General features: G+C 47.3%; 3 protein-coding genes across 6 annotated transcripts in view; 2 read left to right on the forward strand and 1 right to left on the reverse strand.

Annotated features, from left to right (window-relative positions):
* The window catches only part of SSH2 (slingshot protein phosphatase 2), a 155,477-nt gene extending 144,594 nt beyond the window's left edge, over window positions 1–10,883 (forward strand). For both annotated transcript variants that reach the window (XM_087890356.1, XM_087890363.1), the window contains 2 exons: window positions 5,259–6,153; window positions 8,935–10,883. In XM_087890356.1, coding sequence (XP_087746482.1) covers window positions 5,259–6,153; window positions 8,935–10,776 — 2,737 coding nt within the window. In that variant the 3' untranslated portion in view covers window positions 10,777–10,883. The remainder of the gene's footprint in view (window positions 1–5,258; window positions 6,154–8,934) is intronic.
* A 15,758-nt stretch (window positions 10,884–26,641) lies between these two features.
* Window positions 26,642–77,734, forward strand: CORO6 (coronin 6). 3 transcript variants are annotated; one of them, XM_087890381.1, is made up of 12 exons: window positions 26,642–26,782; window positions 32,442–32,660; window positions 46,597–46,719; window positions 54,764–54,893; window positions 57,193–57,374; window positions 63,187–63,306; window positions 63,740–63,859; window positions 69,724–69,828; window positions 70,978–71,123; window positions 74,167–74,224; window positions 75,484–75,714; window positions 76,730–76,989. In XM_087890381.1, the coding sequence occupies exons 2-12, from the start codon at window positions 32,463–32,465 to the stop codon at window positions 76,850–76,852; spliced, it is 1,536 nt and encodes a 511-aa protein (XP_087746507.1). In that variant the 5' UTR covers window positions 26,642–26,782; window positions 32,442–32,462; the 3' UTR covers window positions 76,853–76,989. The 3 variants fall into 3 exon arrangements, with proteins under 3 accessions (XP_087746507.1, XP_087746500.1, XP_087746504.1); XM_087890374.1 differs by lacking the exon at window positions 63,187–63,306 and having other exon boundaries at window positions 76,730–77,734; XM_087890378.1 differs by lacking the exon at window positions 63,740–63,859.
* A 2,245-nt stretch (window positions 77,735–79,979) lies between these two features.
* Window positions 79,980–119,936, reverse strand: ANKRD13B (ankyrin repeat domain 13B). Its single transcript, XM_060684821.2, has 15 exons — window positions 119,368–119,936; window positions 105,985–106,120; window positions 104,135–104,259; window positions 100,919–100,964; window positions 99,757–99,900; window positions 98,259–98,448; window positions 96,066–96,132; window positions 95,877–95,958; window positions 94,427–94,491; window positions 93,312–93,442; window positions 93,060–93,217; window positions 90,603–90,761; window positions 87,826–87,986; window positions 85,096–85,172; window positions 79,980–82,627 (listed from the first exon to the last, which is right to left on the reverse strand). Exons 1-15 carry the CDS (start codon window positions 119,527–119,529, stop codon window positions 82,411–82,413), a joined length of 1,920 nt encoding a protein of 639 aa, XP_060540804.2. The 5' UTR covers window positions 119,530–119,936; the 3' UTR covers window positions 79,980–82,410.
* Between the last annotated feature and the right edge of the window lie 11,620 nt (window positions 119,937–131,556).

The raw sequence follows: 131,556 nt of genomic DNA on the forward strand, positions 1-131,556 counted from the left end.
AAGACTTGGCTGTTTCAACAAATCACTTGATTCTGATTCTTGGGTTTTTATTATTTATTTGTCTCTGTTTTAATTGGTTTTAATTAGGATTTTTCTTTATTATTGTATGTTTTTAACTTGTGTTTCGCCGGCCTGAGTCCTTTGAGAGAAGGGCGGCATATAAATATTTGTAAATTTATTTATTTATTTTATTTATCTTTTTTTTTTAAAATTTTTATACCGCCCCCTCTCCCGAAGGACTCGGGAGCGGTGAACAGCCAAAATTAAAAAAACATACAATATAAACATTAAAATACTATAAAACAAAATTAAATTTCTCTTTGGCTTCCCCCAATTTAAAACCCCTTACCCATAAAATTCATCAATTAAAAATGTTTAACCCAATTAAATTAATTAATTAAATTAACTTAAGTAAATTTCTCCTCATTTCCAGGCTGAATCTCTCCTTGATCAGTTTCCATCCATTGTTCCTTGTCTGGCCTTTGGGTGCTTTGGAGAATAGCTTGACCCCCTTCCTCCTCTCTGGGGCAGCCCCTCAAATACTGGAACCCTGCTATCATGTCTCCCCTGGTCCTTCTCTTCCCTAGACTGGCCATGTCTTCTATCCATCTATGGTTCATTCAGATGTCTTTCTTTCTTTCTTTTCTTTTCTTTTCTTTCTTTCTTTTCTTTCTTTCTTTCTTTCTTTCTTTCTTTCTTTCTTTCTCTCTCTCTCTCTCTCTCTCTCTCTCTTTCCCTCCCTTCCACCTTCCTTCCTTCCCTCCCTCCCTCCCTCCTTCCTTCCTTCCTTCCTTTTGCTTTGGAGAATAGCTGGACCCCCTTCCTCCTCTCTGGGGCAGCCCCTCAAATATTGGAAGATGCTCTCCTGTCTCCCCTGGTCCTTCTCTTCCCTAGACTAGCCATGTCTTCTGTCCATCTATGGTTCATTCAGATGTCTTTTTTTCTTTCTTTCTTTCTTTCTTTCTTTCTTTCTTTCTTTCTTTCTTTCTTTCTTCTTTCTTTTTCTTTCTTTCTCTCTCTCTCTCTCTCTCTCTCTCTTTCCCTCCCTTCCACCTTCCTTCCTTCCCTCCCTCCCTCCCTCCTTCCTTCCTTCCTTCCTTTTGCTTTGGAAAACAGCTTGACCCCCTTCCTCCTCTCTGGGGCAGCCCCTCAAATACTGGAAGATGCTCTCCTGTCTCCCCTGGTCCTTCTCTTCACTAGACTAGCCATGTCTTCTGTCCATCTATGGTTCATTCAGATGTATTTCTTTCTTTCTTTCTTTCTTTCTTTCTTTCTTTCTTTCTTTCTTTCTTTCTTTCTTTCTCTCTCTCTCTCTCTCTCTCTCTCTCTCTCTTTCCCTCCCTTCCACCTTCCTTCCCTCCCTCCCTCCCTCCCTCCTTCCTTCCTTCCTTCCTTCCTTTTGCTTTGGAGAATAGCTGGACCCCCTTCCTCCTCTCTGGGGCAGCCCCTCAAATATTGGAAGATGCTCTCCTGTCTCCCCTGGTCCTTCTCTTCACCAGACTAGCCATGTCTTCTGTCCATCTATGGTTCATTCAGATGTCTTTCTTTCTTTCTTTCTTTCTTTCTTTCTTTCTTTCTTTCTTTCTTTCTTTCTTTCTTTCTTTCTTTCTTTCTTTCTTTCTCTCTCTCTCTCTCTCTCTCTCTCTTTCCCTCCCTTCCACCTTCCTTCCTTCCCTCCCTCCCTCCCTCCTTCCTTCCTTCCTTCCTTTTGCTTTGGAAAATAGCCTGACCCCCTTCCTCCTCTCTGGGGCAGCCCCTCCCTCAAATACTGGAAGATGCTCTCCTGTCTCCCCTGGTCCTTCTCTTCCCTAGACTAGCCATGTCTTCTGTCCATCTATGGTTCATTCAGATGTATTTCTTTCTTTCTTTCTTTTTTCTTTTCTTTCCTTCTTTCTTTCTTTCTTTCTTTCTTTCTTTCTCTCTCTCTCTCTCTCTCTCTCTCTCTCTTTCTTTCCCTCCCTCCCTCCCTCCCTCCCTCCTTCCTTCCTTTTGCTTTGGAGAATAGCTTGATCCCCTTCCTCCTCTCTATGGCAGCCCCTCCAATATTGGAAGATGCTCTCCTGTCTCCCCTGGTCCTTCTCTTCCCTAGACTAGCCATGTCTTCTGTCCATCTATGGTTCATTCAGATGTCTTTCTTTCTTTCTTTCTTTCTTTCTTTCTTTCTTTCTTTCTTTCTTTCTTTCTTTCTTTCTTTCTTTCTTTTCATTCTTTCTTTCTTTCTTTCTCTCTCTCTCTCTCTTTCCCTCCCTACCTCCTTCCTTCCTTCCTTTTGCTTTGGAAAATAGCTTGACCCCCTTCCTCCTCTCTGGGGCAGCCCCTCAAATATTGGAAGATGCTCTCCTGTCTCCCCTGGTCCTTCTCTTCACTAGACCAGCCATGTCTTCTGTCCATCTATGGTTCATTCAGATGTCTTTCTTTCTTTCTTTCTTTCTTTCTTTCTTTCTTTCTTTCTTTCTTTCTTTCTTTCTTTCTTTCTTTCTTTCTTTCTCTCTCTCTCTCTCTCTCTCTCTCTCTCTCTTTCCCTCCCTTCCACCTTCCTTCCCTCCCTCCCTCCCTCCCTCCTTCCTTCCTTCCTTCCTTCCTTCCTTCCTTTTGCTTTGGAGAATAGCTTGACCCCCTTCCTCCTCTCTGGGGCAGCCCCTCAAATATTGGAAGATGCTCTCCTGTCTCCCCTGGTCCTTCTCTTCACTAGACTAGCCAGGCCCAGTTCCTGCAACCGTTCTTCTTCGTATGTTTTAACCTCCAGTCCTCTCATCATCCTGGTTGCTCTTCTCTGCACTCTTTCTAGAGTCCCAACATCCTATTTTTACATCGTGGGGACCAAAACTGGATGCAGGATTCCAAGTGTGGCCTTCCCAAGGTCTTATAAAGAATGAGAGGTGCCCCAGGTGTGGAGGCGCTCACATTTTCGATTCTGGGCGAACCGGTTGTTAAAATGATGTGAAAGGCCACCTTTGGCCATCTTGCTGACTCGAGTGACCCTTCCCCTGGTCATGGCTGGTGGCCGCAGGAGATTACGTGGATTTGTTTTTCTCGCACCGTTCCTGGGAACAGATGGCCAAATAGGACCGGCAGCTGACCGGTGGCCAGAGCGTGTGACCGGGACGGAGTGCCCGCTAAAGGGACAAACAACCTCTGGGTCTCTAATACCCCGTGTAACCTGATCCCTTGAGGCTTCGGATGTTGATCCTGACCGGATCACGTCGGTCGTGTTTTTCTCCTTCGCCTCTCCTTGCTCAAGTCTCCAAAAAGCTTGCCTAATATTTCTTCTCCCTCCATGTCTCAGTCAGACATGTATAGGAAGTCCTCGTCTTACGACCGCAATTGAGCCCCCAATTTATGTTGCTAAGCGAGACAGTTGTTAAGTGAGTTTTGCCCCCATTCTGCGGTCTTTCTTGCCACCGTTGCTGTGACTCCCTACAGTTAGTAACACAGTTGTTAAGCGAATCTCGTTAACTTTGCTCATCAGAGGGTCATAAAATGAGGTCACATAACCGCAGTATATTTCTAGCGTCATAAATACAGGTAGTCCTTGACTTATGAGCCCCATAAGTCCTTGAGATGGGGGACTTATGGGGGAATTTGGGGTCCTTGAACCCCAAATTTCTGTTGGTCAGCGAAATATTTGTTAGGTGAGTTTTGCCCCATGTTACGACTTTTCTTGCCACGGTTGTTAAGCGAATCATTGCGGCTGTTAAGTTAGTAACCTGGTTGTTAAGTGAATCTGGCTTCCCCGTTCACTTTGCTCGTCAGAAGGTCACAAAAAGGGATCACATGACACACACCCCCCCGGGACACTCCAACCGTCGTAAGTCCATAAGTCCCTTTGTTCAGTGCCATTGTAACTGTGAATGGTCCCTAAACGAATTGTTGTAAGTCGAGGATTACCTTTCTATGCTAGTTGCCAAATGATGGGAATTTGGACCGTGTGACCGTGGGGATGTTGCAAGCGTCATAAGTGCGAACAACGCTGCAAAGCAGGGTGGATCCGATTTAAATCAAGTCGATTTAAATCACTGGTAAAAAGGCCTGATTTAAAATCAACTTGATTTAAATCAGAGGTGACAGTTGCTCTTTAAAAATTACGATTTACATCAACTCGATTTAAATCATAATTTTTTTAAAGAGCAACTGTCATCTCCTCCTCTGACCCGCTGTTTACCCAAAATGTGAATATCGCAGAATCTACAGCCTCATGCTATATAACTAACCTCCACTTCATGCTAAATAAACTAAATTATTAATGTATCTTAAATAGAAAACTATCTTTAGGTAGATTTTTTCTTTTACTCCAAAAGCATTTTATTAAAATAAATTCGATAAAAATAAAAAAAAAATCCGATTTAAGTAAAAAGAATCTGATTTTTTTTTTAAAAAAAACATCAATTTTTATCCACCCTAGTACAAAGTCATTTTTTGCAGTGCTGTCATAACTTCAAACAGTCCCTAAAGAAATTGAGCACTAAAAGGTCAAGGTTCCCCTCGCATATACGTGCTAGTTGTTCCCGACTCTAGGGGGCGGTGCTCATCCCCATTTCAAAGCCGAAGAGCCAGCGCTGTCCGAAGACGTCTCCGTGGTCATGTGGCCGGCATGACTCAACGCCAAAGGCGCACGGAACGCTCTTCCCTTCCCACCAAAGGGGGTCCCTATTTTTCTACTTGCATTTTTAACGTGCTTTCGAACCGCTAGGTTGGCAGAAGCTGGGACAAGTCACGGGAGCTCACCCCGTTACGCAGCGGCACTAGGGATTCGAACCGCTGAACTGCCGACCTTTCGATCGACAAGCTCAGCGTCTTAGCCACTGAGCCACCACGTCCCATCAAGTTTTATTTATTTGTTTATTTTATTTTATTAAATTTCTATACCGCCCTTCTCCCGAAGGACTCAGGGCGGTGAACAGCCACGAGATAAAACACATAAATACAAAAAAAATTTAAAATGAATTAAAAACGAATTAAATAATTTGGCTGAATTTAAAATACCCCATAATTTAAAACAAATTAAAATTTACATTTAAAAAAGGGGAGAAGATTTAGGCCAGGCCAGCTTGGTGGAATAGGAAAGTCTTAAGCGCGCGACGGAAGGTGCGCAGATCCGGGATCCTCCGTATCTCCGGGGGGAGCTCGTTCCAGATCGTAGTTGAGCATTACCTGTGTGTAAAATAAATAAATTTTTAAAAACTCCTTTCATTTTCTCCCTCTCTCTCTCTCTCTCTCTCTCTCTCTCTCCCTCCCTCTCTTTCTTTCTCCCTCCACAGCAAGCAACGTCACAACAAGCTCTGGCGGTCGCACTCCGACAGCGACCTCTCGGACCACCACGAGCCCATCGGCAAGTCGGGCATGGAGGTCAGCAAAAAGGAAATCACCACCTCCGCCGACCGCATCTCCGACAACAAGTCTTCCAGCAGCCTGGTGGCCGTGCCCGTGGGAATCGCCGCCAGCCCCCACGGAGCCTTGCTGTGCCATTTGGGTTCCGGCCCTTTGGCGAACCATCCGGGCAAAGAGAGAGTGATCCAGCTGCAAATTGCTCCCCGAGACTTCGACGCCGAGCAGATGGAAGATCAGCTGAATTTGAACAATCTCAACGGGTGCCCGTCCGGCTGCTGTCCGGCGGAGTCCGAATCGCCCCTCGACAACTGCAATCCATCCGAGACCTTACTTCAGCAAGGGGGTACTTTGAAAGCGGCCGGCGGGTTTCCGGATTTGGCGGTGTCCGATTTGGAAAACGACGCCCTCAAGCCCGGCGACGGGAACGTCCACCTGGTGCCCATGGAAGAGTTGGAGTCCTGCTTGCGAGAGACGCCCAGCCCGCCCGCCAACCTTTCTCAACCGGAGGAGGTGGAGGAAGAGGAGGAGGAAGAAGAGGAGGAGGAAGAGGAGGAGGAGGAGGAAGAAGCCACCGCCGGAGACTTCGGCACGGATCGGATCGACTTCTTCAGCGCTTTGGAGAAGTTTGTGGAGCTCTCGCAGGAGAAGAGGCCGCGGGCATCGTCCAGGGCGGAAGAGCTGGGCAACGGGCGGAACGGGACACCCCGGGTCTCGGGCTTGGAGCTCCTGCCTTGTGATCCCGCCGAGCAGGGCCAGCGAAGTGCCTCTGCGGGCAGCTCCCCGCAGGCCTCGGAGGCCTCGTCTCTGGAGGAGGAGCAGCTGAAGGTATCTAAGGCGAAGGGGAAGGCGTTGGGGTGGCCCCCCATCACTCCTAGGACCTTCTCAAGCAGAGGTCTCTAAACATGGCCACTTTGAGACTTGTGGACTTCAACTCCCAGAATTCCCCAGCTGGGATGGCCTAAGTCTTAAAGTGGCCAAGTTTGGAGGACTCCGATTTAAAGTGATAATTGGGGGGCGGGGGGGTTTGTCCAGGAAGGCAGTCTTCTCTGTCATTACCCCCACCCTGTGAAATCTCCTCCTCCTGATGGACCTCCACTCTCTTTTATCTTCCGTAAAGGTATAAAAACGGGCCTTTGCGCCCTTGGGAGCCCAAAGGAGAAGTCAGTGTTTAATCATCCTTGCCATGTTTTAAAACTTTAACTTTTATATTGATATATTTTATTGTTTCTATTGTACACCAACCACTCAGAGCCCCTATCAGAGGAAAATGGGCGGTTGAAAAATTAGATGAATAGATGGGTAGGTGGGTGGATAGATGAGATAGATGGATGGATGGATGGATGGATGGATGGATGGATGGATGGATGGATGGATGGATGGATGGATGGATGGATGGATAGATAGATAGATAGATAGATAGATAGATAGATAGATAGATAGATAGATAGATAGATAGATAGATAGATAGATGATAGACAGACAGACAGACAGAACATAGATAGATAGATAGATAGGTGGATGGATGGATGGAGAGATAGATGGACAGAATATAGATGGATAGATAGGTAGATGGATGGATGGATAGAAGATAGATGGGTAGGTCAGTAGATAGATAGATAGATAGATAGATAGATAGATAGATAGATAGACAGAATATAGATGGATAGATAGGTAGATGGATGGATGGATGGATAAATAGATGGATGGATGGATAGATAGATACATAGATAGAATATAGATGGATGGATGGATAGAAGATGGATAGGTAGGTAGGTAGGTAGGTAGGTAGGTAGATAGATAGATAGATAGACAGACAGACAGAATATAGATGGATAGATAGATGGATGGATGGATGGATGGGTAGAAGATAGATGGATAGGTAGATAGATAGATAGATAGATAGATAGATAGATAGATAGATAGATAGATAGACAGAATATAGATGGATAGATAGGTGGATGGATGGATAGATAGATAGATAGATAAATAGATAGATAGATGGATAGAGATGGATGGATGGATGGATGAATGGTAGAGATAGACAGACATAGGAAGGAAGGAAGGAAGGAAGGAAGGAAGGAAGGAAGGAAGGAAGGAAGGAAGGAAGGAAGGAAGGAAAAAAGAAAGAATTATCCCTGACTGAAGTACCATCCCTTCCCCTTTTATACCAGAGAACCCCAACACAGTTTCTCCTCTTCCTCCTGGTGGTGATATCTTCACAAATTGCAGCTTACTCCCAGAATAATAGCTAGGGGGTGGATCCCTTTCCTGACACACCCCCCCACAGAATTTGGGGGTGGGGAGGTGGGGGGGGGTTGTGGTGGAACACAACCCCACTTCTCCAGGGCGGGTCAAGCAAGCAGGTGTCCCAGTTCCCTTGGCTGCTGGCGCCATCTGCTGGTCAAGGAGGTCATAGATCCAGATGTCAAGCGTCCAAATATGGATCACGTCACCATTAGGGATGCTGCAATGGTCATAAGTGTGAAAAATGGCCTTAAGTCACCATTTTTCAATGCTGTTGTAATTTCAAATGGCCACTGAATGAACCGTTATAAGTCGAGAACTACCTGTACAGGGGAGTCCTCGACTTACGACCACAGTTCTTCCCCAAATTTCCCGCTGCTAAGTGAGGCAGTTGTTAAGTGAGCTTTGCCCTGTTTTTCGACCTTTCTTGCCACGGTTGTTAAGTGAATCACTGCAGTCGTTCAGTTGGTCAAATGGTCATTAAACAAACTGCTGTAAGTCGAGGACTACCTGTACTTATGACCCAGATTTGAAGTTCGAACAGTGTCTCTTCCCCCCCAATCGTCAAATGACTTCACTTCAAGGGCCCAACATTTGCAGTGTTTCACCGTGATGTGCCAAATTTTACTCTACCCGACATTTACTTCCAGTTTTCGACAAAACTGCAGTGTTTGCTTTATGACTGCAGATTCACTTAACAACCATCGGAAAAAAGGCCAGCCTGATCATCGTTTTGGAGTCCTATGTAGAAAGTCCATTGTAGGTTTGAAAAGTCAAAATCTTGAACTACAGTTAGTCCTCAAGTTACAACCAGAGTTGTTCAGTTAGTAACACAGTTGTTAAGTGAATCTCATTAACTTTGCTCCTCAAAGGGTCATAAAATGCGATCACATAACCCGAACACACTGCTACCGTCATAAATACAGGTAGTCCTCGACTTATGACCACGATTGTGCCCAAAATTTCTGTTGCTAAGTGAAACTTTTGTTAAGTGAATTTTACAACTTTCTTTTGCCACAGTTCTTAAGTGAATCACTGCAGTTTTTAAGTTAGTAATCCGGTCGTTAAGTGAATCCGGCTTCCCCATTAACTATGCTTGTTGGAAGGTCGGAAAAGAGGACTGTGTGACCCGGGACACTGCAACAGTCATAAATATGAGTCAGTTGCCAAGCGTCTGAATTTTGATCAGGCGACCCTGGATGTGCTGAATTGTCCCTTTTTCCAGTGCCATTGTAACTGAACGGTCACTAAACAAATGGCCATAAGACAAGGACTACCGGTATGTAATTTGGCCTTATTTGACGTGGAAACATTGTTTTGATCATTAATTAAGCTTTCTTTTTTTTTCTCTTTTTTTTTCAGCTCTCAGAACCAGAGCCTTCCGTGGGTCTCATCCGCTCCCATTCCCCCGTTGTCTCGGTCAAAGAGATCGTCACGGAGATTGAGTCCATCCATCAGGGGGGATCCCAGGGACCCGCCAAGGCAGAGACCGCCAACAACCTGCTCCCAACGCCCAAGAGAACCCCCCTCCACGAGACTCCAGCCGAGGTGACCTGCCCTTTGGACAGCAAGCTCGGGAAGGCTGAGGAGGCAGCGGACGTGGCTGGACCAGTCCCGAAAGAAGCTGTTCGAGAACCATTGAAACCGGAACCCGAAGGGTCTTCGTTGCCCCCAATACTTACTTCTAAGCCAGACATGGAAGGAAGGGGCTCAGCTGAAGACCCCGCAGAAGCTCGAGTCCTCCCTGGGCCCAAATGGTGTCCTGGTTCTGTCCGACGGGCCACTCTGGAATTTGAAGAGCGTCTACGACAGGAGCAGCAAGATTTGCAGCACGTTTCTCCGGTTGCTCTTTTCCCCGTCCGGAAGAATTCCCGGAACGAGTCCGATCCGGGCACAAAGGGCAGGAACGACGATACACCTCAGGAGCTGACCCAGCTCTCGAGAAATAAGGAAGTCTCAAGAACAGGAAGCAGCTCCGAGACGGGGACCATCTCCGAACCACCACTGCCGTCAGAACCTTCCCGTCCACCGGAAGTCCCTACAGAGGTACCAGGCGTGGCCCGTGAACACCGGATGGTGCTTTGGATGGAGGGTGACGAGGGACCTCCTCTGCTCAGCTCCCTACCCAAGAGAATTGAGATCATCGAATACACGCCTGCCTTGCCTGGCACAGAGGGGGTCGAGAAGGGTATCGCGACCCGGACCCTGGAGAAAACCGTGGATGAAAACTGCAACACTGCTTTCTGCTCGGAGACTCCTGGATGCAGCCCGGATTTGTCCGGGACACCAGAACAGGAGGGCGGCCCCTTCAATGAAGCCCTCTTCTCTTGGGGAAGCCCGAAAGAGATGGACAAGGATGAGGGGGAAACTGAGGCACTGTCCAACCCTGCAACCCCCTCTTCTTCGGCCAACCAGGAGAGACACTCCCCTCCACCCTCTTCACATCAAAAGTATCGTCTCGGTCTGGAGGGGGTCACTCAGGACAGCACAAGCACCGAGCCTGAGCCGGCTCCCTCGCGGGGCTACGCTGGAAACGGGCACTTCTCCCTGGAGGAGAGGGGAAGGGGCTTCCTGCCCTGGACACGCTGGACCCCCAATCTAGGAAAAAATCCTCTGGACGTCCCCTCGGCCCGTCCTCTTCGCTGCTCTCTCCCTCGCCGTTCCAGCTGCGACGGCTGCGCCAAAGACAGCGGCCAGGGGACAGGCCTGGTCAAGCAGCTGGCGAAAGAACTGGAATCCCGCCTCCGGCAAGCCGGACTCACCGCACCATCTCAAATGAAACGCTCAGCGTCTTTAGCCAAACTGGACTGTCTGGGCTCGCTGAAGGACGACTTGCCCCGCAGCTGCTGCCTACCCACTGGTGCCAGACCCGTCTCGCCGGAATCTCTCCGGATCCCCACGCCAGATCCGGCCATCTCCTCTCTGACCCTCCTGTCTCCTGAACCCACCAGGCATTTGGTGGAACCGGTCAAGCTGTGGGAATGCCTGGCCCTGAGCCGGCCGGTGGAACGGCCCCTGGCTCAGTTCGCCCAAGACTTCACCCCGACCTGTGGCCCCCCGGAAGGAACGTGGACTTGGGGCCACGGCCTGGTGCAGCCGGCCACGCACGCTCGAAATCCCCCCGCCAGAACTCGGCTGCCCAGGAGGTTAAAAAAATCCAACGAGCGGAAACGAACCACCAACCCCATCTATAATACGATGTGATCCCTGCCTCGGTTTCCCTCCCTTCTCTTCCCTCTTTCTCCTTCCTCCCTCCTTCAAATTTTTCACAATCCCTCGCAGATGTAATATATACCGAAACATGCACTTTATTAGTTAGGTTGTTGGTTTTTTTTTATATATATATATATATATATATCTGTTCTTTTATTTGTATGGTTCCTCCATTTTTGCATGTACATTTTCAAGGCGGATGAAATTCGAGTTTAAAAAAAAAAACAAACCACCAACCTCCATTCGTGCGAGTGACTGCGAGATGATGACCCCGTGGCGTTTTTTTTTTTTTTGCGTGTTGTTTTATTCCGTTTTTGTTTTTCATTCGGGGGTGGTTGTCGTTTTTTTTTCTATGAAAAGATTTTACCTCTATTTCTTTTTTTTTTTCAGCTTTGTCTTAAAAAAGCACCCTTCTTTTGCAAAACGAGAGGCCGTCCGTTTTATTTGTCCGCCATCCGAGTCATGCCGTTGTAGGGTTGGGGAGCAAAGCCCCGCTCTGCTAATTGGGGGAGGGGGCTCACAAGAGGCACCCCCTCCCCAAGTCTCACCTCCTGGAATCCCTGGATCCAAACAGCTCTGAAGCTTGTATTTCTCTCTGCTCGCCCCCCACCCCAAGCTGTCCAGTAGAAGCCACAATATTGTCGCGCACACAGCAGGACAGTATTGTGCCCGTAGTGCCACTTAACAACACAACGCTGCCCCTCTGTGGACCCCCAAAAGACCCATCCTGATGCATTTGAGTAGGGGGTGCAACACCCACCCACCCCCAGGGCTGTCGGCTGGAGAGGGCAATCCTCCGAGCCTTGCCCCCCGATTTTCTCCCCTCCTTCTCCACGCAGCCACCCAGCCTCGGTGCCCCTTCCTTTAGAAACATCTGCCCACTTTTGCAGCTGGCAGGGCAGGGTCTGCCTGTCCCCTGTGCGCCCACCCACCCAAAGGCCTCTACAATAGAGCGGGCATTCCGGAGCTTTGCCCCACTGCGTTAGGGCAGTGAACGTAACCTGTGTTAGGGTGTTAGGGCAGGGAACGCAGCACACATACGCAAGCACAACCTCTCTTTAACTCCCCAAGAAACCCCTTCCCTTTTTGAGCGGCAAAAATAAAGGGGGGGATTTAAAAATTGGGTTTTTTTTAAAAAAAATTTTATTTTATTTTCCGGAACGGGTGTTCTTTTAAGGCAGGCGCTGAAAAAGGGATTTGACCTTCCGGTTACTTGAATAAAAACAGTGGGCCTTTTCAAAACTCGCCCGCCATCTCTGTTTCCTTTTTCTCTCCACTGTGCAAAGTGGGGGGAGGTGTTATGGGTCATGGGGGGGAGGGTCTCTCCTTGCCTTCCTGCCCCCTCCCCTCCCCCCCCGAATCCCCGTCAAGCCACTTCGATAAGAGTCCAGAAAAGAATGAATTACGGTTAAGGGATGCACCCGGCTTGTCCTGTCCCTCTTCTCCCAGCTTCGTGTCACCAAAACGGGGGGGGGGAGGGAGAAATATTGTGTGTGTTTGTGTGTTTGTGCTTCTGTACATAATAGGACTTGTTATAAACGGAGGGGGGAGATTTTTGTCCTGCCCCCCCCCACCTGTTTGCTCTACATCAAAAGACTTAACATCTCTTCTGTAAACTGGAAAACCCGTTTCTCACCCACCCCCCCAACCCCGTTTAACCGAATTGTCTCCCATTATTTGCACAACCCTTTGGGATCAGGCTGAACTGTTCGAACTTCTCTCGGATCGTTACCGACTGCTTTGTCTTGTTTTTTTAAAAAAAAGATATTTGAAAAGTAGAAGTTTCTTTCTTTTTCTTTTTCTTTCTTTCTTTCTTTTCTTTTTTTGCCAACCGGTGCCAAAACGCATGTGAGGTGTGTCTTTTTTTTTTTAATGTCTCTTTTTTTTGCTTTTTCATCGACCCCGTTGTGTGTTCCCTGTCTCGTGTCGGTTCCCTCCGAAAAGCCTCGCCTTCCCTGGTGTTCTTTGTGGACGGGTGTGCGTGTGATGTGGTCCCTTCCTTTTCTTTTTTTTTTTTCTTTTCTTTTTTTCTGGAAATCAGGGTGTTCTAAAGCAGGGGTCTCCAACCTGGGCAACTTTATGACTCGTGGACTTCAACTCCCAGAATTCCTCAGCCAGTCCACAAGTCATAAAGTTGCCAAGGTTGGAGACCCCTGTTCTAAAGTGTGTGTCAGTAACACTTCCAGTGGCGTGAAGTGTATTAATGCACTGAATGGTTCCTCCTTCTTTACCGCAGCCCGAAGGGGTAAAAAAATCTGGATTTTTACAAACTTGGCGGGCGAGGAGAGTCAGTCGGTCGGTCCCTGTTGTTTCATTTTTTTAAAAAAATATATCGTTTATTTCTTAGAAGGCCAAGAAACTACTTCCAGAGGATCTGTATTTTCTGCGTTGTGCATTTTTTTTTAATTATTCTCTTCCTGGGCTCTGTAAATCTTTAGACCAGTTCAGGACCAAAAACTTGAGGCCCAGAAAGAGATTCGAGAAGCATCTGGGGGGGATTGCACCCCAAAACTGTATGGGAAAAGGGGCTCCCAGCTCTTCTTCTCTTGGGGCTTATGATAGGTTTAAGCAGGGCACTTGAAATGCTCCATCGACTTCCCAGATCGGGAGGGTGCCCCTCGCTTGGAAGGTTTCGGGGTCCGTACCCCCTTTTCATAAAGGTCTCTGACTCCTGAGTCTTAACTTGAATGATGTGCAGATCGTTGTAGCTCAGTTTGGACAGGTTTTGGGGGTAGTGTAGAGAGGATGTCCAGAGTTAGTTTTGGCAGAAATACCCCCTTTCCCCCCCAAAAAAAACCCAGCTAGATGCCTACACCCCTTAATTGTAAGAAGGGGGCTACTCTGTGCCTGGAATGGGACAACTTGCCGCGGCCTTCTTGCCACACGGCCAACCTGGCATGACCGTCTCGCTGCAGCCCACTCGCCGCGAGAGACAATTCCACGCGGGATAACTCAACGCGATACAGGTTACCCGCCGCTGTTTCTTCGACCTGCCATCAACAAAAATAAATGTCGAAGAAACAGTGGAAGATAACATCGCGTTGAGTTATCCCGCCTGGAATTGTCTCGCGGCAACTTGGCTGCTTGGCTGTGGCGAATTGTCCTAGACCCTTCTGTGACTACCTCCAGCCCAGCTGACCACTGGGGTGGAGGCAGGGGTAGTATTCACTTACTTTCCCTACCGGTTCGCAAATGCACGCGTGGCGCAAATGTCCGTGCATGTGCGTTGCTGGCGCGTGCGCCTTCCGCACAGGCGCTTGGCCTAAATAGGATGGCATAGAGCTGGAGCGGTTGAGTGGAACCACCTACGATTTCCGCTACCGGTTCAGGCGAACCGGTCCAAACCGGCTGATTACCACCTCTGAGCGGAGAGTTTTAAATGAAAACCCCCAGCATAATCCATCGTCCTCGTTGCTTTTGGGTGGGTCAAAAATCCAGCGTGGCCTGGAGAAATTCCCCCTCCTTGGAGCAGAGACGAATTCAGGAATTCTTCTCCGACCCAGAAATTCCTCTCCGATCGATGGTTGTGCTGGAGACTTTTTCCGGGCTGCTTAAGAATTAATACTTGATTTTTCTGCGTCGTTCTTCAAAAAGGAAGGCATTAATTGGATCTCGAGGAGCGGGGCTCTCCCTATCGGATCCGAGTAGCTCCCAGCTTTTTTCTCGCACTGATTCCAAAAGACGGGGGGCCCTTCTGATGTCCGAATCTCTCCCTATCCTATAGTTTCGTTTTTATTTTATGCTCTCGGCGGCCCCTTTCTTCCCTGCAGGCGGTGAATTTAAAATCGCACCATCCGGGGGGTTATTTCAGTGTATTTTACCCAAGAATGAGAATTGGTGGGTCTGTCTTTTGGGGTGGGGGGGGCAGGAGCCCCAAATTATTCACCTCCATTTCTTAAGCCATCATCAGGGTCTCTTCTGGAAGCAAAACGTGTGCCTTGCAGCTCCTTGGAGGGGGTTCTCTCTCTCTCTCTTTTGGGGGAGGGAAGCACCCTCCTTCCTCTCTGCTCTCTTTCAATTGCACCCCCGGACTCTGCTCGTCCCAGGCATCCAAAGTCTGCAGTCTTGGGGAGACCGCTTCCTTCCCCCCCCCTTTTTTTTCTCACAATCTTTAAAACCAAGAGGTCTGGAAAAGCTTTGTGCGTTTGGTAAACTCTTTGTTACTGGCTCGCTTGCCGCTTTTCGTTATGTCGATCGATGAAAAACTCATGCTGATCAGAAGCATTGCTGGGGGGGGGGTTTCTATGGGGGGGGGATTTCCCCTTCTGGTCTTCTGTCCTGGCTCCTTTCTTTGCATTCAGAAGGTATGCAGATTTGGGCGGGGGCATCCCCTCCCTCCAGTGGTCCCCATTTCCTTGCCTCCCCCCCAACCCTCAATTTTTACGTTGTACTGTCAATCTTGTAGAGTCTTGCAGGGGAGCTGGGGGGGGCAAAATGGATGCTTACAGGACCCACCCACCCCCCCGGCATGTGAGTGAGCTCCATCTGTACTGAAAGTGTGAATGGTGATAACTTAATGAGTCCAGCAGCATTTCTCAAACCTTGGTTCCTTTAAGGGGCGTGGTGGACTTCAACTCCCAGAATTCCCTTGGCTTGGGGGAATCATGGGAGTTGAAGTCCACGCTTCTTAAAGGGACCAAGGTTGAGAAATACTACGACTCAACTTCTCTTGAGCATTGTTGCTACATTTCTAGCTGTGTTAACCACAGCCCATTGTGTGTCCCCCCCACAACAGCTGAGCATCCTCAGCCTTTCAATGCCACCCAAGGGTATTGGGGTAGGGGGGCTTTGCCATTTCCCCCCCAAAACGGGTGTCCGAAATCGTAACCCTGAGTCCATCTTCCTCTCGATTCTCAACGGCCACTCGGACACCTATCCAGACCAAAAATGACCCCCTTCAACGGGCAGGAAAGGAAGCGTACATCCCACCCTGCCATGTTTCCTCCCCCTCCCCGGTGTTTGGGGGGATTGGGGGGGGTCTCTCTCATCTGGGCTGTTTGTGTGGCGCATCTCATCCAGGAAGAATTCATTTTGCAAAGGCTCCTTGGCACAGGAGTGCCAGTTGGCAGGGAGGGGTCCATCCATCTTTTGGAATCGGGGGTGAGCAAGCTGTGGTCTTCTCCAAGTGGGGATTTGCGGGATGCATCCTGGCCATCTGAAAATTGGGGGGGGTGTCTCTATCTACCACGTGCCCCTGCTCACATGGGGTGGGGTGGGGTCTCTCCAGCAACTTCAGGACTGGGAAAGGGGGGGAAAAAAACCATGTTCATCCCCCGCTTTTTCCTTTTTCCTTTCCATCCTGTCTTCTCCCCTGCCATCCATGTCCCAGGGACTTCTAAGATAGACTGCCCGGACACAAGGATGCTCGGCTGTTTTTAAATGTGAACTCCCACCCTTGACGGGGGCTGACTCGATGTTCTTGTTACTGAATAAATTTTTATTTTGAGAACTGGAAGCCTCTTGTCGTTAGTGGGGCAGGGATCGAAGGTGGGGGGGAGAAGAGAAGCCTTGGAGGTCTCCCAAACCTTCCCGGCCTTGATTACAGCTAATCCTCGACTTACAACCATTCGCTTATTCACTTAACAACTGCAGTGACTCCTTTAACAGTAGTGGCAAGAAAGATCATTAAATGGGACAAAATTCAATTAATTCTTTTAGCAATGGAAATTTTGGACTCTGTTACAGTTGTAAGTTGAGGACTAGAGGTGGTATTCAGCCGGTTCGTACTGGTTCAGACGACCCACTAGTCCCGGCTCTATGATGTCCTATGGGTCTCCTGCCCCCATCCTAAACCGTAATCTGGGTCCATCTGTGTCCTTGTAGGTTGCAGTTTTGTGTCACCCAGAAGCCGTTAACGCTGGTATTGTATTTACCTGGAAATATCAGGCAGACAAGAAAATGTCTCACTTAAGATCATTTGCCTTCAGATGGGAGGACTTCAACTCCCAGAATGCTACGCTGGCTCGGGAATTCTGGAGGATGAAGTCCACCCAGGGACATAAATTCAGGTAGTCCTCAATTTACGATCACAGTTGGGACTGTTAACTTCCATCACTAAGCAATGCAGTTGTTAAGAAGTCAGTCATGCCTGATTTTACGAAATTTTTTTGACACGGCTGTTAAGCATATCATTGTGGTTGTTAAGTGAATCACGCAGGCATTAAGCGAATCCAACTCCCCCCATTGACTCTGCATGTGGAAAGCCACCCGAGAAGGGGGTAAATAGTGGCCACAGGACCCCGGGATGCTGCAATCGTCATAAAGTACATGCCAGTGGCCAAGCACCCAAATTTTCATCATGTGACGATGGCGATGCTGTGGCCGTCGTAATTTTTTTTCAGCGCTGTCATGACTTCAAATAATTTCAGTAACAACTTTGGTCACTCAATAAAGGGTCATAAATCAAGGACTATCTGTATTTTTCATCCTAAATTATTCTGGTTTTAGTATTTAATTTTATCGATGAAATGGCACACCTCCCAGCGACAGATGGGCGGTTAGAAAGTATGAAATATACATAAGTAAATAAATGTAGGCTACTTTGCAAAGAGGGAAGAAAGACAGAAGGTTATTTGCTTCTGATTAACTTGCACAACTCTTCATAAAACTTTGTTGGGGAAACCCAAAGGTGCTTTTTTCAAGAGGCAAAGGGACTTTCTAGTTTTTCTTTGAAGATGTTTCGCTTCTCATCCAAGAAGCGTCCTCAGCTCTGACTGGATTGTGAGGAAGGGAAGGATTTATACTTGCAGACAGCTGGTCATTTGCATTCTTTTTAGAGGGTCGTCGAGGCCACTTGGAGGCTTATCTGTGTCCTCGGGAGTCACCTGAGTAGTGCAAATGGGCGTGTGGAACCTCCTTGGCTGCAGGATATTTTTTTGCACCATCCTGCTCCACACCCATTTGCACTACTACAAGTGGCCTCAACAACAGATTAAATCTCCAAGTGGCCTCAACGACTCTCTAAAACAGGGGTGTCAAACTCTATTTTATTGAAGGCCGCATCAGGATTGTGTTTGACCGGGGGAGGAGTGGGCATGGCCAGGGTGGGCGTGGCCAGCTCGATGTCAATCATATCGGGGGTGCCTGTGGTGGCCCCAGCGCTCTGCCAGAGAAAACGGGCTCCTGAGCCCCATTTTCGGCTGCCACGGCCTCCTGCAACCCTCTGCGAGAGACATGCAAGGAGCATAAATCCTTCCCCACCATCCAGTCAGAGCTGAAGAAGCTTCTCGGATGAGAAGCGAAACGTCTTCAAAAGAAAAACCAGAAACTCCAGTTGCCTCTTTAAAAAACACACTTTTGGGACAAGCATGACCTGGATGATGGAGAACCTCCGTAGACATTGTCGAGAAAAGTTTTTCACTGCCCCCTGATATTTTTTGCACCATTTGCTGTGTCCACCTGGACTTACTGGAAACTAGAGAGAGTTTAATGTATAAAAATACACATTGCAAACGAGCAGTGTGTCAGCGTCTCAGCGCTGACATAGAAAAGGGAGATAAAGCCTGAACTTTTGCCTGCTAAATCCCTTTGAAGCTCGGTCTCCTTGGAAATGAAGAGGGGGGAAACATTCCTGTGAACTGACGAGAAAAGGAGTCAGGAAAGTGACTTGGAAGATAGCCACTGAGAAGCAGAGAATTGGATTGGGGGGCAAAGGTCAGTCCTGACTGCACGAGCCATGATCCGGTTGCTGTACTCGAATAAAGAGAAAATTTCCTTAAAGATTGGCAGTTTGGAAATTCATTTATTTTGAGATAGCATCGAAGTCTGACACAGTGAGCCCTCTTTGGCTCAAACTCTGGGTGCCTCGGTCATGTAATGTGGCAAGCAAGCCATGATTGATTGAATCATGGCTTGTTGAATAAACACAATGGCCTTAATGCTGTTCCATGCATTAGCCTGGTTCACAGGCCGACAAGCCACAATAGCTGGGCTCCCCAACTGCAAAGCCAGAAGCAAGCCAACCCCAGGCAGCTTCAACGTTGACACCGACAAGGCTTAGCCGGTTGTGCGAAGTTGACCCACAATGATCCAAATCGAGCCGAGAGCGGCTGGTGGTGGATTGCAAATCTTTGCAAATCAGAACCTCTCATTTGTGAAAGAATACATTCAGGTAGTCCTCGACTTACAACAGTTCATTTAGTGACCGTTCAAAATAACAGCATTGAAAAAAGCAACTTAGGATCATTTTTCACACTTACGACCGTTGCAACATCCCCAGGGCCACGCAATCAAAATTTGGATGCTTGGCAACAGACTCATATTTGTGACAGTCGCAACATCCCGGGGTCCCCTTTTGCAAACTTCTGACAAGCAAAGTCCCTAGGGAAGCCAGATTCACTTAACAACCATGTTGCTAACTGAAGAACTGCAGAAATTCACTGAAGGACTGTGTCAAGAAAGGCCATGAAATGAGGCAAAATTCATTTAAGGACTGCCTTGCTTAGCAATAGAGTTTCAGGGCTCAGTTGTGGTCATAAGTCGAGGACTACCTGCATAGAGTAGTTCTCGAGCACGTGGTTGGACTAGAAGACCTCCAAGGCCCCTTCCCTTCTGTTATTCTGTTATTATTCTGCTATTTCTCATGCAAACCCAACAACCGTGTGGCTAACTTAACTGCTGCAGTGATTCGCTTAACAACGGTGGCAAGGAAGGTCGTAAAACGGGGCAAAATTCAGAACGGTCTCGCTTAGCGACATAAATTTGAGGCTCGGTTATGATTGTAAGTCGAGGACTGCCTGTAATTCAACAAGTAAATAAATTTCTAAGGCCACGTCCTTCGGCGATTCCCCGGACTGTGAAAGTCCGTATCAAAAAACATTTAACTTCAGCGAAATGAGGCTGCAAACTCTTGGGGGGAAAAAAACGGAAAAGAAGAATTTGTGGTTCATTGCGCTGCAGTATTTCATCCTGGATCGATGAGGCCAAGCTATTTATATCTGATTTATGTCCTTCATAATGGCAAGGAAGACAGAACAGGTAGTCCTCGCGTTACGACTACAAATGGTCCCCAGAATCTCCATTGCTAAGGATGGCAGTTGTTACTGAGCAGTGCCTGATTTTACTGCTTTTTTTTTTTTTTTTTTGGCCACGGTTGTTAAGTGAGTCATGCAGTTGTTAAGCAAAGCTGGCTTCCCCCATGGACGTTGATTGTCGGAAGCTGGCTAAGGAAGCCAGAAATGGAGATCCTCGTGAACCCAGGATGCTGCAACTACCGGTTGCCAAGGGCCCGAATTCCGATCCTGTGACAGTCAGGATGCTTAAAAATGGTTGCAAGGTCACAGTCGCAACTTGTGGCCATTGTAAAGTGGGCTGGTCACATAACTGACCTGATTTTATCTCATTTATTTGCAACAGTCGTAAAGTGACCACCACTGTGGTTCTTAAGCAAACACCACAGTTGTTAAGTGAACGGCGCAATCGTTAATCAAACTAGTGGTTTGCTATGGGCAAGTTTTCAGGAAATTGGAAGTAAATGTCCCTCCTTCCCTCCCTCCCTTCCATTCTCCCTTCCTTCCTTCCTTCCTTCCTCCCTCCCTCCCTTCCATTCTCCCTTCTTTATTCCTTCCTCCTTCCTTCCTTCCCTCTCCCTTCCTCCCACCCTCCCATGCTCATTCCTTCCTTCCTTCCTTCCTTTCCCTCTTTGTCCCTCTCACCTTCGTTCCTCCTAATCTTCCTCCCTCCCGTGCTCCTCCTTTCCTTCCTTCCTTCTTTCCTTCCTTCCTTCCTTCCTCTCTCTCTCTCTCCCTTCCATTCTCCCTTCCTCCCTCTCCCTTCCTCCCTCCCACCCTCCCTCCTTCCTTCCTTCCCTCTCCCTTCCTCCCTCCCTCCCGTGCTCATTCCTTCCTTCCCCTCTTTGTTCCTCTCACCTTCATTCCTCCTAATCTTCCTCCCTCCCTCCTGTGCTCCTTTCCTTCCTTCCTTCTTTCCTTCCTCCCTCCCTCCCTTCCTCTTCCTCTGTCCCTTCCATTCTCCCTTCCTTCTTCCTCCCTCCCTCCCTCCTTCCTTCCCTCTCCCTCTCTCCCATGCCTCTTCCTTTCTTCCCCTCTTTGTCCCTCTCACCTTCGTTCCTTCTAATCTTCCTCCCTCCCTCCTGTGCTTTCCTTCCTTCCTTCCTTCCCTCCCTCCCTCTTTCTTTCTTTCTCTTTCTCCTTTTGTTCTTAATACAATCATAGCATCCTAGAGCTGGAGGGGACCTTGGAGGTCTTCTAGTCCAACCTCCGGCCCGAGCAGGGAACCCTATCCCATTCCATGCAAACAGCTGTCCAATCTCTTCTTTAAACCCTCCAGTGATGAAGCACCCGCAACATCTGGTGGCCAGCTGTTCCGCTGGTCAATTGTTCCCCCTTTCAGGCAATTTCTCCTTAATTCCAGGTTGCTTCTCTCCTTGATGATCTTCCCTTCATTTTCCCATTCTTTTCTTCTTCACTTTCCCTCACTCTACTAAAGCAGCCCACCCCCCTTTTCCTCAACCTGCTGCCCTCCCGTTGGGGGTCCTAATTTTATTTTCTTTCAGTTTTTCAGCAAACGGACCTCGTCGGCCGTCCGCTGAGTAGCAGCCCAGTGCAAGGGCCACGCTGTCCAGCAGAGGTCGTCTCCCACCAAGGCCACAGATCTCCCGTGGGATGAAGAGGCGGAAGATACAATGAGAAGCCCCTCCGGCATCCTCAAAAAAGCTAAGACAGCTAGCTGAGGGGTCTCCAACCTTGGCAACGTTAAGCCTGGCGGACTTTAACTCCCAGAATTCCCCAGCCAGCTGGAGACCCCGGCTGGAGAATTCTGGGAGTTGAAGTCCGCCAGGCTTAATGTTGCCAAGATTGGAGACCCCAACTGGGGAATTCTGGGAGTTGAAGTCCGCCATGCTTAAAGTTGCCAAGGTTGGAGACCCCAACTGGGGAATTCTGGGAGTTGAAGTCCGCCAGACTTAAAGTTGCCAAGGTTGGAGACCCCGGCTAGGGAATTCTGGGAGTTGAAGTCCGCCAGTCTTAATGTTGCCAAGGTTGGAGACTCCCAACTGGGGAATTCTGGGAGTTGAAGTCCGCCAGGCTTAACGTTGCCAAGGTTGGAGACCCCGGCTGGGGAATTCTGGGAGTTGAAGTCCGCCAGGCTTAACGTTGCCAAGGTTGGAGACTCCCAACTGGGGAATTCTGGGAGTTGAAGTCCGCCATGCTTAAAGTTGCCAAGGTTGGAGACCCCAACTGGGGAATTCTGGGAGTTGAAGTCCACCAGGCTTAAAGTTGCCAAGGTTGGAGACCCCAACTGGGGAATTCTGGGAGTTGAAGTCCGCCAGACTTAAAGTTGCCAAGGTTGGAGACCCCGGCTGGGGAATTCTGGGAGTTGAAGTCCGCCAGGCTTAAAGTTGCCAAGGTTGGAGACCCCGGCTGGGGAATTCTGGGAGTTGAAGTCCGCCAGGCTTAACGTTGCCAAGTTTGGAGACTCCCAACTGGGGAATTCTGGGAGTTGAAGTCCGCCAGGCTTAACGTTGCCAAGGTTGGAGACTCCCAACTGGGGAATTCTGGGAGTTGAAGTCCGCCATGCTTAAAGTTGCCAAGGTTGGAGACCCCAACTGGGGAATTCTGGGAGTTGAAGTCCACCAGGCTTAAAGTTGCCAAGATTGGAGACCCCAACTGGGGAATTCTGGGAGTTGAAGTCCGCCAGACTTAAAGTTGCCAAGGTTGGAGACCCCGGCTGGGGAATTCTGGGAGTTGAAGTCCGCCAGGCTTAACGTTGCCAAGGTTGGAGACCCCGGCTGGGGAATTCTGGGAGTTGAAGTCCGCCAGGCTTAACGTTGCCAAGGTTGGAGACCCCAACTGGGGAATTCTGGGAGTTGAAGTCCACCAGGCTTAAAGTTGCCAAGATTGGAGACCCCAACTGGGGAATTCTGGGAGTTGAAGTCCGCCAGACTTAAAGTTGCCAAGGTTGGAGACCCCGGCTGGGGAATTCTGGGAGTTGAAGTCCGCCAGGCTTAAAGTTGCCAAGGTTGGAGACCCCGGCTGGGGAATTCTGGGAGTTGAAGTCCGCCAGGCTTAACGTTGCCAAGGTTGGAGACCCCAACTGGGGAATTCGGGGAGTCGAAGTCCGCTTTAAATACATTCCATTTATTTACTCTATTGAAAGTGATTTATGTCGCTAGTTGTTAATGTATTACAGTATTTATTGGCTTCATTTTTGTTTTGTTTTTTTAAAAACTGCTGCTGGTTATTGACCTAATAAATCCTATTGACTGATTGAAAGCACTTCTGTTTTGTTTGTTTATATCCTGCTTTTGTAGGTAGTCCTCAACTTACAACAGTTCATTTAGTGACCGTTTCAGGTTGCAACGGTACTGGAAAAAAGTGACTTGGGATCATTTTTCACACTTAACGACCGTTGCAGCCTCCCCACGGTCACATGTTTGGAATTCAGATGCTTGGTGACTGACTCATAGTTATGACGGTCGCAGTTTCCTGGGGTCACATGATCCCTTTTTGCGACCGTCTGTAAACTAAAGTCAATGGGAAACCAGATTCTCTGAACAACCGTGTTGCTAACTTAACAACTGCAGTGATTCACTTAACAACCGTGGCAAGAAAGTCATAAAATGGGGCAAAACTCACTCAGCCACTGACTTGGCTAGCAAGTTGAAGTTCCATTTTGGCCATAAGGCGAGGACTACCTGCATTATTTTCACAAATAACTCAAGACGGCAAACTTTTCCTACACACTTTCCTCCTCCTATTTTACCCACAACGACAATCCTGTGCTGCTGTCCCAGTCAAATAATTTGACTTTGGGGAGCATAGAAAAAGGGTTTTAAATTTTCAAGGGGAGGTCAGGAGACCCAGGCCCCCTCAGGAACCCAAAGAGGGGACCCTCCCCTGCCTCTGACGTGGCTCTTAGCTCCCCATTTCTAGAACTGCAGATACAGTTTCCTTTGCAGAGAAATCTTTCGTGTTTGGGGGTTCAGCGTGCTGCGGCCCAGTTTACTGTCAGCGGGTTGGGGGTCTGGGGTTGGGGGTTCACCCCTCTTCTTGTTCCCCCTGCAAAAGGGGCATTGTGGCAGATAGACTGCCTCCGGATGGGGAGGTTCTACTGATGACCAAGTGGCTGGCAAGGGCATGCCACAGCTAAAAATGGGGTGCCCCATCTCTTTTTTCTCTCGGTAAAGGGGGCAGTCCATGGGGGGACTTGGATTAGGGGTCTGGGGGGAAATCTTTCCCTTCCCAGACCCTGCCCCAGCCCAGGAAAGCCGAGGGTCCCCAGGGTGGGTCTGGGGTCTGGAGTTGGGGGTTGGGGTCCCAAAGTGAAGCCACTCTCTAAATTCCCTCGTGGTCCAAGAATTGGGGTGTGTGGGAGGGAGGCCGGTATCCTAGGCAGGGTACCTCCATCCCCCCAAACTCCAGGATGGTCTCACAAACCTGCCTCCAGCATGTGCTGAAGCTGCTCAGTAGAACCTCCCCACTGGGAGGCAGTCTATCTTAAGAGTCCTAGAATCTTAGGGCTAAAAGGGACTTTGGAGGTCTTCTAGTCCACCCTGTGCCAAAGGCAAGGGTGGGAACCAGGGAACCCACCACGAATGCCCTTCCTCCAGTGGACTGCCCCCTTTGTAGGTGGAAAGAAAAGGGACGTAACCCCCTTTAGCTGGGGCTCTCTGTGGCTGGTGTGGGAGGGGGGAAACAGGGGTCTCCTATGCAGGGAGAGGTGTCTCCCCTCCCACCCTTGTGATGTCCTTAATTGCCTCAGTAGAACTGCCCAATCTGGCAGCAGTCTATCTTAGAATCCTAGGACCGGGAGGGACCTTTGAGGTCTTCTAGTCCACCCCCATTCCCAAGGCAAAGGGAGGAACACGGGGACCCACCGCAGGATGAGTTGAGCCACGATGCCCCCTCACTGCCCTCTTTACAGAACGAAAAAGAAGTGGGGCGCCCCCTTCTTAGCTGTACCTCCCCCCCAATCCCCCCCTCGCCTGCCCTTGCCCAGCCATCTGGCTGTCAGTAGAACCTCCCCATGTGGAGGCAGTCTACCTTAAGAGTCCTAGAACCGGAAGTCTATCTGAGAGGCCTGGAATCCTGGGATGGCAAGAGTCCTTTGAGGTCATTTAGTCCAGGGGTCTCCAACCTTTCGGACCTCAGGGGCCACTAAATTCATAATTTTAAATCCTGCGGACCACGAATATGAAATATTAAATGAATGATATGAATCGTTCATATAAATTCATTTAAATGGTATTTAGTGCAACATAAAAAAATGTAAATAATTTTTCTACGGACCACCACAATTTTCTCACAGACCACCGGTGGTCCGCGGACCACCAGTTGGTGACCACTCTTCTAGTCCAGGGGTCTCCAACCTTGGCCACTTTTTAAGACTTGTGGACTTCAATTCCCAGAATTCCTCAGTCAGAGGAATTCTGGGAGTTGAAGTCCACAAGTCTTCAAGTGGCCAAGGTTGGAGACCCCTGTAATGTAGCCCACCCTCCCTGCCCAAGGCAAAGGAGGGAACACGGGGACCCCCAGCACCGAGGGCTGAGCCACGATGTTGCCCCCTCCCCAACTGCCCCCTTTACAGAACGAAAAAGAGGTGGGGGCACTTGGCACCCCCTTCTTAGCTGTGCCCCAAGCCCCCTAAATTCCCCCACCTGGCCACCAGTCGAACCTCCCCACCTGGAGGCAGCCTATCTGCCATGATGCCTCTTTTGCAGGGGGAACAAGAAGAGGGGTGAACCCCCAGACCCCCAACTCCAGACCCCCAACTCCAGCTCCCCAGACCCCCAACCCCAGCTCCCTAGACCCCCAACTCCAGACCCCCAACCCCAGCTCCCCAGACCTCCAATCCCAGACCCCCAACCCCAGACCCCCAACCCCAGCTCCCTAGACCCCCAACCCCAGACCCCCAACCCCAGCTCCCTAGACCCCCAACCCCAGACCCCCAACCCCAGACCCCCAACCCCAGCTCCCCAGACCTCCAATCCCAGACCCCCAACCCCAGACCCCCAACCCCAGCTCCCTAGACCCCCAACCCCAGACCCCCAACCCCAGCTCCCTAGACCCCCAACCCCAGACCCCCAACCCCAGCTCCCCAGACCTCCAATCCCAGACCCCCAACCCCAGACCCCCAACCCCAGCTCCCCAGACCTCCAATCCCAGACCCCCAACCCCAGCTCCCCAGACCTCCAATCCCAGACCCCCAACCCCAGACCCCCAACCCCAGACCCCCAACCCCAGCTCCCTAGACCCCCAACCCCAGACCCCCAACCCCAGCTCCCCAGACCTCCAATCCCAGACCCCCAACCCCAGACCCCCAACCCCAGCTCCCTAGACCCCCAACCCCAGACCCCCAACCCCAGCTCCCCAGACCTCCAATCCCAGACCCCCAACCCCAGACCCCCAACCCCAGCTCCCTAGACCCCCAACTCCAGACCCCCAACCCCAGCTCCCAGACCTCCAATCCCAGACCCCCAACCCCAGCTCCCCAGACCCCCAACTCGACCCCCAACCCCGATGCCCCCTTTTGCAGGGGGGGGTTGCTTGAGAAACCAGAAGAGGGGCTGACATGATCCCCCTCCCCACCCCAAGCAGCCGCGACCCCGCTTCCTCTCTCCAAGGCAGGGACGGGCAGAGGAGGGTGAGGGGGGGGGCGCCGCAGTGGGACCCCCGTGCCAGGCGCTCGGAGGGGCAGCCGCCTGTCCAACCCGGGCCGGCTGGTCCATCATCCTCCCCCCCCCCACCGGCCCCCTCCCGCCCCCCTCCCAGCCCCACGGCCGCCGCAGGAGGAGGCTATATTAGGAAAGTCAGCTTTGCACCAGCGCCGCGCCTTCTATAGCCGGCCGCCGCAGAGCCCGGGGCGGAGTTGCCGCGCCCGCTGCGCTTCGCGGGGTTCCCCGGAGAGGTCGCCCCCCGGGTGGGCAAGGCAGGGGAAGCACCCCGCTAAAGGCGGCTTGGGTGGTGGTCGTCACCCACCCACCCACTCAGCTGGAAGGGGGGGTCCCCGCCTCTCTACTGCGCCTTCTTCCCCCGAGCAGGTGAGCGAGCGCTGGGCTTGGGGAGAAAGCTGGAGAAGACCCCCGACCCAAATTGTTCTTTCCTTGGGACCCCAGCCCCAAAGCTCGGTGCAAAAGTTCTGGTTTTTTTTTTTTTTTTTTAGAAAAGGGAGGGAGGGAAACTCCGCCGGACTTTTTGTGGTTTTGGCCCGTGGGAATTGGGGGGAGGGGGGGAGGTCTCGGAAGCCCCCTCTCCCTGCAGAGTCGGAGGGCGGACCCCCCAATTCTTTTTCCCCTTGGGAGCTTTGGCTGGATAGAAGGGGTGGGGAGGGGGGGAGGAAGGGAGTGGGGGTCGGGGGGTGGGAGAAACTCCGCCGGACTTTTTTTTTTTGGCCCGTGGGAATTGGGGGGAGGTCTCTGGGGAAGTTTCCCCCCCTTCCGTGCAAAGTTGGAGGACGGACCCCCAATTCTTTTCCCATGGGAGCTTTGGCTGGATAGAAGGTGTGGGGGGGGGTCAAGGGAGGAGAGGGGTAAAAACTCTGCCGGACTTTTTTTGGGCCGTGGGAATTGGGGTGAACTCTTGGGACCCCCTGCCGCCCCCCGCCCGCCCCCCCAATGCAAAATCGGTCGAACCCCAAATTCTTCCAGCCGGTCAGGCTTTAAGAAGTGGGGGTGGGGGAGTGGGGGAGTGGTGAGAAACTCTCCTGGATGTCTGATCCGTGGGAATTGGGTGAGCCCTTGGGAGTCGGGACCCCCCCCTGCCGCCGCGCCCCCCCCCAATGCAGGGTCGGAGGGCGGCGCGAACCCCAAATTCTTCCAGCCTCTCAGCTTTTAGAACCGGGAAAGGGAGGGGGACTTTTGATCCGTGGGAATTAGGGGGATCCCTTCCACCCCACCCCCTGCAAAGTCGGAGGGGGGGAACCCCCAAATTCTGTGGAGCCTTTGCTGGATAAAGGTTGGGGGAGGGAGGGAGAAAGTCTTCCGGACTTCTGACCCGTGGGAATGGGATGGAATAATCTGGGGGGGAACCCCACAACCTCGAAAGGGTTAAACGTGTGAAGGTACCCCTCCTTTCCCTTCTCTGCCCCATCCCCCACACACCTGAAGGCTCCTCTTTAAACAAACTAACATTAAGATTAAAGGAACTTTTAGCAATCCTGGTTTGGTTCCCAATGGGCTTCCTTTAAAAGGAAGGTGAGGGGGTGGGGGTGGGGAGGATCCATCAACTGGCATTACAGGAGCTTGGAGGCTGAGTGGACTCCCCATATCCCAGCGCAGTCTATCGGGGAAGGCCCCAAACCACCATCCCTTTTAAAGCAGGAACCTCCAAACCCATCCTTCCCCCGCCCTTTCTATTGAACGGCTCCCTCCCCCCCCCTTAGATTTTTGCACTAGGTATGATTCGCACTCAGGGCTGCTCTCACTAAGTTTCTCCCGCAAAGCTACTGAGCAATTTTGGGTAAGAAAAATTAAGTTAGAAGCTTTTGGGCTCAGAATAACAAAGTTGAAGGGAACCTTAGAGGTCTTCTAGTCCAACCCCCTGTTCAAGCCCATGTTTGGGGAAGCAAAGGCTGTGACTTATGGGTAAAAGCTTAGAGGAAGTGCCTTAGCGTTTCCGTCCTCCTTAAGAAGTGGGGTATTGTGCCGTGGCATCGCAGGGCACTATAAATCCCAGATTTTAGTCCTAGGAAGGTCAGACTAGATGTCCCCCAAGGTCACTTCTGACTTCCATTTTCTCAGGCTACAGGTAGTCCTCAATTTACGACCGTAATTGAGCCCAGAATTTATGTTGCTAAGTGAGAAATTTGTTAAGCAAATTTGTTTGGCCCCATTTTACCACTTTTCTTGCCGTCGTTGTTAAGCGAATCACAGCCGTTCTTAAATGGGCGTTAAGTGAATCTGGCTTCTCCGTTGACTTTGCTTGTCGGAAGGTCGCAAAAGGGGATCCCGTGACTTTGGGATCGTCATAAATGTGAGTCATTTGTCAAGCATCCAAATGTAAATCACGTGATCATGGGGAAATGGTCATAAGTGAGAAAAATCACTTATCACAAGTCCCCTTTTTCACTGCTGTTGGAACTTTGAACGGTCACTAAATGAAGTGTTGTAATTCGAGGACTCTCTGTATTGTCTAGGCCTGACTGCCACCCACTGAAAAACTGTACAGGTAGTCCTCAACTTGTGACCACAATTGAGCCCTGTATTTACGTTGTTAAGCAAGACACTTAAGTGAGTTTTGCTCCGTTTTATGACCTTCCTTGCTGCAGTTGTTGAGTTGGTTGTTAAGTGTATCTGGTTTCCCCCTTGACATTGCTTGTCAGAAGGTCCCATAAGGGGAACACGTGGCCCTCCCGGGAAATGGCAACCGTCATAAGTGTGAGTCAGTTGACAATGCAAATATGAATCATGTGACAATGCTGCAATGGTCATAAGTGTGAAAAACGGTCATAAGTCACTTTTTTCAGTACGGTTGTAACTTCAGTCACTAAACGAATAAGGTTGTAAGTTAAGGACTGCCTGTATTTGTGGGGTGGCTGGCACAATGGCCCTAGGCTGGTGCTTGGAGTCCGCTTTCCTGGCACAGGGAGAAAATTTATACCACAAAATCCCCTTTAAAAACAAGTTTTCAATATCTGAGCTGGAGTATTTTGAGGGTTTTGGGACGGTTCTCCCTGAGCAGGGACAAATAATGAGGAATAACGCAACAAAATTGTACCATTAGACATGAGAACAAGCAGTTATGCCCCGTAACGCACAAAAAACACAGCAAAATTAATCCTGCGGAACTCACTGCCACAGGATGGAGCAGCGAGCGGCATACTTTGAAATGATATTGGAGATTCCAGAGAGGGGATTATCACAGCTCCCGCCCAGTGCCTGGCTGGGGAGGGGGATCAAGAGAGTGGGTGCGTAGAGCCCCTGGCCTTTGATGCCCTTGCCAATCGGGCATCCGCTTAAGCCCCGTTTGATTGATGGGTTTGTAAAGTTTGCACAGATCTCTTCCGAGCCAGGATTTCTTTCTTTGGCCATGATTGGGGCAGGATGCTGGATCAACCCTGTTGTTCTTTTTTAACTCCTCCTGCTGGGTTCTTGTGACCTCCAGAGCCGAGGGCAGTGCCCGGTTGGCAGCTGGACCCTTCCCGAATCATTGCCAGTTTGCGTAACCGTTGATGAATTGAGTGAGGGGCTGTGCAATCTTTTTTAATACCCGTGGGTTTCCAATTTCAAATTCAGAATAGAGCTGGAAGGGACCTTGGAGGTCTTCTAGTCCAACCCCCTTCTCAAGCAGGAGACTCTATACAATTCCAGACAAATGGCTGTCCAATCCCTTCTTGAAAACCTCCAGTCATGGACCATCCACAACTTCTGGTGGCAAGCTGTTCCACTGGTTAATGGTTCTCACTGTTAGGAAATTTCTCCTTAATCCCAAATTGCTTATCTCCTTGATTAGTTTCTATTCATTGCCCTTCCTTCCTTCCTTCCTTCTTTCCTTCCTTCCTTCTTTCCCCCTTCCTTCCTTCCTTCTTTCCTTCCTTCCTTCTTTCCCCCTTCCTTCCTTCCTCCCTCCCTTCCTTCTTTCCCCCTTCCTTCCTTCCTTCTTTCCTTCCTTCCCCCTTCCTTCCTTCTTTCCTTCCTTCCTTCCTTCTTTCCCCCTTCCTTCTTTCCCCCTTCCTTCTTTCCTTCCTTCCTTCTTTCCCCCTTCCTTCCTTCTTTCCTTCCTTCCTTCCTTCCTTCCCCCTTCCTTCCTTCTTTCTTTCTTTCCTTCCTTCCTTCCCCCTTCCTTCCTTCCCCCTTCCTTCCTTCCTTCTTTCTTTCCTTCCTTCCTTCCCCCTTCCTTCCTTCCTTCCTTCCTTTCTTCCTTCCTTCTTTCTTTCCTTCCTTCCTTCCTTCCTTCCTTCCTTCTTTCCTTCCTTCCTTCCTTCCTTCCTTCTTTCCTTCCTTCCTTCCTTCTTTCCTTCCTTCCTTTCCCCTTCCTCCCTTCCTTCTTTCTTTCCTTCTTTCCTTCCTTCCATCCATCCATCCACCCATCCATCCATAGCATAATAAAATAACAGACTTGGAAGGGATCTTGGAGGTCATCCAGCCCAACCCCCTGCTCAAGCAGGAGACCTTATACCATTTTAGACAAATGGCTGCCCAGTCTCTTCTTTAAAAACCTCCAGAGAGGAAACACCCACAACTTCTGGTGGCAAGCTGTCCCACTGGTTAATAATTGCTCTGTTAGGAAGTTTCTCCTTCATCCCAGGTTGCTTCTCTCCTTGATTAGTTTCCATCCATTGTTTCTTGTCCTGCCTTCTGGTGCATTGGAAAATAAGTGGGCTCCCAGAATTTCCCAGCCAGCCATGAATTCTGGGAGTTGAATTCCACCGGTCTTACGTAACACAGGCCATGTTGCCCCATCTTTCCTAGAGAAGCTTGACCCACCGCTCGGGGCAGGAATGTGGAGCTGGAGAAACATCTCGCCTTCCAGGAATGGGAGCCGATCATGTTCCGGGGTCTCCAGTAACCAGTTGGATGCTCTTCCTAATCCAATGTTTCTCAACCTTAGCAACTTGACAATGGGTGGACTTCAACTCCCAGAATTCCCCAGCCAGCTTCGGAATTCTGGGAGGTTTTTCAGTTTCAAGGCTGGACATACTTGAGTTTAGTAGCAGGGTTTCTGATGCAAAGAAAGCGCGGAGATGAATAACCCTTCTAATCTGGAATTTACTTGCTTGGGGTCAAAAGAAGCCCTGGTAGCGCAGCAGATTAAAGCACTGTTATTAACACCAGCTGCCTGCAATTACTGCAAGTTCAAATCTCACCAGGCTCAAGGTCGACTCAGCTTTCCATCCTTTCTAAGGTAGGTGAAATGAGGACCCAGTTTGTGGGGGCAATAAGCTGACTTTGTATAAAATATACAAAAGGACGAAGGCTGTTGCTTAACGCATTGTAAGCCGCCCTGAGTCTCCGGAGAAGGGCGGCATATAAATCAAATAAAAAGAAGAAAAGAAAAAAGAAAAAAAAAGGGAAAAAAAGAAACAGCTTTAGAGGAAAACAGGGCTTGGCAGAGGAGGAAAACTGCAGCCTTGAAGACTGGAAACCGGAGAGGAAAGAAATGGTGAAAGGAGAGCAGATTTAATCAACCTAACATCAGGGGTGAAATCCAGCAGGTTCTGACAGGTTCTGACGAACTGGTAGCGGAAATTTTGAGTAGTTCAGAGAACCGGCAAATACCGCCTCTGGCTGGCCCCAGAGTGGGATGGGAATGGGGATTTTGCAATATCTTTCCCCCAGGAGTGGGGTGGGAATGGAGATTTTGCAGTATCCTTCCCCTGCCATACCCACCAAGCCACGCCCACAGAACCCGTAGTAAAAATTGGATTTCATTTATCATCTTCTTTTAATGACCCCGTAATCCCTTGTGGCATGGAGTCTGGGCAACTGAATGGAGCTGAGTGTTTTACTGGCCGGATGCCCTTCCTGTCACCAATGTGGAGTTTTGTTCGGCAGATAAATTTCTCATCGTGCCCAGAGAGAGAAATATTTGCCTCTACGTAGGATCGAACTCGCAGCCTCCCAATTGTGAGGCGAGAGTTTTACCTCTAGGCCACTGCACCACTCAACCTGACATCCTTTGATGCGTGCCGAAAATTGGACTCGTACACCTGGGTGTGGTCCAGCTGCCCGGTTGACCTTACTGTCTCTCTCTCTCTCCCAGCCCTCCTGAAGAGCCGACGCCATGAGTCGCCGGGTAGTTCGGCAAAGCAAGTTCCGGCATGTCTTCGGACAGCCGGTCAAGGCTGACCAGATGTACGAGGACATCCGAGTCTCCAAGGTGACCTGGGACAGTTCCTTTTGTGCCGTCAACCCCAAGTTCCTGGCCATCATTGTGGAATCGGGAGGAGGAGGAGCATTTATGGTCCTGCCCTTGAGTAAGGTAGGTGGGCTTGGGGGGGGGTTTGTTTATCCCCATGGGGGGGGAGGGAGCAACATTGAAGGCTCCCAAGACTTTTGACTTTCGCACTCAAGGCGCTCCGTAGCTTTTTATATATATATATAAATTTTTATTACATATATAAACACACAAAATACACATACACATACAAATGCGACAAATACGACATCAATAACATAAACAACATCTAAACGTAATGTCTGATTTCCTCCGACATCAATAACCTAAATTCCTCGATATGTATTCCTTCCTCTCGCCTTATATAACGATCTTATTTTTTAATCTTTAATTATGCGTTGTTATATCTTATTTGGTACAGAATTTTGTTTTACTCTTTTAGGATCCTCTTTCCGTTTCGGTTGTTCCCTCTAACCATTGATACCACCTTTGCCAAACCAGGTAGTAGTCAGATTCTTCTTTTCCTTGAATTTCCTTGGTGAGTCTGCCCATCTCAGTGCATTCCATGACTTTAGATATTATTCTATCTTGTGTTGGGACTTCTTCCAATTTCCAATTTTGTGCATAAGTGATCCTTGAGGCAGTCAAAATATGTGTGATCAAATATATTATTTCTCTGTCGTAATTACCTGTAAATATGCCTAATAAATATGTTTCTGGTCTTAGTGGTACTTTTTGAGCTGTTATTTGTTCCAGTTGGGTTTTGATATTATTCCAGAATTGTTTGGCTTTGGGACACGACCACCACATGTGGTAGTATGTCCCTTTTTGTGCTTTGCATTTCCAGCAGAATGAAGATGTATTGGGGAACATTTTGGAGATCCATGCCGATGGGAGATGCCATCTATAAAACATCTTTTAGATATTTTCTTTGTACGGTACTGATAGTGTACCGTATGCTTTTCACAACAACCCTGCGAGGGAGAGAATCCCCTTGGCCTACATGCAATGCAGAAGTCAGCCTTTGCAAGAGGCAAAATTAGCATTGGGCCTTTTGTGATGGCATCTTGGCACTTCCCCTGACAACTGTCGCAATTCCGTGGATTGCTACAATCCACGCCTGCTTCATTCGCACTCAAGGCCTTGCGGCTACAGTACGGGGCTGAACGCGTGAAATGAGCCATTGAAACCATGCTAAAAACAAACTATGATTTGACCTCTAACAAACACGATCAACAGCCACCTTTTGAGAAGGACGCAGAGAAAGGGATGAAGGAGAGTATATTAAGGATATTCAAGGGGATGAGAAATTAAAACTAGAAGGAGGAATGGAAGGAGTCGAGTTGGGTGCATTTGATCTTGATGGAAGAGGAGATGAAAGGACTTGGTCAACAGCTGAAGGACGTCAACAGAAGATGGATGACTCATGTCTTTGTCTTCTCTGGCTCCAAAGTTCAAAATGTGGGTTAATGGATTGGATTCAGATAATGTTTCCCAAACTCAGCACCTTGAGGATGGGTTAGTTAACCGGATTTGATTTTTGATTCTGGACAAGGAAGATGGTTTTGGGGTCCCTTTTCTGGAGGGGTTTGAAGGTACCCCAAAGGTTAAACCAAAAGCAAGCCAAGTCTTCTACCTGCTCGCTTGCTTCCGAAAGCCCTCAGTGACTTCGTTTCACTCTTGTGGCCTGTTGACCGTTGTTTTTCTTGTGGCTTCAACGGGAGAATTATCTCTGGAGTGGTGGAAGATGGGCCATTTTGCCCCACCTTTCCTGCTTGACCCATTGTTTGGGGCAAGAATGTGGAGCCTCTGTTGAGCCACTGTTGACATCCTTCAGCTGTTGACCAAGTCCTTTCATCTCCTCTTCCATCAAGATCAAATGCACCCAGCTCGACTCCTTCCATTCCTCCTCCTAGTCTTAATTTCTCATCCCCTTGAATATCCTTAATACTCTCCTTCATCCCTTTCTCTGCGTCCTTCTCAAAAGGGGGCTGTTGATCATGTTTGTTAGAGGTCAAATCATAGTTTATTTTTAGCATGGTTTCAAGGGTTCATTTCACGCGTTCAGCTCCGTACTGTAGCCGCAAGGCCCCGAATGCGAATGAAGCAGGCGTGGATTGTAGCAATCCACAGAATTGCGACAGTTGTCTCCCCTTCCGTCCTCTTTTCTCAACAGAAAATGTACCCAGCTCGACTCCTTCCATGCCTCCTCCCAGCCTTAATTTCTCATTCCCCTGAACATCCTTGATACTCTCCTTCATCCCTTTCTCTGCGTCCCTGTCAAAAGTTGGCTCTCGAGATGAAGATGAACCCAACGGAACAATGAATGAGGACGTTCTCCATTCAGTCGTGTCCGATTCTTGGCAATTCGATGGGCCACGTCTCTCCTGCGTCTTCTGAACTTGCACTTGCGAGTAAATTCTCTCCCCTGGTTTGGAGACGTGATGGAAAACACCCCAAACTGGAGAGGATCAAATCATTTCTGATTTTTTCCCCCAAAAGTTGGCCGGTGACACTATACCCACCGGTACGGAACAAAGAGAAGGACTGCCTTAGAACATTGCAAAATTGGTTTGAGCGTGCATGCACGCCCGAGTAGCAGACATCACTCAGGAGTGAGAAATCGGTTCGCAACTGATCAGGAAATGGAGTAACAGTGAGGAGGAGAATTGATATCCCTTCAAAAGGAGAGATGCTGCTACAATCAAAATGCGGATTTGTTCCTTTGATGCACAAAGGTGCTGGATCTCAGTGTTATTTGCACAAGCTGGTTACTCTTTATTAGAGTTCTATAGAAATTCACGGCGATTCCAAATATTTTTATTTTATTTTTATTTTTATTTATTTTTATATGCCGCCCTTCTCCGGAGACTCAGGGCGGCTTACAGTGCGTTAAGCAATAGCCTTCATACTTTTGTATATATTTTATACAAAGTCAACTTATTGCCCCCACAAACCGGCTCCTCATTTTACCCACCTTAGAAAGGATGGAAGGCTGAGTCGACCTTGAGCCTGGTGAGAATTGAACTCGCAGTAATTGCAGGCAGCTGGATGTTAAATGCTGCCTTAGTAGGAGGCATTAGCCTCCTACGCCACTCAGGCTATATACCGGTAGTCCTCGACTTAAAACCACCATTGAGACCAGAGCAAGCAAGGCGGCTGTTAAGTGAGCTGTACCCGGTTTGACAACCTTCTTTGCCACCGTTGTTAAGCAAATCGCTGCGATTGAATCATCTGGTCGTTAAACAAACCCAACTTCCCGCATTGAATTTGCTTATCGGAAGCGTTGGGGAGTGATCATGTGACCATGGGGGGGGGATGCTGCAATTTTTGTCAGTGCTGGCCGTATGTCGCACTTTTTTCAGTGCTTCGTAACTTTGAACCGTCGCTAAGCAAATGGGCGTAAGTCGAGGACTATCTGTGTTGGATAAACTGCAAGCAACTCGTGGAACGTCGTGAAGATTCGAATACGTCTTGCAAATTCGACCACGGTGGAAGTCAGCGTGTCTTTGCAAACGGTTGCTCAGATTTCTTATCCTGTTTTCGATGTCTAAAAACTCGAAATCACGTGAAGGAAGGACCACACGAGGTTGCCACAACTTTCTCCGGCCACGACACGTGGAATAAACCCACATTTATGCAGGAGGAGCAACCCATGAAGCCTAAAGGAGCAGTTAATCGTCTTTAAAAACAATGCAAACTAAGAAAAAACTGGGGTTTTTTCCCAGTGCTTTTCCCCCCCCAATACAGGAAGTCCTCGGTTTACGACAACAATTCAGCTCAAAAATTCCATTGCTAACCGAGACGGTTCTTTAGCGGGGTTTGCCCCATTTTACGACCTTCCTTGCCACCGTTGTTAAGTGAATCGCGGCGGTTGTTAAGTCAGTCACGCGGTGGTTAAAAGCGATTCTGGCTCCCCCCACTGACTTTGCTGGTCAGAAGATTGCAAAACGGAATCCCGTGACCATGGGACACTGCGACCGTCATAAATATGAATCAGTTGCCAAGCCTCTGAATGTTGAGCCTGGGGATTTTGCAACGGTTCTAAGGGTGAATCCCGGAAAGAAGTCAACTTTTTTCAGCGCTGTTGAAAACTTGGAACGGTCACTAAACGAAGTAGAGGATTACCTGTAAAAAAAATATTTTTTTCTTGATACCCCCTAAAATTACCTTCTCTGCCAGCTCACGTTCGGTTTGCAATCCTGTGCTACTCCAAAGCTCTTTTTTGCATCCATCTTTCATCTTTAACCTGGGCATTTTCAAGTGGCAACTGGACTTTCTGGTTTTTTCTTTGAAGACGTTTCACTTCTCATCTAAGAAGCTTCTTCGGCTCTGACCGAATGGTGGGGAAGGGAAGGATTGATACTCCTTGCAGACAGTGGTCATTGGCATCCTTTTAGAGCAGTGTTTCTCCACCTTGGAAGCTTGAAGATGGGTGGACTTCAACTCCCAGAATCCCCCAGCCAGCGCTGCTGGCTGGGGGATTCTGGGAGTTGAAGTCCACCCATCTTCAAGCTTCCAAGGTGGAGAAACACTGTTTTAGAGGGTCTTTGAGGCCACTTGGGGGTTTCTCTGTGTCCTCAGGGCCACCTGAGTGGTGCAAATGGTTCCAATTTCTTCCTCTGGAAATCCATTCCTATTCCCACACCTGAATCCTCTGGCAATCCAATCCATAGGAACGGATTTCCGGAGGGAAAAAATTGCAGACTACGCTGGAACCACTTGCACTACTCAGCTGACCCTGAGGACACAGATAAACCTCCTGGTCCTTAAATGACCCTCTAAAAGGATGCAAATGATCAGCTGTCTGCAAGGAATATCAATCCTTCCCTTCCCCAACATCCAGTCAGAGTCGAAGAAGCTTCTTGGATGAGAAGGGAAACGTCTTCAAAAGAAAAAAAAAAATAAGGAAGTCCAGTTGCCTCCTGAAAAAAAGCACCTTTTGGGACAACCCTGACCTGGAGGACGGAGAATCTCCGAGGACACCTGGGCATTTGATGTTAAGTTTCCCAAGCGGTTTTTTTTCACCCTGTTGGAGTTTACTTAACTTAGAAGGTTTATTTCAATCACATTTTTTGATGTTTCCCTCTGAACCTGCTTGATGTGGCCTGGATAAACTGAACCAGCGCTTTTGCAAGGAGGGAAGAGGTCGCGGCTGGGGCCTAACTCGCTTGCTTTCCTTGGGTTTTGGGTGCTGTGTGAATGCAGCCTTCCTCCGAGTTGGCCTCTTAATGCCTCCAGCAGTTGGGACTAGCCATGGCCACCGTGCCTGGTGATCGGTCCAGCTGGAAACGGACGTTCAAAACTCCTGTCCATGCAGCAATCTCATAGACTCTTCCTGCCCAGGAACAGAGGTGGATATGGAAGGTTGGAAGCCCACAAAGGAGGAGGAGGAGGAGGAGGAGGAGGAGGAGGAGGAGGAGGAGGAGGAGGAGGAGGAGGAGGAGGAGGAGGACTATAGGGGGTGCTCTCTGAGCTTGGGGTTTTACTTGCGGATGTTTTGTGGCCCAACTAGGGAACAGCATCAGTGCTAGATGGAAGGAGGAGGAAGAAGAGGAGAAGGAGGAAGAGGAGGAGGAAGAGGAGGCAGAGAAGGAGGAGGGATGAGGACAAGGAGGAAGAGGAGGAGGACTATAGGGGGTGCTCTCTGAGCTTGGGCTTTTTCTTGCGGACGTTTTGTGACCCAACTAGGGAACAGCATCAGTGCTAGATGGAAGGAGGAGGAAGAAGAGGAGAAGGAGGAAGAGGAGGAGGAAGAGGAGGCAGAGAAGGAGGAGGAAGAGGACGAGGACAAGGAGGAAGAGGAGGAGGACTATAGGGTCCTTGGTACTCTCTGAGCTTGGGTTTTTTCTTGCGGACGTTTTGTGACCCAACTAGGGAACAGCATCAGTGCTAGATGGAAGGAGGAGGAAGAAGAGGAGAAGGAGGAAGAGGAGGAGGAAGAGGAGGCAGAGAAGGAGGAGGGATGAGGACAAGGAGGAAGAGGAGGAGGACTATAGGGGGTGCTCTCTGAGCTTGGGCTTTTTCTTGCGGACGTTTTGTGACCCAACTAGGGAACAGCATCAGTGCTAGATGGAAGGAGGAGGAAGAAGAGGAGAAGGAGGAAGAGGAGGAGGAAGAGGAGGCAGAGAAGGAGGAGGAAGAGGACGAGGACAAGGAGGAAGAGGAGGAGGACTATAGGGTCCTTGGTACTCTCTGAGCTTGGGTTTTTTCTTGCGGACGTTTTGTGACCCAACTAGGGAACAGCATCAGTGCTAGATGGAAGGAGGAGGAAGAAGAGGAGAAGGAGGAAGAGGAGGAGGAAGAGGAGGCAGAGAAGGAGGAGAAAGAGGACGAGGACAAGGAGGAAGAGGAGGAGGAGGACTATAGGGGGTGCTCTCTGAGCTTGGGGTTTTACTTGAGGATGTTTTGTGGCCCAACTAGGGAACAGCATCAGTGCTAGATGAGAGGAGGAGGAGGAAGAGGAGGAGGAGGAGGAGGAGGAAGAGGCAGAGGAGGAGGAAGAGGACAAGGACAAGGAGGAAGAGGACTATAGGGCCCTTGGTGCTCTTGAGCTTGGGGTTTTTCTTGCGGACGTTTCGTGACCCAACTAGGGAACAGCATCAGTGCTAGATGAGAGGAGGAGGAGGAAAAGGACAAGGACAAGGAGGAAGAGGAGGAGGAGGAGGACTATAGGGTCCTTGGTGCTCTCTGAGTTTGGGGTTTTTCTTGCAGACATTTTGTGACCCAACTAGGGAACAGCATCAGTGATAGATGGAAGGAGGAGGAGGAGGACTGTGCGGTCTTTAATGCTCTTTGAGCTTGGTGGTTTTCTTGAAGACGTTTTGCAATTCAATTAGGTAACATCATCAGTGCTAGAAGGAGGGGGGGTTGTGTGGGGGAGAAGGAGGAGGAGGAAAGTGGGAGGAGGAGGAGGAGAACTGTAGCATCCCTGGTGCTCTCTGAGGCTGTTTTCTGGCAGATGTTTCATTACCCAACTAGGTAACGTCATCAGTGCTAGAAGGGAGTGGAGGAGAAAGAGGAGCCGGGGGGGGGGTGACCATGGGGTCCTTAGTGCTCTCTGAGCTGGGTTGTTTTCTTGGAGATGTTTCATTCCCCAGTTATGGAAGGTCATCAATTCTAGAAGGGAGCGAGGTTTGCTCTCTCTATAGCTTGTCCTACTAGTTTTGATGGAGTTGTGGTTTTATCCTCGGCCATTCCTTGACTGGGGTATCGTTTTCTGATTGATCGTTTGACTGGGGTTAATCCCTGCTTATCTGGTTGTTGGTTAATTAATGCTTTAGACACTCTCTATTTATTTAATGCCTGGCAGGACAAGCCACTGTATATAAAAAGAGAGCAAACACCCTGCCCTTCTAGCACTGATGATGTTCCCTAGATGGGTCATGAGACGACTGCAAGGAAACCAGCAAGCTCAGAGAGCACCAAGGACCCCACAATCATTTCCTCCTCCTCCTCCTTCCTCCATCTCCTTCCTCCTCTTCTTTCTCCTCTTCCTCCTCCTCCTCCTCCTTCCTCCTCCTCCTCTTCTTTCTCCTCTTCCTCCTCCTCCTCCCCTTCCTCCTCCTCCTTCCTCCTCCTCCTCCTCCTCTTCTTTCTCCTCTTCCTTCTCTTCTTTCTTCCCTTCCTCCTCCTCCTCCTGCTCCTCCCCTTCCTCCTCCTCCTCCTCCTCTTCTTTCTCCTCTTCCTCCTCCTCCTCCTCCTCCTCTTCTTTCTCCTCTTCCTCTTCCTCCTCCTCCTTTCTCCTCCTCCTCCTCCTCTTCTTTCTCCCCTTCCTCCTCCTCCTCCTCCTCCTCCTCCGTGCAAACCCCCCTCCCTTCCATCACTGATGATGTTCCCTAGTTGGGCCATGAAATGTCTACAAGGAAACCCCACATCTCAGAGAGCACCAAGGACCCCAGAAAGTATCCCGCGGCCAGTACATTAAATCAAAACAGCAGGCTAAGGAGACGACCACAAGACCTGACAACGTCAAACCCCCCGAAGGTCACCCGGCTATTTCCCCTGGTCCTCACCATTTCACATCATTTCTGCCACGGCACAAGGATGGGCACAACGTCCCCGTCGACAGCCAAGGCAGGACACCGAGGCGGGAACGCATACGACGCATTGCTCCCGGCTTGGGCGAAAACAGGAGACGGACAGACCCAGTTGGACCTCTGCTGCCCCCCACGTCCTGCCCTCCAAGGACAATTTCCAGGTGGCCTCGATGGACCTCCAGGACGCATGTTTTGCAAAATATCTGGAACCTCCGAAGGAAGCCAGGCATTCGTGCATTTCCGCCCGGCTTGCGAATTTTGTCAATTTGTGAATTTTTTGTTCTCACCTCCATCCTTTTTCCTCTTCCCTCCTCAGGCAGCTGCCCTCTAAGCACCCCCTCCTCTCCCTCTCTCTCTCTCTCTCTCTCTCTCTTTCTTTTCCCCCCCTCCCCACCCTTCCTGTCCTGGGCCGGCCAGCCCGAGAGATGGACTGGAGCAGTTGTCCGGCTGAGTCACAATAATAAGTGACTCACTTTTGGGAACAATTAAAACGAAGGGAGCGGAGGTTGAGCGGAGAAGGGAGGGAAAGGGGGGGGGGGCATTTTTTCCACGGCTCAAATTTCCCTGAGGTGGGATGGCAGCGAGGCGGCCTGCTCAAGGTCAGCGCGCCTAGAGGAGAACTCAGGCGCCCAGCGGGCATCTGCGAGGACTACGCATGGCGTGGAAACAGGGATGTGCAATTATTCATCCAGGTGTGTGTGTGTTTTTGCACTGTGCCATATTTTCTCGTTGGGCTCCGCCGCGTCTTCCTGAAGAGGTAGTCCTCGACTTACGACCACAATTGAGCCTCAGATTTCTGTGGCTGAGCAAGAGTTTTGTCCCATTTTATGACCTTTCTTGCCACGGTTGTTAAGTGAACCACCTGCCGTTGTTAAGGCAGTCACACGGTTGTTAAGCGAATCCCCGTTGATTTGGCTTGCCCGAAGGTCACAAAAAGGGGGATCGCGTGACCCCGGGATACTGCGACCGTCATAAATACGAGTCGGTTAGCAAGCGGCTGGATTTTGATCACGTGACTCTGCAACGGTCGTTAAGTGTGAAAAACGGTCCTAAGCCACATTGTTCAGCGCTTGTTGTAACTTTGAATGGTTCCTGTTGTAAGTAGAGGAGCCGAAGGGACGGGTGCGAAGCCTGGCGTTTTGGCTCAGCTTTCCGTTGGCTTTGCCAATTTTCACTTGACATTATTCGGTGTTTTCTTCCTGCGCTGCTCATTTGGATCAGGTTTCATTTTAAAGAGAGCCTGTCTGGCAAGAGGCAAGGAGGAGGTCGTAGAATAAGTTTCTCCCCACAATAGCTGAGGGGTTGCATTTATCCCCCCCGCCAACAACTTCTGACTCTCATGGCCTCCCTACTTTCTATTCTCCTTCCTCCTTCCTCCTCCTCCTCCTCTCCACAAACTCCGCTCCCTTCTAACTCGGATGATGTTACCTGGTTGGGTCATGAAATGTCTGCAAGAAAATCACCAAGCTCAGAGAGCATCAAGGACCCCACAGTACTCTTCCTCCTCCTCCTCTTCCTCCTCACAAATCCTCCTCCCTTCTAGTGCTGATGTTGTTACCTAGTTTGGTCATGAAACATCTGCATGAAACAACCAAGCTCAGAGAGCATCAGAAACCTCAGTCCTTTTCCTCCTCTTCCTCCCCCATCACTTCTCCTTTCCTTCTTCTTCCTCCCCTCCCTTCCTCCCTCCTTTCCTTCCCACCTTCTCTTTCCTTTTCCTTTCCTTTCCTTTCCTTTCCTTTCCTTTCCCTCCCCTCTCCTTTCCTCTCTTCTCCTTTCCTTTCTCTTTTTATCTTCCTTTCCTTTCCCCTTCCCTTTTCCTTCTCCCTTCCTTCTCCCTTCTCCTCTCCTTTTCTTCCCCTTCCTTTCCTTTCCCTTTCCCTTTCTTCCTTTCCTTTCCCTCCCCTCCCCTCCCCTCTCCTCTCCTCTCTTCTCCTTTCCTTTCTCTTTTTATCTTCCTTTCCTTTCCTTTCCCCTTCCCTTTCCGTTCTCCTTCCTTCTCCCTTCTCCTCTCCTCTTCTTCCCCTTCCCCTTCCCCTTCCCCTTCCCCTTCCCCTTCCCCTTTCCTTTCCTTTCCTTTCCTTTCCTTTCCTTCCCCTTCCTCTGTACCTTTCCCTTTCTTCCTTTCCTTTCCTTTCCTTTCCCTTTCTTCCCTTCCTTTCCCTTCCTTCCCCTTCCCTTCCCTTCCCTTCCCTTTCGCTTCCTTTCCTTTCCTTTCCTTCCCCTTCCTCTGTACCTTTCCCTTTCTTCCTTTCCTTTCCTTTCCCTTTCTTCCCTTCCTTTCCCTTCTCTTTCCCTTCCTTTCCTTTCCTTTCCTTCCCTTTCCTTTCCCTTCCCTTTCCCTTTCCCTTTCCCTTTCCTTCCCTTCCCTTCCCTTCCCTTCCCTTTCCTTTCCTTCTCCTTCCTTTCCCTTTCCTTCCCTTTCTTTCCTTTCCTTTCCTTCCCTTTCTTTTCCTTCCCTTCCCTTCCCTTCCCTTTCCTTTCCCTTCCCTTTCCCTTTCTTTCCTTTCCTTCCCTTTCCTTTCCTTTCCCTTTCCTTTCCCTTTCCCTTTCTTCCTTTCCTTTCCTTTCCTTTCCTTTGTTCCCTCCTCTCTTCTCTCCTCTCTTCTCCTTTCCTTTCTCTTTTTATCTTCCTTTCCTTTCCCCTTCCCTTTCCCTTCTCCCTTCCTTCTCCCTTTTCCTCTCCTTTTCTTCCCCTTTCCTTTCCTTTTCTTTCCTTTCCTTTCCTTCTTTCCCTTCCCCTTCCTTTCCTTCCCCTTCCTTTCCTTTCCCTTTCCCTGTCCCTTCCTTCCTTTCTTTCCCTTCCCCTTCTTTCCTTCCCTTTCCTTCCCTTCCCTTCCTTTCCTTCCCCTTCCCTTTTCCGTCTTCCTTCCTTCTCACTTCTCCTCTCCTCTCCCTTCCACTTCCACTTCCCCTTTTCCTTTCCTTTCCTTTCCTTTCCTTTCCTTTCCTTTCCTTTCCTTTCCTTTCCTTTCCTTTCCTTTCCTTTCCCTCCCCTCTCCTTTCCTCTCTTCTCCTTTCCTTTCTCTTTTTATCTTCCTTTCCTTTCCCCTTCCCTTTTCCTTTCCCCTTCCCTTTTCCTTCTCCCTTCCTTCTCCTCTCCTCTCCTCTCTTTTTCTTCCCCTTCCCTTTCCCCTTCTTCCTCTTCCTCCCTCTGGAGAACAAACAGCAACGGAAACCTCAGGTGAGGCTCAGGGATGGGGGTCCCTCAACCGGATCAAAACCAAAAGCACCGGAGTGGGAAACGGCCCCTCTCAAAGTCACCCAGCCTAAAAGTTCGGCGTTTCAAAAAAAAAAAAAAAAAAAAAAAACTCACCCTTAAAATGAGACCCAACGCTCCGGTGCCCAGGGATGGATCAGGATGTTCTCATCCTGCCAGGCGCACCTGGGAGTTGGAGCTCGGGAAGGGCCGTTTGTCCTATCCTGAAGCGGAGCGAAGAGCGTGACGGGGCTGCCAGAAACGGCCCCGATGATTTCGGGCTGCGTTAAGAGAGCCGTAACATTCAAACGATGAGAAATCATCGCTCTGATTTCTTTGTCCTTGGCTAAACGGACAAGTTATATAACGCACCTTGTCTGGACCACAAAGCCAGGGGGGCTCCCGGTAGACCCTGGTGGGAGGCTCTCGGCTTCCTTCTTGATTTTATGTATTGGGATCCCACCTTTATTATTGTTTACCAATAACTCCAGAAGAAACATGTCCAACACTCCTTCCCCCTCCTGTTTTTCCCACAACAACAACCCTGTGAGGTGGGCTGGGATGAGGGAGAGAGGGACTGGCTCAAATCACCAGCTGGTTTTCATGCCTAAGGCGGGACTAGAACTCACCGTCTCCTGGTGATTGGCCCAAAGTCACCCAGTTGGCTTTCATGCCTAAGGCAGGACTAGAACTCACCGTCTCCTGGTGATTGGCTCAAAGTCATCCAGCTTGCTTTCATGCCTAAGGCGGGACTAGAACTCACCCTCTCCTGGTGATTGGCCCAAAGTCACCCAGCTGGCTTTCATACCTAAGGCGGGACTAGAACTCACCGTCTCCTGGTGATTGGCCCAAAGTCACCCAGCTGGCTTTCATGCCTAAGGCGGGACTAGAACTCACCCTCTCCTGGTGATTGGCCCAAAGTCACCCAGCTGGCTTTCATGCCTAAGGCGGGACTAGAACTCACCGTCTCCTGGTGATTGGCCCAAAGTCACCCAGCTGGTTTTCATGCCTAAGGCGGGACTAGAACTCACCGTCTCCTGGTGATTGGCCCAGTCACTCAGCTGGCTTTCATGCCTAAGGCGGGACTAGAACTCACCGTCTCCTGGTGATTGGCCCAAAGTCACCCAGCTGGTTTTCATGCCTAAGGCGGGACTAGAACTCACCGTCTCCTGGTGATTGGCCCAAAGTCACCCAGCTGGCTTTCATGCCTAAGGCGGGACTAGAACTCACCGTCTCCTGGTGATTGGCCCAAAGTCACCCAGCTGGTTTTCATGCCTAAGGCGGGACTAGAACTCACCGTCTCCTGGTGATTGGCCCAGTCACTCAGCTGGCTTTCATGCCTAAGGCGGGACTAGAACTCACCATCTCCTGGTGATTGGCCCAAAGTCACCCAGTTGGCCTTCATGCCTAAGGCGGGACTAGAACTCCCCGTCTCCTGGTGATTGGCCCAAAGTCACCAGCTGGCTTTCATGCCTAAGGCAGGACTAGAACTCACCCTCTCCTGGTGATTGGCCCAAAGTCACCCAGCCGGCTTTCATGCCTAAGGCGGGACTAGAACTCCCCGTCTCCTGGTGATTGGCCCAGAGTCACCCAGCTGGCTTTCATGCCTAAGGCGGGACTAGAACTCACCCTCTCCTGGTGATTGGCTCAAAGTCACCCAGCTGGCTTTCATGCCTAAGGCGGGACTAGAACTCCCCGTCTCCTGATGATTGGCCCAAAGTCACCAGCTGGCTTTCATGCCTAAGGCGGGACTAGAACTCCCCGTCTCCTGGTGATTGGCCCAAAGTCACCCAGTTGGCCTTCATGCCTAAGGCGGGACTAGAACTCCCACTCTCCTGCTGATTGGCCCAAAGTCACCCAGCTGGCTTTCATGCCTAAGGCGGGACTAGAACTCCCCGTCTCCTGGTGATTGGCCCAAAGTCACCCAGTTGGCCTTCATGCCTAAGGCAGGACTAGGACTCCCGTCTCCTGGTGATTGGCCCAAAGTCACCCAGTTGGCCTTCATGCCTAAGGCGGGACTAGAACTCCCCGTCTCCTGGTGATTGGCCCAAAGTCACCCAGTTGGCCTTCATGCCTAAGGCGGGACTAGAACTCCCCGTCTCCTGGTGATTGGCCCAAAGTCACCCAGTTGGCCTTCATGCCTAAGGCGGGACTAGAACTCCCCGTCTCCTGGTGATTGGCCCAAAGTCACCCAGCTGGCTTTCATGCCTAAGGCGGGACTAGAACTCCCCGTCTCCTGGTGATTGGCCCAAAGTCACCCAGTTGGCCTTCATGCCTAAGGCGGGACTAGAACTCCCCGTCTCCTGGTGATTGGCCCAAAGTCACCCAGCTGGCTTTCATGCCTAAGGCGGGACTAGAACTCCCCGTCTCCTGGTGATTGGCCCAAAGTCACCCAGCTGGCTTTCATGCCTAAGGCGGGACTAGAACTCCCGTCTCCTGGTGATTGGCCCAAAGTCACCCAGTTGGCTTTCATGCCTAAGGCGGGACTAGAACTCCCCGTCTCCTGGTGATTGGCCCAAAGTCACCCAGTTGGCCTTCATGCCTAAGGCGGGACTAGAACTCCCTGTCTCCTGGTGATTGGCCCAAAGTCACCCAGCTGGCTTTCATGCCTAAGGCGGGACTAGAACTCCCCGTCTCCTGGTGATTGGCCCAAAGTCACCCAGCTGGCTTTCATGCCTAAGGCAGGACTAGAACTCGCCACCTCCAGGCTGGAATCTCTCTCTGGAGCATGAGATGGGTGGCATTTAAATTTAACAAATGTTCTCCATGTGTCTGTTTGCAGATGGGCCGCGTGGACAAGAACGTTCCTTTGGTGACTGGACATTCGGCCCCCGTGCTGGATATCGACTGGTGCCCCCACAACGACAACGTGATTGCCAGCGCATCGGAAGACACGACCATCATGGTAAGTGACGGGGCCAGGACAGTGGTGAAATCTAAAAAAATTCCTACTGGTTCTGTGGACATGGCGTGGTGGTGGGGTCATGTGACTGGATGGGCGTGGCTATGTAGTCATATGACTAGGGGATCAAAAGACAGAAACTCACTTTAACAATGTCCTGCTGGAGTTGGGGGTTGGACTAGATGACCTCCAGGTCTCTTCCAGCCCTGGATTGATTGCTGTGCTCTTTCAAGGTATCATCTGAAGCTGCGTCTAGTGCCAGGTTTGTGGTCCTTCCTTCCTCTCCTTTTTCCCTCCCTCCCTTTCTTTTTCTTTCTTTTGTTCTATTTCTTTCTTTCTTCCCTCTTTCTTTCTTTCTTTGTTTCTTTTGTTCTATTTCTTTCTTTCTTTCTTTCTTTCTTTCTTTCTTTCTTCCCTCCGTCTTTCTTTCTTTCTTTCTTTTGTTCTATTTCTTTCTTCCCTCCCTCTTTCTTTCTTTGTCTCTTTCTTTCTTTCTTTCGTTCTATTTCTTTCTTTCTTTCTTCCCTCCATCTTTCTTTCTTTCTTTCTTTCTTTTGTTCTATTTCTTTCTTTCTTTCTTTCTTTCTTTCTTTCTTTCTTTCTTTCTTTCTTTCTTTCTTTCTTTCTTCCTTCCTTTCTTTCTTCCTTTCTTCCTTTCTTTCTCAGCATTCCCCCCCCCCATCCCTGCATTTTTGGCCTAGCAGGCCTCAGGGAAGCCTCCTGGGAGCAAAAATGGATTTCCTACAATAGGTAGTAAAAAATGCTTTAAAAAGTAAAAAAAAAAAAAGTTCCAAGGATCCCAGGACACAGTTGATTGTCACAGCTGATTGTTGGGAAAACAAAGTTCAGACGATCAGCTGTGCCGCGCCATCCTTGGAACTTTTTTTTTTACTTTTTAAAGCATTTTTACTACCGGTTCTGCGAACCAGTCACATTTGTTATTTCCAGTTTGGGCAAACCGGCCTAAACAGGTAGCATTTCACCTCTGGGCCAGGGATGTCACAGCCCTTCAGACTATGTTTTGCATGTGGGTCGTCCTCGATTTATGATCCCAATTTCTATTTTTAGTCGTCCTTGTCATAAGTTGAGTCATTGTGGGAACGGATCCAACTTTTTTCCCACGGATGTAAGTTCAAGTCATGCGGTCAAAGGTTGAGCTACCCGGTTGTAAATGCAAATCCAGCTTAATTCATGGCATTTTGGGGGGCCATATTTTGCCAGAAATGGGGGGGGAGTCGCAAATTGTGACCCCCCCCAGGACACTACAACCGGTCATAAACAGGAGCACCCAAATTGCAATCAGGTGACTGGCGGAGGGGTGGGGCAGCAGTCATAAGTTCGAAATTCGCTGGTGACTGACTTTTTCAGGGCTCAAACCGTTATTAAGAGAAGGAGGGTAGGTCGAGGACTATCTGAGTTTGGCGTCTTTGGTCAAAACAGGGATTTGAATTGGAGGCAGGGAGGACCCTTTGGGGAAGGGAACATGTCGCGGTGGCCATCTTGACTTTTTTGACCATCGCTTGGGTGCAGCTGTTGGATTTCATTTCAAATGATTGATTGGAAGCTTGATTTCGGGTCTTATTCATGAGGAGGGGGCTGCAGCTAGCAAGGAAATTAGGCCAGACACACAAAGAGGCCCACTTTGCTGAAGCAGCCCCCCTCCCCACTTCCTTGAACTGTGCGTGTTGGTCTTGAAGGCCGTGTTTCTCAGCCCTGGAAGTTGAAGATGGATGGACTTCAACTCCCAGAATTTCAGTTATTCTATCTTTTCCTCTCCTCTCCTCTCCTCTCCTCTCGTCTTCTATCCCATCCCCTCCTCTATTCCTATTCCTATTCCTATTCCATTCCATTCCATTCTATTCTTAATTCTAATTCTATTTCTATTTCTATTTCTATTTCTATTTCTATTTCTATTTCTATTTCTATTCTGCCCATTCCATTCCATTCCATTAATTCTTATGCTATTCTACTCCATTCTACCTTGTATTATCCTCTCCTCTCGTCTTCTATCCCATCCCATCCTCTATTCCTATTTCCATTCCATTCCATTCCATTTGAGTTCTGTTCTGTTCTGTTCCATTCCTATTCTATTCTATTCTATTCTATTCTATTCTATTCTATTCTATTCTATTCTATTCTATTCTATTCTATTCCATTCCATTCCATTCCATTCCATTCCATTCCATTCCATTCCAGTTCTGTTCTGTTCTGTTCTGTTCTGTTCTGTTCTGTTCTGTTCCGTTCCGTTCCGTTCCGTTCCGTTCCGTTTCATTCCATTCCATTCCATTCCAATTCTATTCTATTCTAATCTTATTCCAATCTCTAATCTATTCTATTCTATTCTATTCTATTCTATTCTATTCTATTCTATTCTATTCTATTCCATTCCATTCCATTCCATTCCATTCCATTCCATTCCAGTTCTGTTCTGTTCTGTTCTGTTCTGTTCTGTTCTGTTCTGTTCTGTTCCATTCCTATTCTATTCTATTCTATTCTATTCTATTCTATTCTATTCTATTCTATTCTATTCTATTCTATTCTATTCCATTCCATTCCATTCCATTCCATTCCATTCCAGTTCTGTTCTGTTCTGTTCTGTTCTGTTCTGTTCCATTCTGTTCCGTTCAGTTCCGTTCCGTTTCATTCCATTCCATTCCATTCCATTCCAATTCTATTCTATTCTAATCTTATTCCAATCTCTATTCTATTCTATTCTATTCTATTCCATTCCATTCCATTCCATTCCATTCCATTCCATTCCATTCCAATTTCTCTGTTCTGTTCTGTTCTATTCTATTCTATACTATTCTATACTATTCTATTCTATTCTATTCTATTCTATGCTATGCTATGCTATGCTATGCTATGCCATTCCATTCCATTCCATTCCATTCCATTCCATTCCATTCCATTCTATTCTTTATCCTAATTCCTATTCTATTCTATTCTATTCCATTCCATTCCATTTCTGTTCTGTTCCGTTCCGTTCCATTCCCATTCCCATTCCTATTCCTGCCAATCCACCCCCTGCACTGCGCCAGCCTCTTCTCAGCTGGGCAAACCAAGCATTTGCAGTTGCAGAATTTTTTGGGGGGGAAAAAAAAAACCCAGCAAATTTTCCTTTCCTTCCCCCGCACCCATCTCCCTCCCCGGGAGATTCCAGAAATTGCTGAGCCAGCCACCCTTTTCCAAGCTGAACCAGAGCCCTGGGACTTTTTCCAAGCTCCCCAGGAGCAGCCCGGGCACCGTACTGGCACTGCAGAAAATCAAAAGCAGTTAGTCAGTACCCGGAGGCAGCAAAATGCCCGCTGCGGAGGGCGCAGGGCATCCGATCCACTGCCCCTTTCTCCGTTGGCACAAAAAAAGAAAAGAAAAGAAAAAGGAACAATTTCCCCTTTCGGTGGCTGGTTGTCCGAGGGCTGGTGGGAGAGGTGGGCTTTGGACCCCAGGCCCAGTCTGGGAGCTGGCACTTTTTCCATGGGCATGAGGCAGCATTTTGGGCTAAAAATAGCAGCCAGGACTCAGCACCTAAGAATAGACCTTTCCGTGCGGGAGGCCAAGAGGAGGAAGGGATGGACAGCTCCACGCACACAAACAGACACTGGCGCATTTCCCCCTCTTCGTTTGTGCCCCCAAGCAGCCAGCTTTTGCAAAGAGCAAACACTTTGGGTGTGATGGAAAAGTGTCTCTGCTGGCAACAGCTCCCCCACGCTCGCCCGGATTTAGTGGTGCCACCAGCGGAACTGTTGATGGATGGCATGTAAAAGGTTTTGACATGTGAGAATTGAACTTTCCTAAGGACACGAGGCTCTCTCGGGCGGGGGGGGTGGGGGCAGTGTTTCTCAGCCTTGGCAGTCTTCACAGGGGTGGACTTCCACTCCCAGAATCCCCCAGCCAGCAATGCTTTAACGTGGGTGGACTTCAACTCCCAGAATCCCCCAGCCAGCCATGCTTTAAGAGGGGTGGGCTTCCACTCCCAGAATCCCCCAGCCAGCCTGCTTTAAGAGGGGTGGGCTTCCACTCCCAGAATTCCCCAGCCAGCCATGCTTTAAGAGGGGTGGGCTTCCACTCCCAGAATCCCCCAGCCAGCAGGATTTAAGACGGGTGGACTTTAACTCCCAGAATTCCCCAACCAGCCATGCTTTAAGAGGGGTGGACTACCACTCCCAGAATTCCCCATTCAGCCATGCTTTCAGAGGGGGGGACTTCCACTCCCAGAATCCCCCAGCCAGCAGGATTTAAGACGGGTGGACTTTAACTCCCAGAATTCCCCAGTCAGCCATGCTTTCAGAGGGGTGGACTTCCACTCCCAGAATCCCCCAGCCAGCCTGCTTTAAGAGGGGAGGACTTCCACTCCCAGAATCCCCCAACCAGCCATGCTTTCAGAGGGGTGGGCTTCCACTCCCAGAATCCCCCAGCCAGCAGGATTTAAGACGGGTGGACTTTAACTCCCAGAATTCCCCAACCAGCCATGCTTTAAGAGGGGTGGACTACCACTCCCAGAATTCCCCAGTCAGCCATGCTTTCAGAGGGGGGGACTTCCACTCCCAGAATCCCCCAGCCAGCAGGATTTAAGACGGGTGGACTTTAACTCCCAGAATTCCCCAGTCAGCCATGCTTTCAGAGGGGTGGACTTCCACTCCCAGAATCCCCCAGCCAGCCTGCTTTAAGAGGGGAGGACTTCCACTCCCAGAATTCCCCAGCCAGCCATGCTTTCAGAGGGGTGGGCTTCCACTCCCAGAATCCCCCAGCCAGCAGGATTTAAGACGGGTGGACTCTAACTCCCAGAATTCCCCAACCAGCCATGCTTTAAGAGGGGAGGACTTCCACTCCCAGAATTCCCCAGTCAGCCATGCTTTCAGAGGGGGGGACTTCCACTCCCAGAATCCCCCAGCAGCAGGATTTAAGACGGGTGGACTTTAACTCCCAGAATTCCCCAGTCAGCCATGCTTTAAGAGGGGAGGACTACCACTCCCAGAATTCCCCAGTCAGCCATGCTTTCAGAGGGGGGGACTTCCACTCCCAGAATCCCCCAGCCAGCAGGATTTAAGACGGGTGGACTTTAACTCCCAGAATTCCCCAGCCACCATGCTTTCAGAGGGGAGGACTTCAACTCCCAGAATCCCCCAGCCAGCCATGCTTTCAGAGGGGTGGGCTTCCACTCCCAGAATCCCCCAGCCAGCAGGATTTAAGACGGGTGGACTCTAACTCCCAGAATTCCCCAACCAGCCATGCTTTAAGAGGGGAGGACTTCCACTCCCAGAATTCCCCAGCCAGCCATGCTTTCAGAGGGGGGGACTTCCACTCCCAGAATCCCCCAGCCAGCAGGATTTAAGACGGGTGGACTCTAACTCCCAGAATTCCCCAACCAGCCATGCTTTCAGAGGGGGGGACTTCCACTCCCAGAATCCCCCAGCAGCAGGATTTAAGACGGGTGGACTTTAACTCCCAGAATCCCCCAGCCACCATGCTTTCAGAGGGGTGGACTTCCACTCCCAGAATCCCCCAGCCAGCCTGCTTTAAGAGGGGAGGACTTCCACTCCCAGAATCCCCCAGCCAGCCATGCTTTCAGAGGGGTGGGCTTCCACTCCCAGAATCCCCCAGCCAGCAGGATTTAAGACGGGTGGACTTTAACTCCCAGAATTCCCCAGTCAGCCATGCTTTCAGAGGGGTGGACTTCCACTCCCAGAATCCCCCAGCCAGCCTGCTTTAAGAGGGGAGGACTTCCACTCCCAGAATCCCCCAGCCAGCCATGCTTTCAGAGGGGTGGGCTTCCACTCCCAGAATCCCCCAGCCAGCAGGATTTAAGACGGGTGGACTTTAACTCCCAGAATTCCCCAACCAGCCATGCTTTAAGAGGGGTGGACTACCACTCCCAGAATTCCCCAGTCAGCCATGCTTTCAGAGGGGGGGACTTCCACTCCCAGAATCCCCCAGCCAGCAGGATTTAAGACGGGTGGACTTTAACTCCCAGAATTCCCCAGTCAGCCATGCTTTCAGAGGGGTGGACTTCCACTCCCAGAATCCCCCAGCCAGCAGGATTTAAGACGGGTGGACTCTAACTCCCAGAATTCCCCAACCAGCCATGCTTTAAGAGGGGAGGACTTCCACTCCCAGAATTCCCCAGTCAGCCATGCTTTCAGAGGGGGGGACTTCCACTCCCAGAATCCCCCAGCCAGCAGGATTTAAGACGGGTGGACTTTAACTCCCAGAATCCCCCAGCCACCATGCTTTCAGAGGGGAGGACTTCAACTCCCAGAATCCCCCAGCCAGCCATGCTTTAAGTTGGGTGGAAGTTGTCATGGTGTGAAGCCCTGAGAAACTTGTAGTATCTCCTTCAAACCCCAGTTTGTTCTCCAAAGGCAGCGTAGTTCACTGTTTTGATGTACTAGGTGTCAAAACCCCGAATTCCCGATGGATGTGACAGGCGCCCAGTTGGAGATGTCCGAGGGCTGGCGAGACTCTCTGAAATCTGAGTTCAAATCTCCATCCATGCTGCAGCACTCTTTCAGCCATTTCTACCTTGCAAAGTTAGCAAGAGGCCCCATATCAAATATTTTGGGGTTTTTTTTAAATATTAAGTAATGGTTTTTTTTTTCCTTGGGGCAGAAGAGAATAAGAGCGACAGGCAAAGGTTCTGATTTATTTCACAACTCCAGGTGTGAAGGAAAAGTGAAAAATTGAAAACATCTGCTGATATATTTCTATTTTTATCTGCATGGGAAGCTGACGGGCTCACCGTGATAACTCTGGGTGATCTAAGCAGGATCAGGTGGATTGGAGGGGAGGCCACCAGGTGATCCCAGGGTTGTAGCGAAAGGGAAAAGCAAAGACTAGCCACATTCCCAATGGGCAACAGGTGTGGGGGCTCATGTTGATAACTTCACTGGCATTTTAATGAAAAAAACCTGGGGTGCAGTCAAGTTTTTTGGGGGGGCAACGCCGGGGGGGGGGGCAGTATTGTGGGCAAGGGGGGAAAAATCTGTCAGAAATGTTTGGGGGGAATGAAGTCAGTGTGAGCGTCCGTATTTGTAGTAGAGGGTCTGGTTTAAGAGAGCAGAAAAGGATTCCTTTGGCTTTGGAACTCCCTGCCTCAAGAAAGAGGGCTGATCATTTCACTGTTGGCCTTTGGGAAGGCTAATTCAAGGTGTTGAAATTATCTATTGCCTTTACATTACATTTTGCATCATGAAAAAATCATTGATGATTTATTTTATTATTTTATTTTATTTTATTTTATTTATTTCATTTCATTTCATTTAATTATTTATTTATTTATTTATTTGATTATTTTATATTCTATCTATTCTAATTTTAAATTTTATTTTATTAGATTCTATTCTATTTATTTTATTTTATTATTTTAGATATTATTTTATTGGATTCTATTCTATGTATTCCATTCTATTTCTATTTCTATTTTATTATTTTATTTTATTTTACTTTTGATTTCATTATTTTATTTTATTTTATTTTTTATTTCTATTTTATTTTATATTTTATTTTATTCCATTCCATTCCATTTTATTTTATATTTTATTTTATTTTATTTTTATTTATGTAAGTCCTCAACTTACCATCTTTCATTTGGTAACCATTCCAGGTTACAACAACAGCACTGGAAAAAGTGACTTATGACCGTTTTTCACACTTAACGACCGTTGCAGCATCCCCATGGTCAGATGATCAAAACTTGGTTGCTTGGCAACTGACTCATAGTTATGACGGTTGCCGCATCCGGAGGTCACATGATCCCCTTTTGCTACCTGTGGACAAGCCGAAGTCAACGAGGAAACCAGATTCACTTAACCACTGGGTTACTAACTTAACAGCTGCATGTTTCACTTAACAACGGTGGCAAGAAAGGTCGTAAAACGGGGCAAAAGTCACTTAACAAATTTCTCACTTAGCAACATAAATTTTGGGCTCAGTTATGATTGTAAGTCGAGGACTACATGTGTGCTGCCCTTCTCACTACTACCGACAACTTTTAGCCAAGAAATGCAAGAAGTTCTTGCTTGACTCGTACAGTGGCCGTTTTCTCCAGGTGTGGCAAATTCCGGATTTCCTGCCCTTGCGAAACCTGACGGAGCCGGTGGTGACCCTGGAAGGGCATTCCAAGCGGGTGGGCATCCTGACCTGGCACCCCACAGCCCGCAACGTCTTACTCAGCGCAGGTAAGAGCCTCTCCACCCACCCTGGCAGCTTCCAGTGGGAGGGAGTTCCTCAGGTTAACCCTTAGAATACATAGCAACTACATAGAATATGTGGGTGGGAAGCTGGATGTTTTTCCTTGGAAGCATGGAGCTGCACATCATCAGGAATAGCTGGGTGAATTCCCCCCTCCCCTGGAATCTCCTAGGGACTAGCCTCTTAACTCCTTCTTTTAAAGGGAAAAAAGACTATTTCAGCCTTCCCAGGTTAATTTGGTTGGGCTCGCTTCTTTCTTTCTCGACTTTGAAAAATTGCAATTATTCTGCTGATCTGTTTTTATTTTTTTATTGGATGGATGGATGGATTCGAGATTTATAAGGCTGCCTGATTCAGACAGGGTGATTCTGGGCTCAGGGCCACACAAACAGACTCAATACACAGACAGACACACACACACACACCTATCACGACAAATGGGCAAGGTGTAAATACATTCTCAGAATGAATGGGCTGGAAGGGACCTTGGAGGTCTTCTAGTCCAGCCCCCTGCTCAAACAGGAGAACCTAAGCCGTTTCAGATAAGTGACTGTCTCTAGACTCTTCTTAAAAACATCCAGGGATGGAGCCCCAGTGACCTGGATGGGGATCTCAAAGAACATCTAGTCCAGAATACAGAATAAGAGAGTTGGGAGAGGTCTCGGGAGGTCATCTAATCCAACCCCGCCTCGCCCCTCTGCTCAAGCAGGAGATCTTCTACCATTCTGGAAAGATGGCTATCCAATCTTTTATTAAAAACCTCCGAGGATGGAGCACCCATCCGTACCATAATCTGTAATTTCTCCATCTTGGCAGCTTGAAGATGGGTGAACTACAACTCCCAGAATCCCCCCGGGCGACTTTGCTAAAATATTGCCTGAATTTTCCGTTCTTTCTTCTTATCCTGGATGAAATCCCAGCATTCCCGCTCTCCTTCGGTTTTGGCCACTTCATTTTGGTCACTCTGTGGGCTGCAGCTGGGGAAGGTGGACGGTGCCTTGACACCCCCTTTGTTCAGTGGTGGGATTCAAATAATTTAACAACCGGTTCTCTGCCTTAATGACCAGCTCGGTAGGCGTGGCTCGGTGGTCATGTGACCGTGTTGGCGTGGCCAACTCAACGTCACTCACTGTTACAATGTAATAACAGTTAACCAGAGAGGCAGTTTCTGTAAGCAGGGCAATAAAGATAAGGCTAGAAATAACACCAGAATGTTTCAGTTCCTTACAGGATTAGCCCTGTAAAGTGGAAAAAAACAAAATAAGATTTCTTCCAACAACCGGTTCTTCGAACTGCTTAGAAAGTTAACAACCGGTTCTCCCGAATAGGTGCGAACTGGCTGAATCCCACCACTGCCTTTGTTATAATTTAGAGTGGGGGAGGTCTATAAGCCCAGTACCACTTAAATGTCAGCCTGTTTTATTGTGAAATTTCATTGCTGCCCATCCTGTTTCTAAGCGACTCCGGGCAGCTTAAACATAAAAACATGATAAACATCTAATATAAATACAGCTAGTCCCAGAATCATAACATTCAGAGTTACAACGGCACTGAAAAAAGTAACTTAGGATCAGGTTTCACACTTATGACGGTTGCAGCATCCTCGTGGTCACGTGATCAAAATTCAGGTGCTCGGCAACTGATTCGCATTTATGACGGTCGCAGTGTCCCGGGGTTATGTGATCCCCTTTTGCGACCTTTGGACGAGCAAAGTGAATGATTCAGATTGAATAAGACTTGAACAAGCCAGATTCACTTAACAACCATGTGAGTGACTTAACAGCTACAGTGATTCACTTAACAACCGCGGCAAGAAAAGTCGTAAAATGAGGCAAAACTCATTCAATAACCGTCTCACTTAGTGACAGAAATTTTGGGCTCAACTGTGATCGTAAGTCGAGGACTACCTGTAATCCTGTCTCATTTTCTTATTTGGAGATAAAAATCTCACTTAATTCCATTGACTCGTATTTATGACGGTCGCAGTGTCCTGGGGGAGGTCACGTGATCCCCTTTTGCGACCTTCTGACGAGCAAAGTCCATGAGGAAGCCAGATTCACTTAATGACTGTGTGACTGACTTAGCCACTGAGGTGATTCACTTAACGATGGTGGCAAGAAAAGTCGTAAAATGAGGCAAAACACACAACGAATGTCTGATTTAGCAGAATAAATTTTGGGCTCAATTGTGATCCCGAGGAGGGCAACCTGTCATGGGAAGGGGACGGGGAAGGGGTCCGGGCAGCCTGGATCCTATCATTGTGCCCTGACGCCCTCTCTGGATCAGGGGGTGACAACGCCATCATCCTGTGGAACGTGGGCACTGGGGAGGCCCTGATCACGCTGGACGACCTGCACACCGACGTCATATACAATGTGTGTTGGAATCGAAACGGGAGCCAGATCGTCACCACCTGCAAAGACAAACATTTGCGCATCATCGACCCACGGCAGCACCTGGTGGTGGCTGTGAGTAAGACGGGCTGAGGGGTGGGTGGGTGGGTGGAATTGCCTGACCTGCCCCCAGCATGTGGGGGGGAGATGTGAGTTTTTCTTCCTTGCTTTGGCAACTTCTGGATGGCTGAGATCAACGTTTTCAACCCTGGCAACTTTAAAATGGGTGGGCTTCCAGTCCCAGAATCCCCCAGCAAGCATGTTTTAAGAGGGGAGGACTTCCAGTCCCAGAATCCCCCAGCCAGCAATGGTTTAAGAGGGGTGGGCTTCCACTCCCAGAATCCCCCAGCAAGCATGCTTTAAGAGGGGTGGACTTCCACTCCCAGAATCCCCCAGCCAGCCATGCTTTAAGAGGGGTTGACTTCCACTCCCAGAATCCCCCAGCCAGCAATGGTTTAAGATGGGTGGACTTCCACTCCCAGAATCCCCCAGCCAGCAATGCTTTAAGAGGGGTGGACTTCCACTCCCAGAATCCCCCAGCCAGCATGCTTTAAGAGGGGTGGGCTTCCACTCCCAGAATCCCCCAGCCAGCAATGGTTTAAGAGGGGTGGACTTCCACTCCCAGAATCCCCCAGCCAGCAATGCTTTAAGATGGGTGTACTTCCACTCCCAGAATCCCCCAGCCAGCAATGGTTTAAGAGGGGTGGGCTTCCACTCCCAGAATCCCCCAGCCAGCAATGGTTTAAGATGGGTGGACTTCCACTCCCAGAATCCCCCAGCCAGCAATGGTTTAAGAGGGGAGGACTTCCACTCCCAGAATCCCCCAGCCAGCAATGCTTTAAGAGGGGAGGACTTCCACTCCCAGAATCCCCCAGCCAGCAATGCTTTAAGATGGGTGGGCTTCCACTCCCAGAATTCCCCAGCCAGCCATGCTTTAAGAGGGGAGGACTTCCACTCCCAGAATTCCCCAGCCAGAATGCTTTAAGAGGGGTGGACTTCAACTCCCAGAATTCCCCAGCCAGCCATGCTTTAAGAGGGGTGGACTTCCACTCCCAGAATCCCCCAGCCAGCCATGCTTTAAGAGGGGTGGGCTTCCACTCCCAGAATCCCCCAGCCAGCAATGCTTTAAGAGGGGTGGGCTTCCACTCCCAGAATCCCCCAGCCAGCAATGCTTTAAGATGGGTGGGCTTCCTCTCCCAGAATCCCCCAGCCAGCAATGGTTTAAGAGGGGTGGGCTTCCTCTCCCAGAATCCCCCAGCCAGCAATGGTTTAAGAGGGGTGGGCTTCCTCTCCCAGAATCCCCCAGCCAGCAATGCTTTAAGAGGGGTGGGCTTCCTCTCCCAGAATCGCCCAGCCAGCAATGGTTTAAGAGGGGTGGGCTTCCTCTCCCAGAATCCCCCAGCCAGCAATGCTTTAAGATGGGAGGACTTCCACTCCCAGAATCCCCCAGCCAGCAATGGTTTAAGAGGGGTGGACTTCCACTCCCAGAATTCCCCAGCCAGCAATGCTTTAAGATGGGAGGACTTCCACTCCCAGAATCCCCCAGCCAGCAATGGTTTAAGAGGGGTGGACTTCCACTCCCAGAATCCCCCAGCCAGCAATGCTTTAAGATGGGTGTACTTCCACTCCCAGAATCCCCCAGCCAGCAATGGTTTAAGAGGGGTGGGCTTCCACTCCCAGAATCCCCCAGCCAGCAATGCTTTAAGATGGGTGGGCTTCCTCTCCCAGAATCCCCCAGCCAGCAATGCTTTAAGAGGGGTGGACTTCCACTCCCAGAATTCCCCAGCCAGCAATGGTTTAAGAGGGGTGGGCTTCCTCTCCCAGAATCCCCCAGCCAGCAATGCTTTAAGATGGGAGGACTTCCACTCCCAGAATCCCCCAGCCAGCCATGCTTTAAGATGGGAGGACTTCCACTCCCAGAATTCCCCAGCCAGCAATGCTTTAAGATGGGAGGACTTCCACTCCCAGAATCCCCCAGCCAGCAATGCTTTAAGATGGGAGGACTTCCACTCCCAGAATTCCCCAGCCAGCAATGCTTTAAGAGGGGTGGACTTCCACTCCCAGAATCCCCCAGCCAGCAATGGTTTAAGAGGGGTGGACTTCCTCTCCCAGAATCCCCCAGCCAGCAATGCTTTAAGAGGGGAGGACTTCCACTCCCAGAATCCCCCAGCCAGCAATGCTTTAAGAGGGGTGGGCTTCCACTCCCAGAATCCCCCAGCCAGCAATGGTTTAAGAGGGGAGGACTTCCACTCCCAGAATCCCCCAGCCAGCAATGGTTTAAGAGGGGTGGGCTTCCTCTCCCAGAATCCCCCAGCCAGCCATGCTTTAAGAGGGGTGGACTTCCACTCCCAGAATTCCCCAGCCAGCAATGGTTTAAGAGGGGTGGACTTCCTCTCCCAGAATCCCCCAGCCAGCAATGCTTTAAGAGGGGTGGGCTTCCTCTCCCAGAATCCCCCAGCCAGCAATGGTTTAAGAGGGGTGGACTTCCTCTCCCAGAATCCCCCAGCCAGCCATGCTTTAAGAGGGGTGGACTTCCACTCCCAGAATTCCCCAGCCAGCCATGCTTTAAGAGGGGTGGACTTCCTCTCCCAGAATCCCCCAGCCAGCCATGCTTTAAGAGGGGTGGACTTCCACTCCCAGAATTCCCCAGCCAGCAATGGTTTAAGAGGGGTGGACTTCCTCTCCCAGAATCCCCCAGCCAGCAATGCTTTAAGAGGGGTGGGCTTCCTCTCCCAGAATCCCCCAGCCAGCAATGGTTTAAGAGGGGTGGGCTTCCTCTCCCAGAATCCCCCAGCCAGCCATGCTTTAAGAGGGGTGGACTTCCACTCCCAGAATTCCCCAGCCAGCAATGGTTTAAGAGGGGTGGACTTCCTCTCCCAGAATCCCCCAGCCAGCCATGCTTTAAGAGGGGTGGGCTTCCTCTCCCAGAATCCCCCAGCCAGCAATGGTTTAAGAGGGGTGGACTTCCTCTCCCAGAATCCCCCAGCCAGCAATGCTTTAAGAGGGGAGGACTTCCACTCCCAGAATCCCCCAGCCAGCAATGCTTTAAGAGGGGTGGGCTTCCACTCCCAGAATCCCCCAGCCAGCAATGGTTTAAGAGGGGAGGACTTCCACTCCCAGAATCCCCCAGCCAGCAATGGTTTAAGAGGGGTGGGCTTCCTCTCCCAGAATCCCCCAGCCAGCCATGCTTTAAGAGGGGAGGACTTCCACTCCCAGAATTCCCCAGCCAGCCATGCTTTAAGAGGGGAGGACTTCCACTCCCAGAATCCCCCAGCCAGCAATGGTTTAAGAGGGGTGGGCTTCCTCTCCCAGAATTCCCCAGCCAGCAATGCTTTAAGAGGGGTGGACTTCCACTCCCAGAATTCCCCAGCCAGCAATGCTTTAAGAGGGGTGGACTTCCACTCCCAGAATTCCCCAGCCAGCAATGCTTTAAGAGGGGTGGACTTCCACTCCCAGAATTCCCCAGCCAGCAATGGTTTAAGAGGGATGGACTTCCACTCCCAGAATTCCCCAGCCAGCAATGGTTTAAGAGGGATGGACTTCCACTCCCAGAATCCCCCAGCCAGCAATGCTTTAAGAGGGATGGACTTCCACTCCCAGAATTCCCCAGCCAGCAATGCTTTAAGAGGGGTGGACTTCCACTCCCAGAATCCCCCAGCCAGCAATGGTTTAAGAGGGGTGGGCTTCCTCTCCCAGAATCCCCCAGCCAGCCATGCTTTAAGAGGGGTGGACTTCCACTCCCAGAATTCCCCAGCCAGCAATGCTTTAAGAGGGGTGGACTTCCACTCCCAGAATCCCCCAGCCAGCAATGGTTTAAGAGGGGTGGACTTCCACTCCCAGAATTCCCCACTCTTGTGTGGACACTGAGCCAACTTTCTGTTTCCCAAATAACATTTCCCCATAAAGGAGCTGCAAGCTGCAGGGGATGATGGGAATTGAAGTTCACTCAATCTCTCAAACTGTGAATTAATCTCATTCTCCCAGCTTGGGCAAAGAATCCTGCATTTTACTGACTGTGATGGCTTAGTTCCATCCTGGTTTGATCTTAGTTTGCTGGCGGTGGGATTAAACTGATAGTCCAGACTCTTTCCGGAGGTCAGAAAAGTCAAGATGGCAACCAAAACGATGCAACAGAAGCCACTGTCCATCCCTCATAAAAAGGGGATGTCTCTGTCAGGTTTCGAGGTCGTCTCAAATGAATTGCATTTCAAACAAAGTCTCTGATGAAAAACTCCCATTTATTAAGCATGACATCCTAACTCCGACTCCATCGCAGCCAACACTGACTTCCAGACCCAAAACCCTCCCTTTCCGTTCCCCACTCCTCTGCACTCATTGGCCATCTTCCAAGTCACTTTACTCCTAATCTATTGCTCCAGCTCAAAGGAATTTCCCCCCTCCCATCCCATCTCCTAGGGGACATTATCTCCAGGGAAAATAAGTAGGTGAAAAGTCAAACGTCCCTTTCCAGACGCATCCGCTTCTCCTTCTTATGTCAGCACTAGAGTAAATGCAGCTTGAAGTGCTGACAGTCTCCCAGCTTGGCTGCAGTCGCCATCTTGACTTTTTTGCCCTCTCCTGACTGCAGCCATCCCTGCCAGATATGCTAAATTCGCCCCTGGAATGTGAAACTCTACACTAGGGTCCCACCATCCGAATCGCCACAGAAATAATCTAATTTTCAGGAATAAAATTATTCCTGAAATAATTTTGGGCTCCAAAATTATTGGTTGAATCCTCCGTCCAACCCTGGTCTCCTCTAAATCAGTTGGACTACAATTCCCATCTTCCCCATCCGCATGGCTGCTGCCTTTGCCCGAGGCAGACAGAACTTCAATTCCACCGGTGAAGCACCGGGCGGGGAAGGGGGGGGCAATTGATGGTGTCTGCCCCTTGAAATGGGGGTGCTTTGGGCTGATTGACCTCTGCTAATGGGCTTGATCTAATACAAGCAGTCCTCGACTTTCAACCATTCATTTAGTGACCGTTCAAAGTTACAACGGTGCCGAACAAAGTGACTTGTGACCATTTTTTCACGCTTACAGACATTGCATCATCCCCATGGTCACGTGATTTACATTTGTAAGCTCGGCAACTGATTCACATTTATGACGATTGCAGCCTCCCCTTTTGCGACCTTCTGACCATGGGGAAGCCCGATTCACTTAACAACCAGGGGACTAGCTTAACAACTGCAGTCTGTCAAGGGTCCATCGCAGTCAACACTGACTTCCAGACCCCAAACCCTCCCTTTCCGTTCCCCACTCCTCTGCACTCATTGGCCATCTTCCAACTCACTCTACCCCTAATCTACTGCTCCAGCTCAAAGGAATTTCCCCCCTCCCATCCCATCTCCTAGGGGATATTATCTCCAGGGAAAATAAGTAGGTGAAAAGTCAAACGTCCCTTTCCAGACGCCTTCGCTTCTCCTTCTTATGTCAGCACTAGAGTAAATGCAGCTTGAAGTGCTGACACAGTCATTCATTTAAGAACTGCAACAAGGAAGGTCGTAAAATGGGGCAAACTCACGTAACAAATGTCTCACTTAGCAACAGAAATCTTGTGCTCAGTTGTGGTCGTAAGTCCAGGACTACCTGTACAGTGTTTCTCAACCTTGGCCACTTTAAAATGGGTGGACTTCCACTCCCATAATCCCTCGGCCTGCATGCTTTAAGAGGGGTGGACTACAACTCCCAGAATCCCCCAGCCAACATGCTTTAAGAGGGGTGGACTACAATTCCCAGAATTCCCCAGCCATTCATGGTTGCTGGGGAATTCTGGGAGTTGAAGTCCACCCCTCTTAAAGTGACGAAGGTTGAGAAAGATTGAACTAATGCTTTGTGGGTGCCGTGTTTGTGTGATCTAACCCACTAACCCTTGCCCCCAGGAGACCCTCAAGCCCCATGAGGGGGCACGTCCCGTCCGGGCTATCTTCCTGGCCGATGGCCGCGTCTTCACCACCGGCTTCAGCAAGATGAGTGAGAGGCAGTTGGCCCTCTGGGACTTGGTACGACTCACTGGCCGGCATCCGGAGGGGCAACTCACGCCTGGGGGGGGGTCTCTGGGGAGGGGAGAGAGGAAGGGGTGTATATGGGGGCTACGTGAGGATATCTTGACCTTTGACTCCGCAGGAGGAGAAGAGGAGCAGCAGATTTCCCCAGCCAGCTTGCTTTAAGAGAGGTGGACTTCAACTCCCAGAATTCCCTAGCTGGCAAGCATCAAGATGGGTGGACTTCAACTCCCAGAATTCCTGAGCCAGCATGGCTGGCTCAGGAATTCTGGGAATTGAAGTCCACAGGTTGTAAAATAGCCGTAGCTGCCCACAGTTGGGTTGTTAAGAGTGAATATATCCCCCTTGGCCTTCCTCTTCCTCGTCCCTCTGGCCAGCCAGCTCCTCTGCGCCCCAGCCGGCCCGTAACGCTCTCTTTCCCGTCTGCCAGGAGAGGTTGGCGGCCCACGAAGGGATGAGGCCCATGCGCGCCATCTTTACCCGCGAGGGACAGATCTTCACCACGGGGTTCACCCGCATGAGCCAGCGGGAGCTGGGCCTCTGGGACCCGGTAGTCGGGCTGCATGGTGTGGACCCCCCCCAACCCCCCCTCTGGGAACTCGGGCATTGCCCGGCCCAGCCCCTCCCCTCCTGTCTCTGGGGGGCAGGCCAGGGGCACTGCGGGCAATTGGATGGATGCCCACAGGCAGGAGCAGGCCAAGGCCCGAACACAGGTGCACACATTCCCCGTGGAAGTCAGTCCTGCAAAGATGCTGAAAGTGAACCTCAAGTTTACACAGAAATTTACACACACACACATTTACACACACACATTTACACACACATTTACAAACACAGAAATTTACACATTCACGCACAGACACATTCCCCATGGAAATCAGTCCTGCAAAGATGCTAAAAGTGAACCTCAAATTTGCACACACACAAATTTACATACACACAAATTTACACACAGAGAAATTTACACACACACATTTACAAACACAGAAATTTACACATTCAGGCACAAAGACACATTCCCTGTGGAAATCAGTCCTGCAAAGATGCTGAAAGCGAACCTCAAATTTACACAGAAATTTACACAGAGAAATTTACACACACACATTTACACACACAGAAATTTACACATACACACATAGACACATTCCCCGTCTAAGTCAGTCCTGCAAAGATGCTGAAAGTGAACCTCAAATTTACACACAGAGAAATTTACACACACACACATTTACACACACATTTACAAACACAGAAATTTACACATTCACGCACAAAGACACATTCCCTGTGGAAATCAGTCCTGCAAAGATGCTGAAAATGAACCTCAAATTTACACACAGAGAAATTTACACACACACACATTTACACACACATTTACAAACACAGAAATTTACACATTCACGCACAAAGACACATTCCCTGTGGAAATCAGTCCTGCAAAGATGCTGAAAATGAACCTCAAATTTACACACAGAGAAATTTACACACACACACATTTACACACACATTTACAAACACAGAAATTTACACATTCACGCACAAAGACACATTCCCTGTGGAAATCAGTCCTGCAAAGATGCTGAAAGTGAACCTCAAATTTACACAGAAATTTACACAGAGAAATTTACACACACACATTTACACACACAGAAATTTACACATACACACATAGACACATTCCCCGTCTAAGTCAGTCCTGCAAAGATGCTGAAAGTGAACCTCAAATTTACACAGAGAAATTTACACACACACACATTTACACACACATTTACAAACACAGAAATTTACACATTCACGCACAAAGACACATTCCCTGTGGAAATCAGTCCTGCAAAGATGCTGAAAGCGAACCTCAAATTTACACAGAGAAATTTACACAGAGAAATTTACACACACACATTTACACACAGAGAAATTTACACATACACACATAGACACATTCCTTGTCTAAGTCAGTCCTGCAAAGATGCTGAAAGTGAACCTCAAATTTACACACAGAGAAATTTACACACACACACACATTTACACACACACATTTACACACACATTTACACACACATTTATAAACACAGAAATTTACACATTCACGCACAAAGACACATTCCCTGTGGAAATCAGTCCTGCAAAGATGCTGAAAGCGAACCTCAAATTTACACAGAAATTTACACAGAGAAATTTACACACACACATTTACACACACAGAAATTTACACATACACACATAGACACATTCCCCGTCTAAGTCAGTCCTGCAAAGATGCTGAAAGTGAACCTCAAATTTACACACAGAGAAATTTACACACACACACATTTACACACACATTTACAAACACAGAAATTTACACATTCACGCACAAAGACACATTCCCTGTGGAAATCAGTCCTGCAAAGATGCTGAAAATGAACCTCAAATTTACACACAGAGAAATTTACACACACACACATTTACACACACACATTTACACACACAGAAATTTACACATTCACGCACAGAGACACATTCCCTGTGGAAATCAGTCCTGCAAAGATGCTAAAAGTGAACCTCAAATTTGCACACACACAAATTTACATACACACAAATTTACACACAGAGAAATTTACACACACACATTTACAAACACAGAAATTTACACATTCAGGCACAAAGACACATTCCCTGTGGAAATCAGTCCTGCAAAGATGCTGAAAGCGAACCTCAAATTTACACAGAAATTTACACAGAGAAATTTACACACACACATTTACACACACAGAAATTTACACATACACACATAGACACATTCCCCGTCTAAGTCAGTCCTGCAAAGATGCTGAAAGTGAACCTCAAATTTACACACAGAGAAATTTACACACACACACATTTACACACACATTTACAAACACAGAAATTTACACATTCACGCACAAAGACACATTCCCTGTGGAAATCAGTCCTGCAAAGATGCTGAAAATGAACCTCAAATTTACACACAGAGAAATTTACACACACACACATTTACACACACACATTTACACACACAGAAATTTACACATTCACGCACAGAGACACATTCCCTGTGGAAATCAGTCCTGCAAAGATGCTAAAAGTGAACCTCAAATTTGCACACACACAAATTTACATACACACAAATTTACACACAGAGAAATTTACACACACACATTTACAAACACAGAAATTTACACATTCAGGCACAAAGACACATTCCCTGTGGAAATCAGTCCTGCAAAGATGCTGAAAGCGAACCTCAAATTTACACAGAAATTTACACAGAGAAATTTACACACACACATTTACACACACAGAAATTTACACATACACACATAGACACATTCCCCGTCTAAGTCAGTCCTGCAAAGATGCTGAAAGTGAACCTCAAATTTACACACAGAGAAATTTACACACACACACATTTACACACACATTTACAAACACAGAAATTTACACATTCACGCACAAAGACACATTCCCTGTGGAAATCAGTCCTGCAAAGATGCTGAAAATGAACCTCAAATTTACACACAGAGAAATTTACACACACACACATTTACACACACACATTTACACACACAGAAATTTACACATTCACGCACAGAGACACATTCCCTGTGGAAATCAGTCCTGCAAAGATGCTAAAAGTGAACCTCAAATTTACACACGCACAAATTTACACACACACAAATTTACACACAGAGAAATTTACACACACATTTACAAACACAGAAATTTACACATTCATGCACAGAGACACATTCCCTGTGGAAATCAGTCCTGCAAAGATGCTGAAAGCGAACCTCAAATTTACACAGAAATTTACACAGAGAAATTTACACACACACACATTTACACACAGAGAAATTTACACATACACACACAGACACATTCCTTGTCTAAGTCAGTCCTGCAAAGATGCTAAAAGCGAACCTCAAATTTACACAGAAATTTACACAGAGAAATTTACACACACACATTTACACACACAGAAATTTACACATACACACATAGACACATTCCCCGTCTAAGTCAGTCCTGCAAAGATGCTGAAAGTGAACCTCAAATTTACACACAGAGAAATTTACACACACACACATTTACACACACATTTACAAACACAGAAATTTACACATTCACGCACAAAGACACATTCCCTGTGGAAATCAGTCCTGCAAAGATGCTGAAAATGAACCTCAAATTTACACACAGAGAAATTTACACACACACACATTTACACACACACATTTACACACACAGAAATTTACACATTCACGCACAGAGACACATTCCCTGTGGAAATCAGTCCTGCAAAGATGCTAAAAGTGAACCTCAAATTTACACACGCACAAATTTACACACACACAAATTTACACACAGAGAAATTTACACACACATTTACAAACACAGAAATTTACACATTCATGCACAGAGACACATTCCCTGTGGAAATCAGTCCTGCAAAGATGCTGAAAGCGAACCTCAAATTTACACAGAAATTTACACAGAGAAATTTACACACACACACATTTACACACAGAGAAATTTACACATACACACACAGACACATTCCTTGTCTAAGTCAGTCCTGCAAAGATGCTAAAAGTGAACCTCAAATTTACACATGCACAAATTTACACACACACAAATTTACACCCAGAGAAATTTACACACACACATTTACAAACACAGAAATTTACACATTCATGCACAAAGACACATTCCCTGTGGAAATCAGTCCTGCAAAGATGCTGAAAGCGAACCTCAAATTTACACAGAAATTTACACAGAGAAATTTACACACACACATTTACACACAGAGAAATTTACACATACACACACAGACACATTCCTTGTCTAAGTCAGTCCTGCAAAGATGCTGAAAGTGAACCTCAAATTTACACACAGAGAAATTTACACACAGAGAAATTTACACACACATTTACAAACACAGAAATTTACACATTCCCTGTGGAAATCAGTCCTGCAAAGATGCTGAAACCGAACCTCAAATTTACACAGAAATTTACACAGAGAAATTTACACACAGAGAAATTTACACACACAGAAATTACACACACCCAAATTTACACACAGAGAAATTTACACACACAAATTTACACACAGAAAACACCCACACCCTCTATAGCAGCCAGCTCTGCAAAGATGCTGAAGCCGACCATCAAGCTGAACTCAGGAATGAAGATAAGGACCGGTAGAGTTACAATTATTCGTTTAGTGACCGTTCAAAGTAACAACAGCAGTGAAAAAAGTGACTTATGACCCTTTTTCACACTTACGACACATGGCATCCCCGTGGTCAGGTGATCGAAATTCAGACGCTTGGCAACTGACTCGTATTTATGACCGTCGCTGTGTCCCGGGGTCACGTGATCCCCTTTTGCGACCTTCTGATAAGCCAAGTCAGTGGGGAAGCTGGATTCATTTAACGACCGTGTCACTAACTTAAGAACTGTGGCAAGAAAGGTTGTAAAATGGGACAAATTTCTCTTATTAACAAATGTCTTACTTAGCAACAGAAATTGTGGGCTCAATTGTGGTCGTAAATCTCATTTTTCCATAACAACCTCTGTTACACCGGAGGTTGCTTTTCCAAGGGCATCTGGGGGCAGGTCAAATGTCAATCAAATTTATTGCCATCCAGCCAAGATTCTGATTGTCCAGCAGAGGTCAACACTTAGCCCACCTTGACTCCACAGGGTTCAGCACTTAACATTTGGATAGGAGGCCACCAGGTGATCCCAGGGCCAAAAAAGCTTAACTGGGAAGTTGAAGCTCCAAGGACACTTGAATTCCAGTTCTGACCACTCGGTCCGTCCCCGGACAATGCCTGGTTCCCAGAGTCCGATTGCTGTGGATTTGGGGGGGCAGGGGGTGGGGAACAGAAGGGTGCATGGGGGTGTGCTGTGTTCCCAGGCAGGGGGCTGCAAAAAGAGAATGGAGGCCTTCTAAAATAGGTGGTGGGACTAGGAATGGACTATGTAGTCTGTGCAGCCCAGAGTTGTCCCAACTTTTTTTGGACGCTTTAAGACTTGTGGACTTCAACTCCCAGAATTCCCCAGACAGCCTTTTGGGAGTTGAAGTCCAGTGGTCTTAAAGTGTCCAAGGTTGGGCATCCCTAGTGTAGCCCATGGGGCACTGCGGCTCAGGTGATGGGGGGGGGGAGGCGGTTGGAATGCATGAGGCTAAAGAGGCGGGAGATTAGGGAGAGGTCAGACTAGATGTCCTCTGGGGAACCCTCGGTCAGGCTAGCCCAAGGATGGGACCCTTCAGGAGTGTTTTTGGGTTACAGCTGGCATCGTCGGTGATTCCAGGGGGTGGGATCAGCCTGGGTTCTCCTCCAGCTGTGTGCATGGGCCTCGGAGTGGGCCTGGGGAGGGGTCCTGACTCCTTTCCTGGCCTTTGCAGAAGAACTTTGAGGAGCCCATCGCCCTCCAGGAGATGGACACCAGCAACGGGGTTCTCCTGCCCTTTTACGACCCTGATTCCAGCATAGTCTACCTGTGTGGAAAGGTAGGTAAACGGGAGGAAGGTAATTTCCTCCGGGGAGAGGGGCAGGGAGTCCGCTCTGGGGGGAAACGGGGGGGGGGGGCATGTTGATAAATCTGAGGTCCTAACCAAGTGAGTGCAGCCCTGATCACCCCCTCCCACTTTAGACCCACTGCCCCGGTTTGTGACGGGAATAAAGAGAGGGAACGGGGGAGATGCAATTGAGTGTCACAATTTTCTTGGAGGAAATGAAAAAGGAAGAATTGCCTTATAGGGGAAATGAGAAAGGGAGGGAGGGAAGGGAGGGAGAGAGAGAGAGTAAGAAAAAAAGGAAGGAAAGAAAGAAAGAGAAAGGAAGGAAGGAAGAAAAGAACAAAGGAAGATGGATGGGAAGAAGGTGAAAGGAAAAAGGAAGGAAGGAGAAAAAAGAATGAAAGGAAAGAGAAAAGGAAAGAAAAGAGGAAGGAAGATGGATAGGAGGAAGATGAGATGAAGGAAGGAGAGAAAAAGAAAGGAAGGAAGATGAATGGGAAGAAGGTGGGAGGAAAAAAGAAAGGAGAAAGAAAAAAGAGAATGAAAGGAAAGAAAGAAAAGGAAAGAAAAGAGGAAGGAAGATGGATAGGAGGAAGATGAGATGAAGGAAGGAGAGAAAAAGAAAGAAGAGGAAGGAAGATTGATGGGAAGAAGGTGGGAGGAAAAAAGAAAGGAGAAAGAAAAAGGAAAGAAAGAGAAAAGGAAAGAAAAGAGGGAGGAAGGTGGATAGGAAGATGAGATGAAGGAAGGAGAGAAAAAGGAGAAAAGGTGGATGGGAAGAAGGTGGGAGGAAAAAAGAAAGAAAAAGGAATGAAAGAAAAAAAGGAAAGAAAAGAAAAGAAAAGAGGGAGGAAGATGGATAGGAGGAAGATGAGAGGAAGGAAGGAGAGAAAAATAAAAGAAAAGAAAAAGAAAGAAAGAAAAAGAAAAAGAAAGAAAGAGAAAGAAAGCTACAGATCCTGGTTTAGGGGAGAACCAGGGCAGGTAATTTCCCGGGGGTGGGGTAGGGGGTGTTGCAGCATTTTGCAAACTATCTTGGCTGGCTGGGGAAGACCTTTTCCCCCCCCCGGCTGGAGGGGAGGGGAGGGGGAGCCGGCCTGAGACCCCCCCCTCCATCCTCCTCCTCCTCCTCCCGCGCAGGGGGACAGCAGCATCCGCTACTTCGAGATCACGGAGGAGGCGCCCTACGTCCACTACCTGAGCACCTACAGCAGCAAGGAGCCCCAGCGCGGGATGGGCTTCATGCCCAAGAGGGGGCTGGATGTCAGCAAGTGCGAAATCGCCAGGTGAGGCTCCGGAGGGGGGGGGGCAGGGGGGGCAGCCAGGCGCTGGGATCTCCAGGGCAGAAACGCTATGACCCTGCTGCATGACTCACAATAATTCCTTTAGTGACCGTGCAAAGCTACAATGGCACGGAATAAAGTGACTTACGGCCGTTTTTCACACTTAATGACCGTTGTGGCAGCCACGTGGTTCAAAAGTCAGAGGCTTGGCAACTGACTCGTACTTATGACGGTGTCAGAGTCCCTGGGGTCACATGATCCCCTTATGGCGACCTTCTGACAAGCAAAATCCATGGGGAAGCCAGATTCACTTAACAACCATATGACTTAACAACTGTAGTGATTCACTTAACAACTATGTTACAGGTAGTCCTCGACTTACAACGGTTCATTTAGTGGCCGGTTGAAGTTACAACAGCACTGAAAAAAGTGACTTGCGACCAGTTTTCACATTTACAACCGTTGCAGCATCGCCAATGAGTCACGTGATCAAAATTCAGACACTTGGCATCTGACTCGTATTTATGACGGTGGCAGAGTCCCGGGGTCACATGATCCTCCTTTGGCGACCTTCTGACCAGCAATGTCCATGGGGAAACCAGGCTCACTTAAGGACCGTGCGACTAACTTAACAACAGCAGCAATTCACTTAACAACAGTGACAAGAAAACTCGTGAAATGGAACCAAACTCACTTGATGTCTGTCTCGCTCAGCAACAGAAACTGCGCTGGGCTCAGCTGTGGTCATAAGTCAATCTTACAATCACCATTGGGACCACAGCTGTTAAGCAAGGCAGCTGTTAAGTAAGCCGTGCCCATTGTCATGACCAATTTTCCCACGGTTGTTAAGTGAATCATGTGGTTGCTAAACGAATCCAGCTTCCCCCATCGACTTCGCTTGTTGGAAAGCCAGCGTGGAAGGTCGCAAATGATGATCCTAGGACAGTGATGGCTAATCTTTTTGCCGTCACATGCCAAAAGCGGAGAGAGACCAGGGGGGGTGTCACACGGGTGTGTGCCCACACCCATAATTCAATGTGCCCCACCCCCTGTGCATGCCCGCATGACACCACCCCCCGCGCGCTCCGTCCACTTTTGGCACACGATGGCACGGTAGGCCCATTTTTCGCCCTCCCCAGGCTCCAGACGCTTTCTAGGAGCCTGGGGAGGGTAAAAACGGCCTTCCCCCCGCCACCGGAAGCCGTTTCCCAACTTCCAGTGAGCCCAGAAGGCCCGAAAATCAGCTGGCCAGTGCGCGCATTCATGCTGGAATTGAGCTAAGGCAATGCTCGCGTGCCACAGGTTCACCATCACGGTCCTAGGATGCTGCAACCATCCTAAGTACATTACAGTTGCCAAGCATGCAAATTTTGATCAGGTCACTGTGGCGATGCTGAAACGGTCATAAGTGCGAGGACTGGTCATAAGTCACTTTTTCCAGCGGCCGTTGTAACTTTGGTCACTAAAGGAATTGTAAGTCAAGAAGCAGCTGTAATAGGTTTTACTGATTATATCAGTACATTGTCTTGATTAGTAGATTATTATTGATAAATGACTGTTACACTGGTGATGACTATTGATAAGTCTAAAATAAATCACAATTGATAAATGTCTATTGATAAATATGAAATAAGGGAGCCGATTTTTATTCTCCCTTCAATCATAGATTGCATCGTTTTATATTTATTTTTAATTAATTAATTTGTTTATTTATTTGTTTCAATTTCTATACCGCCCTTTTCCAAATAGGACTCAGGGCGGTGAACAACCAAAGTAAAAAACAGGACATATAAAATTTAAAAACAGTTTAAAATAATTAAATATTTTGGCCGTAAATTAAAACAATCCAATTTAAAATCAGTTTAAAAATTTAACTCAAGCCAGCCCAGCTAGTTGAAATAAACAGGTCTTCAGGGCCCGACGAAAAATCCAGATGTTAATGTTTAATGTTTTTATATTCTTTGTTTTATCTATTTTTTTGTTTTACCATCCAGAGTCCCCTTCAGTGCGATGGGCGGCTATATAAATTCAATTAACTAACAAACCAATAAAGAAACATTTACTTGCTATCTTTTCTTTCTTAGTTTGTATTTTGAATTGGCTTGGCAGTATCCCTTTTCTCATCTTTTTTTCTTTCTCCTTTCCTTTATTTCTTCATCAAATTTCTCTACCGTTTTTCTTTCTGCATATTTCTTTACTAATTTTTTAAAGCCCCTGCTTTAAAGGTTGTTTTGCTAATTGCATAAAAATAAGAAGGTGAAATAAAAATGATTTCAATGCACAATTTAATAGTGGTGCCAGGAATTATTCAGGGTAAGGTTGGTAAGGAAGAAACCGTTGGCAAAGAGAAAATCTTCTCCAACTAATAAATTATATATTCAACGGCAGAAGCTTTTCAAAACTGCAGCTCTCTACATCCCAGGCCAAGAATAGCTAAACTGGTGTAGGATCTAAATGATAATTTAGATGTAGCATCTAAATTATAGCTTGTCATTATTTAATTATTATATATTATTCACCTTCTGTTCTTCTGGAACAAGAGTGCTGAACGATGGCTGTTTTCCAGCCAATAAATTCAATTAAAATATGTAAAGTTTTGTAAGTTGCAGTATTTTTAAAAACTTTTTAAGATGGGTGGACTTCAACTCCCCATCAACGCTGACTGGGGAATTCTGGGAGTTGAAGTCCACACTTCTTAAAGGGGTCGAATTGAGAACCATTGGACTTAAATTGATGCAAAGACCACCCCCCAAAAAAACATGGGGGGGGTTGGGGGTTGGGTGAGGGAGGGAGGGGAGATTGTATGACTTTAAAAGAAATTTCTTAGGGTGGGGATCCAAAAACACCCCCTTCAGATAAGAAGGGATTTCCCTTCCACTCCTTCCCTAGGAACAACAAACTGAATTGACCTGATTCAGAAGCAGGAAGGGGGATTATGGGTTGGGGGGGGGAAAGGGATGAGGGGTGGGGGGAGCCTATACAAGATTTCAGCCGTGTCAGACTCATAACTTCCTTCTCTCTCCCCCCTCCACCCATCACCACACAGGTTTTACAAGCTGCACGAACGAAAATGTGAGCCCATTGTTATGACTGTACCCCGAAAGGTGAGTCTTTTATGAATTAATTAATTCATTATTAATTACTTAATTAATTAATTAATTCCGTTTGTCCGGAATGGAGTAGTTGTTCTAACCTAGGCTTCCTGAGACGGTAAAAAGCACACGATTAGTCCCAAAAACCCTCATTTTATTTCAATGGCTCTGAATTCATTCCCAGCCCGTAATGAGTTACAAAGAGTTTGTAAAGAGTCCGACGTCCTTCGGGATAAGGCTGATAAGCACCCACCTTGATCTCCCTTGACACAAAGACCTCATCGGCCATTAGCTTTGCAAGGCCACACAGAGCACAGAGTCAAAACGGAGCTTCAGACTTTAAACCGACCAGGACGAACAAAGTTGCTTCCTGCAAAGGCTCATGTCCCTTTCAGAGGTGGGTTTCAGCAGGTTCTGACCAGTTTTGGAGAACCGATAGCGGAAATTTTGAGTAGTTCGGAGAACCGGTAAATACCACCACTGACTGGTCCTGCCCCCATCTATTCTCTGCCTCCTGAGTCCCAGCTGGTCGGGAGGGAATGGAGATTTTACAGTATCCTTATCCTGCCACGCCCACCAAGCCACGCCCATAGAACCGGTAGTAAAAAAATTTGGATCCCACCACTGGTGCCTTTGCTCCTCCTTTATGTCTTATGGGAGGGGCCAATCATCTCCAAGCCTTACTCCCGAGCTGTCCCTTTTGTCTTAACTGTTCTTGCCTTCTGGCAGCTCTGCGCATGCGCGCACTGGGAACAGGCTCCCCCGTTCCTTTGCCTCACTGATGTCCGACTCTGGAGGCAGCACATACCTCCCAGATGGCCATGACCCCCTCTCTGCCTCCCCTCTCTGCCTCCGAGCCCTCGTCCGAGCCTTCCCCAGACTCCAGGACTGGCCCATGTTCCTCCCCAACCTCCTCACTGTCCGACTCCGCTGCCAGCTCTGCAGAAAGACTTTTACCCTGGAACCCCAAATCTGTATCTACCAGCTTCAGCTGCAGTTGGCTTTAAGAAAGGTGGACTACAACTCCCAGAATTTCCCAGCCTGCATTCTTTAAGAGGGGTAGACTTCCACTCCCAGAATTCCCCAGCCAGCAATGCTTTATGATTGGTTGACTTCCACTCCCAGAATCCCCCAGCCAGCAGGATTTAAGAGGGTTGATTTCCTAGCGGGGAAATTCTGGATGTCCAGACATTTTAAAGTTACCGAAGTTGGCAAAGACTGGGACAACTTCCAAAATGCTTACGAAAGCCCTCTTTCCCCATTCTTGGCAGTCGGACCTCTTCCAGGATGACCTGTACCCGGACACCCCTGGTCCCGAGCCGGCCCTGGAGGCGGATGAATGGCTGGCGGGGAAAGACGCGGAGCCCCTCCTGGTCTCCCTGCGGGACGGCTACGTCCCCCTCAAGAACCGCGAGCTCAAAGTCAGTAAGAAGAACATCCTGGACAGCAAGCCTCCCCTGGGCTCACGCAGGAGCCTCTCCAGCTGCGACTCCAATTTTTCTGTGAGTTGTTGGCTGTTTTGTGAGTGTGTGTGTGTGTGTGAGAGAGAGAAAATGTGGATTTTGTCTGTGAAAATCAACTGAGCGCCTTCTTCCTTAACTGACATACCTCCTTCTCTCTCTCCTTTTTTATCTTTCTTCTCTTTTCTATCTTCTCTATTTTTCTTCATTCTCCTCCTCTCCTCCCCTTCTTCCTCCTCCTTTTTTATTTTTTTCCTCTTTCTTCTCCTTTCCTCCCTTCTTTCTTCTCCTCTACTTGTCTTTTTTCATTTCCCTCTTCCTTCTTCCTCCTTCTCCTTTTTTCCTCTCCATCTCCTCCTTTCTTTCTTCTCCTTTCCATTCTCCTCATCGTCCTCTTCTTTTCCTTTTTTCTTCTTTCTCCTCCTCTCCTCCCCTTCTTCCTCCTCCTTTTTTATTTTTTTCCTCTTTCTTCTCCTTTCCTCCCTTCTTTCTTCTCCTCTACTTGTCTTTTTCATTTCCCTCTTCCTTCTTCCTCTTTCTCCTTTTTTCCTCTCCATCTCCTCCTTTCTTTCTTCTCCTTTTCATTCTCCTCATCGTCCTCTTCTTTTCCTTTTTTCTTCTTTCTCCTCCTCTCCTCCCCTTCTTCCTCCTCCTTTTTTATTTTTTTCCTTTCTTCTCCTTTCCTCCCTTCTTTCTTCTCCTCTACTTGTCTTTTTCATTTCTCTCTTCCTTCTTCCTCCTCCTTTTTTTCCTCTCCATCTCCTCCTTTCTTTCTTCTCCTTTTCATTCTCCGCATCGTCCTCTTCTTTTCCTTTTTTCTTCTTTCTCCTTCTCTCCTTATCCTTTTCATTCTCCTCCACCTGTTTTCCTTTTTCTCCTCTTCCTTTTTCTCCTCCTTCTCCTCCTCCCTCATCATCTTTTCCTTCTCCTTTTCTTCCTCCCTTCTTTTCCTGTTTTCTTTTTCTCCTCCTTTTTTTCTTTTTTCTTCTCTCCTCCTTCTCCTCTTTCCCTCCTCCTCGTCCTCTTCCTCCTTCTCTCTCTCTCCCTCCCCTCCCAGACCTCCACCCTTGAAGACCTCTTGCAAGAAATTCGCACTCTGCGCCAGACCATCCAAGATCACGAGAAGCGCATCACCGACCTGGAAAACACCCTCTGCGAACTCGCCGACGTGACGGACTAGCCTCTTCCGCACCCAGAACGTTGCCATCCCGGAGACAAGACCGAGCATCTCCCCCACCCCCATCCATCTGCTTCTTCTCAGCTCAATGGGCATTCGTAGGGGCTGCTCCCCATCGCAGGGAATGGCCCTGCTCTCTTCTCGTCCCTTTCTCTCCAACCTGACTACGGGCTGCCTTGACTTTTGCGGTGGAAGTGGAGTTCAGAGAAAAGATCTTCCGTGGACTGCTGGACGCTCGGGGGGTGGGGGTGGGGAATGCGGGGTAGGGTTGCTGTGATGCCAACTCACCTTTCGGCCTCCAGGGGTGGGGCGAAGGGGGTGGGGGTTGCCGTGAGCCACAGGTGTGTTGTGAGTTTTGCAGTGCGACAGAAGGGGGACCCTTAGATTTGCAGGATTAGAATTGGGTCTGTGGAGAGGGAGAGAGAGAAGGGGGCAGCCAGACCCTGCTGGCGGGGGATTGGTTTTACTGGAGGGGTAGGGGGGGCCAAGAGGATTCTCCAGCCCCTGCTGGAAGGGGAGGGGGGAGCAACACTGTTCCAAGGGGAGGCATCTGCAGGTACTGCTTTCCGTGATAAATTGAGGTGGGGGTTTGCCTGCTGCCTGCGGCGAGGAGTTTTCCATCTCCATTGCTGAATGTTGTACAGATGTTGCACAGCTGGGCCAGGCCCAGATGTGCTGCCTGGGGTGTATATGCGGAGGAACAAGGACGCTGGCTTACAGCAACACCTCCCCCTCCCCATCTGCTTGTAATGCAAAGGGACCCCCCCCCATCCCTGGTGGGTTGGGTGGGGGGGAGAGAGAATAGGGCCATTGCTCATTTGCATATGCTGATAAATATATATACATATATATATTTATAATATATATATATAATGTGGCTCATTTCCAATGGCTGAGCAGACTTCTTGATTGTGAGTTATTTTTTTAGGGTGTGGGGGGGAAACAGGCAAGACTGGGGCCCAGCTGGATGCCCTTGAGGGAACCCACAAGCAACCTCAGAGGACAGCTGCATTCTCCGTCCATGGACAGCAACGCAGGCTGGGGAATTCTGGGAGTTGAAGTCCACCCATCTTAAAATGGCCCAATTTGAAAGACCCTGGTTTAAACTCTACACGGCATCAAATGAAATGTGCAGGGCAGGCAGTCCTCGTCTTACGACCCCCCTCGAGCCCCAATTGTCAAGTGGCTAAGCGAGACAGCAGTTATGTGAGTTTTACCACCTTTCTTGCCGTAGTTGTAGTTTAACTTAGTCGAACGGTCGTTAAATGAATCTGGCTTCCCCATTTAACGCTGCTTGTCAGGAGGTCGTACCTGACCCCGGGAAACAGCGACCGTCATAAGTACGAGTTGGTGGCCAAGCACCCAAATTTTGATTAGGTGACCACGGGGCTGCAGCAACCGTCGTAAGTCTGAAAAACGGTCCCAAGTCATTTTTTCCTGTGCTGTTGGAACTTCAAACGGTCACTAAACGAACCGTTGTAACTCGAGGACCGATCTGAAGCTCGCAAAATCTTTCTGCCTTGGAGTCAAATGTGTTAAATCAGAAAAGATGCTTCCAGACTCCTGATTTTTGCAAAACCACCAGGCACCCTTGTTCCAAAACGACAATACAGATGGTCCTCGACTTACAACCGTTCATTTAGTGACCGTTCAAAGTTACGATGGCACTGAAAAAAGCGACTTAGGAGCGTTTTTCACACTTACGACCATTGCAGCATCCCCGTGATCACAGGATCAAAATTCCTTGGCAACGGACTCATATTTATGACGGTGGCAGAGTTCTGGGGTCACGTGATCCCTATTTGCAACCTCTTGACGAGCAAAGTCAATGGGGAAGCCAGATTCGCTTAACGACCATGTCACTAATGTAATCAACTGCAGTGTTTCACTTAACAACTGTGGCCCAAACAGTCGTAAAATGAGGCAAAATTCACTTAACGAATGTTTCGCTTAGCAACACAAATTTTGGGCTCGATTGTGGTCATAAGTCAAAAACTAGCTATAGATATAATAATATATAATATAAATCTTCCATCAGGCTATCCAGTCTGCATTTTATTAAGGACTCACAAAATCTGATGACTTTAACTAAAATATTTTAATTTTAATCTCTTTTCTAAAGAAAGCAGAGAGAAAATGTGGCATTATCAGATCTCTGGCCAGTTGCAATCCAATCCGATTTATTTATTTTTTTAAATAAAAAAATAAATTTACATTTGGGAATGCCACCTTTCCTGACGAAAAAAATGACGAATAAATGAATCAATACAGGTAGTCCTCGACTTACAACCGCAACGGAGCCAAAAATCTACCTTAAGTGAAACATTTGTTAAGAGAGTTTTGCCCCGTTTTACGACGTTTCTGGCCACCGTTGTTAAGTGAACCATTGCAGCTGTTCATTTAGTAACATGGTGGTTAAGTGAATCTGGCTTCCCCATTGTCAGAAGGTTGTAAAAAGGGATCATGTGACCCCGGGACACTGCGACCGTCATAAATATGAGTCAGCTGCCAAGCGTCTGAATTTTGATCACATGACCATGGATATACTACAAAGGTTGCAAGTATGAAAAATGGCCCTAAGTGACCTTTTTCTCATCACCGTTGTAACTTTGAAGGGTCACTAAATGAACTGTTGTAAGTTGAGGACTACCTGTACAGCCCTGTACAATAGGGTGACAAAAATCGGATCTGCAGAATCGCAGATGAACTCCAGGAGGCAGTATGGCACAGAGATCCCCACCTCCCTACTTAACTCTGCCCCCTGGTGGCCGTTGCAATCTTTGCAACCCAGATCGGATTGCTTTTAGGAAGTCCTCGACGTACGACCGTTCATTCGACAAGTTCGAAGTGGCCACTGCACTGGAGGAAAAAAAAAAAAAAGGGATTATAACTTGACTTCAAGTCGAGTCATTTTTTTCCCCCAAGGCCGTTGTAACTTTGGTCGCTAAACGAGGTCATAACGTTGAGGGCTACCTGTGCCAGAACGCTGCTGACGAATGCACAATATTTGGGCTTTTCCCCCACCTGTGTACCTGAAGAGGTGGGACGCCCCATTTCCAAACAGCTTCAAATTTAAGCAAAGGGGCCTTTTGCAGCCCCCCACCCCAAAAAAACAGAGGCAGAAACAAGCGAGGGTTCTTAAGGTATTTTATTGGTGTTTCTGTGCAGGTAAAACACACCTGGCCCCCCCCAGGTGGTACGTCTCCATCGCCTTCCCCGAATGTGTGGGATGCCCAGAAGCCCCCTACCCTCCTTGTAATTGCTGTAGTTTGATCTTAGCTCCTTTGCCCCCCCCCCAAAAAAAACACAAGGCCCCCTCTGGCTTCCCTGGGGGAGTAATAGAAGAGGAGGGGGCTGTAGGCTATTCGTTTCCCCCACCGTCCTCACTCCTACCCTGGCAGAGGGGTCTCCACCCACCCCAGAGGTTAGCACCATGGAACGACAGGATTGGAACGACCTTGCAAGGGGGCACCGGCATTGGGGGGGGGTCTTCTTCCTTGGAAATGGGGAAGGGGGGGCCAAATTGGAAAAGTGCCAATCCTTAGCAGCCCACCCACCCACCCAGGCCCCCATTAGGATCACAGAAAGGGGCTTTGGAGAGGGCGGTGGAGAAAAGGAGGGGCAGGGTTGGGACCCCACCCCGTGTCTCCCCATATTTCCCCCCCCACATGGCCTGCCCCCCCCCGTTGGCACTGCCTCCTCTTGCACCCAAGTCCTCCCTCCCCAATACCAGCCTGGGTACCCCATAAACGGCCCTGCACCCATTGGGGGAGGGGGGTTCAGTGGGGTGGGGGGGCACAGCCACGGAACGAACCTGAAATCTCCCAGAAGGCGGGTGTAGACCTGATTGGCAGGCAGGGGGCGGGGTTAAGTGCACTTGGTACTACTGGTGCAGAAACTGGGGTGTGTGGGAAGTGGGGGGGGGTAGACGCTGCCGTGGGGATCCCCCAAACATCTCGGGGTGATTTTTTTTCGCTCCCTATTTTGTGCTCGAGAAAAGATAGAAGTTCTGATTGGCTTCCGGGAAGGTCTGAAGTAGTGGTGAGGTCGAAAAAGTCAAGATGGCGGCCAAGTTGGCACCAAGCCCCGCCCACTTCTTTTTTAATGTGCTCATCCGTGAATTAACAAGGTTTCCGATTCTGTGCTAAATTAAACCAGGATTCATTCCCGTAAGCTGTTTTTTCTCCTCTTTCTTTTTTTTTTTTTGCATTTCCTGAATTCAATACAGGCAGTCCTCAAGTTACAACAGTTTGTCTGAACGGCCAAAGTTTACAACGGGGCGCTGGAAAGAGTCACTTATGACCGTTTCTCACACTTACGACCGTTGCAGCCTCTCTCCCTGATTGTGTGAGCAAAATTCAGACGTTCCTGGAGTCACGAGATCCCATTTTGCGACTTTCTGACAAGCAGTGGTGAAGCCAGATTCACTTAACAACCGGGTTACTGACTTAACAACTACAGCTATTCGCTTAACAACGGTGGGAAGAAAGATCGTAAAATGGGGCAGAACTCGCTTCACAACTGTCTTGGCTTAGCCACGGATATGTTGGCCTCCGTTGTGGTCGTAAGTCGAGGACTACCTGCTCCTTGATTTATGACCGGTTAGGATGGACCTCCCCTGGGGAGGGGGGGGGATGGAACCCCAGTTCTGAAGTTCCAAAGGCTGCCCCACCCCCACCCCGGAAATGATCATATGACCGCATATTGGCAATCAGACACAATAACGGTTCTTTCCTGCTTCCCACAGTGACGTGACCTCACTTTATGACGTTTTTGCCAAAAGTGGGGAAAAAGTGTGGGGGGGGGGGAATGGTCATAAGTCCACATCCTTCAATGCTGTTGCAACGTCAAACGGTCACAAAACAAATGGTTGTAAGTTGAGAACTACCTGTAATTAGGACCGAAAGGGCCCTTCGAGGTCTTCTAGTCCAACCTGCTACTCAACCCAGAAACCCAGCATGTCTTCCATTCCAACAATTGGGTGTTAAGGCTCCAAATTTGCTCCCCCACCCCCCCACCCCAAATCGGCTCCGTTCTCCAATTGCACCCAGGTTAAGAATTGGGGTTTGCAAAAGTCAAGCTGGCCTCTAGAGGGCAGCCCGACAGAGAATGCTTGCGCCCTCTGGTGGCGCTCTGGGATTTTGCACCCTGATGGGGAAGACTTGGCTGAGATGCACCTCTACCTGCCCAATGGATGGAACCCAGAGTCTTGCAGCCCCCCGGCCCAGAAAAAAGGGGGCAGGGAAGGAAGCCCCCTCCCCTATTTACCGCAATGAGCGACAGGAAAGAGCGGGACAGCGGCCAACCTCGGACTGATTTAAACCCTCCCACCGTCCAAGGAGGGTCAAATTAAATGGCTCAATTGTGAGAGGGGAAACGTGTCCGGACCCCTGCCAGCCCCCCCGGCTGTGCCTCCCACATCCCGCCCCACTTTTTGTGCAAGAGTTGAGCCAGAACAGGGGAAGGCACAGTCTGTTAAGCACTGGTTGGTGGGCCCCGGGGACTGGCCGGGGCTGTGTGTGCGTACCCCCCGCCGAGACCCTCGGGGTGTGGGGGGGACCCTATTGTTCGGTGAGGGAGAGGCGCAGGATCCGTTCCAGTTCTTCCTGCTCCAGGCGCGAGCGCCGTTCGGCCTCTTCCTGCTCTTTGGCGGACAATGCCATGGCCAGGCGCAGCTGCTCGGCGTACGTGGGCAGCCCGTGGCCGGGGCCACGGCCTGCTGCGGGGAGCAGCGGCTGAGGGGTGGCAGGCCGCGGGGGTGGCGTGTGCTGGGGTGTCCTGGGTGGGGGGGTGAGAGGAAACAAAAGAGAGGTTAGCCAAGCATATTTATATTTGCATATTTATTTGCATATTGGCCTAAATCTTCTCCCTTTTAAAATTTAAATTTTAAACACTAATTTTAATTTGTTTAATTATGGGATATTTTTAAAATTTAGCCAAATTGTTTAATCTGTTTTAATTTATTTTAAATTTTGTATCTCTGTGTTTTATTTTTTGGCTGTTCACTGCCCTGAGTCCTTCGGGAGAAGGGCGGTATAGAAATTTAATAAAGTAAAATAAATAAATAAATTTATATTTTATATTTTATTCAATTTGTATACCGCCCTTCTAGTGGACTCAGGGTGGTGCACAGCCAGAACTAAAACACTTACCAATACAAAATTTAAAAATTATTAAAAGAATTACATGACTTTGCCCCAAATTTAAAACAATTCAAATTAAAACCCATTGACAAATTAAAAGCTAAAAAACTAAAAAACTAAAAAGAAGCATCTGGGATACTGGTGTGTGATGCTTCCTAATGCTTCTCTGGACATCTGCATTGCACATCTCGTTGATTTGAGAGGGTCTTTGGTCTTTTCTTGCAGACATTTCATGACCCAACTAGGGAACATCATCAGTGCTAGAAGGCAGGGGGGGGTTGTGGAGAGGAGGAGGAAGAAGTGAAGGAGGAACAGGAGGAGGAGGAAAAAGAGGAGGAGGGAAGAGGAGGAGGAAGATGACGGTGGGGTCCTTGGTCCTCTCTGAGCTGGATTGTTTTCTTGCAAACATTTCATGACCCAACTAGGGAACATCATCAGTGCTAGAAGGTGGGGGGCGGTTGTGGAGAGGAGGAGGAAGAAGTGAAGGAGGAGGAGGAACAGGAGGAGGAGGAAAAAGAGGAGAAGGGAAGAGGAGGAGGAAGATGACGGTGGGGTCCTTGGTCCACTCTGAGCTTGGGTGCTTTTCTTGCAGACATTTCATGACCCAACTAGGGAACATCATCAGTACAAGAAGGGAATGGGGTTTGTGGAGAAGAAGAGGAGGAGGAGGAGGAGGAGGAGGGACGACTGTGGGGTCCTTGGTGTTCTCTGAACTTGGTTGTTTTCATGACCCAACTAGATAACATCGAGAAGGGCAGCTAGAAGGGAGTGGGGTTTGCAGAGAGGAGGAGGAGGAGGAGACGGAGGGATCCTTGGTGCTCGCTGAGATTGGTGGCTTTTTGTAGACGTTTCATGACCCAGCGAAAGGACATCATCAGTGCTGGGAGGAGGAGGAAGAGGAATCATCCTTGACCAATCGAAGGCAGTATTTGTAGCTCAAGGCTGAATTTGTGGGGTCCTTTGCGCTCTCTGAACGTGGATATTTTCTTGCAGGGCATTTCATGACCCAAACTAGGTAACATCATCAGTGCTACCGGTACTAAGGAATCCTTACTAGCACCTTACTACTAGCACAGATAACGTTGCCTAGTTTGGGTCAGGAAATGTCTGCAAGAAAACAACTAAGCCCGACAGCACCAAGGACCCCATGACCCTCCTCCTCCTCCTTCTCCTCCACTGCATATATACCCCCACTCCCTCTACCACTGATGATGTTATCAACTCGGGTCATGAAACGTCTGCAAGAAAATAACCCAGCTCAGAGAGGACCAAGGACCCCTCATTTTAATCCTGAGCTATAAATATTCTCCTTTATTGGTACACAGTCACACTGCTTAACTTTAAGCCTCCTTCAAGGCCAATTACTTTTTTGTGACTTATTTGCCCAATGTTAATTCAGCTATTTTGGGTAGATGATAGTAGTGCAGATGTAGAAAAACTGGATTAAACTGAAAAAAAAAAGATTAAAATGCTGTCTAAACCCAGCTGGAGGTTATATTTTTTTTGACTGGCTATGGATTTCTCTGAATTCACATCTTTCTGGACTTCACCTGTTTATTAAGCAATAGAATTACTAGATTTTAACTCCAGCTGTCCCAAATTTATTTATTCTATTTAATTTAATTAAATAAAAATAAGAAAAGATTTACAGGTAGTCCTCGATTTACGACCACAGTTGAGGCCAAAATTTCTGTCGCTACGCAAGACAGTTAAGTGAGTTTTCTTGCCACCGTTGTTAAGTGAATCACTGCAGCAATTCAGTTAACCACACAGTTGTTAAGTGAATCCAGCTTCCCCATGGATTTTCCCCTGTCAAAAAGTTGCAATAGGGGAATATGTGACCCTGGGACACTGCAACCCGTCATAAATACGAGTCAGTTGCCAAGCGTCTGAATTTTGATCACGTGACACCATGGGGGTCGTAAGTGTGAAAAGCAGTCGTGAGTAACTTTTTTCAGTGCTGTTCTAACTTTGGACGGTCACGAAACGAAGGGTTGTAAGTCAAGGACTACCTGTAAGAGTGTGAAATTGACAAACATGCAGAATTGAGGAAGTGAAATTGACCGATCTCGAAGAGGAAGTGACACTGGGAGAGAACCTCACCTGTTGACTCTGCGGCCTTCCTGGGACACTGGCAGGGTACCTGGTTTGCTGTTGGTCAAAGCTTCCCAAATAGTTACCTGCGGGAAGGAGACAGGTAATTTGACTCCCTCAAATGGTCATTTAAATACCTAAGAGACCTGGTTCAGATGAGAAACCAGCCTATGCTTTACTGTCTCTTCTTAAAAACCTCCAGTGATGAAGCACCCACAACGTAGAGCCTTGGTAGTACAGTGGTCTAAAGCACCCTGTTATTAAGACCAGCTGCCTGCAATTACTGCAGGTTCGAATCTCACCAGGCTCAAGGTTGACTCAGCCTTCCATCCTTTCTAAGGTAGGTAAAATGAGGACCCGGATTGTGGGGGCAATAAGCTGACTTTGTATAAATATACAAAAGTATGAAGGCTATTGCTTAGCGCATTGTAAGCCGCCCTGAGTCTCCGGAGAAGGGCGGCATATAAATCAAATTTTAAAAAAAAAACGTCTGGTGGCAAGTAGTTCCACTGGTTAAATGTCCTCACAGTCAGGAAGTTTCTCCTTAATTCCAGGTTGCTTCTCTCCTGGATTAGTTTCCATCCTTTGCTTCTTGCCTGCCTTCAGGTGCTTTGGAGAACAGGTTGACCCCCAATTCCTCTTTGGGGCAGCCCCTCAAATACTGGAATGCTGCTAATCATGCCCTCCCCCCCCCCAAGTCCTTCTTTTCTCTAGACTGGCCAAACCCAAATCCTGCAATTCTGTTCTTCCTATGTTTTAGTCTCCAGGCTTTTAAATCATCTTAGTTGCTCTTCTCTGCACTTTTTCCAAAGTCCCAACATCCCCAGCGCTGGCTGGGGGATTCTGGGACTTGAAATCCACCCCTCTTCAAGCTTCCAAGGTGGAGAAACACTGTTTTAGAGGGTCGTTGAGGCCGCTTGGAGGATTCTCTGTGTCCTCAGGGTCATCTGAGTGGTGCAAATGGGTGTGGAGCCTCCTTGGAACTGCTGAAAGGACTGTGTTGAAGACCAGAGGTAGATGAAGTTGTATCTCTCCCCTTCTCAGAGAAGGTTCCACACCCATTTGCACCTCTCAGGTGACCCCCGAGGACACAGACAAAACTCCCAGGTTTCCTCAACGTCTCTCTAAAAGGATGCAAATGACCAGCTGTCTGCAAGGCGTATAAATCCTTCCTTTCCCCGCCATCCAGTCAGAAGCTGAAGAAGCTTCTGGGATGAGAAGCGAAACGTCTTCAAACAATTGATCAGTGGAACAACTTGCCTCCAGAAGTTGTGAATGCTCCAACACTGGAAGTTTTTAAGATGATATTGGATAACCATTTGTCTGAAGTGGTGTAGGGTTCTATTCTATTCTATTCTATTCTATTCTATTCTATTCTATTCTATTCTATTCTATTCTATTCTATTCTATTCTATTCTATTCTATTCTACTCTACCCTACCCTATTCTTCATTCCAATATACTATTCTATTCTATTCTATTCTATTCTATTCTATTCTATTCTACTCTACTCTACCCTACCCTACCCTATTCTTCATTCCAATATACTATTCTATTCCATTCTATTCCATTCCATATTTTCTATTCTATTCTATTCTATTCTATTCTATTCTATTCTATTCGTCTATTCCATTCTATATTTTCTATTTACTCTACTCTATTCTCTTCTATTCTATCAATTCTATTCTATTTTATTCTATTCCATTCTTTTCCAATCCATATTTTCTATTCTATTCTATTCTATTCTATTCTATTCTATTCTATTCCATTCCATATTTTCTATTCTATTCTATTCTATTCTATTCTATTCTATTCTATTCTATTCTATTCTATATTTTCTATTCTATTCTATTCTATTCTATTCTATTCTATTCTATTCTATTCGTCTATTCCATTCTATATTTTCTATTCTACTCTACTCTACTCTATTCTATTCTATCAATTCTATTCTATTTTATTCTATTCCATTCTTTTCCAATCCATATTTTCTATTCTATTCTATTCTATTCCATTCCATTCCATATTTTCTATTCTATTCTATTCTATTCTATTCTATTCTATTCTATTCTATTCGTCTATTCCATTCTATATTTTCTATTCTACTCTACTCTACTCTATTCTATTCTATCAATTCTATTCTATTTTATTCTATTCCATTCTTTTCCAATCCATATTTTCTATTCTATTCTATTCTATTCTATTCTATTCTATTCTATTCTATTCTATTCTATTCTATTCTATTCTATTCTATTCTATTCTATTCTATCCTATTCTTTATTCCAATATACTATTCTATTCTATTCTATTCTATTGTATTGTATTCTATTCTATTCTATTCTATTCTATTCTATTCTATTCTATTCTATTCTATTCTATGAAAAACCAGAAACTCCAGTTGCCTCTTATAAAAAGAGGACCTTTGGGAACACTTCACCTGATTTTGATTCTATGCCTCTGTTTAGACAACCAAGAATTGTATTCGCTTTTTTGGCTGCCGCCGCACACGGCTGGCTCGTGTTTAAGGGATCGTCTACTAGGACTCCAAGGTCCCTCTCGCAGTTAACTGTTTTGGAGCCAATTTGTTTCTCCTAATCTTCATGGAATCACCACGGATGCCCATTTCGGCAGCTGCAGCCGCACCCCTATAAATGGGGTGGGCTTCAATCCCAGTTCTGGGTACCCCCTTTGACCCCCCCCCTGCTTCTGGCCCCTCCATCCCACAAGGTCAGTTCTCCCCTACCTGATCGTATTCGCTGCCCGCCTCGAGCAAGCTCTGCTGGATGGCGAACTGCAGAAGATCGTCTTCGTCTTCCCTCAACGGCTCCGGGTGCCTCCCGACGATGCTGTAGCCCTGGGGGGCCTCGAAGAGGGAGGGGTCCATCTCAAAGCAGCGGCAGGAGCCTGCGAGGAGGGGGTCCAACCACCATCGGAATAACAAGAGTTGGAAGAATAACAGAATAACAAGAGTTGGAAGGGATCTTAGAGCAGCGGTCACCAACTGGTGGTCCGTGGATCACTTGTGGTCTGTGAGAAAGTTTTGGTGGTCCTCAGAAAAATTATTTGCATTTTTTTATATTGCATTAAATCAGGGGTCCTCAAACTACGGCCCCTGGGACGGATACGTGCAATGAACGTTTGTGTTGCTGCAGAGAGTTTCCCCCCTTCGGGGTCTTTTTGGGTGGGTCGGAGGGGGGCAGAAATTCCGACTTGGGGTCTGCTTCGGCCTCCTGGTGGGGGGCTTTGGGCGAAGGCTGGAGGGAAGGGCCACTGGTGGAGAAGAGCCAAAGGGCCTCGTTCCAGTGGGACTGCATCATGGCCTGGAACTGGCTGACCATCTCAGCCTGCTGAGCCTCCAGGGGCCGGTACCCGGCCTTGCACTCCCGCAGGTCTTCCCTCTACTTGGAAAGCCTATGCTCCTAGTCCTCAGTGAGGTGCTTCTGCTGAGCCTCCTTCTCGGTCAGATCCAATTTGAACTGAGCTGTTTTGCCGACTCTTTCTCGTGGCGGCTGCTTAGCTCCAGCAACTGCTTCCTGTTGAGGCCCTAAGGAGGCCGGGCGGGCAGGCAAAGAGGGGCTGGGAGGGGAGGGGCGAGTAGAGGCTGGCGAGGTGCCCCTCGACATGAGTGACATCGAGTTGGCCACACCCACCCAGTTACATGACCACCTAGCCACGCCCACCCATCTGGTCATTAAGCAGATCATATTAGTGGTCCACGGAATTTAAAATTATGAATTGAGTGGTCCCTGAAAGGTTGAGGACCCCTGATCTAATCCAACCCCCTGTCCAAGCAGGAGATCCTACACCATTTCTGACCGATGGCAGTCCAGTCTCTTTTTAAAAGCCTCCAGTGATGAGGCTCCCACAACTTCCGAAGGCAACTTCTGTTCCACGGGTTGATTGTTCTCACTGTCAGAAAATTCCTCCTTACTTCTAAGAAACTATTAGATTTGATCAGGGATGGAAGGCCACTAGGAGATCCCAATATAGGGTAAGACGGGTGTCAGCACTCCAAAATACATTCGTTCCAGTGCTGACATAAGGAAGAGAAGAGAGGGCAGCTGGCAAGAGGACGCTTGACTTTTCACCTACTTATTTTCCCTGAAGATAATATCCCCTAGGAGATGAGATGGGAGGGGGGACATTCCTGGGAGCTGAAGTAGTAGATATGGGGAGAGTGATTTGGAAGATGGCCAATGAGACGCAGAGAATTGGGGAACGGAAAGGGAAGGTTTGGAGTCAGGAAGTCAGTGTTGGCTACGACGTAGTCGGGAACAGATTGTCGTGCTTAATAAATGAAAGATTTCATCAAGGACTATTTGTTTGGAAATGCAATTTATTTGAGACGACACCGAAACCTGACAACGGCTTAGAAAGCTGGAAGTCTCCCCAGGCTTTCAAACTTGCAAACAGTTGCTGAGTATTTTTGCAGCTCCAAAGAGCTGGGCGCTTTCCTTTTTAATTAAAATCATCTTAAATCGCTACCAACTCCTGGGGGGAGTTATCATCCTATTCACCAAATTCTCAAAGCCTCAAAATAAATCAATATTTATTTTCCGATTTTTTTAAAATGGAAAATAGGTGTCAGAAAGATGATTAAAAAACATTTTGATGTGATCTCAGCGCATGGCCAGCCTGCTAAGGGGTGCATTTTGAGCAGGGTGGCTGAACCTTCCCTGCATCATAAAAAAAAATAAAGAAATAAAGAAATGTTCCGTAACTGTATTCAGCAAGTAGATGGCAGTATTTACAAGTTTGGATCTATGGTATATTCTCTATGCTCTTTTGTTCTAAGTAGCATTTCCTGTTTCCTGTTACAGTTGAGCAGATGAGCAGTAAAGCACATGGTGACTGTTCCCTTTGTTTGCTTCATGTGGTGCTTTATATAAACAGAATTTCTAACAATAACATTCTCCAAGGTGGCTCCCCCACCTAGTAGGTGAGCCCAGAAATTTGGGTGGGTGGGGAATAAACAAATTATAGAGATGGTCTTCAATTTATGACCGTTTTTCACACTTACGACCGTTGCAGCATCCCTGTGGTCATGTGACAAAAATTCAGACACTTGGCAACTGACTCATATTTATGACCGTTGCGGTGTCTTGGGATCATGTGATCCCCTTTTGCGACCTTCTGGCAAGCAGAGTCAATGGGGAAGCCAGATTCCCTCAACAACTGTGTGACTAACTTAACAACTGCAGTGATTCACTTAACGACTGTGGCAAGAAAGGCCGTAAGATGGGGCAAAACTCACTTAACAACGGTCTCACTGAGCAATGGAAATTTTGGGCTCAATCGGGGTCGTACATCGAGCACCACCTGTTACAAGCATCTAAATGCATACAGTCCTGAGTCCCCTTGGACAGTGAGATGGGCAGCATATAAATTTAATAAATATATATAATGCTTGCGATGCCATCTTCACAGCCATCCAAACCCCTATGTGGCTTTGCAGGCCACCTCGTGACCCACCCATCCCCCGGCCTCATGTGCCCCTTTCGCAACCCCCCCCCCACTTACCGAGGGAGCTCGAGCTGCTGATGCTGGACCGGTCACTCCCGGGCGAGGGGGCATCGCTGCTGGGGCTGCCCGTGCTGCGGAGGGAGACCACCGGCTCGTCACAGCCATTCAGATTGCCAAAGGTGATGCGGGCATTGAGGATGTGGAAGATGGGGATTTCTGGAGGCGAGAGAGAAGGAAGTGGGTGTTTGTCTCAGCAGGGCAGCCCTGCCACCTCCTTCAGCACAGGTGAGAGGGAGGGTCCCTTTAGGAAGACCTTTTCATCTAAGGGCATGTGACGCATTTTGACACCTCTGATCTGAGACATACCTGGTCTCGTCCAGGTATGATCTTGGCTGGGTATATCACACTACAACTCCCATCTTCCACCATGGGTGTAAAGCAGACTAGATCTCTCTCCCCCTCCTGTTCTCTCTTTCCCCCCTCCCCTCCCCCCCCACGTGTTTGTACAGTGAATGGATCTGTAGCATCTGGTTCAGTATCTCGAGTAAATGCACTAAACGTTTAACCCGTTGCCTTAAGCTTAGTGTTTCTCAAAAGTCAGCAATTTTAAGAGGGCTGGACTTCAACTCCCAGAATTCCCCAGCCAGCGTGCTTTTAGAATGATGGACGGAACCCAACCGCCAGAATTCCCTAGACCCGTGATGGCGAACCTATAGCGCGCATGCGTGCGCCGGCCAGCTGATTTTCCACCGGAAGTCAGCAAATGGGCCATTTCCAGCCTCCAGAGGGCCTCTGCGGGGTAGGGAAGGCTGTTTTAACCCTCCCCAGGCTCCAAGAAAGCTTCTGGAGCCTGGGGAGGGTGAAAAAACAGGCCCATCGGGCCATCACATGCCAAAAGCGGGGGAAGCGTGGGGGGGGATCGCATGCACATGCGTGGGGGGTGGGGCGCATTGAATTATGGATGTGGGCACGTGCGCGACACACCCCCCCCGTGCTTTTGGCACATGACGGCAAAAAGGTTACCCATCACCGTCCTAGACAGTGCGGTTTAAGATGTGAGGACTTCAACTCCCACGAATTCTCGTACAAGAGAGTATTTGGCACCCAGCCCCAGGTTGTCGCTCAAGTATTTAATAGTATTTAGCTTCCAGCTGCCTGCAATTACTGTGAGTTCAATTCTCACCAGGCTCAAGGTTGACTCAGCCTTCCATCCCTTCTAAGGTAGGTAAAATGAGGACCCGGACTGTGGGGGCAATAAGCTGACTTTGTATAAAAATATACAAAAGTATGAAGGCTATTGCTTAACACAAAGAGCCTGTAGTACAGTGGACTAAAGCACTGTTATTAACATCTGCTGCTTGCAATTACTGCAAGTTCAAATCTCACCAGGCTCAAGGCTGACTCAGCCTTCCATCCTTTCTAAGGTAGGTAAAATGAGGACCCGGATTGTGGGGGCAATAAGCTGACTTTGTATAAATATATAAAAGTATGAAGGCTATTGCTTAACGCATTGTAAGCCGCCCTGAGTCTCCGGAGAAGGGCGGCATATAAATTAAAGCAAAAAAAAAAAAAGGATTGTAAGGCGCCCTGAGTCTTCGAAGGGCGGCATATAAATCAAAATTAAAAATAAATAAATAAAAAATAAAATAAAATAAATCGCATTGCTTTTGATGTGTTGAAGAGCAAACAGATTGCTCTCTTACAATCCCTTTCTCTCCAATCTCTCTGCTCTCTGCGAGATGCAGGAGAGAAGCAATGTAGGCAATGTTAAAATATTTTATTATTTTAAACTGTTTTTAAATTTTGTATGTTCTGTTTTTATTTCGGCTGTTCACCGCCCTGAGTCCTATTGGAGAAGGGCGGTATATAAATGGAAACAAATAAAATAAAATAAAATAAAATAAAATAAAATAAAATAAAATAAAATAAAATAAAATAAAATAAAATAAAATAAAATAAAATAAAATAAAAAATAAAATAATAAAATAAAAATAAAATAAAATAAAATAAAATAAAGTAATAAAATAAAATAAAATAAAATAATAAAATAAAATAAAATAAAATAAAATAAAAAAATAAAATAAAATAAAATAAAATAATAAAATAAAATAATAAAATAAAATAAAATAAAATAATAAAATAAAATAATAAAATAAAATAAAATAAAATAAAATAATAAAATAAAATAATAAAATAAAATAAAATAAAATAAAATAAAATAATAAAATAAAATAAAATAAAATAAAATAATAAAATAAAATAAAATAAAATAAAATAAAATAATAAAATAAAATAATAAAATAAAATAAAATAAAATAAAATAAAATAAAATGAAATAATAAAATGAAATAAAATAAAATAATAAAATAAAATAAAATAATAAAATAAAATAAAATAAAATAAAATAAAATAAAATAAAATAAAATAAAATAAAATAAAATAAAATAAATAAATAAATGTTCAACTTCTGCCTGTCCCCTTTCCGGTTACCGATGCCATGGCATTGAACCTCACCAATCTTGACGGGGAAGCCGGGTGGCAGGCGCAGTGTGATGAAATCCCGGAGTTTGGCAAAGAGGGCGTTGCTGACCGCCATGAGGTCAATGATGGGGGCCACCTGCTCGGCCAGGGACAAGGGGTGGTCTTCGCACAACCATAATTTGGCTTTGAACCTGGGGGGGGAGGAGGACATGAGGAAGGGTTCAAACCCCGCTTGCCCCACCCTACAAAAAAACAGCCCAACGGGCCCCCTTGCTCTGCTCTCACTTTTGCGTCTTGGTGGTGAGTTCGATGGGTCGCCCCATATCCCGGGTCCCCAGCTCAAAATTGGGGTTGAAGTATTCCTCGGGCGTGATGGCAGTGGGGTTGGCGTGACTCAGCGTCTGCGTGATGAGAGCCTGCAGAGGGTCAGAGAGAAGATGGGGGGGATTGGGGTGGGGGGTGGGGGTCCCACCTTCCAGGAGGGCCACCCTGGGGAAACTGAGGCCAGGTGGCTGCTTTCCCAAGAATCACAGAATCAGCATTAGAAAACTACTCAGAGATCATCTAGTCCAGCCCCACTACTTGCTGGAGGGTTCACTACACTGTAGTGACTTACAAGGCATCCTCGACTTAACGACCACAATTGATCTTAAAATTTCCATTGCGGCTGTGAAGGGAGTTTTGCTCTATTGTCATGGTTGTTAAGTGAATCACTGCAGTCATTAAACGAATCTGACTTCCCCCATAGACTTCGCTTCTCGGAAGCCAGCTGGAAAGGCCTCGAGGGGGTCCCGTGACCCCAGGACAGTACAAACGCCATAAATACAGGTAGTCCTTGACTTATAACCGTTCATTTAGTGACTGAAAAAAGTGACTTATTTTCACACTTATGACCGATTTACATTCAGATACCTGACAAATGACTCACATTTATGACCGTCGCACTGTCCTGGACTCACGCAATCCCCTTTTGCGACCTTCTGACCAGCAAAGTCACTCTACAAGAAACCACATTCGCTTAATGGCCAGGTTACTAAATTAAGAACCGCAGTGATTCACTTAACAACCGTGGCAAGAAAAGTCATAAAATGGGGCAAAACTCCCTGAACAAACGTCTCACCTCTTAGCAACATAAATTTTGGGCTCCCTTGCGGTCGTATGTCGAGCACTCCCTGTACATGCCAGTTGGCAAGTGCCGAAAACTTGAACACGTGACACTGCGGTGGTCCCAAGTATGAGGACAGGTTGTAAGTTACTTTTTCCAGCACCATCGTAATTTCAAACTGTCGTTAAACGAATGGCCGTAAGTCGAGGACTACCTGTATTTCCAAACTACAAGCAAGAAGCAGAACGTTGGTGACCTTTGACACCCCCTCCCCAAACAGCTGAATATTACTCACCCCATTGTTGGGACCCACGTGTTGTTCGGCGATGCCCAGGAAGGACTGCAGTGGGGTTTTGCCACCTGCAAGAGACGAAAGCTGTAAAAACGGGGGATTTTGAATTTGTGGGTGGCACATCTGGGGCACAACAGAGTGGTGGGGTGGCCTAGAGGTGTCTGTCTGTCTGTCTGTCTGTCTATCTATCATCTATCTCTATCATCTATCTATCTATCTATCCATCCATCTCTCTCTCTCTCTCTCTCTCTCTCTCTATTAATTCATCCATCCATCTATATCTCTATCTATCTCTATCTATTATCTCTCACTCTCTCTTTATCATCTACCTACCTACCTACCTACCTACCTACCTACCTACCTCTATTAATCCATCCATCCATCTCTCTTTCTCTCTGTCTATCTATCTATCTATCATCTATCTATCTAATCTATCTATCTATCTATCTCTCTCTCTCTCTCTCTCTCTCTCTTTCTATCTATCTATCTATCAATCATCTATCTATCTATCTATCTATCTATTAATCCATCCATCCATCCATCTCTCTCTCTCTGTGTCTATCAATCATCTATCTATCTATTAATCCATCCATCTCTCTCTCTCTCTCTCTCCCCCTCTCTTTCTATCTATCTATCTATCTATCTATCTATCTATTAATCCATCCATCCATCCATCTCTCTCTCTCTGTGTCTATCAATCATCTATCTATCTCTCTCTCTCTCTCTCTCTCTCTTTCTATCTATCTATCAATCATCTATCTATCTATCTATCTATCTATTAATCCATCTCTCTCTCTCTCTCTCTCTCTCTTTCTATCTATCTATCAATCATCTATCTATCTATCTATCTATCTATCTATCTATCTATCTATCTATCTCTATCTCTCTATTGGTCCATCCATCGATCCATCCATATCTCTATCTATGTCTATTATCTCTCTCTCTCTCTCTCGATCCATCCATCCATCTATATCTCTATCTATCTCTATCTATTAAACAGATTAACAGAGTTGGAAGGGACCTTATAGGACTAGATGACCTATAATATAGGTCATCTAGTCCAACCCTCCGCCCAAGCAAGGAGACCCTACACCCTTTATGACAGAGGACAGTCCAGTCTCTTCTTGAAAGCCTCCAGTGATGAAGCTCCCACAACTTCCGAAGGCAACTTCTCTTCCATGGGTTGAGCTATCTCTCTCTCTCTTATCTCTTCTGTTGTTGTTAGTGGCGGAGTCGTGTCCGACCCACCGCGACCCCCCTGGACAACGTTCCTCCAATCCTTCCTGTCCTCCTACCATCCTCTGGAGTCCACTGAAGCTCACGCCGACTGCTAAACCGATGTTTTAAAATAGGAGGAACGATTGCAGCTCCTTCGTAAATTGCAAACTGAAATGGCAGAATAACTCAGCAAGCAAAAATCCAGATTTTTGGTCGAAAATATAGAACTTCTCACCTTTAGTTTTTCCTTTGTGCTGCTCGGAAAGGTGTCCGGTCCGTGTCCGGGTGATGAGTTCTACATTGGAAGCCCCATAAACCTGTTGACCAAGGGACAGACGGTACGTTTCCTCAGCGTCCTCACCTGAGGCCCCTCCCTGCCCCTCTTCCCATCAACTTCTCAAGCTTCTAGTCCTCAGTATCACACCTTGGCTTCGTACCCGTTCACCACCTCGGTCTTTTCGCTCCTCCAGCCTAAAATACCCGTCTTGTTCCTGGCAGGCAGAGAAAGAGAGAGAGAGAAGAAATCAGTGGGAGAATGACAGGCACTCCTCGACTTATGACCCCAACTGAGCCCAGGATTTATGAAATTTCTTAAGTGAGTTTTGCCCCGTTTTACGACTTCTCTTGCCACCGTTGATAAGCGAATCACTGCAGGTGTGTTAAATTAGTGACACATGACTTTTTAAGCGAATCTGGCTTCCCCGTTGACTTTGCTTGTCAGACAGTCGCAAAAGGGGATCATGTGACCCTGGGATGCTGCGACCGTCATAAATATGAGCACTCAAACAGCACTCCTACCTAGTTAGGGTAATGAAACGTCGGGAAGAAAACAATCAAGCTCAGAGAGCACCAAGGACCCCTCAAATATGAGCCAGTTGCCAAGCAATGGTCATAAGTGTGAAAAAAACGGTCCTAAGTCACTTTTTTCAATGCCGTCGTAACTTCGAACGGTCACTAAACGAACTGTCGTAAGTCGAGGACTACCTGTATTTTTTTTTTTAATCCGAATGTGTCATAGGTGGTCCTTGACTTACGACCATAATGGAGCCTGCCCATCACAGGGTCCATTGACAGTTGTAAAGCGAATGCCCCAGTTGTAAAGCAGCCACCGCATTCATTCAAATGAATCAATTGGGCGCAATTGTCCCAAAAAAAGCAAAAATTATTCCCCGTTTTCAGCAAAACCATCATAAAACGTGATCATATGACAGAAGGAGGAAGAGGAGGAAGAAGAGGAGGGAGGAGGATTGTGGGGTTCCTTGGTGGTCTCTGAGCTTTTGTGTTTGCAGACGTCTCATGACCCAACTACGTAATGGCATCAACGCTAGAAAGGAGCAGGGTTTGCGGGGAAGAGGAGGAGGAAGAGGAGGAGGACTGTGGGGTACTTGGTGCTCCCTTAGCTTGGTGGTTTTTCTTGCAGAAATTTCATTATCTATCTATCTATCTATCTATCTATCTATCATCTATCTATCTATCTATCATCTATCTATCTTATCTATCTAATCTATCTATCTATCTTATCTATCATCTATCTATCTTATCTATCTATCTATCTATCATCTATCTATCTATCTATCATCTATCTATCTTATCTATCTAATCTATCTATCTATCTTATCTATCATCTATCTATCTTATCTATCTATCTATCTATCATCTATCTATCTATCTATCATCTATCTATCTATCTATCTATCTATCTATCTATCTAATCATATTTCTATGCCGCCCACTCTCCGAGGACTCTGGGTGGCTTACAACAATCGACAGTATACTAAATAGCCTATTGCCCCCCAACAATCTGGGTCCTCATTTTACCCACCTCGGAAGGACGGAAGGCTGAGTCAACCTTGAGCCGGTGAGATTTGATCCGCTGATCTGCTGAACTAGCAGTCAGCTGAAGTAGCTGCAGTACTGCACCCTAACCGCTGCACCACCTTGGCTCTATATAGGTAACGTCATCACTTCAATAAGCAGGTTAGGTGTCCTTTGGTGAACCTCAAGTTAGTCAGCAAAGCCAGGTCTCACGCTCCAGTCCAGGAAAGTGAGGGGCTGCCCCATCTGTATAAATTGCACCCCTGCCCTCTTGATTTTGTTGAGATCCCTCCCCACCATCAATTATTTTATTTATTTATTTAATTAAATTTCTATACCGCCCTTCTCCCGAAGGACTCAGGGCGGTGAACAGCCACAAGAGAAAACACAGAAGTACAAAAATTTAAAATAGATTAAAAACGAATTAAATAATTTGGCTGAATTTTAAAATACCCCATAATTTAAAACAGATTAAAATTTGTATTTAAAATTTATATTTAAAAGGGGAGAAGATTTAGGCCAGGCCAGCTTGATGAAATAAAAAAGTCTTAAGCGCGTGACGGAAGGTGCGCAGATCCGGGATCTTCCGTATCTCCGGGGGGAGCTCGTTCCAGATCGTAGGTGCCCCCACAGAGAAGGCCCTCCCCCTAGGGGCCGCCAGTCGACATTGTTTGGCCGACGGCACCCAGGGGAGCCCCTCTCTATGGGAGCGTACCAATGGCCCTGGTCCATCCGTTGATGCCACCATGCCTAGTGTTTTGAACCCTCCTTCCAGGACACCCCGCGCGCACCTTCCCCATACCTCTCGAAGGCAATATTGCGCATGTCCAGATGCGTGGCGACCACGGGGGCCATCAGGCGCCCCATCACCTGCTCCTCGGTGGGCTGCATGGCCGCGAGGATGGTCTCCTGGTCGTGGGTAGCCAGCGCCAGCGTTTCGGAGTATACCACCTGCCGGTTGTGATCCACCTCCATGAACACCGCACTCGTATCTGAAGAAAGAAGGAGGAGGGAAGAGAAGAGATGAATCATCATCTTATTAGTCCAAACATTAAAAGCAGCCTCATCTGATAAGTCTTTCAAGGAAGCCCCTTCCCCAGAAGCATAATCCCATTGGCCCAAATATTGAAAGCAGTCTTGTCTCATAAGTCTTTCAAGGAAGCTCCTTCACAAGAAGCATCATCTGATTGGTCCAAATATTGAAAGCAGCCTCATCTCATAAGTCTTTCAAGGAAGCTCCTTCCCCAGAACAATAATCCCATTGGTCCAAATATTGAAAGCAGCCTTGTCTCATAAGTCTTTGAAGGAAGCCCCTTCCCCAGAACAATCATCCCATTGGTCTAAATATTGAAAGCAGCCTTGTCTCATAAGTCTTTGAAGGAAGCTCCTTCACAAGAAGCATCATCCGATTGGTCCAAATATTGAAAGCAGCCTCATCTCATAAGTCTTTGAAGGAAGCTCCTTCCCCAGAACAATAATCCCATTGGTCCAAATATTGAAAGCAGCCCCGTCTCATAAATCTTTGAAGGAAGCTCCTTCCCCAGAACAATAATCCCATTGGTCTAAATATTGAAAGCAGCCTTGTCTCATAAGTCTTTGAAGGAAGCTCCTTCACAAGAAGCATCATCTGATTGGTCCAAATATTGAAAACAGCCTCATCTCATAAGTCTTTGAATGAAGCTCCTTTGCGAAAAGCATCATCTGATTGGTCCAAACACTGAAAGCAGCCTCATCTCATGAGTCTTTGAAGGAAGACCATCTTGGCAACCTGAAGATCTGTGGACTTCAGCACCCAGATTTCCCCAGCCAGCATGGAGGATTCTGGGGGTTGAAGTCCACCCCTCTTAATTCATGGCTGACTAGGGAATTCTGGGATTTGAAGTCCAAACCTCTTAAACCATGCTGGCTGGGGAATTCTGGGAGTGGAAGTCATCGTCCCCCATCTTAAAGCAAGTGGGCTGGGGAATCCTGGGAGCTGAAGTCCACCCCTCTTAAAGCATTAAGAGTTGGCAACAGATCTCTCTACCTGAAGTAGAGAGCTCTGTTGCCAACTCAGCACAACTCTGCACCTCCTTAAAGCAGCCTGTTCAATCCCTGGTTCTGCAGGGAAATGAAAAACATTGCAGCTGCTTTAAATGGCCTAAACCCTGAAAGCAAGATATTTTAATGAGCTTCTTAAAGCAACGGCACCCTTTTTTGCCGAACAGAAGGAAAACATTTTCTCCAGCAAAAAAGAAAAAGAAAACACGGTTGCTTTGATGAGCCACCGAGAAGTGTCAATTTCAATCGTTTTCCCCTACCTTGGCCCCGGAAGATGAAGCTGTGATTTCCACGCTGCCACGTCATGTGGTCGAACCCCAGTAACGTGGTGTCCACTCGCAGGTTCTGCCCACACTTCCACACCTTGTATGTGTCGCTGGGGCAAATCTTGGAGACCAAGGGAACTGTTTGAAAAAATAGAATGCAGAAGAGAAACTAAGGCAGTGTTTCTCAACCTTGGAAGCTTGAAGAGGGGTGGACTTCAACTCCCAGAATCCCCCAGCCAGCAGCGCTGGCTGGGGGATTCTGGGAGTTGAAGTCCACCCCTCTTCAAGCTTCCAAGGTTGAGAAACACTACTGAACTAAGGTGATCAAAGGACTGGAGGCCTAAACATCTGAAGAACAGCTGTGGAATTTGGGTCTGGCCGGTCTAGAGAAAAGAGAAATTAGAGGTGACATGATAGCAATATTCCAGTATTTGAGGGGGCTGCCATAAAGAGGAGAGGGTCAGTTTATTCTCCAAAGCACCTGAAGGCAAGATAAGAAACAATGGTTGGAAACTAATCAAGGAGAGAAGCAACCTGGAATTAAGCAGAAACTTCCTAACAGTGAGGACAATTAACCAGCGGAACAGCTGGCCACCAGAAATTGTGGGTGCTCCAACACTGGAGGTTTTTAAGAAGAGATTGGACAGCTACCTGTCTGAGATGATATAGGATCTCCTGCCTGAGCAGAGGGCTGGACTAGAAGACCTCCAAGGTCCCTTCCAGATCATTCATTCTATTCATTCTCTCTTTCATTCTATATGCCGTCCATCTCGGTGTCGAAGAGATTCTGGGTGGCTTATTCAATTTATCATGCCCCTGGAATTAGGTCCTTCCCCTACTCTCTGAGCAGCCGTGTTCTCTGCCCCAGAAAAGTAGGTACATTGGGAAGAGGAGGGGAGGGGGGGAGTCAAAAAAGTCAAGATGGCTGACATGTCTGCAGAATCGAAGCCCCACCCGTTTACGATGCATTCAACAACGTAAAGACGAGGAGGCTTTGCAAATTTTGGATTATCTTGACTTTTTCTAATCCTGCAAATGCCCCTGGGGGGGGGTTGCTTAAGGGGAGGGTTGGTTTTTCCACTGGGGGGGGGGCAGACAGATGACAGCCCGTTCCCAATTGGGGATTTGTTTGCTTTCTTTCGGCATGCCAACGTACCCCAACTCGTGAATTCCCACTTCATCTCCACGTAGAAATCTTGAGCCTGCAGCAACGAGAAAACGAAAGAGTTGGGAGGGAGGGTTAAATACAGGGGGGGGTCCTTGACATATGACCACCATCGAGGCCAAAATTTATGTTGCTAAGTGAGAAATTTGTTAAGCGGGTTTTGCCCCATTTTACGACTTCATAACCATTTTTTTAGTGACTTTGAAGTTGCGAAAAAGTGACTTATGACCATTTTTCACACTTACGACCATCGCAGTATTCCCCAGTCACACGATCAAAATTCAGACACTCGGAAACTGACTTGTATTTATGACGGTTGCATTTTTCTGGAGGGGGGGAGGGGTTTCGTGTGATTCCCTTTTGCGACTTTCTGACAAGCAAAGTCAATGGGGAAGAAGCCAAATTCACTTAAACAACCATTTTACTGATTTAAAAACTGTACGATTCACTTAACAACAGTGGCAAGAAAGGTTGTAAAATGGAGTAAAACTCACTTAAATGGTTCACTTAGCGACATAAAGGTTGAGCTCCATTTTGGCCGTAAGTTGAGGACTAACTGTATCAGCCCTTCAAGACACATGGCTCTCTGCTGAATGGTTAGGAAGGGGAAAGAAATACAGTTATTAAAGTTATGAATGGAACCTTTTCTGGAGCTTTTATTAAGAACTGGCAGCAAGAAACATTAAGGTTATAAAAAGAAGCTGCCCAAAATCTCACTTCCAATTTAACTTTCCTTTATTTATTAATCTGTTTATTTATTCATCAGTTCTTACGTTCCGTTGAGTTCTCAGATACGACGGGCAAATTCCAAACCCACAAGGTGCCATTAAAAAGGCCACCAATAAAACCGATCATGATTAAATAAATGAATTCATATTACTAAGATAATCCTTGATTTACGACGGTTAGATCATACTAAGAATAAGATTTATTTATTTATTTATTTATTTATTTTATTTCATTATTTCATTTCATTATTTTATTTTATTTTATTTTATTATATTATTATATTATATTATATTATATTATATTATATTATATTATATTATATTATATTATTTTATTTTATTTTATTTTATTTTATTTTATTTTATTTTATTTTATTTTATTTTATTTTATTTTATTTTATTTTATTTTTCTATGCTGCCCTTCTCTGGAGACTAAGGGCGGCTTACAATGCGTTAAGCAATAGCCTTCATACTTTTGTATATTTTATACAAAGTCAGCTTATTGCCCCCACAAACTGGGTCCTCAATTTACCTACCTTAGAAAGGATGGAAGGCTGAGTCGACCTTGAGCCTGGTGAGATTCGAACTCGCAGTAATTGCAGGCAGCTGGATGTTAAATGCTGCCTTAATAGGAGGCATTAGCCTCCTACGCCACTCAGGCTCCTATGGGATGCTATGAAATGTTATGTATATAACAGGGCTCAGCGGTTGAAAACACTGAGCTTCTCAGATGGAAAGCTTGATAGGCCACGTTCGAGACCCGAACATTGCGAGACAGGGTGAGTTCCCGTTCCTTGCTGAAGCTCCTGCCCACCTAGCAATTCAAAATCTTTTAAAATCTACTTTCAATGACCCCATAATCCAGTGTTTCTCAACCTTGGTAGCTTGAAGATGGGTGGACTTCAACTCCCAGAATCCCCTAGCCAGCAGCGCTGGCCGGGGGATTCTGGGAGTTGAAGTCCACCCATCTTCAAGCTTCCAAGGTTGAGAAACACTGCCATAATCCCTTGCGGTGCGGAGTCTGGCCAACTGAATGGAGCTGAATGTTTACTGGCCGGATGCCCTTCCTGTTGCCAATGAGGAGTTTTTTTTCAGCAGATATATTCTCATCGTGCCCAGAGAGAGAAATATCTGCCTCTATCTAGGATCGAATTCACAGCCTCCTGATTGTGAGGTGAGAGCTCCACCTTTAGGCCACCGCACCACTCTTCGAAAGCATGTAAATGCGAGTAGATAAATAGGTACCCCGAAAATAAGACCGCGTCTTATATTAATTTTTGCTCCAAAAGACGCATTAGGGCTTATTTTCTGATTAGGTCTTATTTTGGGGAAAATGCAATCTTAAAAGTTAAAGGTTCCCCTCGCACGTATGTGCTAGTCGTTCCCGGCTCTAGGGGGCGCTGCTCATCTCCGTTTCAAAGCCGAAGAGCCAGCGCTGTCCGAAGACGTCTCCGTGGTCATGTGGCCGGCATGACTCTCAATGCCAAAGGCGCACAGAACGCTGTCACCTTCCCACCAAAGGGGGTCCCTATTTTTCTACTTGCATTTTTTACGTGCTTTCGAACTGCTAGGTTGGCAGAAGCTGGGACAAGTCACGGGAGCTCACCCCGTTACGCGGCACTTGGGATTCGAACCGCTGAACTGCCAACCTTTCGATCGACAAGCTCAGCGTCTTTAGCCACTGAGCCACCGCGTTCCTATCAATCTTAACTGGGGCTTATTTTGGGAGGTAGGGCTTATATGAGGAGCATCCTGAAAAGTCATGCTAGGACTTATTTTCCGGTTGGGTCTTATTTTCGGGAAAACAGGATACCACTTCGGTGGGAAGGTAACCGCGTTCTGTGTGCCTTTGGGGTTTAGCCATGCTGGCCACATGACCCCCGAAAATGTCTTTGCACAACGCTGGCACCCTTGGCCAAGAAACGGAGATGAGCCCCACCCTCCAGAGTCAGACAGGACGGATAGCGAAACCCTTCCCTTTTTATATTTGAAACCACAGGTAGTCCTCGACTTACAACGATTCATTTAGTGACCGTTCAAAGTTACAACGGCAACTGAAAAAAAGTGACTTAGGACCGTTTTTCATACTTACGACCGTTGTGGCATCCCCATAATCAGGTGCTCAAAATTCAGACGGTTGGCAACTGACTTGTATTTATGACGCTCGCAGCGTTTCCCAGTCACGTGATCTCCTTTTGCCAATGGGGGAGATCAATGGGGGAAGCCATTGATTCACTTAACAACGGTGTTCCCAACTTAACAAATGCAACGGTTCGCTTAACAACCATGGCAAGGAAAGTCGTAAAATAACAGCAAAAAACAAAAAAGTCACTTAAGCCATGGTTCACTTAGCGATGAAAATTTGGGGCTCAGTTGTGGTCGTACGTGGAGGGCTGTACGAGGGGTTTGCAAGAGGTTTACAATCTCAGCAAGGACACAAAGGGGAGGACCCCGGAAGGGGCGAGGAGGGGGAACTGACCTTCCGTAATTTTTCTAGCAGGACGGGGATCCCGGCCAAACGCTTGATGGCTCGCTGGTAGTCCCGATAACGCAGCACCAGTTGAACTAATTCCAGGTCCTGAGTGCTGACGGCCTCCTGCAACACTGCAACCCGAGAAGGAGATCAGGAAAACCATCCGTCGCCAAACTACACGGTCCTCGACTTACAACCGTTCGCTTAATGACTTTCGTTACAACGGCGGTGCGAAAAAAAAAAAAGTGACTTTGCAATGGGTCCTCGCACTTATGACCGTCGCAGCATCCGCATGGCCACGGGATTAAAATTTGCATGCTTGGTCACCGGAATGTTCAGGCAGTCCTCGACTTACGACGGTTCGCTTAGTGACCGTTCAGAGTTACCCCGGCACCGAAAAAAGTGACTCGTGAGCATTTTCCAGACTTACGACCATTGTAGCATCTGTGGTGACATAATTTTCATTCGGATGCTCGGCAACTGACTCATAGTTATGACAGTCGCAGTGTCCTGGGGTCACGTGATTCCCTTTTGCGACCTTTTGACAAGTAAAATCAACAGGGAAGCCCGATTCACTTAACAACCGTGTTAATAACTTAACAACTGCAGTGATTCACTTAACGACTGTGGCAAGAAAGGTCGTGAAATGGAGCAAAACTGAGTGAACGAATTTTGGACTCAATGGTGGTCGTAAATCGAGGACTGCCCGAATGAACAAACTGGGTAGCAGGTGCAATTAAATAAAATAAAATCCTTCTCTTTTTTGCATGTGTTCTGCATACAACGCATTTTTTAAAAGGGCATGGCTCTGTGAGAGTCACAACCTCCATTTTTTTCCCACACTTTCACATCCTGAATATACAAACTCAAATTCCTAGCCACATCCCCTTTCCCTTTCTTTCTTTCTTTCTTTCTTTCTTTCTTTCTTTCTTTCTTTCTTTCTTTCTTTCTTTCTTTCTTTCTTTCTTTCTTTCTTTCTCTCTCTCTCTCTCTCTCTTTCTTTCTCTCTTTCTCTCGATTTATTAAAATTCTTTTGAAAATCTTTTTCAAACATTCGTTCAAATTCCTTTGAAAATAACTTTGGAAATGGTGAACTGAAAATGTTCAGAAGTGGAAATCAACGGACCTTGGTCTTAACAGTTAAATGAACACGCACCCAGGGGGAAAAATATCATTTCCTATAAGTGACTTTCAGTTCACTTTTCAGGACAGAGATGTTGCCTGCTGAAGTCAGGAGAGATGGAATGGTCTTTCTTTTTCTTTTTCTTTTTCTTTTTTTGCTTTAATTTATATGCTGCACTTCTCCGGAGACTCAGGGCGGCTTACAATGCGTTAAGCAATAGCCTTCATCCTTTTGTATATTTATACAAAGTCAGCTTATTGCCCCCACAAACTGGGTCCTCATTTTACCTACCTTAGAAAGGATGGAAGGCTGAGTCAACCTTGAGCCTGGTGAGATTCGAACTCACAGTAATTGCAGGCAGCTGGTCTTAATAACAGGGTGCTTTAGTCCACTGTACTACAGGCTCTTTCTTAACCTCTGCAACATTAAGAAAGCATGCTGGCTGGGGGATTCTGGGAGTGGAAGTCCACCCCTCTTAAAGCATTCTGGCTGGGGGATTCTGGGAGTGGAAGTCTTTCCATCTTAAAGCATGCTGGCTGGGGGATTTGCAACTTTGGAACCAGGTTGCAAATCCCCCCCAGGGAAGTCTGACATAACTTCAAATGGTCGTAAGTCGAGGACCACCTGTGTATTCTGTGGCATGCTGCAGCTCTGAAAATCTTTTTCTGCTAAAGAAAATGCACTGATGTTCAGCTTCGCTTTTCACCTGCCAAGGAGAGAAATGGTAACACACCTGTCCAGCCGGACCGATTTTCTTTGGCCACGTCTGCGCCGTGTCGCAAGAGAACTCGTGCACATTCCAGGTGGCCCAGGGTGGTGGCCAGGTGCAAGGGAGTTCGGCCTCGGGGGTCCACCTGTTCCACATCCACCTGCCAGGAGAAAAGGGAGGTATTTTATATCACCACGATACCAAAAAAAGATGTGGAGACTCTAGAAAAAGTGCAGAGAAGAGCAACCAGGATGATGAGGGGACTGGAGGCTCAAACAGACAATGAACGGTTGCAGGAACTGGGCATCATGGCTGGTCTAGTGAAGAGAAGGACCAGGGGAGACAGGAGAGCATCTTCCAATATTTGAGGGGCTGCCCCAGAGAGGAGGAAGGGGGTCAAGCTATTTTCCAAAGCACCAGAAGGCAGGACAAAAAGCAACGGATGGAAATTAATCAAGGAGAGAAGCAACTTGGAATTAAGAAGGAATTTCCTGACAGTGAGAACAATTAATCAGAGGAACCGCTTGCCACCAGAAGTTGTGGGTGCTCATCACTGGAAGTTTTTAAGAAGATGTTGGATAACCATTTGTTATCCATGGTATAGGGTCTTCTGCTTTAGCAGGGGGTTGGACTAGAAGACCTCCAAGGTCCCATCCAACTCTGTTATTCTGCCCTTCCTTCCTTCCTTCCTTTCCTCCATTCCTTCCTCCATTCCATTCCTTCCTTCCCTCCTCTTTCCTTCCTTCCTACCTACCTACCTACCTACAGAGATTTTTAAGAAGAGATTGCACAGCAGCCTGTTTGAAATAGCATAGGCTTCCTCCCTGAGCAAGGGGCTGGACTAGAAGACCTCCAAGGTCCCTTCCAACCAACCTCCCTCCCTCCCTCCCTCCCTTCCCACTAGAGGTTTTTAAGAAGAGATTGGACAACCATTTTGTCTGGAATGGTATCCTGCTGAAGCAGGGGGTTGGACTAGAAGACCTCCAGGGTCCCTTCCGATTCTGTTGACACCTGGCCATGACAGCAAGCACCATTTCCATCCTTCCGGTTCAGTGGCCAAGGAGAATTCATTCACAAACCACACCAAGAAAACCCCTGGACCTTTTCCTGGGGTTATTTTTGCTACAGGTACTGCTTTTCTTACAACCACCATTGAGCCCAATGCATCACTTGCTCAACGAGATGACTGTTAAGCTGTTAAGTGTTAAGCTGTTAAGCCGCCCAGAGTTATCCTGTGCTAAGATGGGTGGCCCGTCAGTTTCGTAAATAAATAAAATCTCATTTCTTGCCAGGCTTCTGAAGTGAATCCTAAATTGTTACGTCAGTCACACAGTTGTTAAGTAAACCTGGCTTCCCCGTTGCTTGTCAGGACGACACAAAAGGGATCCTGGGACACTGCCACCGTCATAAATGTGAGTCACTTGGCAAGCATCCGACTGTAAATCACATGACCATGATGGGGATGCTGCAATGGTCATACATGTAAAAATGGTCATAAGTCATTTTTTCAGTTCTGCTGCAACTTCGCATGGTCACTAAACGAATGGTTGTAAGTCGAGTAATACCTGTACTTGCAAATCCTAGGAATCCAAATTAAAGCATCCCACACAGGAGGTGGGTTGACACATCCATGCTGGCTGGAGGATTCTGGGAGTGGAAGTCCACCCCTCTTAAAGCATGGCTGGCTGGGGAATTCTGGGAGTGGAAGTCCTCCCCTCTTAAAGCATGGCTGGCTGGGGAATTCTGGGAGTGGAAGCCCACCCCTCTTAAAGCATGGCTGGCTGGGGGATTCTGGGAGAGGAAGCCCACCCCTCTTAAAGCATTGCTGGCTGGGGAATTCTGGGAGTAGAAGTCCTCCCCTCTTAAAGCAGGCTGGCTGGGGAATTCTGGGAGTGGAAGTCCACCCATCTTAAATCCTGCTGGCTGGGGAATTCTGGGAATGGAAACCCACCCCTCTTAAAGCATGCTGGCTGGGGGATTCTGGGAGAGGAAGCCCACCCCTCTTAAAGCATTGCTGGCTGGGGAATTCTGGGAGTAGAAGTCCTCCCCTCTTAAAGCAGGCTGGCTGGGGAATTCTGGGAGTGGAAGTCCACCCATCTTAAATCCTGCTGGCTGGGGAATTCTGGGAATGGAAACCCACCCCTCTTAAAGCATGGCTGGCTGGGGGATTCTGGGAGAGGAAGCCCACCCCTCTTAAAGCATTGCTGGCTGGGGAATTCTGGGAGTAGAAGTCCACCCCTCTTAAAGCATGGCTGGCTGGGGAATTCTGGGAGTGGAAGTCCTCCCCTCTTAAAGCATGGCTGGCTGGGGGATTCTGGGAGAGGAAGCCCACCCCTCTTAAAGCATTGCTGGCTGGGAGATTCTGGGAGTGGAAGTCCACCCCTCTTAAAGCATGGCTGGCTGGGAGATTCTGGGAGTGGAAGCCCACCCCTCTTAAGGTATGGCTGGCTGGGGGATTCTGGGAGTGGAAGCCCACCCCTCTTAAAGCATGGCTGGCTGGGGGATTCTGGGAGTGGAAGCCCACCCCTCTTAAAGCATGGCTGGCTGGGGGATTCTGGAAGTTGAAGTCCACCTCTCTTAAAGCATTGCTGGCTGGGAGATTCTGGGAGTGGAAGCCCACCCCTCTTAAGGTATGGCTGGCTGGGGAATTCTGGGAGTGGAAGCCCACCCCTCTTAAAGCATGGCTGGCTGGGAGATTCTGGGAGTGGAAGCCCACCCCTCTTAAGGTATGGCTGGCTGGGGAATTCTGGGAGTGGAAGCCCACCCCTCTTAAAGCATGGCTGGCTGGGGGATTCTGGGAGTGGAAGCCCACCCCTCTTAAGGTATGGCTGGCTGGGGAATTCTGGGAGTGGAAGCCCACCCCTCTTAAAGCATGGCTGGCTGGGGGATTCTGGGAGTGGAAGCCCACCCCTCTTAAGGTATGGCTGGCTGGGGAATTCTGGGAGTGGAAGCCCACCCCTCTTAAAGCATGGCTGGCTGGGAGATTCTGGGAGTGGAAGCCCACCCCTCTTAAGGTATGGCTGGCTGGGGAATTCTGGGAGTCGAAGTCCACCTCTCTTAAAGCATGGCTGGCTGGGGAATTCTGGGAGTGGAAGCCCACCCCTCTTAAAGCATGGCTGGCTGGGGGATTCTGGGAGTTGAAGTCCACCTCTCTTAAAGCATTGCTGGCTGGGAGATTCTGGGAGTGGAAGCCCACCCCTCTTAAAGCATGGCTGGCTGGGAGATTCTGTGAGTGGAAGCCCACCCCTCTTAAAGCATGGCTGGCTGGGAGATTCTGGGAGTGGAAGCCCACCCCTCTTAAAGCATGGCTGGCTGGGAGATTCTGTGAGTGGAAGCCCACCCCTCTTAAGGTATGGCTGGCTGGGGAATTCTGGGAGTGGAAGCCCACCCCTCTTAAGGCATGGCTGGCTGGGGGATTCTGGGAGTGGAAGCCCACCCCTCTTAAGGTATGGCTGGCTGGGGAATTCTGGGAGTGGAAGTCCTCCCCTCTTAAAGCATGGCTGGCTGGGGGATTCTGGGAGTGGAAGTCCTCCCCTCTTAAAGCATGGCTGGCTGGGGAATTCTGGGAGTGGAAGTCCTCCCCTCTTAAAGCATGGCTGGCTGGGGGATTCTGGGAGTGGAAGCCCACCCCTCTTAAAGCATGGCTGGCTGGGGAATTCTGGGAGTGGAAGTCCTCCCCTCTTAAAGCATGGCTGGCTGGGGGATTCTGGGAGTTGAAGTCCACCTCTCTTAAAGCATTGCTGGCTGAGAAACAGGGTGAGTGTCAGCCAAAATTCTCTCGGGGGCTCTTTGCAAGAGGTGAGAATAATTTCATTGCCAACCTTCCCCAGAGGTTTCTTTCAGTCTTCTATTCTTCCAGCAGCTGAGTGTTAATTGCAAATAAGTGGAACTAACATTTATCAGTGCAGCAGGAAAACAAGTGGCAAAAGATTTTTGGGAGGGGGAGGGAGGCTGAGCAGACAGATCTACAGAGAAATCAGCAAAAAAAGAAAAACCAACTACCAGTTTCCTCTCTGCTGCCCAAGTACTTAACTCCACATCTACTTCTTGTATATTCTCTCGCAATTCCGGTGACATCCATGTTATCTCAATTCTCGACCATGATTTATGCATATTTGAATAGAAAGTATATTGTTTTTTCCTTTGGTTTTAATTCCCTCCAAGCATCTTTAATTCCTAGTTCCTCCGTCATTTCAAAAAAGGTCTTTGGTATAATTCCCTTAGCTTTTTGCGTTGTTTTGCTAAGTCTAATTTTGCATCAACCATGGCGGTAAAATCTCCCACAATACAGATGTTATCATAGTCTATTTCTGTCATTTTTTTTATGTTCATAAGAAACTTCTTGGTTAGCCTTTTGGTGCATATATTACCGTTGATAATGCCCATTTATAATTCATCATTACTTCCGCTATCAAAATTCACCCCTCTTCATCTTTATAGGTTTGTTTTGATTCTATGGAAATCGTGCATCGTATCTTTGCCTTCGAATACGAAATCCGTGGTTGCAATCAGTCAACTGTTTAGACTGGATTGTATACAGTGACTTTCCTGGTTGCGTCTTCTCCTTCGGTCAGGTCAAGCAGGAGGGGTATTCTGTGCACCTGGTCACCAAAGGAAGGGTCTCCAACCTTGACAACCTTATAACTTGTGGACTTCAACTCCCAGAATTCTCCAGCCAGCTTTGCTTTAAGACTTGTAGACTTCAACTCCCAGAATTCTCCAGCCAGCATAGCTTTAAGACTTGTAGACTTCAACTCCCAGAATTCCTCAGCCAGCTTTGCTTTAAGACTTGTAGACTTCAACTCCCAGAATTCTCCAGCCAGCATAGCTTTAAGACTTGTGGACTTCAACTCCCAGAATTCCTCAGCCAGCTTTGCTTTAAGACTTGTGCACCTTCCGTCGCGCGCTTAAGACTTTTTTTATTTCATCAACCTGGCCTGGCCTAAATCTTCTCCCCTTTTTAAATGTAAATTTTAATTTGTTTTTAAATGATGGGGTATTTTAAATTCGTTCAGCCAAATTATTTAATTCGTTTTGATTCTATTTTAAATTTTTGTATTTATGTGTTTTATCCTGAGGCTGTTCGCCGCCCTGAGTCCTTCGGGAGTAGGGCGGTATAGGAATTTAATAAAATAAAATAAATAAATAAATGGTGGCCTTCAACTCCCAGAATTCTTTGCTGGCTGAGGAATTCTGGGAGTTGAAGTCCACAAGTCGTAAAGTTGCCAAGGTTGGAGACCCCTGCTCTAAAGGATAGGTCCTCTCTGGTAGGAACCAAGCTACACATGTGGTCCCCAACTTCTCGACACCATTCCCTCTAATGGCTCAACAGCAGTCACTGCGAGAGGGATTTTGGGAGTTCTAGTGGACAATTACTTAAATAGGAGCCAGCCGTGTGCAGCAGCTGCCAAAAAAGCCAACACAGTTCTGGGCTGCATCAACAGAGGGATAGAATCAAGGTCACGTGAAGTGTTGATACCACTTTATAAGGCCTTGGGAAGGCCACACGTGGAATATTGCATCCAGTTTTGGTCGCCACGATGTAAAAAAGATGTGGAGACTCTAGAAAGAGTGCAGAGAAGAGCAACCAGGAGGATTAGGGTGCTAAAACATATGAAGAACAGTTGCTGAAATTGGGTATGTCTAGTTTAATGAAAAGAAGAAACTAGGGGTGATATGATAGCAGGGTTCTAATATCTGAAGGGCTATCGGAGAGAAGAGGGGGGTCAACTTAATCTCCAAAACACTGAAAGCAGGAAAAAAAAGCAATTGATGGAAACTAACCAAGGAGAGAAGCAACCTAGAACTCAGGAGGAATTTTCTGACGGTGAGAACAATTAACCAGTGGAACTGCTTGCCACCAGAAGTTGTGGGTGCTCCATCACTAGAGGTTTTCAAGAAGAGACTGGACAGCCATTTGTCTGAAATGGTAGATGTTCTCCTGCTTGAGCCAGGGGTTGGACTAGAAGACCTCCAAGGCCCCTTCCAACTTGGTTATCCTTCCTTCCTTCCTTCCTTCCTTCCTTCCTTCCTTCCTTCCTTCCTTCCTTCCTAGGTTTTTAAGAAGAGATTCCACAAACATTTGTCTGGAATGGTAGTGGTTCTCCTGCTTGAGCTGGGGGTTGGACTAGAAGACCTCCAAGGTCCCTTCCAAATTTTAAATTGGGTTTTAATTTTGGGTTTTAAAATTCGGCCAAAACTATTTAATGTTTTTAATTAATTTTAACCATGATACCTGTATATTTATGTTTTAATTCTGGCTGTACACCGCCCGAGTCCTTCGGGAGAAGGGCGGTATATAAATAAAATTATTATTATTATTATTATTATTATTATTATTATTATTATTATTATTGTTGTTGTTGTTGTTGTTGTTGTTGTTGTTGTTGTTGTTGTTGTTGTTGTTTTGTTTATTATTATTATTATTATTATTATTATTATTATTATTATTATTATTATTATCTCTGTTATTCTATATTATGATAAAGCGAATGCTGCCCCGATTCTGTCAATTTTCGGCAAGTCCCTTAAAACATACCTTTATCCGCCAGCCTTGTTTATCCCAGGATGATAAACTGGCTAGATGAAATTACGTGACTGATTGTTCTCCTCCCTTCGTTCTTGTTTATTTTTTTTTTACTGTTTATTATATCTGTTTACTTTAATCTGCTGGTTTTATTTATTTTTGATTGTTTTTAGACTACTACGGAGTTCGTAGCGGTTGTTGAGTTGTGTGCCACCTAGAATCACATATCTGTGAGACAGGCGGCTCTTCAGGTAGTCCTCGGCTTACAACATTCGTTTAGTGACCGTTCTAAGTCACAACGGCAGTGGAAAAAATGTCACATGATGGTTTTTCACACTTACGACCATTGCAGCATCCCTATAGTCACGTGATCAAAATGCCGTTGCTTGGAATTCAGACGCTTGACAACTGGTATGTACCTCAGACGTAATTCAGACTCCTAGCAACTGACTCGTACTTATGACGGGGTCAGCAAAGTCAAGGGGGAAGCCAGATTCACTTAACAACCATGTGACCGACTTATGCACTGCAGTGGCTCACTTAATGACTGAGGCAAGAACAGTTGTAAAATGGGGCAAAGCTCGCTTAACCGATGTCTCACTTAACAACAGAAATTTTGGGCTCAGTTGAGGTTGCAAGCTGTATGTAATTTGCAAAAAGAGTCATTTTGCAATTTTGGGATTTTTAGAGCCGTTTTAGGTTAAAGTTTTCTTGGTCAGTTTGGGGCACACCATGCTAAAATAAGCAGGAAGGAAACCGACCCCCCACCCCAAAATAAAGTTAGCACAACAAACTTTGTTACTGTTTGCTATGAAAGAATTTGGAGGAGTGTTTCTGAAACTTGGCTGCTTTAAGAGCTGTGGAATTGCCGGCTGGCTGGGGAATTCTGGGAGTTGAAGTCCACAGGTCTTAAGGTGGGCACGTTTTACAGATTTACAGTTCCCACCAGATTGCAACAACCTAGAGCAGTGTTTCTCAACCTTGGTAGCTTGAAGATGGGTGGACTTCAACTCCCAGAATCTCCCAGCCAGCAGCGCTGGCTGGGGGATTCTGGGAGTTGAAGTCCACCCATCTTCAAGCTTCCAAGGTTGAGAAACACTGACCTAGAGGTTTCTAGTGGGAAATAAATACATTTAATTTCCAAAAACTGGTCCAGCCTTGATCACACACCTGGGATCTCTTAGTGGCCTCCCATCCAAATACTAAATACATCCAACGCCATTGAGCCTTTTGTGGCCAGCCAAGATGTCAATATTGGCGCGTTCAAAGCAAGAGGTCCTTACACCTTTCAGGCTGGCTACCGAACTTGGCAATGGTCAGTGTTGGACTCCAAGCTCCATGTGGCTCCTCCTGATTGCACAATTCTGAGAACTTAAACAGAACGTGCAAAAACAGATAATCCTGCAGAGATCTGTAACTACCTACAAAATAAACACCTTCAAAAACATGTTGTCTGTCTGGGAAGGAAGAAAAGAAGAAAGGAAGAAAGGAAGGAAGAAAGGAAGGGGAAAGGAAAAGGAAGGAAGGAGGAAAGGAAGAATAGAATAGTATAGAGTAGAATAGAGTAGAATAGAGTAGAGTAGAGTAGAGTAGAGTAGAGTAGAGTAGATAGAGTAGAGTAGAATAGAGTAGGAATAGGAATAGGAATAGGAATAGGAATGGAATATAGAAGAGAAGAGAAGAGAAGAGAAGAGAAGAGAAGAGAAGAGAAGAGAAGAGAAGAGAAGAGAAGAGAAGAGAATTAGGATATGGAATGGAATGGAATGGAATGGAATAGAATAGAACGGAACGGAACGGAACGGAACGGAACAGAACGGAACAGAATAGATAATGGAATAGGAATAGGAATAGGGATGGAATATAGAATGGAATGGAATGGAATGGAATAGGATAGGATAGGATAGGATAGGATAGGATAGGATAGGATAGGATAGGATAGGATAGAATAGAATAGAATAGAATAGAATAGAATAGAATTTTTTTATTGGCCAAGTGTGATTGGACACACAAGGAATTTGTCTTGGTGCCTACGCTCTCAGTGTACATAAAAGAAAAGATATGTTCATCAAGAATCATAAGGTACAACACTTAATGATAGTCATAGGGTAGAAAAAGGAAAAGGAAAAGGAGGGAGGAAGGGAGGGAGGGAGGGAGGAAGGAAGGAAGGAAGGAAAATGAAGGAAGGAAAGAAGGAAGGGAGGATGGAAAAAGGGAGAAAGAAAGAAAGAAAGAAAGAAAGAAAGAAAGAAAAAAAAAAAAGAGAAAGAAGGAAGGAAGGAAGGAAGGAAGGAAGGAAGGAAAGAAAGAAAGAAAGAAAGAAAGAAAGAAAGAAAGAAAGAAAGAAAGAAAGAAAGAAAGAAAGAAAGAAAGAAAGAAAAGGAAAATAATCTTAATGGGCCCTGGGACCAGCCAGATTTCAAATATTTGGAGCCCAACATCTACAACCCCTTTGCTGCCCCCTGAGCCTCCCTCACTTCTCTTTCAGTATTTGTGGTTGTGTTGGTGGCTGTGCTTTTTCACATCACCATGACAAAACACCTCAACACAGCCTCACAGCCTCCCTCGTGCCACTCTGCATTTCAGGCACGTCGGTCGTGATTGTGACTTTCTCCCAAACCCCCCAAAAAGAGCCCACAAACACCCCCACCCCCAAACACCCCCCCACACACACAGAGGACTGCCTGGACTTTCCCCAATGGCAAATATGACCCGTGCCAACCCAGGATTTTTTCGTGTTGACACACAACTGCCCCGGCCATGCCAAAGCGGGCGTGGCACATCCTCATACAACACGGATAAATAACACCCACACAACACACCGCAAAAGCGTCTTGCAAACAACAGACACAGGTTGGGGTTTTCATTCCTCGGATGACCCCCAGGCCCGGAATCTGGCATTGTGAGAAAAGGGATCCCAAGAGATCATCCGGGAAGCCTGTACCACTGGGTAATCTGTTTTCCTCTCCCAGCAGTGAGAAGAGCTCAGGGAAACAACAATTGTGTTAATTGTCTTATGAGAAGTCAATGGGAGTGGCTAAATCAGTGTTTCTCAACCTTGGAAGCTTGAAGATGGGTGGACTTCAACTCCCAGAATCCCCCAGCCAGCAGCGCTGGCTGGGGGATTCTGGGAGTTGAAGTCCACCCATCTTCAAGCTTCCAAGGTTGAGAAACACTGGGCTACATGGACCGGAACTCAGCTCCGGTCAACAAGGAATCACATTGGTGCTAGTCCTCTTGATCTACATTTTCCGATTCACGCACCGGTAATCCTTGACTTCCGACCATATTCGAGACTTGGGATTTCCAGTGGTTGTTAAGTGATTGTACGACCTTTTCACTCCCGATTAGTAAATTTAATTTAATTTAATTTAATTTCCAATTTATATACCGCCCTTCTCCCTGAGGACTCGGGGCGGTGTACAGCCAAAATAAGAACACCGAATACAAATATTAAAAAACAGTTAAAAATATATATATAAATTTGGCCCAGAATTTAAGAAATCACAAACCGATTAAAAGAATTTAAAAAATTTCTTCTTAAGCCAATGAATCACTGCGGTCGTTTAAATCAATCACACGGTCGTTAAGCAAATCCAGCCATATGGGAAGGGCCATCCTATGACCCTCCGGGATGCTGCAAGCATCAGAAATACACGATGGGATGCCAATCGCCTGAATTTTGATTACGTAACCATGGGGATGCTGCCACGGTCGCAAGTGAGAGGACTGGTAGTATGTCCCTTTGTACCGCCGTCATAACTTTGAACTAAACGGGTGTTAAGTTGAAAATTACGTGTACTGTATACATCCAGGGGTGGGTTGGCACGGATGAGCTCCACCATGGTGCTCCAAAGGTCTAATGATTTGGCTCTTCCTGGTTTTCACCCAGGATGCTACATCGTGGTTTGCTGAAACGTGGCTTGCAAATAAACCAGGATTTCCGAACTGTAAGGAAGTTACACCCCAAGGGTTGAAGCCAACGATGGGCAATGCCATCCCAGCTGAATGGGAGGAGATGGTTTCCCCGTTCTGAGTTTAGCCTGTTGGAGGCTTCCCACCTTCCATTCCTTGCAGGTATACTGCTGTTAAACATGGAGGCTCAATCTTTAGACAACACGGTGAGTCTAACGCTGGCAGGCCTGGCCTTCGCTTGGATGACCATTCTAAACCAACTCTCTAGCGCAGAGGTCTTCAAACTTGGCAGCTTTAAGACTTGTGGACTTCAACTCCCAGAATTCTCCAGCCAGCATAGCTTTAAGACTTGTGGACTTCAACTCCCAGAATTCTCCAGCCAGCATAGCTTTAAGACTTGTGGACTTCAACTCCCAGAATTCTCCAGCCAGCATAGCTGGCTGGAGAATTCTGGGAGTTGAAGTCCACAAGTCTTAAAGCTGCCAAGTTTGAAGACCTCTGCGTCTAGCAAGACAAAGCTTTAGGCAAGACACGTGGCATAGAAATCAAATAAATATATCATAAACAAATAAATAATATAAGCGTTTTACCACGTACAGGAAATCCTGGACTTACGACCACAAACGGAGCCCCCAAATGTCTATTGCTAAGCGAGACAGTTGAGTTTTGCCTCATTTTACGGCCTTTCTCGCCACAGTCGTTAAGGCAGTCACTGCAGCTGTTAAGGCAGTCAGACGGTTGTTAAGTGAATCTGCTCGTCAGAAGGTCACAAAAGGGGATCGCAATGCAACCGTCATAAAGGTGAGTCGATGGCCAAGCATCCTTATTTTGATCACGTGAGAGCAGGGATGCTGCAACGGTCGTAAGCGTGAACAAACGCTTAGGTAAGTCACTTTTTTACCGGTGCCTTTGTGATTTTTAAACCATCACTAAATGAGCTGCTGTAAGTCGAGGACTACCTGTAAAAAGGTTTGGTAAGATCCAGGAGTGAAGCTAAATCCAGAAATTTTGCTCACAGGTGAGCAAAGGCTATCAATCTATCAAAGAGAGTAGAGCTGGAAGGGGCCTTGGAGGTCTTCTAGTCCAGCCCCCTGCTCAAACAGGAGACCCTAGACCAGTGATGGCGAATCTTTTTGCCATCGCGTGCCAGGAAGGGGGGGGGACGTGCATGTGTGGCCACACCCATAATTCTATGTGCCCCACCCTGCGCATGCGACCCCCCGCTCCTGGTATGTGATGGCCCAGTAATCCCGTTTTTCTTTCTCACCGGGCTCCAGATCCTCTCTATGCATCTGGGGAGGGCGAAAACAGCCTTCCCCACCCACTCGGAGGCCCTCCGGAGGCCCGAACGGGCCCGTTTTCCAACTTTCAGTTAGACAGGAAGTGACTTTTTTGCTGTCCCCAGCCTCCAGAGTCTCCTAGAGAGGCTGAGAGCTGAGCCGGCGTGCCAGGTGGCACGCATGCCGTAAGTTCGCCATCACGCTCCTAGACCATTTCAGACAGGTGGCTGTCTAGACACTTCTTAAAATCCTCCAGTGGTCCAAGAGGTAGACTGCTCTTGGACAGGAGTCTTTGAAGCCAAAAATAGCGGCCCACCAACCAGGCCCACTGGAAAATGCAATTTACGACCCCAACAAAGGCCACAATTTAGGTTGCTAAGTGAGAAATTCGTTACGTGAGTTTTGCCCCATTTTACGACTTTTCTTCCCATGTTCGGGAAGTGGATCGCTGCCGTTGTTAAATGAGGAACACGGTTGTGAAGCGGATCCGGATTCCCCCCTGACTTCGCTCGTCTGAAGGTCGCAAAAGGTGAATCACGCAACACTGCCACCCCCGGGGGACACGGCGTCTGTCATAAGTATGAGTCAGTTGCCAAGCATCTGAATTTGGATCGGGGGAAGGCTGCGACGGTCGTAAGTGTGAACTATGATCCTAAGTCACTTGTTTCCGGGGTTGTTGTCATTTCAAACAGTCGCTAAGTGTAAGCCGAGGACCACCTGTAATTGTTTGGAATTATCCCACTCACCCACCCAAAAATCCCCTCTATAGTTTTAAAGGGGGGGGGTCGATCTGAAATTCACCCTGGGGGTCGCACCTGGAATTCCAGCTGCCCTTCTGGCCTGTGGGGGGTTATTTTGGGGGGTGTGGGGGAGGGAAGTCAGGAGGGAAGGGAAGGGCAGCCTCTGGACAAGGAAGGAACTTGGTGGCGCAGAGGACTAAAGTGTTGTTAAGTAGCACTTAGCTGCCAGCTGCCTGCAATTACTGCAAGTTCGAATCTCACCAGGCTCAAGGTTGACTCAGCCTTCCATCCTTCCGAGGTAGGTAAAATGAGGACCCGGATTGTGGGGGCAATAAGCTGACTTTGTAAAAAAAAGAACACCGCTTGGGGGGGGGGCGAAAGCCCTACTAAGCAGGTATATACAAAAGTATGAAGGCTATTGCTTAAAAGCATTGTAAGCCGCCCTGAATCTCCGGAGAAGGGCGGCATATAAATTGAACCAATAAACAAATAAATAAACTGGGGACAGAGGCAGCCCCCCAAAAAACAGAGACCGAGCGGGAAGGGGAGAGGGCTGCTGCCTAAGGACCCATGAGGTTGGACTAGATGACCTACAAGATCCCTTTACAACAATCAGTATCTGAAGTGGGGAGGGGAAGGGGGGGGACAGAGATGCTGGAGCTGGAAAACGGTGAGGCTGGCCCCCCCTCCCGCCCCCGCCCCACCGAAGATGCTGAACAAAAAGGCTCTTTTTCCAAGATGCCCCTTGCTCGGGCTGAGCGGAGGGGAGGGGTCGCGGCGACCCCCACCCGCTTTAAGGAGGGGTGGGGGGAAATCCCCGCTGCCTCGCCCTCCGGATGCCTCCGCACCCCCCACCCGCGCGGCCCTGCACCATGGTCCTTGGAGTGCAGCGGAGGCCGAGTCCTGCAACGCCCTCTCTGCGGACCCCGGCCCGCGACCCCCGACCCACCTGCTGTCCGCCGCTGAGCATCCTCTCCAGCTCGGCGGGGCGATCGTGCCAGACCAGCGCGTGCAGCGGGTAGCGGCTCTCGGCTGCCTTGCTGGCTCGGGGAGAGGCGGCCAGCATCCTCCTGGCACCGGGGCGAGGGGCTGGCGGGGGCTGCAGCCGCATGGGCGCCGCGGGCACCGGGCGGGCCGGGCGGGGGGAGCCGAGCCGCCTCCGCGGGCCCTGGAGCTGCTGGCACGCTGGCAGAGAAGAAGGAGGAAGAGGCGGAGGAAGAGGAAAAAGGAGGAGGAGGAAGGTCGAAGAGGAGGGGGAGGCGCCCCCGCCGCGGCACACAAAGGGGGTCGCGTGGATGGGGGCGCCCCGGCTCCCTCAGCCCGCTTCAGCGGGGAACCATGGGACTTGGAGTCGCCGCAGGCACCACCCTACCCGCCCGTTCCCGCGAGAGGAAGCCCCATCACCACCACCACGGGCACCGCCCTTCCCCCCCCCCTTCCCTCCCCCCCTCCAACGTGGGAAGGGGGCTGTGGCAGGCGGTGCCGCCCGCGGGCGCCAGGTTGCAAAAGCGATGGTTTGTCCCACCTGTGCTGCAGCGCTTGCTGGGGGTTTCTGGGCGTCTCTCTTCTTTCGGGGAGGGGGCTGTGGGAGGCCTGCGGGGGTCCCTCGCTGCCCTCCGGCGGCTCTGCGTGGGGGGGTTGGGGGGGTGCGAAGACGGCTGGAAGTGGGTCTGGAGCGATGGCAGAGAGGGTGGAGGGCCCCCAGGTATCCCCAAAACAGGAAAGGGGTACCTCTCCGCTTGCCACGCACAAACCCGTTGCAGAGAAGCCCCTGCAAAGCTGCCCATCGTGGCTTGCAAGGGGCCAGCTGGGTGCGGTCCCCACCCCTGGCTGGGGTTGGGGTCCTGCTCGCTGCCCATCAGGTTTGAGACTGTATGGGGAGGTGAGCTGAGGTTTGGGGGCATTGCCCCGAGCCTGAGAAATTGCTTCAGGACTTCAGGTGGCCTGCCAAGGGCCAAGCAGGACTGGCTGAAATTTCTAGGCTCAACCAGCGACTCGGTGGTCTTTAAGGGGAAAATGAGAGTGGTGGGAATGACCCCTGGCATCCCTGTGCCATGCGAATGGGCATCACACTGATTTTTTTCCTGGGGTATTTTCATCCCTGCAAGGCGGTCATTGGTGTTGTTTGTTTGTTTGTTATTTATTTATTAATTATTTTGTTACTTCTGATCCCTTTCATCCTGGAGACAATTGTAGCATCTTTATGATTAAGAAAAATATACATTGAAAATGGGAAAAATTAAATCTCAGGGCACATATTTTTTTTTTTTTAAGATAGCAGTACAGTCCTGGCCTTAAAACCCTTTGTTTAGTGACTGAAGTTGCAGCGGCGCTGAAAAACTGGATTAATAATAATAATAATAATAATAATAATAATAATAATAATAATAATAATAATAATAATAATAATTTTATTTATATACCGCCCATTCTCCCGAAGGACTCAGGGCAGTGTGCAGCCAAAATTAAAATACAAATATACAATATCTAGTTAAAATTAATTAAAATCATTAAATAGTTTTGGCCGAATTTTTAAAACCCAAAATTAAAACCCAATTTAAAATCATTCAATTTGACAGCCCCGCCTGTCGGAACAGTATGACCTATTTTCACACTTAACGACCGTTGCAGCATTCCCCAGAGTCGTGTGATCAAAATTTGGGTGCTTGGCAACTGACTCACACTTATGACAGTTGCAGTGTCCACGTTTGTGACCTTCCTAAGCTGTTTATAGCCAAAACCAGATTTGCTTAATGACCGCATGATTCACTTAAGAACTGAAGCTGCACAAATGGTCACAAAACGGGTCACAGCTCACTTAGCAACTTTTCTTGCTTAGCGATGGAAATTTGGGGCTCCGTTGTTGTCATAAGTCGAGGCCCACCCATATGCTGTTACTTCCGATCCATTCCATCCTCTGGACAATGGTAGTATGTATATTAAGATAAAGATGCATTAATGTGGTTGTTAAGTGAATCCCATGGTTGTTAAGCGGATCAGCCAGGATGCCAGGACCATCATAAATACATGCCTTTAAATTTCTTTCTTTTTTTTTCTTTCTTTTTTTTTCTTTCTTTCTTTTTCTTTCCTTCCTTCTTTATTTTTTCCTTTTTTTATTTTTCTTTCTTCTCTTCGTCCTTTCTTTCACTTTCAGTACTTTTCTTTTTTCTTTCTCTTCTTTCTTCAACTTTCTTTTTCCATTCTTTCTTTCCCTTTCTCTCTTCCTCTTTTCTTTCTTCCTCTTAATCTTTCTCCTCTCCTTTTTCTTTCCTTTCTCTCGCTCCTTTCTCTTTCTTCCTCCTTTCTTTGACTCTCTCTCTCTCTTTCTTTCCTGATGAATTTTTGGCACCAAAAGGGGCAGAGAGCAGTCTCTGCAGAAAGGCTTAAAAACTGTTTTTTTTTAACCTCTCAAATGGCCATAGAATTTAGGCCTCGCCTAAATCTTCTCCCTTTTAAATGCAAATTTTAAATTTTAAAGTGTTTTAAATATGGGTATTAATTCAGCCAAATTTATTTAATTCATTTTATTCGATTTTAAATTTTGTATTTGTATGTGTTTTATTTCATGGCTGTTCACCGCCCTGAGTCCTTCGGGAGTAGGGCGGTATAGAAATTCAATAAAATAAAATAAATAAATAAAATAAAATAATATATCCTGTCCCGAGTATGTTACTCCTCGTGCCACTGCAGTCCAAACCTTTGAACCTGGCCTCTCAGTTTATTCTTTTATTGGCTTTATCTCCTGCTCCTCCATTTTCTAGAAATGTACTTAGACTGGAGATCACCTCTGGGGAAGATTTCTGAACTTCAGTGAGTCCAATCAAACCTCTGCACCAGGTGTGTCTGGAAAGGTATCTAAGAAAGCCTCAAGAGGCCTGCCACCATCTGATTGAAGCTCTACTCCTATTTCCATGAAACACACATAAAATAGGGTTTTTAAAATTATTAGATGGTTATGGTCACCATTCTGACTTTTTAAAGCCATTTTTGATTGCCCCATTCATACACACGGCTACATCTTACAGCTACATAAATCTCTAGTGCTTAAACAAGCCGGATCTACCATCAGAATAGAGCAGGAAGGGACCTTGGAGATCTTCTAGTCCAGCCCACTGCTCAGGCAGGAGACCCTGGCCTATACCATTTCAGATAAGTGACTGTCCAGTCTCTTCTTAAAAACATCCAGTGTTGTTGGAGCACCCAAAACTTCTGGTGGCAAGCTGTTCCACTGGTTAATTGTCCTCACTGTGAGGAAGTTTCTCCTTAATTAATCTAAAGAGACCCTAAATTTCCTGCAGGGATCAGGTGCAGCCTAATCCAAAGGGATTCCGGAATTTCCTGCAAGGACTCCCCGTAAATCAATATTCTATTTTTATAAATTATATAATTTACATCGCACATATGTGCGAGGGGAACCTTTACCTTTAATTATAACTATATAATTATAAATTCCTTATGTGTCTAACCCCCTTGGTCAAATAAAAGCTTCTCTTCCCTACCCATCCCTTTCCTTCCTTTCCCTTCTCTCCTTCCTCTTCCCTTCCTTTCCCTTCCCTTCTCTCCCTCCCCTTCCCTTCCCTTCTCTTCTCTCCCTTCTCTTCCCTTCTTTTCCCTTCCCTTCCCTTCTCTCCCTCCCCTCCCCTTCTTTTCCCGTCTCTCCCTCCTCTTCCCTTCTTTTCCCTTCCCTTCTCTCCCTCCCCTCCCCTTCTTTTCCGTTCCCTTCCTTTCCCTTCTCTCCTTCCTCTTCCCTTCTTTCCCCTTCCTTTTCCTTCTCTCCCTCCCCTTCTTTCCCCTTCCTTTTCCTTCTCTCCCTCCTCTTCCCTTCTTTTCCCTTCCCTTCCCTCCCTCCCCTCCCCTTCCCTTCACTTCTCTTCTCTCCCTCCTCTTCCCTTCTTTTCCCTTCTCTCCCTCCTCTTCCCTTCCCTTCCCTCCCTCCCCTCCACTTCTTTTCTCTTCTCTCCCTCCTCTTCCCTTCTTTTCCCTCCCTTCCCTTCTCTCCCTCCCCTCCCCTTCTTTTCCCTTCTTTTCCCTTCTCTCCCTCCTCTTCCCTTCTTTTCCCTCCCTTCCCTTCTCTCCCTCCCCTCCCCTTCTTTTCCCTTCTTTTCCCTTCCTTTCCCTTCTCTCCTTCCTCTTCCCTTCTTTTCCCTTCCCTTCTCTTTTCCCTTCCCTTCTCTCTCTCCCTCCCCTCCCCTCCCTTTCTTTTCCTTTCCCTTCCCTTCTCTTTTCCCTTCCTGTCTCTTTCCCCCTCTCTCCCCTCTTCTTCTTTTCCCCCCTCCCCTCCCCTTCATGTACTTCCATAAGAGAAGAATAATTAAAACTTAAGACACTGCATATTGCCTGAATCTGCATGTGGGGCCAAGGCACGACCCACACCAAGCCACCAAGTAGCTAGGCAACCCCCTAGATTGGAGAAATGCCACTGTTGGCATTTGAAATGCCTCCGTTGTTGTGAGAAGCTTTGGTGGAATCAGTTAAGGCTGCTAAAACGGTAATCCAATTTAGAAGAATCCAATTGGGCGTTAATCTCCCAAATTGACAGTAATCATTCACTCACACTTCAGAATAATGAGTTTCTGTTTTCATGGATTAGGGAAAAGATCACTTTAAAACAAAATTTTGCAACCTTGGCCACTTTTAGATGGGTGGACTACAACTCCCAGAATCCCCCAGCCACCCTTGCTTAGCTGGCTGCGGCATTCTGGGAATTGAAGTCCACCCATCTTAAAGTAGCCAAGATTGAAACACTGTCTTAAAAGAATGGGACATTAATTTTTTTTCCGACATCCATTGAAGCCGATATGACAAAAAGCTCAAATGTTTTGTGTATATATTTATTTATTTATTTGTATTTATTTATTTAATTTCTATAGCCACCCATCTCAGCAAATGACTCTGGGCAGCTCACAATTCAAAACATATATTCCAATTAAAAAAAAAAACCTTAAAACAATAAAAACAGTAAAATGCATTGGGATCAGTAAAAAAAAAAAAAATTAAAGCATCTAATTCTCTTTTAGTCTCTTGTATGATCCACCTTGGAGGTTAGTAGAAATTGGATGAAATTGGGAGATTCGATATAGACAGGGGAATTGTAACTCATCCTGATATAAACCCATGTTTATTTTAACTTTAATAAACTTTAAAATATGTGAACTTTAATTAAATAATTAAATAATAATTAAATAATCACATAATTAAAACATGTGAACTTCAACTCCCCAGAATTCCACAGCCAGTCACAGGGAATAATGTTTAATAAAATTAGTGGGGAAAGTGTTAACAATTGTGCATGGGGGATAGAAGCAAAATGTTGTACAACATCACAAGGACAAATCTGTGCTCAATTTCCAGCCACCAAGTACTATTATAGACAGTCCTTGACTTATGACCACAATTGAGCCCAAAATTTCTACTGCTGGGCAAGACCATTATTAAGTGAGCTTTACCTCATTTTACGACCTATCTAGTCACAGTTGTAAAGCGAATCACTCAAGTTGTTAAGTGAGCCACACGGTCGTTAAATGAAACTGGCTTTTCCCGTGGACTTTGCTTGTCAGAAGGTCGCAAAAGGGGATCACGTGACCCTAGGACACTGCGACCGTCATAACTATGAGTCAGTTTGCCAAGCGTCTGAAATTATGATCATGTGGCCAACGGTCGTAAGTGTGAAAAATGGTCCTAAGTCATTTTGTTTCAGTGCCGTTGTAACTCTGAACGGTCACTAAACAAAACAGTTGTAAGTTGAGGACTACCTGTGTATAGATCAGAAGGACAAATCTATGCTTGATTTGCAACCAGAGAGTGCTATAATGATATGCAATCTGTAAACATTTAAATAATTAAAAGTTACAGCAATTATTAAAATCTACAAGGGGCAATTAAGACGATTGACAGAGTCTCTAGAAGTTATTTTAAGCAGGACAACTTCCTATAGCTTTATTTATTTACTTTTTAAAACGTTGCAGGTAAGTTGCTGGGTTACGTCCTTTTTGGTTCTTCGTTAATTTTTCTTTTTTTATTCCAAGGAAGTGTGAAAAAAAAAGAACACGTCATCCAAACCCAGAAAATTAGGTTGAGTAAACCAGGTTTAATTCACCATAGATAAGTATCCTGTAAACCCAGGCCATGAAATTAAGATTTGATTCTGGTTTAGCACAAAATGGACCAACCTGGATTTATAGGAGGAAGGCATAACCTACCTGAAAGCTCCAGCTCCTTTTTTACTTTATTTTTTTGCAAAATTAAACTGTGACCTGAAATGACAGTAGTGGCTTTTTCCATCTCTTTGGGTGCTAATGAAGCAGCTACACATCTGTAGGAAGACTCCATAAATAAATGAATGAGCTATTTTGCTTTAAGCCATGTCACAGAAGCAACCAAAGAAACAGAAGGAAGGGGGTGTTTTTGAAAACTCCAGCCCACATCCTCCCCCATGTGGGAACAGTGCCCAGGCTCTGTTGGGGGACCTCACCCCATTGAAGGGGCCCATTGCCCAGAGCCCAGCCAGCAAAGGGGTCACCCGGAGAGATCCACTCAGTTCAGCATTACCACCGAAAGTCCCTCTTGGAAGAGAGCCCTTCTCTGGTTGGGAGGGTCTCTTCAGAATTTTTTATTTGTTTATTTTTTTATTGATACGTCCTATTTCTAAACCACCCATTTCCCTCAGAGGGAGGGGTCTTCTTCCCCACCCACGAAGAGAAACTCCCACAGTTGCCCTCCAAAGAGAGAAGACCCCCCTCCAGGACTGAGGTTTCTAAAAGAGAGAGAAAGAGATGATGGATACCAGAGAGAGAGAGAGAGAGAGAGAGATCCATAGTGACCATAGATAGATGATAGGTAGGTAGATGGGTGGGTGGGTGGATGGATGGGTGGGTGGGTGGATGGATAGATGATAGATAGATAGATAGATAGATAGATAGATAGATAGATAGATAGATAGATAGAAGGGATAGATGATGGATGGATAAATGGATGGATGGGTGGATGGATAGATAGATGGATGGATAAATGGATAAATGGATAGATGATAGATAGAATGGATAGATGATGGATGGATAAATGGATTGATGGGTTGATGGATAGATGATGGATGGATAAATGGATGGATATATGATAGATAGGATGGATAGATGATGGATGGATAAATGGATTGATGGGTGAATGGATAGATGGTGGATGGATGGATGGATGGATGGACGGATAAATGGATGGATGGGTGGATGGATAGATAGATGATGGATGGATGGATGGATAAAATTTTAAATTTTAAAATTTGATACGGATTTTTAAATTGATAAGTTTTAAATTACGGGCCAAATTTATTTAATTATTTTAAATATATTTTTAACTTTATGTATAAATGTTTTTTATCTTGGCTGTTCCCCGCCCTGAGTCCGAAAGGAGAAGGGCGGTATAGAAGTTTGAAAAATAAATAAATAAATAAATGGATAGATAGATGATAGATAGATAGGATGGATAGATGATGGATGGATAAATGGATGGATAAATGGATTGATGGGTGAATGGATAGATGATGGATGGATGGATAAATGGATGAATAGATAGAAAGATATGTGGATGGATGGATAAATGTATGGATGGATGAAAGATAGATGGATAGATAGATATGTGGATGGATGGATGGATAAATGGATGGATAAATAGATGGATGGATGGATAGATAAAAAGATAAAAAGATAGACAGACAGACAGACAGATAGATAGAATCATCCATAGTGACCATAGATAGATGATAGGTAGGTAGATGGGTGGGTGGATGGATGGATAGGTAGACAGACAGATACATATGTACTATAAATATAAAAGGGAGGAGAGATTTAGATACCTTCCATGAACATCTTGGAAGAATGGAATAATAATAGTAATAGGCACCTTGGGTGCAATCCCCAAACATCTGGAGCACAGTTTGAACACCTTCGGCATTGACAAAATCCCCATCAGTCAATTGCAGAAGGCAGCTTCACTCAGAACAGCTTACAAGCTTTCGGAGACGCTTGTAACACCTTCAAACAATCCTATCTGCTTATCCCAGGTTATCTCACAGGTGTCTTTTCAAAACAACGGCATCTGGCTACCCCAGGTCCTTGGGAAGGACTCAATTGGGGATAAAATGCCAAATCCAGTCTCTGCAATCAACACAATTAAATTTTCAAGTTGTGCTCTGGGTGCAATCTCAAACATCTGGAACATCGCTTGAATATCCTTGGCATTGACAAAATCCCCATCAATCAATTGCAAAAGGCACCTTTGCTTGGAACAGCTGTCATTCTGTCAATAATACCTTTAATATTATCAAACATCTATGTCAGATTTTTGGAAGGACTTGATAGGTGGATTAAAAAAATGCCAAATCCAGTTTGAACATCTGGTTGACTGTGTGACCAACCATAAGAATTTAGATCCTTAAAATTTCCTTGCCAGAGAAACAGGTTTCCGAAATATTTGCAATGAGATGCATGCAATATTTTTAGAATTGATTAGCAATCCTTTTTTTGTGTGCGCTAATGTTCTAAAGAAAGGTGTTGGTGTAAATTTTGAAGGAGCAGGATATTATGCTTCGCCTGTGGAAAATTGGTTTTGGATCGCATAAATATGAAGAGGAGAGAGAAGGATGGATATTTACCAGGCCTGGCTGGTCTAGTGAAGAGAAGGACCAGGGGAGACAGGAGAGCATCTTCCAATATTTGAGGGGCTGCCCCAGAGAGGAGGAAGGGGGTCAGGCTATTCTCCAAAGCAAAAGGAAGGAAGGAAGGAAGGAAGGAGGGAGGGAGGGAAGGAAGGTGGAAGGGAGGGAAAGAGAGAGAGAGAGAGAGAGAAAGAGAGAGAGAAAGAAAGAAAGAAAGAAAGAAAGAAAGACATCTGAATGAACCATAGATGGACAGAAGACATGGCTGGTCTAGTGAAGAGAAGGACCAGGGGAGACAGGAGAGCATCTTCCAATATTGGAGGGGCTGCCACAGAGAGGAGGAAGGGGGTCAAGCTATTTTCCAAAGCAAAAGGAAGGAAGGAAGGAGGGAGGGAGGGAGGGAGGGAAGGAAGGTGGAAGGGAGGGAAAGAAAGAAAGAGAGAGAGAGAGAGAGAGAGAGAGAGAGAGAGAGAAAGAAAGAAAGAAAGAAAGAAAGAAAGACATCTGAATGAACCATAGATGGACAGAAGACATGGCTGGTCTAGTGAAGAGAAGGACCAGGGGAGACAGGAGAGCATCTTCCAATATTGGAGGGGCTGCCCCAGAGAGGAGGAAGGGGGTCAGGCTATTTTCCAAGGCACCTGAAAGCAAGACAAGGAACAATGGATGGAAACTGACCAAGGAGAGATTCAACCTGGAAATAAGGAGGAATTTTCTGACAGTGAGAATCATCAACCAACAGAACAGAAGTTCCCTTCGGAAGTTGTGGGAGCTTCATCCCTGGAGGCTTTCAAGAAGAGACTGGACCTGCCCATTTGTCAGAAATGGTATAGGGTCTCCTGCTTGGGTGTGGGGTTGGGCTAGATGACCTCCGAGGTCCCTTCCAATTCTGTTTATTCTGTTAATTTTAGATTACTGTTCCTCTATTTATGACAATGGGAACCAGAATTTTTGTTGCCAAGGAAGGCGATTGCTAAGTAAGTCGTGCCTGATTTTACAATTTTTATTTGCCATGGTTGTTAAGTGAATCAAGTGGCTGTTAAGCGAATCCAGCTTTCTCCATTGTTTGTTGGAAGTCTGTTACAAAGGTCGCAAAAGGGGATCACACGACCCCAGGACACTGCAACCGTCATAAATAAAAATCAGTTGCCAAGTATCTGAATTTTGATCACATGTCCATGGGAATGCTGCAATGGTCGTAAGTGTGAGGAGTGGTTGTAAGTCACTTTTTCCAGTGCTGTTGTAAGTTCAAATGGTCACTAAATGAATGGTTGTAAATCAAGGACTGTTTGTCTAGTCTCAAATCCAAGAAAATGGCCACAGGTCTGAAAGGGCAAGAAAAGTGTTGAAAATGTAATGTATTGTTTTTATTTTGTTTATTTAGCATACGGAATCTACAGAGATCATGCAATGTGTAGGATATTTTTTAAAAGTGAGGATAACAAAGGGCAAATTAAAAGAAGACAATGGAGAAGCAACTTTGTGAGAACTTTAAAAACTGAGTGTAAATTTTTCTTTCAGTAGAACGGAAAAAAGATAAGGGCAAAGTTGAAAAGCGGAAAGAAAATCTGATTTTTTTCAAAAAAAAATATTTTTTTGCAGAGGATATCAGACAGAACGATCTGCTTGAGAGCGTTCAATGAGGAAGTTGGACCTGGTGGCTCAGCAGACTGATAGCATTGTGATTTAACACCAGCTGTCTGCAATTACTGTAAGTTCGAATCTCCCCAGGCTCAAGGTTGACTCAGCCTTCCATCCTTTCTAAGGTAGGTGAAATGAGGACCCGGATTGTGGGGGTAATAAACTGACTTTGTATAAAATATACAAAAGTATGAAGGCTATTGCTTAACGCATTGTAAGCCGCCCTGAGTCTCCGGAGAAGGGCGGCATATAAATCAAATTAAAAAAAAAAAAAAAGTTGGAAGGATCAGAAGAAATAAGCCCAAGAAGAAGAAACATTTTTGCCTTTTCTGATAAATAAATAAATAAATAATAATAATAATGAGAAAGAGCCTTGGTGGCGCAGCGGACTAAAGTGCTGTTAAGTAGCACCAGCTGCCTGCAATTAATGCAAGTTCGAATCTCTCCAGGCTCAAGGTTGACTCAGCCTTCCCTCCTTTCTAAGGTAGGTAAAATGAGGACCCGGATTGTGGGGGCAATAAGCTGACTTTGTATAAAAAAAAGAACACCGCTTGGGGGCAAAAAGCCCTACTAAGCAGGTATATACAAAAGTATGAAGGCTGTTGCTTAAAAGCATTAAGCGGCATATAAATCGAACCAATAAATAAATAAATAAATAAATAAAATTAATTAAATAAATAAATAATCACAGTACAGACAATGCTTAAGTTTGATTTCATGAAAGCTTCTATTAGAATTGCTTTAGTTCTTAACCTTGGCAATTTGAAGATGTGTGGACTAGACATCTGAGCTAGACTGGGTGATTTCCCTGTGACACGCGATATATGTGGGTGTATGCATAATTCTGTATTTACCTGTATTTATTTATTTATTCTGTTACATTATGTGGTGTCTATTGGAGGTGGTGACCCTTTGAGAGCTGGATGCGACGAAATCTCATTTTAATGTATGCCAATTAATGTACATTCAAAGTGACAATAAAGTTATTATTCTATTCAACTCCCAGAATTCTAAGCCGGCTGGGGGATTCTGGGACTTGCAGTCCATCCCATCTTCAATCTCTTCCCATTCTTTTTTTTTTAGGACTTTATGAACCTGCAATTTTATGCACCCTCGATTATATTTCTGCATCTTTGCATCTGTCGGCCGTCCCGCGTTCCTTCCTTCAGCCGATTCCGTGCAAACAAGCTGCGTGTCGGATGCCATTCAGACACTACCCACAAACAGCGGGAGCAGATGGTCGCGTCTCGCTTTAGGACCCGGCGGCGTCCCAGCCCGAGCCCCGATGACATCATGCCCAGCTGCTCCAGGCAGCCCACCTCATTTGCATCGCGGGGACGATGACGTCACCGTGCTTAGGACATCACTTCCTCCTCGGGCTCGGCAACCCCCCCCGCCCATCCCCACGGTGGACCCAACACGGCATGCAAAAAAAAATAAAAATTAAAAAAAAGTTCAGACAAAATCCGAAGTGGGGGTGGGTTGAATCTCCACTCTTGACCATCCGTCCCCTCCACCGGCCTTGCAATAACCACGTTGCAAAGTCCGCTTTGCAACCCCGGGATGCCAGTAAATAAATAAATAAATAAACACGGATCGTGCAAGCACGTGTGAATGCTTCCCTTCCCGCGTGTAACGAGTTCGCCAAGTCCGCTTGGCAACCAGAGAATGACATAAACGGGTGAAGTACTGGGGAATGGCCCTCCTATCTTCCCCCCCACTCCTCACCCTCCCCACTCCCCCTCCCCATTGCCCCCATCCTCCCCACTCCCTACCCCACTCCCCACAGCCCCCCCCTCCCCACCCCACTCCCCACCCTCCTCAGCCCCCCACTCCCCATTTAGTTTAATA

Source organism: Pantherophis guttatus, chromosome 1 (assembly GCF_059756535.1).
Source record: "Pantherophis guttatus breed Tessera chromosome 1, ASM5975653v1, whole genome shotgun sequence".
Lineage (NCBI taxonomy): Eukaryota > Metazoa > Chordata > Lepidosauria > Squamata > Colubridae > Pantherophis > Pantherophis guttatus.

Excerpts from the sequence above, each read along its gene's own strand:
- CORO6 (XM_087890381.1), top strand. The coding sequence starts at position 32,463 with ATGAGTCGCCGGGTAGTTCGGCAAAGCAAGTTCCGGCATGTCTTCGGA. Across the intron at positions 74,225-75,483 it reads TTATGACTGTACCCCGAAAG|TCGGACCTCTTCCAGGATGA; the intron begins GTGAGTCTTTTA and ends CATTCTTGGCAG. Across the intron at positions 75,715-76,729 it reads GCTGCGACTCCAATTTTTCT|ACCTCCACCCTTGAAGACCT; the intron begins GTGAGTTGTTGG and ends CTCCCCTCCCAG.
- ANKRD13B (XM_060684821.2), bottom strand. The coding sequence starts at position 119,529 with ATGCGGCTGCAGCCCCCGCCAGCCCCTCGCCCCGGTGCCAGGAGGATG. Across the intron at positions 104,260-105,984 it reads AAATCGGTCCGGCTGGACAG|TGTTGCAGGAGGCCGTCAGC; the intron begins GTGTGTTACCAT and ends CTCGGGTTGCAG. Across the intron at positions 93,443-94,426 it reads ACGTGGGTCCCAACAATGGG|GCTCTCATCACGCAGACGCT; the intron begins GTGAGTAATATT and ends GACCCTCTGCAG.